This window comes from Rhipicephalus microplus, unplaced genomic scaffold, assembly GCF_043290135.1.
Source record: "Rhipicephalus microplus isolate Deutch F79 unplaced genomic scaffold, USDA_Rmic scaffold_13, whole genome shotgun sequence".
Lineage (NCBI taxonomy): Eukaryota > Metazoa > Arthropoda > Arachnida > Ixodida > Ixodidae > Rhipicephalus > Rhipicephalus microplus.
Genome location: NW_027464586.1, coordinates 16126286 through 16270464, shown reverse-complemented (window position 1 = coordinate 16270464; position 144179 = coordinate 16126286).

Below are 144179 nucleotides of genomic sequence, written 5' to 3'. Positions count from 1 at the left end.
AACAAGGTGCCTGTGTAAGCTATTTGAAAAAATGATTAATTGCCGCTTACTCCACTACTTAGAAACAAACAATTTGCTCGACCCATTTCAGTGCGGGTTTCGAGAAAGTAGATCCACCACAGACCACCTTGTTCGTATTGAGGCACAGATCAGAGACGCCTTCGTCCATAAACAATATTTTCTCTCTGTGTTCCTCGATATCGAAAAGGCTTATGATACAACATGGCGTTTTGGAATTCTAAGAGACCTGTCCCACCTTGGTGTGCGCGGAAGAATGTTTCACATAATTGAAAGTTACCTGTCAAACCGAACATTCCGTGTCCGTGTGGGCAGTGTTCTCTCCCGAACATTTGTCCAGGAAACCGGCGTGCCACAAGGTGGTGTACTTAGTTGCACACTTTTTATTATCAAAATGAATTCCTTGCACTTGTCCATCCCCCGCAATATGTTTTATTGTACATATGTCGACGACGTTCAGCTTGGCTTCAAGTCATGCAACTTGGCAATGTGTGAGCGGCAGGTTCAGCTGGGTTTGAACAAGGTCTCCAAATGGGCTGATGAAAACGGATTTCGACTTAACCCACAAAAAAGCACCTGTGTCTTGTTCTCTCGAAAGAGAGGCATGCATTCGGAACCTGACATTGAACTGAACGGTCAACGTCTGTCTGTCACTGCGGAGCATAAATTCCTAGGCTTAATCTTGGACAACAAGTTGACCTTCGTACCGCACATCAAGTATCTAAAAACAAAATGTTTAAAAGCCATGAATGTTATAAAAGTGTTGTCACGTACTATGTTGGGTAGTGACAGGCAATGTCTCATCAACCTGTATAGAAGCCTCATTCGCACCCGCTTAGACTATGGGGCCGTTGTTTATCAGTCTGCGACTCAAAGTGCTTTGAAGATGCTGGACCCCGTGCACCACTTGGGCATCCGTCTTTCTACGGGTGCTTTTCGCACCAGCCCCGTAGAAAGCCTTTATGTTGAGTCAAATGAGTGGTCGCTTCATCTGCAGAGAACTTACATGTCCTTTGTATACTTCCTGAAGGTGAAAGCAGACAAGAAGCACCCCTCATACTCTACTATTAATGATCTGTTGAGCTCCATTCTGTTCCAAAACAGGCCTTCAATGAGGCAGCCCTTCTCAGTACGCCTGAAGGGTCTAGCTGAAGAAACTGAAGTGTCACTTGAACACAGTTTAATGGCTCCTGTAGCATACCCGCCACCGTGGCAGTGGCAGATTATAGACTGTGATGTGTCGTTCCTAGAAGTTACAAAACATGCGCCTATTGCCCATATCCGAACATACTTCCTGGAACTTCAACACAAATACACACGTCCTGAGTTTTTTACAGATGCCTCTAAGTCCAACTCCTCTGTGTCCTACGCTGCTGTCGGCCCATCCTTTTCGGATGCTGGCCCTCTACATCCAAGCACAAGTATCTTCACAGCAGAAGCTTACGCGATACTTGTGGCAGCTAAACACATCAAACAACTACAAATACAAAAAGCAGTAATTTATACAGACTCCCTCATGGTTGTAACGGCTCTGCGCAGTCTTAAAAAACAAAAAACCCTGTCCTCGTCTCACTTTATTCTATTTTATGCACACTCTACACACTCAACCAACGTGTTGTAGTGTGCTGGGTGCCAGGGCACCGTGAGATTCAAGGCAACGTGATGGCGGATCAGCTTGCTGCATCCGCCCACGAAAGCACCGCCATTACACCCACATCAATCCCGGCCCTTGATCTTAAGCCGTCTCTCAAACGAAAACTCCGGGACTACTGGCAGAGCAAGTGGGATACACACACACAAAACAAACTACACGTTATCAAGCCACACCTTGGTCATTGGCTGCCAGTATCAAAATCGCTTCATACACAGGTCATACTAACGAGACTCAGGATAGGACACATATACACGACACACACATATCTTTTGTCTGGTGGCGACCCACCATTGTGTGACAGATGCGGTGAACCATTGACCGTCCTTCACGTGTTAATCCAGTGTAAACACTTAGAAACTATAAGAAAACAGCATTTTCCATTACCCTACCGACAACATATACCTTTACACCCTGCAATGTTCGTTGGTAGGGAACCACTTTTTAGTCATAAATCATTGTTATCGTTTTTAAAAGAAATTCGTAATTTTCATATCATATACCTGGGCATCCCGTAGCTCGACCTCTCCAGGGAGGTTTTTGCTGTGGTGGCTACACAGGAAAGCACTTGCCTCACGGCCCTTGCACGCAAGGGTATGAACCAGTGAGGCACTTGTGCTAATGCCATACATATACACCATCGTTTTTTATTATCACCAACTTTTCTATTCACACCACACACACCTTTCACGGCATGGTCATGATTTTATTACTTGTATGTTTTTACCCGCCTTACCGCGAGGAATTTTATAGCCCTTATACAGCCGCTAATCACAATCATTGTCCACATTCCTTGTCGCATGAACTGGCGCTCTTTGGCCATCAAGTGGCCCTTGCGCCAAAAAACACCATATATCATCGTCATCATCATCGTTGATCATCAAACACCAGTATCAAATCACCGACGTTAAAGTGTTTTGCCTTCACCCTTTTGTTGAATTGGGCAGCGTAGGTGTTTTGCGATTTCGAGCTGACCATTTGCGCAACCTGCGCCGCGCGCCTAAGCCGCCCTCGTAATTCTTCCATGTACGCCGCTGGCGACGCCCCCAACTCTCCCGGCACTGCAGTTTCCCCTGTCCAAGCCCTCTTACGTATACCTAATGGACCCGTTGGTTGCCTCCCATACAGCATCTCAAAAGGCGCTACTCCGGTCGTATTGTGTGGGACTTCCCTGTACCCCCACAGCAAGAAAGGCACAAATTGATCCCAATTCCTACCGTCCTTCTCTATTATGTGGTATAGCATGTTCTTAAAGGTCCTGTTCCATCGCGCGACCGCCCCATTATTCTCAGGGTGCCCCGGTGTGGAAAATCGAGGGAAGCAACCCAGTTTAGACAAAAACTCTCTTGTCAGTGCCACTGTAAAGTTAGTGCCGCAGTCGGACGCTATAACCTCGGGTATGCCTGTTCTGCTAAATACTGCCAGCAGTGCATCGCAGGTTGCCCTAGCGCTTAATGAACGCAAACACACCACCTCGGGCCAGCGCGTGCATAAGTCGATGATGCATAAACAGTACTTATGGCCCCGGCCTGATACTGGCTCCAGCAGTCCAATAACGTCCACGTTAACCTGCTGAAACGAATATCTTGGTCTCGTAAGGGGTTCGATCGGGACGCTGTCCCCGCGACGCCAGTCTGCCCTCGCCTGGCAACCATGACAACTGGTGCAGTGCCGTCGTACGTCGTCTCCTATGCCTGGCCAATAAAAACTGTACTTGATCCTAGAGCATGTTTTACGGCAACCAAAATGCCCGGCCCAGCTTGACTCATGCGCCAGTTGCAAAACTTCCCCTCTGCGGCATTCCGGCAGTACCAGCTGCGTTACCGATTGCCCCAACACCTTATCCTTATGATAAAGTAACCCGTCTATTACTAGCATATTGCCTTTTCTTGTCTCTGCTCCTCTCCACGCTTCCTGTAAAGTCGGGTCTCCCCGTTGTTTCTCGCAAAACTCATCTGACGTGGACCTCTCCGTCACGCCGACGCTCGGGGCTTCGTTATGCAACACGCTGTCGTCCTAACGCCACACGGCCTCGGCGTGCTGAGGCTCGCTTTCGAACTCTGGCCGAGCGCCGCCCACTTCTGAGGTACCCTTCACTACCCCTTCGAGGGTGCTCTCCTCGTGTAGTAGTTTCCAAGCTTCTTCGGAAAGTAGGCAATCTGTTCGTGCCGTTAGACGGTCCGTTAACACGCACAACACTGTAACTGGTTCCCTCACGTCGGAAAACACTCCACGCTCGCGCGACATAGTGGAATAACTGCGAGCTTGGCCTGTACTTTCTCCCCGAACGCCGAAGTCAGGTTGACCACCCCATGCCGTTGCACCAACTCTGGCGAGACCACGCTCTCACGGACTACTGTAATTTCCGCACCTGTGTCCAACACTGCTCCGATATGTTTGTCTTTGCAGTCGAGCGATACTGGGATTAAATCACTGTGTGTGGCTGGGGGACCTTCAATCGAAACACGTGCCGCCAAGCTGTCTTCTTTACTGTTCGGAAGCACTTCCGTCGGCTGTTTCTGACGCTGCGGGCAATTCCATTTCTGGTGCCCTGTACTGCCGCAACTGTAGCAGGCCCTGGGCTTTGGTTTCCCCTCCACGATACGGTTTTTCCCAGCCCCGCGGCCCTTCATTGTCTCTTCGTCGGATCTAGCCCTGCTCGCGCTTTTCGACTCCACCACGCTTTGCTTCGCCTGCCTCGCGGCGCTGTTTGTCCCCTGTGCTTCTTCAAACGTTCGCAGAAACGCGGATATCTCTGGGGCGCTTATCCACGCTCTACCTTCTTGGAGTGTGACATATCGCAAGGCCTCCTCCGACAAATTTTTCTTTAATTGGTCGGCCACCAAAAGCTTGACTAACCCTTCCAATGTCGACACCCCTCTTGCCTCAAGGTAAAAGTGGAGGTAGCGCTCTAAACTTGTCGAAAAAGGTCTCCACCCCTCGTTCGCACGCTTACCTGACCCCAAAAATCTTTTTTAGATATTCCCCGGCTGAAAGTCTGAGCTCGTCAAGCACCGTTTGCTTGATTACCTGACAATCTTTGTGCTCTGCTGGGCTTAGCCGGGTGGACAAAAACGGGACTCTCTCCGCTACCAACGGGAAAACTAAACGTCCCCTAAACTCCCCCGGTACCTCGTACGCTTCTAGGGCACTCTCCACGAACTCAAACCACACCGGTGCTTTAGCCTCGGCTGCAAATTTTGGTAACACCCCTGTGAGGACTTTTGAGTAGCGTCTCAGTTCGCTACACGGATCCCGCCTGCCGAACTCGGGTCCACTCCACCGAGAGCTTCCGCCCATCATCTGTGATAGCCTCTCCATCTCCAACCGCAATTCCTGCAGTCTACGCTCCGGCGTGAGGTTTCCGAAACGGTCATCTTTCTGGCTCTCCCGCGCACTACCCTCTCCCGGGTTTCCCACGTCGCTCTCGTCCTTTAACTCACGACTCATGGCCTGCGCTCGCCTGACCGGGTTCAAGTGGGCAAACCTCGTGTCCATAGGACACCTTAAAACTCAAAAATAAAGGCAGCGGCACCCCTGAGATGTAAGAACACCAGAGGACTCACCACTTTTGAAGTTTCTTCTCGCTGGTTGCTCGACGTCGCCGGGGTTGTCACCGGACTGATGAATTGGGATGACCGAAGCTGGACCCCTGGCCTCCTCGGGTCGATGGCTGCCACACTGCCGCCTCCTCAGCTTGGTGGCTTGGCTCTTCGTTGGAACAGCCGATGTCTTGGCTTTTGGTCTTGTGTGTTCTCCGCAACACGACGATCTCCTTGTTGCGCAGAGCGCTCCTTGTCGTCGTCGTCTCGATCCTGTCGGACTGCGCCAGTAAAACTAAACCTCCTACCCATTCCCTCTTTTCCCTTGAGCAGAGCTCTCCCAGCCGCACCGCAGTTGTTGCTACAGAAGGGAGTGGAAGGTTGGTTGCTTCTCGGTGTCCGTCTTGTGTTCTCGTGGCTGCTGCTGCTTGTTCAGATATGGAAGCCAGCACATCTCAAACGTGACAACAACTAGATTTTATATACACAAACTTATGTACATATTTACAAGACTTGACCGCCGGAACCGTGGCATGTTGCCTCGGCAGAGCCGATAGTGCAGAGCACTCCTTGTTGCGACCAGAAGCACCGCGAGGACTCGGAAGCCAGGTTTTAATACCTCGGTTGCCCCTCCCGATTCTCCTCCCGGCCAACCAAAGCAATTTAGTCTGTTTATTGGACAGACAACACACTTGTTGCCGTCCCCTCCTCTCCCTCTCTTCTTCCCGCACTCGACTGCTCGGTCGGAAAGAGAGAGACGAACGGACCGGCCTGTACACCACGTTCCACGAACTGTGCGAACGCACACAATGGTGGCGCGGTTCGGCTGCGGGCCCCCTCCATTACTGCAGGATGACTACGCTGTCCAGCACGACAGCCGTCCCGCGGACTCTAAACCTGACGGATGGGTGGCTATGCACTGTTCTCACGTCACCCGCCGGCATTCCGCAGTCCGGGGACCCTTTAGTGGGTTTCTAGAAGCCACGACTGACCGCGTTATTCTTGCCAGAGGGGGCGCGCTTACGCCGAGATGATCGTTTCCCGAGAATCAGCTTTTTGGGAAGCGCGCCCTTTTGAGACTGAGAAGACTCGCTTCCATGGCCTGCACCACCAGACCTTACAAGAAGGTTATCTGATTGGTGGCTAAAGTCAAGGCACGAGTGAAAATTAGACCCTTCACTGCGAAGTACGAATCCTCAACTTTATTATTTAAAGGAAAAAAAGACAAATGTAATGGTTAGTTCACTAAGTTTTACGGCTAGGTGGCGTTAGCTGCCGCCCGATCTAAATGATACAGCCACATCCATCCGTCCATCCATCCATGAAACCGAATTTAAAAGCTGGTATGCGTCGTTGGCTTGGCGCACCTCGTGGCACACCTGACAAGTCGTTGGTAAACCGGCGGCGATTACCAGCAAACCCTGCAGTACGAAAAACAGTTTCCTGCTTAGCGTCAAGGCATTGCCGGGTCCGCCGTGCCCAATGAAGTGGTAGTCGTGAGGCATCCGTTTTAAATCCCCGAATAGGTTTGGAGGCGGCGCCATGTGATTTCTTGTAGTTTCGTGAGTGTGGGATGCGGCTGTGGTTTTGTTCGATGTGCGAGGTGATAGTGCTGAGCGATTTTGTGATAGGAATGAGGGGCTCGCTATAGTTCTCTGGGTTCATGGTGGGGCCCACCACTCGGTTGACATATTCTCGAGCTTGTCGGTGGACGGCCTCGTTCCCCGGGTTTCCTGCGTGTGCCGGGACCCATATAAGAGATATGAAAAGCGGATCCTTCTCTTCGAGGTAGGCGAGGGACTCAAGGAGCCGTAAGATAGCGGGAGCGAAATGGGAGATAGCAGTTTTCTTGTCGCTGAGGATTGCAGTGAACCCGGAGAACACCGCGAGAGCTATGGCTGCTTCCTAGGCTTTGGTAGGGTAGAGGACATGGACAGAGCCTGCTACTCGCAAGATTGCGTCGGTGTTGAGGGAGGTGCGAGTAGTAATTACGCTAAGTGCGTACAAGCTCGGTTAAAAGTGGTAGTGCGTAACGTCCATGTAGGCCACATCACGTCGCAAGGCGTAGTCGTCGTGTAAGGCTTGGGCTTGTGCTCACCGTCTACCAACATGTCGTCTTGCAACCATGTTTTTCAGCAGTGGTTTGATGAGAAAACGTTGACGTAAAGTCAGAGGTATAGAGACTGGGTCTGCGCCCGATAGCGAGGCGGTGAGTCTTATGCGAGTGAGTATCCAGCGGCCGGTCTTGCTACTGTGAAGTCTCTGAATCTGTGCCCTGCGATGAGCTTCGATCAGTTCGTTGACAGTGTTGTGGATGGTGAGGCTAACGAGAAGCGACGTAGAGGTCGTGCAAATGAGTCCAAGAGCCGTCTTGTACAATTTGCGTATAAGTTGGTCCAGTGTGTCCCTCTCGCATCCCAGTGGGCGCAGGTATGGTAGCGCGTACGTGAGACGCGATATAACGAATGCGTGGATAAGCTGTAGTAGCTCTTTTTCTTTCATGCCTGGCTTTAGAGAAGACACGCGAGCAATGAGGCGAGTTATTTGAGTGACGGCAACGATGAGGCCTTTCAGTGCGATGGTGTTCCCTTGATTTGATTGAATGAATAGGCCTAAAATACGGATGTGCTCAAATTGTGGTACGGCTACACCGTTTACATAGATTTGGATGGCCGGTTGGGGAGCGTACTTGCTCTGACGATGGTAGGGTGGATGAAGCAGCAAGAGATCCGACTTGCTCTCCGAACACATGATGCCTGCCTGCGTCGCGTGGCTAACGAAGGCATCGGTCGCACGTTTGAGGGACTCCTCTATCTCGCCATCTGAACCTGTAGTCGTCCTTAGCATGACATCGTTTGCATAGATAGTATGACGAAGGCCCGAGATGCCATCGAGTGAAGGAGGCAGCGTGCGCATAGCAAGGTTTAATAGAAATGGAGACAAAGTCGCTTCTTAAGGAGTGCCTCTGCCGCCTAGTGTAAGGTGTTCAGAGGCGTAGCCACCAGCTAACGATATTTCAATAGTACGGTTCGAAAGGAAGTCACGCAGTCACGCGTACGTTCGCCCGGGTCAATGGCGGAGAGGTTTAAGGCGAGGGCTTTGTGTCGCACCGAGTCTAATGCCTTATGAAGATCTAGACTGAGCACGGCGCGAGTGCCGGCCTTTGGCGGGGTACGAAGGAGGTCATGGTGTATTTACACTAGCGCGTCTTGCGTCGATAGGTAAGCGCAAAAGCCAAGCATCGTGGGAGGGAGACGCTCGTTTTCTTCAGCGTAGGTCTGTAATCGGGAAAGGACAACGTGTTCTATTAGCTTACCGATGCAAGATGTCAGCGATATGAGGCGTAGGTTGCCGATGTCAATTTTCTTGCCTTGTGTGGGTATTATTACGAGCCTCGCGTGTTTCCACTCTTGTGGTTTGTGTCCCGAGCGCCAGCACTCGTTAGCCTACCACGAGAGCGCAGCCACCGATTTAACGTCGAGATTTCGAAGGGACTCGTTGCCTACGCCATCAAGATCAGGCGGCGACGTTTTGCGAAGTTTGAGCATTGCGGCATAAATTTCCGCCTCCGTAATATCTTCGTCCATTTGAGGCTTCGGTTTGCAACTGTATGGAGAAAAGCGCTCAGGCGGTGCGTTCGGCTGGGCGAGGTTCACGTAACGACGAGCCAACTCTTCGAGCAGCTCGGCGTCCGTGCCAGGGTAACGATGTAGCAGCCAGTGAAGCTGTTTTTGTGCAGACGATTTGAACGCACTGGGACCGAGCAAGTGTTGTAGAAGGTGTCACGTTCTTTTGGAGCTCATCTGCCCGTTGAGACTACCACAAGGCTCACCCCACTGCTGTCGCGCGAGGGCGAGGCTGGCGTTCTGAATTTCGCGCGCTAACAGTTTGATGCGGTGGCGCAATTTATTGTTGTGGCGCTTCCGGCGCCACCTGCGCATGACGCCAGCGTGGGCGTCCCACATGTGGAGGAGGCGAGAGTCGGTTGTGGGCAAGTCAGTGGTAGTCCCCCCTTCACGGCACTTGTTCTTCAGGCAAATGGCCGAATTTTGGCCAATCGTTAATGCGAGCAGTGGGTTTTGGGTTCCTGCTGAGGTGCGTTTGAATTGTTATCACGAGAATGTTATGGTCACTGCTCAATAAAATGCCCGTGTTGTCCCAAGTAGCACGCGTGACGTTCTTGCTCAGTGTTAAATTCGGCGATGTGGCACGGCACACACTGTAGCCTATGCGTGTGGGTGGCTGCTGCAGATTGTTAAGTAGGGTAAGGCGAAGGTCTTGTACTAACGACTATAGCTTTCTTCCTTTCGGATCCGTGTGCGTGTAGTCCCAATCGGGATGTCGTGCGTCACCGAGGAAGAGCAGCTGCGCGTCTTCGACGAGAGTGATCGTCTAAGTGAAGAGGCCAGAGAAGTCTGCCACTTTCTCACGAGGGGAACTGTACACATTCAGGACAAAGAGCGACTTACCTTAGCGTTTGCGTGGTAGAATCTCTACGATCGTATGCTAAATTCCCGTTGCTTCAAATTCGTGCTCTACAGCTGTGAGGCTGTTGTGAACGAGCATTGATGTGCAGGGGGTAGCATGCATATCAAGCTGATAGTAGGCCACATAAAGGAGGAGGGTGGAGAAAGTAGACGTCTCTCGCAAGGCGATAACATAGGGGGCCAGTTCCGTCGCCTGTGGATCAGCATGCAGTTTCTGTACGAGCTGCTGCAGTGGCTCCATATCCTATGGTACCCCCTGCAGTTCCACTGCTACATTATCAGTGTGGGACACGCCATGATTTAAGCCATTGCAGGCTTGGGGCCCGTCTGCAGTGTGGCAGGTTGGCCGAACGTGGCGGATGCTCGTGGCGCTCGAGCCGTGCATTGAATTCGGTGGTGGTGGACTTTATGTATTTTTTTAAAGCATTCAGTGAATCATTAGTGACCTCCGCATAACTCATCAGGTCGTTTAGTGAGGTGTTGATGTTCTCAATAACGCGTTGCAGAGTGTTGAATCGGACCTGAAATTTCACGTCTAGTGTTGAGAGAGCCGCAGATACTGATTTAGAGACCGCGGCAGCAATATCGTTTCGCCATGAAGCGACGTGATAGAGGTGTTTGCTTTGCGCTTACCTGCGGGCTGCGATTGCGGCTGGGATTGGGAAGAAACGGCCTCCATCGGTTCCCACCTGGTTGTGGCTGGTTGCTCAAGGGTTTCGTCCAGCTTTGCTTCTACTGACTGGATGTATTGTGTGAAGTTCCCTTTCGGGAACATTAGTTTAGAGAGCTGAGACTGCTGCAAGGAATGTTGTGCCTTCAGTGAGGACTTCTCCCTGACCAACTCCCTCACCTGTGGATTCTGCGACGACGTCGGTGATGCTTTGAGTGATGCTGAGAGACCCAGGCTAATTTCTTGGGACTAGGCACGGATGATGACTGTGACAATCCCTGGGACGAACCACGGGAGGAGGAGAGAGGTGACGAGGACGAGTTGAGGTAGCTAGCAGAATAGTACCACGATCGGGACTTGGACCGTGACTTGGACCGTGAGTTGGAGCTGGACTTGGACCAGGGCCTGGACCAGGGCCTGGACCGGGACCTGGACCGGGACCGGCCATGAATGCAGGGTCCAGAATGGTCGGTTTGTTGATGCTTCTGCGGCTGGTTGAGAGGAGGGTACGACCGCTCTTGGGAAGGTGAGTGACTGGTGCGAACGATTGATGGCTGCTGCTGCTGTGGCATTTCGTCGGGTATTTGCGCCGGTGCATGGCCGGACGGGGTAGGCTTCTTAACGAAACGGTATTAGCAGTTCGAACTATTCGTTGCGCGACCGCCCTTACAAACAATGCAGCGGGCACGGCATGTCGGTTGGGTGCCCTGTTGAATTGGCGGGTGTTCCTCGCCACAACGCTCACAGCGGTTGCGTTTTGCATGAGGACATACGTAAGTTTGATGACTCACCTTGCCGCAGGTAAAGCATGCTTCTACTCTTGGGTAAAAGGGGTAGAAACAAATGTAGACGCCATGATAGAAGACCCATCGTGGCACACAGTCTCCAAGCGTGGTGACGAGTACGTAGTTGGTCCGTCCCATGCGACGGCCACCCACGACAGGCATAGCGGGGTAGCTCTGTGGCATGTCCTTCGAAATTTCTGCATCAGTAAAGCTGTCGTGGGCGTTGAACATGATGCCACAAAATGCATCTTCAGGTGGTTGGGCATAAACGTGAAATTCGATGGTCCGGATACCAATCTGCAGTGACGTGATGCGAAGGTAGGCTTGTGTTCGGATTAATTCTCACACACATTGAGGGTAAAGGTGTTGTCTGTGGGATGAAGCCGCACTTATTAGCGGAACGCTGGTGGCTGGTCAAGTAGCAACACGGCCTTCAGCATTGCTTCGTACAGTTGCCATAGCAGCAGCTTTGTAAGGTCGACGGGACCGTTTGGCCGTCGCATGATGTAGAAGGCGTTATGTCCCATCCTAGGTAGCAGACCGTGTCTTCACAGGGGTGGCGGGCGCGGTTTCAGGTCGTCACTTGGGAGCGTTACTTGCTGGGCGCCGCTTATGTGTGGCGTTGCCTGGCGGAGCTCCAGGCGTCTCTACTCCTGCGCGCAAAAAACAGATAATGGCTGCCAAGAGCCGTCCTACCATTTTCCTGCCGAAATCGTGGTTCCTTCAACCATTTACTTGATGTCGGGGGCGACTGGGCGCTGCGGGGAGAAACGCTAAAGCATTGGCAAAAGCTTACGTGAAAGAAAGCGGGAGCGTTGCAAGAGATGCGGTAGCAAGAAACGCACGTTCACTCTCTTCGAAAGCTCGAGAGGGTCCCCGCGGTAGCCTAGTGGCTAAGGTACTCGGCTGCTGACCCGCCGGTCGCGCGAATGCATCCCGGCTGCGGCGGCTGCATTTCCGATCGAGGCGCCATTGTTGTAGGCCCATGTGCTCAGATTTGGGTGTACGTTAACAAACACCGGGCGGTTCGAATTTCCGGAGGCTTCCACTAAGGCGTCTGTCGTAATCCTACGGTGGTTTTGGGACGTTAAACCCCACTTATTATTCAATAAACCAATTATTCAGCTTTTGAGGTTTCAAAATTTTCAGCAATTTTTAGCGTTACAGTGAAGGATGTTTTTAAGTCTTCATGGTGAAACATTCTTTTCGATTTTAACAAAAGGTCCGTGTATTAACGCAAGCATGTCAAATATCGGTTCCACTTCACTGCCGAAGGTGAAGTGGGAGCACAACAAAATAGTCTGCTTTTTTGCGTGAACGTCTATTCAATGCTTTAGAATACCATGGCCTACCTGCATCACCGTGAATGCGTACCATGGGGACGTGTTTTTTTATTAGTGTGTGTAGCCGCTGTTTTAAACAACAACTACTTACCGTTTACAGACCTCGAAAACGCTGACTGGCAAAAGTGCTCATAGAATATTTCTTGGTGCGAGTCAATGGCTGAAAAGTCATCTTTATTGTAGTCTAGGACACATTTTATAGATTGATTTTTTCATATGGGTAGAGACAGAAAGAAATGTTATAACTTTGTGGTCTCTCAGCTCAATAGGAAGTGCGATCGCCTGAAAAAGATCAGGGTTCGAGACAACAACTAAGTCAAGTACCCTGCTACGAGTGGGTAGGTGAACAGTTTGAACTAGGTCGAGCAGTCAGGTAAGCTGGAGAAAATTGCTACAAAGTCTAGAAGATGATGTTAGTTTTGTAAAGTCAATATATTGAAAGTTGAAGTCACCGCAAAGTAAGTATAAGGTGTTGTGGAACCGCGAGATGAGGTGAGTGATTATCGAGTAAAGCTCATCGGTGAAAGAGGGGTCACAGTTGGGAGGTTGGTAACATGCAATGAGGATGACCATAGAGCCGGTTGTAAGTGACAACTTGATGCATAAAATTTCTTGAGTTCTCTTGATGGCAATCTGGCATGAGCTGAAACAGGAGTGGATAAATACCAGCCCGCCATCTCTTTTATGTGTGTTCCTATCGCACCTATAAATAAAGAAGCTGGAACATCATGCGAAAAATTGTAGTAGCCGACGTCAGAACTAAGGCATAATTCTGTGAAGATTGCGACGTTACTGTGATTATTAGAAAGAAATTCACAACGATATCTTTTTTGGCCAGAAACTGCGAATGTTGGTAAGAACAACGGATACGCGATAATGGTTTGTCTTTGCAGGCACAGGGAAATCATTAGTAACATTCGCGGAAAGGAAGCGTGTAGGAGCATGCAGTGATGGCTAAGACTGGAGTAAAATCGCAGCATCGGCATCTCAATTGTAGGTATAGTGCTTGTTTCAAACAATGAGCTTGTCGAACCTGATTTTTAAAGATAAGCTCTTCTCTTGCGCGTATTGATACTGCTTACGCCTGGCTAGACGCGCACATGCAGAATAATCTTCGCGCTTAGCAAAGAAAGTGTTCTTGAGTTTCTCGCTGCGAGAAATAACAGCCGATTTTTTTTGAATGCGAGAACTTTACAAGAACATGCCGGTTTTTAGCAGTATGGTAGCGGTCCAGTCTATGGGCACGCTCAATATTTTTAGAGTCCAATATTACGCCAAGTTTTTTGGAGCAAAAGAAAAAAACCTCACCCTCGAACTGCTCCCAGGTTTCACCGTCGGCATCGAGAAGACGAAAGAAAACCAAATTACAGTGGCGCAGCTGATTTTCATATTCTTCGCATTTTTCAGTGAGGACTCTAATTTTGGACGAATGTTTCAGAATTGTGGAGTCGTTCACTGGGTTATCACAGAGGCTAATCACCTTATGAGCCTCCAGAATTAAATGATGTGTCGACACGTGCTGCAAGGCGGCTTACCAAGCTGTTAGTATTGGACTGCGCTGCTCGTATCAAGGCAAGTTCGGTTAGTACGGAAGATTGCGCTTGCTCGAGACGAGATATAACGTCATGAATAGTTTAGAGAGAGGGAGCGGAGCTGGAGGCCGGTTGGATAGGGCTACGGTGGAGTTCGTTGTCTCCCGATAGCATATGCAGCAAGCACACAACATTAACATCCATGCAAGCCGAAGAAAAGAAGACGTTAAATGCATCACGCCAACGGGATAACAAATCAATCAGGCAGTCAGGGCACAACGCCGCGATTAGGAACCAGTTACTTGTATGGCAGCATTATACAAGTGGGAAGTAAGTAACCTGCGTTGAAAAGGGCATTCGCATGACTTAATTTTCGACGGTGTGGTGCCCTAAGTGGCATTCCAACGTGGTCGGTATTTGTAGGAGCGGCGCCGCTCCTGCTCACTGTGTTCGACACAGTGGCCAGATGAAAAACGAGTTGAACATCATAAGCGGCAGGAGGAGTAGCACAACGCTTTGATCGCAGTAGATAGGCGGTAGTTCTATCCGTTCCTTGAAGCCGTTTCTGAGTAGAGTGTCAGTGTCGTCGCCGTTGGCAAGGACAGTGGCTTCCCCGAGGAGAACAGCCTGCATTAGAAAGGGCATTCGCATGACTGGATTTTTTATGGTGTCGAAGCTGTGCGCATTTAATATATGCCTCTATTCGAGTTTTCGCGTGCAGGGGTATACACAACGTGGCGCAGGATAGGGTGGCAATATTCAGTTGGGCAATCTTCAGGTTAGTCATTGCATGGTTCACATCAGGCGTGCTGACAGCAATGGTGCTGTTGGTCGGGTGAATGCGCATCTGGTCGATGTGCAAGACTGCAGGCCAGTCGCCAACAGCAGTGCGCTTAAGGCTTCAGAGAGGCGGGCTGGCCCCAGATAGACTAGGTTTAAAGAACCGTGCGGTCGCAGAACTATTTTCTAGTCTTCCAGCAGTAACCCTCGCAGTGGACGTTGCTTTGGAGCAGGCGGTGGCCGTTCACGGCGAGGAGTCGGCTTGTCGCGTTGGCGGTCGGTGGTCACATTGTACGCCATTTTTGAGAGCTGCTCAAGATCAGGACGGCGATATCGGCGTTCCATGGCCTACGAAGTGTGTGACCATTATTCGTCATTAGGCTCTTAATAAGTGATTGGCGTTCCTGTTACGAAATTTTCCTTTCCTTTGCCTGGAAGTGCAATGAAGGATGAACCGAGCTTCTCGGGCAGCCGAGTTTCATTCGAGCTCACTTGTGGTGGCCGCGGCATGAAGATAGTGCGGAGCGCGGGATAGCAGCGTTCATAAAAATGTCTACACGAACGCACGTGTCATTGGAAACCCATGTGAAGTAAGATCACATAAATGACGTATACCACCTTTCCCGGATGGACGGTGCCCTTCTCCGACTATACAGCACGAAACACTTTCCATGAATGGCCCTAAAGAGAGGTCATAGACAAAAGGAGGTATGCTAGAGAGATCAAGAAAAGACTGCCTTTATAACACCAAACGGTTTTTTTTTTCAGTTCATGGTCATGCCTTTTGGTTTTTGCTTCACACCTGCGGTGATAGTATGACCCGAACCGTAGAAGACAACTGACATCGCTGCCTTCCCGCCACACACCAACATGAAGGCTGTGGTTTGAGTTCAAGTGGGAAACGCTGCACGAGGAAGCATTTCAAGAACTAAAACTACGCCTGCTGACACCGCCGATACTAGCACACTTCGGCGAATACACCGACACGGAAACCTACAACGACGCAAGCAGGTTAAGGCTCGGAGCCCCCCAGGTGCAGAAGATTTAAAAACTTCGAAGGGTCAACAGGTATGTGTGCCGGTCGCCACCCAAAATGGAAGCTAAATACTCGACAACAAAAAAGGATTTTCGTGAAAAAATCTTGATTACCTCCAGGATTCTCCCCTACCTCTAAGCCAGGCCTTTCAATTTTGCATGTGACAATTTTGCCCTATGTTGACTAACTTTAAGAACACATCAGGTTGCCGCGTACGGTGGAGTCTGTGACTTCAGGAGTTCGAAATCAGCATCGTTAAAAATCGGGGCTAAGGCACTCTGACACCAGCTGTTTGTCCCGCACCCCAATTGACCTATCGCTGCAGGAAGAAGATGACGACTGCTTCTTGGGAGCCAGCAGAAGCAACGTTGGCTTTTCAGAACGACAACGAGTCGACCCTGAAAACGAGCGTCTTGTGGAATACTTCGAAAGCAAGTCTGCCGTTGTTCCAGGGGTAATTAAGGGAGCACTGGTGTCCATTTTCTTGCGTAGCGGCATCTTCGTCAAAAAAAAAAACTCGCCACATCTGGTCAACTACCTTGTCATAGAACCTTCAGCGTTAGGTTCAGAATTTTTGGATGCTCTGCATTATGACCCAATGGCTGGACTCTGCAATTTCCCGCATGCTAGTAAGAATACAAAAAAGCACTACTGGCGCCGCCTTACTGCTGACGTCATCCTCTACGTAATAGCTTGCCGAAATTCTAAGCGACGCAAGCCATCATCACCTAGGGCAGCTGGACTTCTCATCTTATTGAACCAACGCGTCGGCCACTTCAGCAAGTCGGCATAGACTTACTCGGAACATTGCCGACGTTCGTTCTGGAAACAAATGGATCGTCGGACCCGTCGGCCACCAAAACGGTGGTGAAAGCGGAAATGACCAAGATAAGACACAGGAATGAAGGAAACATCCATCAGATGGGTTATTAAATTGTCAAGCTCTACCTCGGCATACCCCCGGCAGTCGAACAGCAGAAATACTCGGGCTCTCCCAACGAAGCCCTTGACAGAGACTTTTCACAGTAAGAAATCAGGGCAGTCCTGCAGACTACCAAGACCAAGTCAGCTCCAGGTCCCGACAAAGTGTCCAACAAGATGCCGCAGAACGTAGACGATCAGGGAACGAGCCGTTTTACAGACTTCATCAACGAGTGCTGAAGAAACAAGGAGATACCCAAAGAACAAGAAAAATTCGATGCGATCCTCATTTCTAAGCTGAATAAACCCTTGAAATCCAGAACACACGGCCCTTCTCCCTGACTTCTTGCTTCGGTAAAGTAATAAAGCATGCTTGCCTGAACAGCGTTAACGGCCACATTGAGTAAAACAACGTATACCGCAGCAACATGATTGGCTTCAGAAGAGGGCTCTCCACACAAGATGCCGTGATACAACTAAAGGAGCAAGCCATAGACCCAGTAAACGAGGAACAAGGGCTAGATCTAAGAAAGGCCTTCGACATGGTCGAGAAAGCAGCCATTTTAAAACGAATTGCGCAACTCGGCCTAGGTGAGCGCACGTACAAGTACATCAGAAGTTTTCCTATGCGAAGAACTGCAACGATTAGACTTGACGAGGAGGAGAGCATTCAAGACGACACGGACAGCGTTGGCACACCGCAAGAGTCCGTCGTGTCACCAGTGCTCTTTAACCTCGTCATGATTGGATTATCAGAAAACTTAGAGTAAATCGAAGGCATCAATCACACAATTTATGCCGACGACACTATGATTTGAACCACTTGAGACACCAGTGAAGGCGAGCTGGAGAATAGACTTCAAGAGGTGAGTGGATGCAGTCGAGACATCTGGATGGCACTGGATTGCAATGCTCACTGGGAACATCAGAACTGCTACGATATCACCCCAAGAGCCTAGGCATACATTGCAGAAATGTAGCAGAATTACTCAAAAGAGGAATCAGGATAACCACTAGAAATGGCACGGCGATACCCTTGGTCCAGAAGATCAGAGTCCTGGGTCTCTGGATCAAAGCCAGGGGAACCAATGGGGAAACTATAACGCGTCAGGAAAAAAAGGCCATGGCGGCCGTTAGGCTCATACAAAGAGTACACAATAACCGAAGGGGCATTAAGGAAATAAACGTTGTATGACAAGCCCAGGCATTCGCGATCAGCCATGTCGCGTACGTGGCGGCGTTCGTCCACTGAAACAAAGCCGAGAAATACAAAGTCGACGCGCTGATTAGAAAAGCATACAGAGCTGCGCTGGGTCTACAGCACTACACAAAGAACAAAAGGCTACTACAACGCGGAGTACATAACACACTGGACGAAATCCCTTAAGCAGAGAAGATAGCGCAACTTGAGCGATTGCCTGGAATCATGTTGGGTAGAGGAACTATTGAAGAGATCTCCAATAATTACCTTGGAATGAAAGGTCCCGAGGCGTAAATTAACTCGGACGTCCGGTTCGTGAAAGTACAGAAAGTGTCCCATAAAAATTGCACCCTGTACATAAGGTTGAGAAATGAAAATGCCGCATGAAAATGATCCACGGCGCGTGGAACGGTGTCCTTTTTGTAAACACCGCCCGCTATTCCCGAAATATTGATATCAGTAATACGGTTGTACGTGGCTCCTTCTTCGAAATGGTGGTCATAGACACAAAAGGGAACACCGTGACCGTGGGCTCCGTAAGGACCAGATCGTCGGAGGCAGTGGAAGAAATGACCCCTGCACTGGCCATAGTCAATGGTCGAAAACATGACAGATTAATAATCAGTGACTCCGAGGTGGCCATTAGAAATTTCACACAGCAGAAAACTTGCAGAACGGCAGAATTGTCTCCAATTACCTCAAAGAGACCTGGCGCACATTAGGGAATTAGACATTGAAGACACGACCATCCCTCAAAACCTCAATTAGAAGGCCCACCGAATCGTGCGAAAACTAACCCACCACTGCTCGGCCGTCCCCCCATACCAGCCACAGAAAGGGGGACGACTCCAGCGGAGGCAAAGGGGATGATGGAGGTGATGACAATTATGAATATGCAATACAAGACAACAGAGACAGACTGGTCACGTATCAAGACAAGTTGGTACATTATAAGCGACACGAGAAGAATATCCGCCACCACACAAGCAGCTAGACAGATATCAAGAAACAGATTGGCGAATATTGCAAACCAGAATTTTTTCAAATCCAGTACACCTGAACAAAGTAAATTCCAGAATATACCCACAAACAAGCTGTACCCTCTGTAATCACGAACATGCAGATATGGTCCATATTCTATGGCAATGCACACAGTTCACGGTAATATACCGAGAGGACAATATCAAACCGGACTTTTCGAGGAGCTCAGGCTAAGTGCGCTGACTAGCTCAGCTCTGCACGACTAACTGTGGGCAATCCAGCGGGTACGGACAGTGGTGGAAAAGCTACGACTCAGCGCACAAAACGTCGGGGTGGCCTAAGCCCGGGCTGGTGACTCTGCAGGGTTTCTTTTTCTTATTTTTTAATAAAGTTTTTTTCCACCCGGCCCTCCAATTGTCATAGCTACTGACTACTTCAAAGCTACACCGAGACAAAGGCGCTTCCCAAAGACAGTGCCCTAAAAGCAGCAATGTTATTCATCGAGATTGTTGTCCTTCATCGTGGTGCCGCAAGGTCCTCAACACCGAGAGATGTACCGCCTTGACAGTGGGTTTAACTTGGGCGATCTTTGCACACAGTGAGACAAGCAACTATCACAATCATAGACATACAATTGCTACAGTAATTGACAACTTTGATAACGCAATCACTTTCATGTGGGCCGTGTACGTCGACGTCGAATGCAGGACGTGCAATACCTTGCTTGCATACGAGGCCTTCGCATAAAACACGCCGGTGCAGTATATGGCGCAGATGTCACCATAAAAGTTGGTCTACTAAAAGAACCACACCACGACGCTCGACGCTATGCCGCCCAACGTCGCTGACGGAGAAAACATTGACGTCAATGCCTACCTTCCACGTGCCAAAAAAGCGTGACAACTCGCCTGCCTCCGCACCAAGAGTCAGCAGACGACCCACAGCCGCCGTTACAATCTTAGAGAACATTTCGTAGAATACCAGCTCGGCGACCGACCGTCTTAAGGTACGGACGCCGATACGTCAACGTGGTCTCAGTGAAAAACTTCAGCGGCAGTTCTTCGAACCACTCCAGGTAGTTGGACGTCTCAGCGCACTCGACTACAAGGTTGGGCCCCACGACAAGCTATTAATGGCAGTGTGTGTGACCTGAAATCAATCATGTCATGCGCATCAAGCCCTTTCACGCGCCTTAACGAACTTACAAACTGTATTATTTGTTTTATTTCTTTGTTGTGCTTTATTGCTTGTACTGAGCACTAGTACCCTTTCTTACTTTGTTTTTGTTGTTCCTGTATTTCTCCCCTTTCTTTTTCTTAAAGCATCAGGACGATGGTTTTTCCAAGGGGGCAACGCTACGTGCGCTTCTTATGTTCACTTTAGTTTGATTCAGTTTTGCCCACTAACTCTGGGTCCCGAATGCTAAGCGCAATTGGGCGCTCATTGTTTGAGAAGCCTCGTCGCGGTGGTCTAGTGGCTAAGGTACTCGGCTGCTGACACGCAGGTCGCTGGATAAATCCCGGCTGTGGCGGCTGCATTTCCGATGGAGGCGCAAATGTTGTAGGCCCATGTGGTCAGATTTGCGCACACGTTAAAGCCCCTGATGGTCGAAATTTCCGGATCCCTCCACAATGGCCTCTTATAACCATATGGTGGTTTTAAGACGTTAAACCCCACAAATTTATCAATCATGTATAAGTGCCACTGCGCTTTGCCGATGCTCTGTTAATCAATGGCTGACACTCTATTTGCTTCTATCAGTGCCACTGTCTTGCTGTAATCAGGCTTTACCCTTACGTGGCTACCAGTGCAACACAATAAGCAGTTTAGCATGATTACACAGTCTGCTTCTATCGTCCACGTCATGACCTTGTGGGAATATACGAGGCTTAAGAAAAGGTGACTTCATCGCGTGCTCAATATTTTTTTTGAAAGTGAACAGATTTTAGTTCTGGAGAGATACAGAAAAACGAACCGAAGCTAAAGGCCCTTCGGCCTGACGTGGCTTCGCTACGCGAAGCTACGTCACGTTGACATTCGTTGACATTCTCGTAAAACCTAGCTCTGCTTGCATCCTAAAGAAATTGTTTAAACAAGCAGAATTATTCCTCCACGTGTAATTATTTTGAAGTTTTTAAAAGTGCTTCAATTCCAAAAACAAGAAAATAATAAATATTTTAAATAAGTAGAGATCCATTCGAATACGCAATCGATTAGAACGTTGTTCTAAAGGTTGCCTGATAATTTCATATAATCGCACATTCCTTGTCTTTGCCAAACGTACATTTCGCGTTTCTCTTGCTTGAAAATGTTGTGACGCATGTCCGCTAAGCATCGCAGCACTCACATCTATCCTGCTAAGCGTGATCCGCCTTCGTGTTCAGTGCTAACATGTGCGTAAACACGCAGGTGCTGTATCATTGTGCCCAAGTCCTCCCGAGCACAATATCTGTAAACGTTCGTTCAATGCTACGTTCAAGGTCGCCATTCAAAAGGTAAGAACGACGACATTTTGAAATAGATGGAACTATTCTGAAAGGACAGCGGTCCTTTTAATAGCTAAGCATGTTGAGTCTGGATATGAGCGAAATCGTGGATTTGTGTTAGTTCAGTCGAGCTTCAAATGAAAGCGGTGGCCCATTGGTTGTGGTGCTGGCTTGCTGACTCGAATTACGTAGGTTTCAATCTAGCCTCGATGGTCGCATCTAGATGAGGTGACGTGTGTTAGGTCCGTGTACTGTGAAAACTGGCCAAACGTCAAAGGCGCCTTGCAACACAATTTCAAAAATATTTAAATCATCTCAGTATAAAATGAGTTTTTTGTGTATTGACTTCAGCTAAAATGTTTCAAATCCATCTAGGAAGAGCATAGTGACCACAATTTTAAGCACGCTTTACGCACTCGTGCTCAGTGTTGCGGAAAGTGCGGCTCCATTCTGCTCCGATTCCCTTCCAGAGAACTAGACTTGCCAATATTGTAATCCGTTCTATTTCTTCAAATGAAGGAGCTTAGCCCATACTAATTCCGGGAATCGCCAGGCAGGGCAATTTCAGTGCTGGCAGTCCTATATGCAGAAAAGGCATTTTGATAGTCTTATCGAGTTAATGATAAACGCCTCATAAAGCTGATGTCATCAGATGCATTTGTAACTGCACAAGTTCGTGGAACACATAACTAAGGTTCAAGGATAGCAACTTGGTGGCATATAACGCCCGGTAAAACCAGCCTATATACTAATTCCTAGAGGAGCAGTTCTGCTGCATATAGTATTTGTATGATTGGTATGTCTGAATTAATTGCAATGTTTCAATCGTTTAAGCCTGAATGAATTTGCTAAATGTACGACATAGCGTAGTTTCATGTCGACAAAAGTAGTGTTCATGAAAACTAAGTACTTTTGTCATGCATCTAGAGCAGTCGTGAATGTGGAGAAAACTAAGATTTTGTTCAAGGAGCACTGACATCAATTTCACACATGTCGCGTTTTTTGCGTCAACGCGTTGTTGTCAATTCCCTAGTGACAATTCAACACTAATATTGCAACAGAAAGATGAAATATCATGTGTAAAATTGATCAGTACCCAGGCAGCACAGAACGTTGGCCCAATGTTGGGGATAGATCGGCAGTTCATGGCCCGAGAATGGCCCAGACTTGACAACGTACCGCCAATAATGGCTGAGCCAGCCGAATAGAACGGCGATGCTGGACGAGCATTGGCAACGTTCCGCCAATAATGGCTGTGCCAGCCGAATAGAACAGTGATGTTGGACCAGACTTCAGAACTTCCCGCCATTATTTCTGTGCCAGCGTATTAGAACAGTCACATCGGACCGAGTCGTACAACCAGCAGCCAAAATAGGCGGAGACATGCAATTAAGCTGGCATTATTGGCCCGTCGTTCGAAAGTTATTGCCGGCGTCGGCTAAAGAGTCAACTTCGTTGGTATAACATTGGACCGGTATGAGCTGATTTCTGCGCCTGGTGCTTTTAGCGCTGTTTTGGTCCCACTCACAAGTCAGTTTTTCAAGTTCCAGAGAGTAATATGCCGGGCGCAAGAGTATTATATTTTTGTCATTAAAGCATGCACACATAGTTGATATGCATGATGATTGATGTTGCGCAAGGTAGACTATTTTACTGATAAACATTTATCGAGTTTGTTGCCTGTTGGATGTCCGATGTCCAAAGCGGTGCTTTCCCAGATGAAAATCGTGCAGATCTGTGCGATGAAGCAACCTCGCATGCCACTGCCGAGCGTGGCCTACTTCAACGCGAACCGGCGCGCGCGTGCGCCAGCGTTTGTTTCGTCGCATCACGCCGGTGACGCTACACAAAGCGCTTTTGATTTCGTGTATATCGGACGCAAAGCCTATCATATCGTGTGGCCTGCTATGCTATCGCCTGGACCGATTTGGTTTTTTCGTGTTCACAGCACTGTACCAGTTAACGGCACACAAGTGCTTGACGTGCGGGAACTGGAGTTATCAGTTGCGTTACGGTGAATGAATCGTACAACACACGCATTTGCCGTAATTTGACACATGCACCGACGCTCGCATCCTTTATCACAATGACCACAAGAGTTACCTACAACACTGCAGCGAGTGGTTGGTAACGTGTGGTGCAGTGCGTGGACGTCGGGCACCTTGTCTCCGTGGGTCGTCGCGAGTTACAATTTGGTTGTGGAACGTTTTTTGTTTATTATTTTAATATTAATATACATTGCCCTACTGTAGCCAAAACATCAGATAGCTTACGCAGTACGTAGACCTAATTGAACCCGCAGTGCGACGCGCAAAAAAAAAACGTTTCCGTGAGTTCATATGTGCTGATGCAGAAAACACATAACACGTAGGCTAAATCGCTTTTAAACAAAAAACACGCACGCCTTTGGTGTCGTGTTGTTTTTTCAAATACAGAAACACAGACCCTTCTCTGCCCCCCTCCTTCCTGCTTTTTTTTAAGTCTGTGGAAAGAAGGAAGTGCTCTGCACAGATCTGGCAAGCTTGTTCCTGTAAAGTAGAGAGTTTTATTTCTCACTCGCTGTCCATTATTAGTTTTTTGTTTTGTGGAGTGGCTAAGGCTAGCTGGCTGTCTTTAGAGAAATCGATGCACGTACACGTTACAAACCGTAAAAAGTGTCGAAAATTGCTGTAATCTCCAGAACACAAGAAAGATCATTTTACAGCTGGTGTCAGGACTGGTCCTCACAACTGAAAGGCAATATCAATGAATTAATTTTAAGCTACGAGTGAATAACTGTTTGTAGTACTGAAAACTGTTTCCTGTGTTGTCAGCAGCTGTGCATTTTTTGACTATTTGGCATGTGAGATCTTGCAATTTATTTCTCACAGTGTTTCTCAATCTAGCTCCGTCATATTTTTATAGTTTCTTTTCTCTAGACTAAGTGCAGAAGAGCAAACAGAATTGTTGCGATCAGAAATAACTAGCTCATTTGTCTTAATTATCACATACTCTGTGTGCAATTTTATGGTGTATGTGTCCTCAGGACGTCCTGTAATCGGTGAGAGACTGAAACGGAAATAAATTTAAGGAACGGTCAGTTGGCTAAAGTAGCTGGTGCATTACACTCTTCCCTTATATTATATCTTTGTGACTTATACTGCTCTACCGACATGAAGTTCTCATTTGATTTTATATTCATGTGGTTTTTGAAGTTGTTTCCTCAAGGCGTTTCAAACGAAAACGACCCTTATCACTTTTAGTTTGACACGCAGATCAAGATATTTTGCTTATCCGTATTATCCACAGTTGAAATGGTCTCGTCAACGAGAGAGGCAGTTTAATTGATGAGCCACTGAAGGCGCTAAAGTGCAAGATATGTGCTTCATAGTTAATGCAGTGGTGTATCAAAGGAATGGGACACTGGGCAAACGGCCCACCCTTGAAATTTCCAGCAATGGAATACCGAGAATCAAATAACACATACTCGACTTGCCTGCACTGAAGACCAAGGACACCATCCCCCTATCCCTCCACGACACAAAGTTCCGCCTATGTCACAGGTTATAAGTCTATGGCCCAAGTTTCACCATTTTGTCAAGGTTTATGCGACCTTAAGTTTTCAAATGAAAACAATTTTCTGAGGGAAACAAATATAACCCTTTAGCACCAGTGGGGACATTTGTGTATGCAATTCGTTAATGCTAGCTGTGTCAACTTGAGGCAGAATAGAGTTAAATACATAGTTCGTTAGATGAACTGAACCTTCTCCCTAGTCAGTATGTCACGACTTGACCTAATTCTGCTGCACACAACCGTAGCTGATAGCTCTAGTGAAGAAACCATTATCTTTGATGGGTCGTTCAAATCATGTTCTAAAACCAATGTCAAGTGTTGCTTTTCTTCTCTCAAAATAATGCAATGAAAAACTAAATGCACACACAACAGAAGCTTATGATTTCGTTCTTTTTATATCAAAACTAAATATAAATTACAACAGTATGATGAAGTATTTAATTTCATGGAAATTGTAATGGCTTGCTGAAGCTCACACAAAAGAACACATAGTTTTCATCCTTGAAATGTAATATTGAGTGCTTTGTGATTGTGCCATCTGAATTTGCCACATTTGTTGACAGTGCATCATAATTCACAACTGAAGACCTATATTCTTAGCAAGTGTTAATAGTACTCTTCGCACGTTATTGGCAGCAAACTAAAAAAAGAGGTTTTGACTGTCGAGCTAGTAATACATGCTCATGACATACGCACTGCAAAGATACACCCGCCGCCACCAAGAAAGCGCACACCTGCAGCCATTAGTCCACGCTTTTTATGTTTTCTGCTGTGCCGTTAAGGCTGGCTCATTGAGCACTGCATCCAGTACCAGGAGGCTGCAGCGACAAAGTCCTACTTACAAAACACTCACCAGCTGAGAGGAGAAGTACCGACATACCAACCATTCAAAATGGAATGCCGGAGAAAAGAGTGGTGATTACTTTTAAAGTCCATAAAAACATGCTAAGAGTTCAAAGTTGTAACTTTCCTGATCTTCTAGCCAAGCAAAATAAGGGTACACTGAGAAAAGATACTCAGGATACGCCATCAGGAAATGTCAAAACAACAACCGACGGAGGTTCGTCTTCATCACACGAACAGCCTTACTGATAAGGCGAGTAAGCAACTGACAAACAACGAGTGCACGAGGAAGAGCTGTCACACGAGGTCGTTAGCAGTCAAATGACACAGGGTAAATTCGGGGGTGGTGCCAGGGTAGGCACAAGGAGGCTAGACTGGAGCCCCCCCCCCCTCCCCCAATTTTTGCCTGACCCCTGTGCTGTGTTATCACTATGTGTTTCGACTATGTTTTCTCTTGGGAATATAGTCGTAACACAAAGGCCAAGTTCCCGCCTCTCTGCTCCTCCTGAAGAACGTCGCTTATTGTAGGTGCACCCCCAATATAAACCAATCCTGGCACTGACCCTGGCTAAAATACAATAAGAACAACAGAAAACTCAAAGCAAATGTTACCACCAGACTTTGACTTCTTGCTTTGTGGGCAAATGAATCAAGCGAGAAGTATGTGGAACACAAATAAAAGCACCAGAATCCACACCTGCTAGTACCTGCTTTCATAATAGTACAAAGTGCAGAAGAAGCATGCAAAGAGCAATCCTACGAAGCGAAATATTATAAAGCAACAGAAGGCTGGGTGGCTCTGACTGAGACAACACCACCAAAAAAAGGAAAACCTTTCAGACATGCCAGAAGTTCATGCACAGCACTGAAAAGTCACGAAAAGCCTTCAATGCCTTTGTTGCACAACAACATCAAAAGGAATACACACTGATGCAGAAGAAAGCCATTACTCAAATCCGGCTCTTATGCACTGATGAAAGATACTTGGACCTGGATTCCCAACCATGGCATCATTTCAACTCTTGAACATGCCCTCAAAAGTGCTGACTGCAAGTGGACGAGACATGAAGGCAGACTACAGTGCGACACAATGAACACGTCAACCACAAACCATGAACCTATGCTAAAGTGGATGCCGCAACATGTCTTGAACACTGGGAACACTCAACGCTCCCAACCGAAATCTCGACCTCTCTAACACGATAAAAATGCTCTGATGACCTGCTGCCAATCGCCATGATGTGAAACAGGGGCAAATACACACACACAACGAATTTTTACGTCATTTAATTACTCTTGCTTCCAGGTTTATAGAAAGCGTCCCACCGAATTTCTCCCCAATAAGCTCACCACCTTCATCGTTGCTGGGAACGTGTTTAAATTAAAGGAGACAGGGGGCACTGGGGGGGCTGCATGCAGATGGTGTTCTTCGAATAAACAAGCAATGGCCTGTATCGTCATCTTTGACCAACTTTCACGTCTGAGCCATTTGTTATATTCACGTTGACTTGTTAGTGTAGTAGTTGGGCGTAATGAAAGGCATGAAAGACATAAATATCAATAAGAGAGGCATGTAAACTTTCAGACACCTTTTATTTATTGCAAATTTGAACTGTGTTAAAAATAAAAAAACAAATTGTTGCTCTAATGACATTCTGTATATTATAGAGAAATATTTGTACTGTGTTTCTACTATTTTTCCACATGCAATTAGTGCAGAAAGCTTGGCTTCCTTAAGCTAAAGTGAGGCTTGGAAGCTGATCAGAGAATGACAGTCAACGTGCTTTTTTGTATAGCCCCTGTCAGATTCGGCTCTCAAGTTTAACATAATAATATTGTTATTATTAAATTAACATTAATTAATGTATATTGATTGTCACGTGTTCCTCAATTTATATGGCCTTTCTTAAACTTTAATGCTGTGCCTTGCTCTAAACAACTTTTTCAATATGAAAAATGCCATCACTAGCAGCCCTCTTACATGATTTGCCTTGAATGTGTTTGATTCAGGGAACTGCAGGCAAATTTGCTGCATTGACTTACTGTCAGCGACAAATTCAGTTCATTGCACTAAAGCTGCCGGGAGCCTGAATAGTAGCATTATTTCAGTGTGCTAGATTTGACTCAAAAAGAACTACTCAGGTAGAAGATACGCAACATTTATGGCAGCAGTAGAGTCGAAAAGAGCTCATATTAGTGGATTTTAACATAAACAAGTAACGGAAGAACCACTATAAATAAGCTTGAGATCCAGTAAGCTTTCTGGTTTTTCGATTGGCACGAAAAAGAAGGAAAAAAGAATTTTGAGTAACGTGCGCGAGCACAGGCTTCCTGAGTTGTCCTTTGATGATGTTTTAAAAAAAAGAACCAATTGAGAAGGTACAGTCAAAATGAAAAATAATCATGCATCAGCTTTGATTCAATTATACTGCAGGGTAAACAAATCCTTCACTCTTGTGTACAGCTTGTTTTTTTCTTTTTTGTATTGCTGGTAAATTTTGCGTATAGCCATATGGATGTAGTATATATCTGTTTTGTAATTTTGAATAAACTTCAGCCGTGAATCAGCGTTTGTGTTCCTGTGGCTCATTTATTTTTATTCTTTTTCGTTGTACTGTTCTAGTATCATGAATCCATACGAACTTGATCTGTCAGTCCTATTCAAGCTTTCTGGCTCTTATAGTTGTACGCCAGACTTATGACCATGCCAGAGTTATGACCAATCATGCCTCTCAAAACGTTTGGAGGACCACTTGAGGTACGACGGGGTTCACAGCACTCATCACATTAGTTACGTCAATATTGCTTTTTGCTGTTCAGGGGCACATGCACCGTCTTAATTTTTAATTTTTGCAAATGTGGCTTTACAAGCTTCAGTGCTTTCTTGATAGCAATAAGTTAGAAAAGACAAATAAGCATGACTTACGACCACGAGCTTGTTGGCCTACAAATGAAAGAAAGGTCGAGATGCAACACCACACCGTCTTTTAATCCAAGTGATTGAAAATTCAGTTATTTAGAATAGTGCCTCAACTTTTTTTTAATCGAGGCATTGTTGCAGGGGTCAAGCTCACAGCAAACATGAAGTTACACAATATTCTTGATAGCACTGGAGTGTATGTACCGGGCAAATAAAAATTGAAATTACATTCTCACTTTTGATTTGTCGCACTCGAGAACTAGCACATTTGTAAACCCATGCAAAACATAGAATTACTGAATCATATGATTACATTACAGCTGTTATTCAATAAATTTTGTGGCCATCATACATCAGGTGTCACAAATTCAATGGGGCATTTTTTCGTACATAAATTATTACTTCAGATAGAACAAATGCATAAAACGCCTAAAAATAAGTTCACTTTGCCTGAAGAAATGATGCTGGTAAAGGCTTTATTAGCTAGATTGACTTGACAACCAGTTAACATGCAATTTTAATCACGGCATTGTAGGGAGTTATTGTTTATTGATGTTATGTAGGTGGGATATTTTTGCTATTTCCGGCCATTTGTGCACTGATGATGACTTCTGCATAGGAAATGGATCATCTGTCTTGTTTACATAAAACTTCGGTAAAAGTTATTTGAGAGAAAGGTTTTTTTTTAAGTTGGCAGCTTGACACCAATGAGGGATGGTTAGCCCTTATCATTTCATTATGCATACTTGTACAAGAGTCTAGTTCACTGCTACCATATGTGCCTTCCAATGTGCTGTCACACAGCTATAGGTAGAAGCTTCTTTATAATGTAACATAGACGAGATGTGTAGACACTGGCAAAAAGGTGGCCTTCGTGTCGGTCAGAGAAAAAGAACGTGAACACTGAGTAGACCTAGAGTCATGCCTGAAGCAAGTTTTACAGTGTTGCAACCAATGTCTGCTTTGAATGTCATGCACATACGTTTCAATATTTATTTGCTCATTGGCAGGTAGGGCTTGGTGGAATACTGTCGGTCCATATTGGCTTTCTCTATCTGTTTGGACCAAGAATGACATGAGTCATGCAGCCAGCAGCTACAAAAGCAGGAGCAACAGTGCGTGACCTAGAAATGTCTGGAGTAAGAATATATTCCACCCAAGGCTGAACCATGCAATCAACACAAGCCTACAAGTTTGCCTTTTGCAAGGCATTAGTATAGTCAATGGCACAATAACATCCTCAGAAACGTCGCTGAATCAAGTGGTTGGGCCTGCAAACATATCCAGCAATGTCACGATGTGATTGAATCTTGAAGTACTGCAAAGCATTCGACACAGGCGGTACGTAAACCCACGTGATGACATACACCTTACGTTATCTTCCAGGCGAAGCCTTTGGATTTTCGCGTATTTGGGCATGAAAGACAGTCTAATAATATGCCTAATTGTGCTTGCAAGTGGGCATAAATTATCAGTTCTTGGGTCACAGTATGCGTTGAAGCTATTATGTCTCCTGTTACTGGCAAACGACCTTCCATTACTGAAAGTCTAGCAGCGTCGAAGCTTATATTTCTTGCAGATGGCAGAATTTGTTGTCATGTCAACCAGTCGCCACTTTTTTAGGTGTGTATTTCTCAGGGACAGGTGAACATGTTGCTTGGGCTATGTTACAGGGCATCAATAAAAATGTCGTCAGCTCCTATCATATGTTTCGGATATAGTTGACATCTGCTGCAGTTCATGGGAATATGGATGCAACGATTGTAACTGAGGGAGTGTAACATGTACCGGTAAGAGATGTACTCACTTATTCTATGACGAAGAAATCACGTTATTTCTTCCTTGTAATGATGTAATGACGTTCGCGCTTACTATTTATGCCGGCTTGTAAGCACAATTAGGTATATCACAATTAGAGAATCTTTCACATACACCGAAGTGCACGGGAAATCCAAAGACTATCCCAGGCAAATACCATAAGGTGTCGTATAGCATCAGGTGAATTTACGTACCACCAGATTAGATTGCTTTGCGGCACTTCAAGATTCAGTCGCATTGTCACAGTGCTGGATGTGTGTACAGGGCCAACCACATAATACAGTGACATTTTTGAGAATCTTTTGACTTCAGTCTCCACAAAAATGCTGTGATGCTGCTCAGACAGCGGGCATAAGTTTTCAGGACATGTCAGGGAACTGATTGGCCGCCATATGTACTCTTTTGACGAGTCGGTGATCTAGTACAAATTGCACTCAATATGTTGTACGATGATGTATTGTGGAACTCTCATTTGATATTCAGGAAGTAGCATATACTGTCGCGCAAGCATCTGTTGATCCCCAAAAGTTTTTATGGGAGTTCTTGGTGTAAGGGAGCTAAATATAGTAGCATTTTTGTGTATCAATATCACGAAGTGGAGGTAATAGCTTTAACGGCCTGGCCCCATGGTACAAAATGTTAGTATAGTACGTAGTTCAGAAAATTAAGTTGAAGTAGCTTGTAGCGATTATCATCATCTAGTATTCGAAGATGGGAAGCTCTCAATATCTATAAATCTGCCTGGGTTGAGCTGAATACGGGATGCGGAGAACACGAGGATAGGACAGGTGAGCTTTTGGACATCAAATGCACACCTGCTTATGCTGACAAATGTGCCTCGTTCAGATGTTGGATTAGAGAATACAGATGTGAACTGTGCTCATCTGATGATCTCACAGTACGTAGGATGTCGAGGCAAGCAATGCAGAATTCAAGGCTGCAGAAAATGCTGAAATGTATCTCTGGAATTTGTCATGCAGCATGGCATATGTAGAAGATCAGACACGATAAACGGTGTCACTATCAGCATGTCATTTGAAATCTACACATCTTCTTAAAGGATTTGATGGTTGAATCACATGAGGCCATTTTCGGAGGAAATCCGCATCATATATAGGACATCACATACGGATGTGAGGTGCTGGGTTGAAACAGCTAGGCTCAGTTAACTGTTGGTGCTATGCCGTCAGCATGCTGATTTAGACTTCAGCACCATTCGCAGAACACAGTAACACCAACACAGCACACGTACATTGGGCTGAGTGAAGTCGGCAAAATCTGCAAATAATGCGTAACATGGTATGGCTGCCTCGAAAATATTTTTGAATTGCAGCCCCATTGAGATAGTGCTTCTATTATAATTTATGTAGTACATCAATTTTATGGTTGAGTTGCCATATGCAGAATTATTTCTTCTTTCTTTCTCTGTCATCAGAGCGCTGACACTAAAGCTCTTTCTCAAAGAACCATATCATACTGTTGTGGTGGCTCCGCGGTTTGTTTTATGAAACAGTGATAATGTAGTGTGCTATAATATTGTTGCAACAACAAGAAGCACGTCCAATTTCTATGCCTCAAAACACAAGTAATAATTTGTACGATCGTTTCGCATCGATGCAGAGCTTTCCTTGGCGGTTAAACTGTCAAAATTGTTGAAAATTAGCGCTCGTGCTGTGCAAACTCTACCATAGTCCTCGTTATTTTTGCGATGTTTTTCTTATACGCTTGCTTGTAGCATAATCAGGTACTTTTCCAGAGTGTATACATGTAATATTGTTAACACTAAGTTAATAGTGGACAGGCGTAGGTGAACTGTTGTGGCTTTGTACAATTTCTACTAATAAAGCATGCACGTGTATACGCCTAGTTATTGTATTTTACGAGCTGCCGTATTGTGTCAACGCGCTATGGTGTATGTCGCAATCTGAGCGAGGTGTATCTGAGAATAAAAGTACACACACTATATATTGACCATGCTGGGTCACGTTTTCAAGGGTGTAGCCAGTGTTTCTATCAGGGTGAAGCATCGAACCCACGGTGCGGCTGAACCGGTATTATTGTATTGAATTGTTTAGTTTGAACCCAACCTTGTGGCAACGCCCAGCACCTTATACTACCGCTTAATTTAATTAGGACGAAAATTGTGCGCTTCTTAGCATCTTTACGGCTGTCATTCTCGCTTGGTATTTACGCGTCATTCTCGCACATACAACCGGGGCTTTTCACGCATGTCGACTTCAAGACTATTGCAGCTGCATACCGTCCAGAACTCCGGCATGATGAAATGAAATGTATGCTGCAATCGGATCAGCTGATGCTGATTTTCGCGATTTTGCGATGATCGCCTGATTTTTCTTGCTTATTATTTGTTACGGTGCCTTTAGATCGTGATCGGACCCCTTAAGTTGTGCTTAACGCAGAATCACGCAAACGTTTGGCGAAGACGTTAGCTAAATTACGGCCTGAGAGTCGGAAATGGTGATGCGCCGATCACAATCGTCTTATTTTTTTCGCTATGATAGGTGTCCGTGTGACACGCAACGCAACCTTAGCCCAGTCGTAAGAAAAAGTACGCTTGTTTTGTTGGTTATATAGCTAGCTGGTGCTGTAAAAAGCTATCGATTGTATGCTACTTCAAAAAATTTAGTTTTACAGTCTTTGCGCAAACCACAACCTTAATCGTGATACCAGCTCGCCAAGCTGAGCGACAGTATATTTGGACATTTGCTGGTTGACTACACCAATGCTGCCTTTCTGAGTGCTAAATATCACTTTTGTTAAGGAGGCTTGAAATCATGTTTACTTTTGTTTTGAATAAATACTTCCCTGGCCACATTTCGGGCGATTTTGTCCGATTTCGTCGACGCTTCCAATTACAACCTGGCAACACTAATTTTGTCATCCGGATTCCGGGCAGAGAAAAGAAAATTTCAGCTGCCTCAGCAACGCCGGCGCGAGCCATATTACATTTGTGAGTATAAGTTACTGTTCTGTACGAGTGCCTTCTCGTTCATTTTTTTCACGTGCACCTTAATTACCGCTAGCTGTAGTCTGCGAGTATTCGGCGAGTAAGTAGGACGAACAGTTGCGGCTAGTCGCCTACGTGCGACACGAGGGATCGATCATTTTTCTTTCGATTCGAAGATACATAGTAGAGTACAGGTAATTTTTTAATTTGCAATTTGTCTAAGTTTACCGCAACATGACACGAGCCTATGTCGTCCGCCTATGTCTCGGGTATCTCTTAGAAAAGTGCCTGCCTGTCACCAATGCTAATTTTATGTGCCTGGGTGTCAAACTTGTGCAGTGGATCACCATTGTGCGCTAAATGATGCATTCATGTAGCACATGTCGCACCATTTGGCATAACCGCATCTTTACGATGCACCTAAAACAAGGCCAACTACTGCAGTCTGCCGTGGGTTCAGCGTGGCCATCATGTGTAGGGTGGCCAATTGCAACTAGAGGCAGTTTTCTGTGTAGGAGGTTAGTACGCTAGACAAGGCTTGTGTAACTTGCTAGCTACATTAGTTATATTGAGCAGTGACTTTTAAAAGCATCGTGACATCAATACGAGTAAATAAATGTAGCATCATATTTATGTAAGTTACTTCGCAGCAAAGAAAGTTGTGGTCGTTATGATATTGCTATTACCGGAATCAGCTTGGCAGACAACAAAAGGAGGTCTGAGTTACTTTTTCGTTTTTTCTTGCTTTGCGAGCCCAACAATACCTTTCAGTTCACTTTGAAAACTCATTCGTGGCGAGTCAGAAACAAACCATGAAATTTCAAGTAATAAGTCATCAGAAGTCCCATGTTTGCCATGTCTGTTAGCTTCATGTGGTTTTAATAACGTAAACGCCCTCCATTTCTTATTGAGTAATGCTGCTTCTGCGCACAAATGTGCCAAACTAAGTGTCCTGCACCATTTTAATAAAATCAATGTAGATTAAGCCATGCTTCACCAGAGTGCCACGTTTGACAGTGCGTATTTGTGGAAATAGCATTGCTGGTCTAAACATTTGCCGCTCGATTTCGAGGCCACCAATCTCACAGCCATGCACCAAGGATTATTTTAATATCTGAACAGTGCTGGCACGCAATATGCGCTATACTGCATGCAGCCAGAAACCAGATTGAATATTTAACCACCCTGAGGTGGAAATTCAGTTGTGGTGAAGAAGTTTTGTGCAAATGCACAACAACCATAAAGCCGTTATAATTTTTGCAACGGTGCTGATAAAGCGGAGTTAAATACGTTTTAATATATAAGCACAGTAATCACTCCTTTCATTTTTCTTTTCACTACCTTTCATTGGTTCCTCTCGCGAAGCCGCTTTACCTTCTTGCCGAGCACCTCTCCCAATCTTGAGCGGCTTACATTATCGATGAGCTCCAAACACTGTCTTGTTGCGGTTGCCGCGACTCCGCCCTCTGTCAACTGTGTGCTTGTTGGCGAATCACTGTTGCTGAGTCAGCCGGTGCTTATACGAATAGTGTCCGTATGAACCCTGTCCTTCGAACCACAGTAAATAATTTGCAAGCACGTTCAAGCGCGGTCATCACGACAAACAACGAGTGGCATGGAAAGCTTCTTGCAAGCTAGCAGGAAGTCATAGGTGCTTGATTGACCAATTGCAGCATATTTATTCTGCATGTCAGATTCAACTTCTTGATGTAATGTGGCAGCCCGAAGGGCATGGGAGGATTGTTTCTTGGAATTTGTGGTGCACTGGCGGCTTGTTGCGGGGCCACGTGGAGAATCATTGATCATGCAGCATTTTGCATGTGATGCATGTGTTTACTTAAAATGTTTGAAAATGATTATAAGATGTAGTTTAGAGACCCTTTAAAGAGACCGAAGCGGTCGCCGGATTTTGAAATAAGGATTGCTTTAGTTATTTTCTAATAATGAGGTGCAGGCTTCCTGATAAGAGGCTATATCGAGACAAAGCTGGGGGCTGCAGAAGCTCTGTTACATTGCATTGTTACATTGCAAAGCGTAATTTACTAGAACGGCCTATGTTGACGTGGGGGTTAATTTGTAGGCGTTTTATTTAGCAAGGTAGCAGATAGAATGCAAGAACAAGAGCGATCTAAAAGCTTGTAGGCAAGCTAAGAGAATTCGGAAATGCTTTCAACACGCGTAAAAATATAAAACGAATACAGCACATCATCAATATTGGCACGTGTTGTTTTTCAAAGCTTGAGATTGCAGACTGGGATGACTTCAGCCATTTATTTGTGTTTCGAGTAGAAGCTAGGTGGTGTTGCGATTCGGAGGAGTCATCTTGTTGTAATTTTCGCTGCAGAATTGTTGTAAGTGAGGTGCAAAACAGGCTAATTCAATTATTTTGGCTCAAGCACTTTATTTCAATCGAATCCATGTTGTTCGGATGTCATTCTGTCTCCATTTTATTGACGCAATGCGGCCTCCACCTGTTCTATGCACCTTCCAAGGCTATCCTTAATGCTTGACTATGACTATAGTCTTGACCAATCTAGTTTGCCTCCATTTCATTCTTTTGTTTCATGTCTGCCCTGTTCTAGATAGAATACTCACAAAATAGCCCCTCCAACTTAACGCACATCTAACTTGAAATGAAACTTTTCACTCTATTTTTATATTTCAAATAAACAATGCTCTGCTGCTGTCGTCATCATCGTGCGCTATATGTAGCATTACTACACAAGTAAAATGTTTAAACTTTTTGTCTTCTGTGCGTGAAAAAGAAAAATGAAAAGCGTATCCATAATGTAGGTGCTAATTAGCTGGTATTTCATTGAATACTTTTTTGGGGGGCATGTGCTTGTACAAAGCACAGTAGGTGTTAAATTTTTGCGTTCACGTCATCACTTTCGGGTGCTACTTGCACCTTCCAAATTCAAGCCGTTTGCAGCAGGGAAGTTGTGTATCGCCTACTTAAATTTTGCGAAACCACCTTTGTGTGTAAACAGTTTAGCGCACCCACATTTAAGGGGGACAGATTTGCCAGACTAGCACTTTTTTATTTTAAAAAGGACTGACATACTTGAGACATTTATTGACAATTTACGGCACACAAAGGTGGATACAAGATTTTGTATGAAGAAGGATCACCATTTGGAATAACCCATTTGCTCTTCTTGGAGTATAAAAATAATAATTACAGGGGGAGAGTCACAGCATTCAGTTTGCCCATTAGGAAATTGGCCGCCCCTCTGAAAAAGCACATGGAAGGCTTGAAAAGTACACATCATGAAGCAATACGTGCGCACACCACACCACCATATGTTACCTTATTAAACTCCACAATAAGCAAGTAACTATGAGCAACTTGTTCGAGCACAGTCAGTCCATTAGATGAGTATCGATGACATGCAGAAGCTACGTGGCTAATATGAAATTGTTATCGCGATGTGATCGACAAAGTAATGCTGTAAACAGCAGCAGAGGCAAGCATGAGTAGACGTGATGCAGCTTTGAAGCTCGTGCACAAGGCCGGTTTGTCTGTGCTTGCATTGACATGGTGCAAAAACTGTTTCAGTCCGGCATGATATTAAAGGACGTGCTGTGATACGTGCCTTTGCTGTCCCACATCTGGATAGAACTGAGAATATAAACAGGCATTTATTGTAAGCAGCAAAATGAGCAACAGATCTTGCCCTTCGCATCAGCCACGGGGAAGTCAAGTAATACAGGCTGATTTCCTGCAAAAATTTTTTAGCATCCCTCAGTCTGAGCAACATGGCACGAAAATTTGTTGGCACTGCCACCCTTATCTGCCATCACACGTTAATATGAACATTCCATGCCTGCACAGGAGAAGTGCACCCAGCCTTCAACATGCAGAAATGCGCTCGGTGTCTGCTAGATGACAGCAGATTCTACACAAGGTCTGTACAACGCTGTTAGGTGTTTCAAAAACACAGCAGTTTCTTAGTTATTTCTTTTTTTAGCCTAGCAAGTGTTGTCGTCCTGCCATGATAACAAAAACTCCGTTTTTTCTCGTGCTGTTGACCTGTGGTTTGTATTCCGAGACTTGTTTAGGGCAGTGTGTCGGCTATAGCTTGGACACCAGTGCTAGTACAGAGTGGCAGTTTAAAAATGTCTTGTGGGTGCTTACTATTCATAGAAACTAGAAAAGCCGAAGTCTCAAAGTGACACTTCCCTTAATGGCTGAGCTCCTGCTAGTCACCTGCTCTTTAAACAGAGCATTTATTTAGCGAACTAAAAGCACCTTAACCATATCTGTCTGTCAGTCGATCTGTGTAGTATCCATCTGATCTATCGATTTAACCCAGCGTATTAAGTTTGGGCACTCTGTGATCGTCTCTCTAACTTGACACCTTGGGTCAGCAACTCACTTATGAGTTGACTTAGTCGAGACTCGCTCGTATTCAAATTAAGCCATGTGCTTGAGTGAGTAAAGGTGAGTAATATTTTAGCGAGCTTGAGGCCAACCGAGTCTGGCTTAAGAAAATTTTGGTGGGTCAGCATGAGCCCTAGGCGCGAAGTATGTATAAAAGAGTTTGAGTGAGCCCTAGTTTTTTTGCCAACTAATGTTGAACATGAACCAAAACTTGCATGACAGGACAGAGTATGTTATAAAAGGGTTTGATTCAGCAATTCACTGACATTTGGTTTGTATAATATACAAGATGTTTATTTACACTACACACATATAGATTAACGAGCCAAGAATCTATGGTTGACTGTTTTCGAAAAGTCTCTTGTCCCTGTCTTTTCGACCACTGATTCACCCTACACCAACCACTCTTGTCTTCCCCATTGCTTGCTGCACCGTCCAGTGTACCAAGGGTAAGACATGCAGTTTCTCTAGCATAATAGGCGCGAGGCCCACCACTGGAAGCGTGATTGCTGCAATCGCTGTGTCGTGCAGGGTTGGGTCACGTGATCTCGCCTCGCACTGGCAAAAGAAAGCTGGCAGTGGCATGTGGGATTATACCGTGACTTTGCAGTGTCTTCATTTTCGAACAGCGTTGTTTTGCTCTGGCTTCATGTGCGTGGACTTCTGCAGACTACACAATCTGGAAAGACAGCAAAAGTTACCGGCGGCATGACACAGCGCACCTACAGACATGAGGGTATTCTCACGGCGGCTTGCAGTGCCACTGTCACCTTTCTCTTTTTGTGTTGTGGTTGTTATTCAACTATAGTGTTGACATGAGCACCGATCATGAATGCTCGCATAAAAGCGGAACATTTAGGTTTCTTCACGGGAGCCACGCTCACAACTAAACATGAATGTGCGAACAGTTCATTTATATATATTTCGAAATAGGATGTAGGTGTGTATATCTGGGGGAAGTTGCTGTCATTGTCATTAAACTGAAGAATGTGCCCCGTTGTTGTCCGTATTGTCAGACAGTCGAGATATAGCCCGGAAGTCTAATTCTTTTCCCTTTATTATAGTAGTTTCACCTTATTCCAGTCTATTTCGTTGTAAGTTGCTTCTAAGTGGTCAGCCAGCACGTTAGACGACATCTTCCTTCTTACATCATACATGTGCCACTCCAGTTAGAGCTACTTCTCTCGCCAAGGTAACCTAACAGTAGCCTGTGCCGCTCCCGCCCTCCTTCCCGGCTCTCCTTCTCTATGTGTGTACACTCGTTTCCTTCCACCAGTAGCGTAGACAGAGGATGGCACACCAGGCCCTTGCCTCTGCCCTCCTAATATTTTCCTATGGTAAATAGGGGCGCAGAAAATAACGGTCTACCACATCTACTTGCCTAGCTGAGAACCATTCTAATCTAGGTGGCGCCCCTTTAAAAAAAAGTTTCTGGCAACGCCTCTGCCATCTGCGACCTTAGCTCACAGGGTTCTTTGCTTATATATTACGTCCGTAGGATGGGCCCATAGCCGCTGTCACTTCCTCTCAATGCTGTTTTGATCTACAGGCGAAAACTTGGTGAGCTTCAAAAATTGATTCATCTTCAAGAGCTGCCGTGAAATATCGCACAGTTTGTGAATAAAGCTTAAAAAAACTGGAAAACCCTTATTTTATTGAAAGCTCTAAGCCCCCCCTTTTTTGTCTTGAAGTTGCGTCGTTCCAACCACGGTCCTGGCGATGAACATTTGTGGTACTGTCACTAGGTCAACGGGTGCACACTGTTGTTACTTTACCTGGTCGAATGCGCCTCCAAAGAAGAGTCGAAGCGATACCTAACTAGACAATAGAAAAAAACACGATGCGAAATTGGGAAAGGGGAGGTGTGAAGATTAGAAAATTTCTTTGCTTGGAATTCTAACCCATGCAGGGAATCCTGAATAGGCCACCTTTGCCACTTTAGACCGGTGCTTTGGGAAAAAGCATATTAAGATTTAGAAGGGGCTGTTGTTCATAGTCACGGGATACTGCACGTAATGTTCACTTATGCGTTTGTACGTTTCCTAATTATGAGTATAAGTGTACTTACTGATGTCTAAATATGCTAATGGAAATAATTTGGCGCAGTGTTTGAAATTTTTCCTTAAAAACAAACTAAATTGTGCACCAGCTTTTTTTTTCCACCACCTGTGCTCTTCGGTTGCAGGAATCTCCCAAATTTCATGGTCGCAAGCTTGGCAGATCCATATTTAAATTCGCAGAATCTGTGAAATGATTTTACAGGCACAGCAAATGCTAATATGAACTTTATCATTGTTGGCTCAGTGGGGTGGTTCAAAATACCACTTTCATTGAAATAGCAGTGCTCATTTTTACACTGACCAATTTAGGTGATGTCGAATGGCTTATACATAATTTGTTTCTAAATGTAAGCTTTCTTTTATACTATTCAAAATTTAGTATCTAGTGATGAAAATTGCATAATTTTTTCCTGTAACGGGCACGATATTAACATTTCAGTGCTCCAAGAGTAATATTTTGCTGCTCCTAAAATTGCTCCATGTTCTATTTCGGCTATTGCAGCCCTGATGTTGGTAAACAGTAGCTTTCACTGTCGCTGTGTTCAATAAGCAAACAAGTTTGATATTCAAATATTCTTTTCGCATTTATTCATGTGGCCCCTTAATCGAACATGCACCTACCAGTCTGACCGATATAACTGTTGGCGCATGACTGAGTAATCTTGTACACTACTCCTGTAACACAAGGAATGGAGGAGCTTCGGTGCTTCTGAACACATTTCACCTTTATTTTTGGTTTGGCCTTTGGCCCCGAGCTTAACAAGTGTGCAAGTGCTGCACAGCTTCTTGAGAGCCGTACACACCACTGCCGCGTCATATCTCGATGCGACACTCTTAATTGTTCGCCATCTTGTGAACAAGTGTAACAAGTGTTGTGTATTTTCATGTATAATAAGAGCTTGTATCAATAAAGATCTTGAACGTAGGGCACCAGAATAAAGCGGCCTTCATGATTTTTCTCACAGACTTTGCATTTGCTAAAATGTTTGATCCATCTTGCCACGTTTTCGCAGGATCTGGTGACCGCATAATCTGGAAACTCTGCTGTCGGAAACCTCTGGATCTGAGCATAAACACTGCTCAATACCTTGTGCACACATGAATTGCACACAGCCTCCTGTACCAAAAATGCAGACAATTTATCGTTGATCACTTTGAAATAAGCTAATGTGTAAGGCAAATAGGCTGTTGCGAGCTGGGCCTGTAATGCCAACACACATGCATTGGTAAGGAGTGAGACAGCTGCTCACATTGCGCATTTTTGATACATTCCCATTTTTTCGCGTCCAGCTGCTCTAAAAGCATAGTAATCAAGAAAATTGTACCGAACTGCTCCGAAGCAGCCTCTAAAGCTGGAATTTTGATGCTGACCTCTGCTTCAGTGAGGAAAAAATGGCGAATATGACTAATAAGACGCACCCAATGGTGTTTTTTCTCCCTTTCCATATTTCTGGTGACAAAGGGTCCCATGGTGCCGCCATAATCTTTAAACATTAGCAAATATGCGTGACCCCACTGAAAAGTGCTGCCGTGCATTGAGCGTGCTGTTTCTACTAGCAAGGCTGTGTGTTCTAGCACCACTGTCATGGTGCTAGAACACACCGCGGTCGTGGTGCAAAATGCACCGAGTCTGGCGGCAAGCATAGCGGGGTTGACTCTCCGGTTCTCTGTCGTGCATAGCGGGTTCCTTCAGGCCTTGTGGCTTTCATGTTGACGCTGCTGCATGCGGTCATTTCCCCGCCACGGTGGTCTAGTGGCTAAGGCACTCGGCTGCTGACCCGCAGGTTGCGGGATCTTATCCCGGCTGTGGTGGCTGCATTTCTGATAGAGGCGGAAATGTTGTAGGCCCGTGTACTCAGATTTGGGTGCACGTTAAAGAACCCCAGGTGATGAGTGCGGCGAGTTGGGCAGGTTGGTAACGATGCATGACTAAGAAATCTCGTAAGCGCTCGTGTTGTCTACGTTTCTTTCTTTTGTTTCCGTTCTGTGGCGCTAAGATTTCTTAACCCCAGGTGGTCAAAATTTCCTCAGTCCTCCACTACGGCGTCTCTCATAATTAAATGGTGGTTTTGGGACGTTAAATCCCACAAATCAATCAATCAATGCATGCGGTCACCTACGAGTACGCGTTTGCTGTGAGCGAGAAACTGTAAACGTGGAACCATTTTTTCTCTGCATCCGACGCGTCTCGCGGATGCTCTGGCACGTTCACATGGGTTCGCAAAATGGGTTCCGTGAGCGGCAGAATTTGTGCAACCAATTCGCGGTTTACACCCATTAGCTGGTTTTTATTTAGACAGAGGAGTTCTCATCGCATTTCGCGTTTAAGAAAGCCATCGCAAATCAAATCTGCACATCACAGTCTGCAGGTAGAGAGAAACACTTGATTACATGCGAAGCTGCGGTGACAAAACGAGTGTTCAAACCATTATAAACACTAATAACGGGCACCTCGGCGATTCATTCGTTACTCAATACGCATCGGCAATCACTTGGTACAGTTTTCATTAATGGTGATTTGCGACTGCTCCATTTTGTAGTCGAAAGTCGCCACAAGTGCTTAAAGAGGCCTCTCTGCATGCGTGCCGGCCCTGGGCACACCACCTTTTGGCTTATCTGAAGCAGTGTTTCGGTCGGCGGCAGTGGGACTTCATTTTCTTTTTTTTTGCAATAAAACCTGATTCTCTATGATCAGTGGTTTGTTTGCGTGGACAGGGATTTTTTCACCTGTGGTGCGCGAGCATTTTACGCGAGTCACGGAGCGGCGCGGGCAGCAATCGCAAGTTGATGTGTTATAGGGATTTCTTCATCGCCCCGCCGCGGTAGTCTAGTGGCTAAGGTTGCTGACCCGCAGGTCGCGGGTTCAAATCTCGGCTGCGGCAGCTGCATTTTCGATGGAGGCGGAAATGTTGTAGGCCCGTGTCCTCAGATTTCAGTGCACGTTAAAGAACCCCAGGTGGTCGAAATTTCCGGAGCCCTCCACTACGGCGTCTCTCATAATCATATGGTGGTTTTGGGACGGTAAACCCCAAAAATCAATCAATCATTATGGATTTCTTCATCAATGGTGATGACTTATCGATATTGAAAAAAATATAAAACTGGCCAACTTGTGCTATAACAATAGCACGTGGTTGCTCATGTGGAGAGGCGTTATCAGTATCACTCGCTTATCCCTTAGTGCCATATGCACGTGCTTTACGTGATAGTATATGCGGCGAGATTTCTTGGCTCTCGCGTTGCACTCTTGGAGGTGGTCCTCCATGAGGTGGCCGCGAACGGCAGTGCAGCATGCTTTTGTTTGTTAAAAGCTCTTGACGATTGATTGATATGTGGGGTTTACCGTCCCAAAACCTAAAAAATCTTGACGCTATCATGTCAGACTTTTTTAAGCAAACGACCACTGTTACGCCACTGAGATTCTCTTAAGATCACAATTCATTATTTTTTAGTGTGATGTTTTTTAACATTTCTGCAGAGCCTAGCTTTTAACAAAACCTTTTCAATAGATATTATTTCACGTGTTACGAGGCTTAGATAGGTCACGTGTGTGGTATGTAAAAAAGTGTTGTAGTTAATACCTAGCGATAATCTGTTCAAAAACTTCCTTCAAAATTTGTTTGTGTGAGGAATGTGTATTAAAAGCCACTTAAAATATGCACTGGTGCCCCAACATTGCTAAACATTAGTATTTTAAGCTCCCAGGACAACGTAGTAAAGGCTGCTAACTGCTCCAAATTTGAAATTTCGCTGCTCGAAAAACTGCTCCAATTAAGTTTCAGCCGTCTCACCCCTATTTGAGTAAGGCGTTAGCCTTAGGTGTAAAAACTGAACGTTTAATTCCTGCAGCAGTTCTGTCCTAAAGTGAAGCACGCTTTCATTCTCTTTAGAGAGACACTAAAGAGCAAAACATTTTTTCGCGTATTAGTAACTATAATTTCACTATCCCAAAAACACCTCTCTTGCCGCGACATGTTGCTGGGCAACGGAGAAAACATGGAAGAAGAAAATTTTGGTGGATATTACCCTGAGATTGTCGTGCTAAACACATGGACGTACGAAATATTGAAGGCGTCGACTGGGAGAGTCGCACATAGCTATTACTCAAGAAAAATGAAGTAGATTGTGCTGAGTGGGTGCTTGACCTAGCATACGATGGTTTTGAAATTTTCATTGAGCCAATGTCGTGGAAAACGTACTTTGAAATTTGCTACTTGATGCTCGAATGCAGGGGTGCAACAGCTGCGCTGATTGCACCAATTTCTTGAAATTTCTCATTTGTGCGCGGAGCTTTGCGGAAACCATGAAATTTGCCGAAATTGCACCACGCTGCGCCAAAACGCCCAACCAGCCTCAAAATTTTCTCATTTGCCCTAACTTGAGCGAGAAATGCAGGCCGCTTTAGCCACTTGTAGTTTGCATCATAAATTTACACGGGCAGACCCTAACCCTAAACAGCAGTGTAAGATAGCTGCTCCTTAGATCGAGACACTTACGAAACTTGATCAACCAGATGAAGTAACAACGCCGCGTGCCTGTCGGTCTGCTGACCGTAGCAGATATTTAACGGCGGGACGACGCAACTACAACGCGAAAGATGTGTTGCCGTAGCCAGCAACACTTAATTGGAAATATGAACTTTCGTGTCAGCAAGTGTGGCCATGGCATGTTAGGAATCATTGGGAACTAAAGCTGTAAGTATACAAACTCTCAGCATAACGAGCTTGCACACTACCAGCTTTAGTTCTTGGCGTGACCACGTCAGTTGCCATAGCAACGTACATGCGATAGATATTCGGTGCCATTGCGAGGCCAACTGGTGCGTGCCATTACTACTTTATCTAGTCAACCGCGCCTTCAAAGCAAGCCAAAAAGTTGTGCCCTAAACCTAACCTCTTCATAAAACATGGAGGGGGGGGGGGTGTGGTTTGAAAATTTCTTGGTCTTGTTCCTGTGCAGAAACACCGCTTTAGCCACCTTCGCCACAGTACAAAGGTGACCTGCGGAAAAGCGTTATATTGTTTAAAAGGGGCTTATAGTTGTCGTTTCTAGACGCAGCACAATTTGTTCAATGACTGATGTATGTGTATGGTACATTTTTTTTTAGAACTAGTATGCTCGCTAATGTATAAAAAAGTTTCTGGCAAAATTATTTGGAGTAAAATATGACATCTCTGCAGCTGTAAATAATGTTTTTTTTTCAGTTTTACGAATTTTATGGTCACCATCCTGGAAAAGCCACATTTGAATTCTCAAACAATTTGACAGGCCACGTGACTTCTAATGTGGACGTCATCTTTGTTTGCTGAGTGGGGTGATTCAAGATAATACTACTTTGTGGAAATAGCAGTGCTCATATTTACTCTGCATGATTTAGGGAATGGTAAATGGCTTGCATATATATATATATATATATATATATATATATATATATATATATATATATAATATATATATATAATATATATATATTTAAATCTAAGCCTTCTTGCTCAACTTGCTCGAAATTCGGTCTTTCGTGGTAAAAAAAATGAATCCAATTTCACTTGTAACCTGCTGCGAATTTGACTTTTAGTGCTCCAAAAGTAACATTTTGCTGCTCCGAAAATTGCTCTGAATTCTAGTTTGGCTGTTGCACCCCTGGAAAATGTTTAAGCACGAAATTTTGCATTGTAACTTTGACCTGATTTTAATTCTTTAATAATGAAGTGATGACCGTAAAACTTGTAGCAATAGAGTTTTCAGACCACAGCTGTTAATCCAAGTCAAGTCAATGTATCTCTTTATTGTCACGAGTATATATACCTGCAGCCAATCTGGAGGGGCACGCTCACTTTTTTTACTGCCTATATATAGGAGAGAGGCTGTGCTTCTACCTATCGCTGATATCTCGTTCCAAACTAACTCGCCGCCGTTCATTGGAAAAATAGGCTAGCGCTCTCAAATAATGCTCAGTTTTATTTCTACTGTCGCTTTTCCTGGTGGTACCAATGCAATAGAAACATGGTAGGAAGCAAATAGAACAACTTTTTCTAATTCTTTGAGACAGGAATAAATTGATAAATATTTCATTCTGCATGCATGTACCATTGTGTATCGCGTTCAGAAGGCTCGGCCTCATGATCCGTTACTAACTTGCCGACGAAATGACAGACAACGTAACTTTTTTTCCTGGGAACAATCACTTTTGGAACATTTGCTTTGAATGCACATGCCGCCAGCCAATGCCCGTGAAATCGATAAATTTTGCACTTTTTTGTTCAAGGTATCACATTTCGTGTTTATTGAAATAAGTCCTTCAAAAAGGCGAAACTAAAAGCATAAAAAAAGATGGTCACTATTTTTCACAAGTAGGTGTGAATAGCACTCGCAAAAGCAGGAATAATAGCAATAGTAATAAGAATGTCTTTGAAAATATTAATTATTCGAAATGAAAACACAAAACTAAGAAATATGAAAGAGCATGTAGTGATACAGTTTTCGAAATTCATTGTAGTAAAGAAAAAACAACCCTAGTCCCCACAATACAAGATGCAATCTTCAGTGCCGATGAAAAGATGTGAAACAATTTGATATGCCATATGGCTTACCAGAGACGCAGGAGAACAATACGATTTCAGAGAATCAGAAAATGTTCTCATTAGAACTAACAAATTTTCATTGCGCCTGAAGAAAAAAAAAGCGCTGTTGCCAAAACTCTTTCGAGGTGCTTTTAGCTCAAGTAGCGTCATAGTTTCTAACCAGAAATGCTTTTGATTGGGCTTGTAAACAAAGCAAGATGGCATGTCATTTTGATTCATTAACAGTTATACAATTAACTAAAAGAATCTAGAGAAACTTTTCAGAATTAGCGCCTATCCTTCTGCGTGACTCTTGTCCACACTTTTCAGATAGGGCAGTAGCAGGGAATCTTCGTTGTATGGCTCAAGAATCAACTGCGATTGTCAAGGATTTTTGTTCGAAGAAGTTATTTCACTGATATATTTATGAAGGACGCCATAACGGAAGGCTTTGGAAATTTTCACCATCTGGAGTTTTTTAACGTGCACCTAAATGATAAATACAACCACAAAAGCCCCCAAAATTTTCGAATTCGGCGAATAGATTGTGTTCGAGCCTTGAAAAAAAGATCTTTGTGCTTTTTGAAGTGCGTGTTCATTACCCAATGCATGAGTGCCAAAAAATGCAGGCTGTGCCCACGCACACCTCTTCTACTTTCACTGCTTCCTACAAATGGAAAAGTAATTGGCACGAGAAAGCGGCCGGGTACAGCTGGTTTACAGTGCAATACGTATGCGGCAAAAGGCGTTCTGAAAAGTTGGCTCTCGACGCCCTCATGCGGAGTGCGCTGACACTGTATAAAAACAACTATATTTTACTCGCGATGGCGGCTTAGGCCATAAAAGCACGCAGCGAGCGAGCGTCTATAGACCGGCTGTGATCTACCATCTATTCGTTACTATTGTTCTCTTCACAATTGATGAGGTAATTGTGCATGTACCTAAATACATACTGCCAAATCATCTGATAATATTGTCCTTACTTATCTTGTTGGCATCACCTAAAGGAGTAGTGAGACGAACTTTCAATATTTAAGAATTGTTGTTTTATAGAAGACTATTGGTTTCAATAGGAGAATTCTGTGTTGCCGGGGAAAGCATAGCTCATATTTTTATTACCGCTACCTTTAAAAGACACATTCAGTTTTGTTATCAAGTGGGCGGCTTCTCCGTAACATGACAAGGCAGTGTGACGTTGCAGGAACTTGGCAATTCACTACGTACTCATGGCAGATAAGCGATCTGCTCGTGGTACATAGTGATACATAATAGGTGCTAAACACGGCTGCATGAAAGAGGAGGACGAACGGAGTTTTCGTTTGATGCTGGTACGGCGCCATCTTGCTCGTCGAGTTCTGTGCGCTGTAAATAGATCAAAACCAGTTACTCGTAACATTATTGGTGGAGGTGGACGACCCCCGTACCTCGATGGAGACGCGCAGTGGTCGCACCATCGGCGACTTTTCGACTGCTTCGACTGCTGGTACTTCCTCTATGCCGCCCTCATCAATCCAAGCCACCACCCACGTTCTACTCCTGAACCTCCGGGAACCCGACACTTTCTCCGGTAAGGTACGATCGATCTTGACACTTGGCTGAAGCGGTACGAGCGCGTCAGTGCTACTCACCACTGGGATCCCACGCTCATGCTCGCCAACGTGCTTTTCTACCTGGACGGCACTCCCCGAACATGGTTTGAAAGCCACGAAGCTGACATAACGAGCTGAGATCTCTTCAAAGAATGTATACGTGACCTGTTTGGCGATTCATCTTGTCGTCAGCTCACTGCGAAGAAGACTCTTGCCACACGGGCACAGTCTTCTATCGAATCGTACGTCTCCTACATTCTTGACGTCTTAGCCCTTTGTTCCAAGGCCAACCAGTGCATATCGGAAGACGAAAAAGTTAACCACGTCTTAAAAGGCATTGCTGACGATGCTTTCAACATGCTGGTTTTCAACAATGTCTCGAGCATTGACAAAATCCTTAAAGAATGCCGACGTCCAGAACAAGTGAAAGCCCGCCGCGTTGCCCAAAGCATCGTGCGCCTTCCGAACACAGCGGCCACTTCTTCGTGTGACGAAGCCTTCCACCAGGCCCATCGATGTGACAAGCTTACACGCATCATTAGTCGAGAGGTCGAGGCAGCACAACCGGTGGCCATGCCATTACCTACGCCTGTGCCTTCCCCGACCACGATACCTTCATTACAAGCGGTCGTTCGTCAAGAGCTATCGAATGTCGGCCTACATCCTGATCCTAACGTATATTCTGCGGAGCCTTCTTATCGTACCCCTTCTGCGCCTCGCATACAACGCAATCTGTCCGAATGGCGTACTCTTGATGAAAGGCCCATCAGTTTTAACTGTCGACACCTTGGTCATATCGCTCGTCACTGCCGCAGCCGTTGTGCTCCACCGTCCCATTATGCACCTCTGTATCACGCCACTTCTGCTCGCCAGTCTTCCCCATCACTTTCTCCATCAACGCCGACCACATTTTCTGCTCCTACAGCACCTCTGAGCAGACCTCGATACGACCAGTCACCGTCCCCTGCTCGTCGTCAGTCCCGGTCGCCCCCACAACGCCGTGCTGCCTCCCCGACCTATTCACAGCACCTCCGACCGGAAAACTAGGCCGTGCAGCTTCTGGAGGTGGAGCTGCGTTGACGACCTTCGTAAGAAATCCTCGATTAACGTTAACAACGAACCCGAACCTTTTGGACGTTACCGTCGATAAAGTTCGTGTCAGTGCATCGATAGTTACTGGCGCACATGTGTCCATTATGAGTGCTAACCTTCGCCACCGACTTGGAAAAGTTGTCACGCCCGCCCTCAACCGAGCTGTACGAGTCGCCGATGGAGAAACTGTAGCAATCCTTGGCATGTGCTTTGCGCGAGTGTCTATTGGGGAGAGAAGCACTGTCGTTCTTTTCGCCGCTATCGAGCATTGCCCTCATGAACTCATTCTTGGTGTAGATTTTATAGCCACACACTCTGCCCTCATAAACTGTTCAGCTGGCTCTCTCCATCTCGATTTACACCTCTTTTCCGACCCGCCTAGCCCACCGCAAACCAGCCTCTGCTGGATTGATTTCATGCGCCTCCCTCTTAACTCTGTCACACATGTCGACTTATCCTCCACGCCACCAGTACCTGATGGTGATTACATGGTGGCCCCGATTCCCGCCGTGATGCTTACGCATAAGGTTGCTGTGCCGCATATGATTCTGAAGATTAAGAGAAACCGCACCTTCCTTCCACTGGTCAACTTTTCACTCACCACCCAAGTTCTGCCACAGGGTATCTTCCTGGCCAAAATTACCGCTCTTCAAGATGACCATGTCGAGCCCTTCAGATTTGACGATTGCTGCAGCTCAGTCAGTGATTCCACTCTATCACGTTCTTGGGGCGCCGACACCGAGCGAATTGTGTCATCGGACCTCACGTGTGAGCAAGCGGCAGCGCTTTCCCACGTTCTTGAGGGCTATCGTAGCATTTTCGACTTTGCCAGCAACTCTTTAGGCCAAACAACCATTCTCGCCCATCGCATAAATACTGGCCATGCAACTCCCATTCACCGACGCCCATATCGTGTGTATGCGTCGGAACGTGCAATATTACAAGATGAAGTCGGCTAAATGCTTGCGAAAAACAATATCGAGCCTTCATGCAGCCCCTGAACTTCTCCAGTTGTCCTTGTTAAAAAGAAAGATGGAACATGACGCTTTTGTGTCGATTACCGTCACCTTAACAAAATTACCAAAAAAAACGTTTATCCTTTACCTCACATCGACGACGCCCTCGACTGCCTGTACGGTGCCACTTAATTTCCACTATTGACCTTCGGTCAGGGTACTGGCAGATAGCCGTCGACGAGATGGACCGCGAGAAGACCGCATTCATCACTCCTGATGGTCTTCATCAGTTTAGGTGATGCCCTTTGGTCTCTGCAATGCAGCAGCCACATTTGAAGGAATGATGGACTCATTGCTCCAAGGGTTGAAATGGGCCACCTGCTTGTGCTTCCTGGACGATGTTATTGTCTTTTCGACCACATTCGACTCGCATCTTTATCATTTGTCAGCTATTCTGGACATTTTACGTCGAGCCGGACTCCAGCTTAACGCCTCCAAGTGCCGCTTCGCTCGTTCTCAAATTTCGGTGCTCCGTCAACTTGCCAATGCCCAAGGCGTGCGTCCAGACCAAGAGAAAATTCGCGCAGTCACGATCTTTCCCGTTCCGAGCACCACAAAGGATGTCCGCAGTTTTGTGGGTTTGTTCTCATATTTCAGGCGGTTCGTTAAGGACTTTGCGACCATTGCACGCCCCCTCATAGACCTCTTGAAGAAAGACGCCTCGTTTATCTGGGGCATGTCCCCTTCCCATTCCCCCAGCGTAGGGTAGCAAACCGGGCATGTGCTTGGTTAACCTCCATGTCTTCTCTCTTGTTGTTCATGCCCCTGACCAAGCGTCATCGTTTTCGCAGCTTACGACACTGCTTACAACGCCACCAATCTTGGCTCACTTTGATCCATTAGCCCCAGCCGAGGTTCACATGGACGCCAGTGGACACGGCATAGGAGCTGTGCTATTGCAGGAACAACGGGGACACGACCGTGTTATAGCCTACACAAGTCGACTGCTATCCCCAGCCGAGCGCAACTATTCCATCACGGAGCGCGAGTGCCTCGCCCTTGTATGGGCAGTCGCCAAGTTTCGTCCATACCTGTACGGGCGCTCATTCTATGTAGTCACGGATCATCACGCGCTCTGCTGGCTAGCCTCCCTGAAGGATCACACGGGACGTCTCGCTCGTTGGGCTCTATGCCTTTAAGAGTACACGTTCTCTGTAATGTACAAAACATGGCGATTACATCAGGATGCGGATTGTTTATCCCGCTACCCTGTTGACGAAGCAACCGATACTGACGCTATCACGGCCGTTTTTTCCGTGTCGCAGCTGTTAAACATTGGCGAAGAGCAACGTCGGGATGCTTCTTTACGAGCCATCATTGACAAACTGGTGTCAACGCCTCGCGACCCGTCCCTACGAATGTTTTCGCTAAAAGACGGGATCCTATATCGCCGTAACCTTGATTCCTTCGGATCAGACTTACTTCCTGTCATCCCAGCGCACCTGCGTTCCACTGTCCTGCATCAACTTCATGACGCTCCCATCACGAGCCATTTGGACGTTTCTCGCACATACGATCGGGTACGACGTCAGTTTTTTTTGGCCTGGACTTGCCCGCTCTGTTAGACGCTATGTCGCCGCTTGTGCGCCCTGTCAGCGTCGCAAAACGCCGTCTGTCCTCCCAGCCGGCTACCTTCAGCCGATCGACATTCCCAAAGAGCCTTTCTTTCGAGTTGGTCTGGACCTTTCGGGCCCTTTTCCACTCTCCACAGCCGGAAATAAATAAATTGCTGTTGCCACGGACTACGCGACGCGGTACGCAATCACACGAGCACTCCCGACCAGCTGTGCTACCGACGTTGCGTACTTTCAGCTGTACGACATGATATTAGTGCACTGTGCTCCCCGTCAACTTCTAACCGACCGTGGCCACACGTTCTTATCAGCTGTCCTTCATGAAATCCTTACGGCTTGCCATACCAAGCACAAATTTACTACTTCGTACCATCCCCAGTCAAATGGCCTCACGGAGCGCCTTAACGGGACCCTAACCGATATGCTTGCCAAATACGTTGCGCAGACCACCATGATTGGGACATTCATTTGCCGTATGTGACGTTCGCCTAGAATTAATCTCGTCACAACACTGCCGGCTATTCGCCCTTCTATCTACTATATGGCGAAGACCCAACTCTACCCTTAGACACTTTACTACCTGCGGCTACTGAATATGCTGTGGAAGCCATTGCGCGCGCCGACCACGCGCACCAAGTCGCCCGTAACCGTCTACAGGCTTCACAGGCGCGCCAACAACAGCTCTACAATTCTCACCATAGGGATGTGCACTTTTCTCCGGGTTCTCTCGTGCTCCTCTGGTCACCTACTCGGCGTGTGGGACTGTCTGAAAAACTGTTGTCGCCCTACACTGGAACATTCCGTATCGTTCCCCAAGTGACAGACGTTACGTACGAGATTGTTTCAACCGATCTATCAAAGTCATCGTCAGATTCGAGCGACACCAATCACGTGGCTCGGCTAAAGCTCTATTACCGCCCTTCGATATCATCTGCGTAAATTTAGCACCGGGACGGTGCTTCTACCACCGCGGATTATGATACATAACAGCAGCTAAACACGGTGCATGAAAGAAGAAGACAAAGTGAGTTTTCGTTGGATGCTGGTCTGGCGCCATCTTGCTCGTCGAGTTCTGTGTGCTGTAAATAGATCAATAAACAAGTTACTCGTAACATTATAAACGATGGGTGCATTGTCCGTAGTGACGATTAAAGTGATTTCTGTGATTTAGGCTGCACGGAAACTCAGTTTGAAAACTCGGGCGAACCTTGTTCACTTGCCATGATAACGTCCACTACATTGCTTGCCAATACTCTGCAACGAAAACTTTAAAATCAAAGTAACCATTTTATGCACGCTGGCTGACTATTGTGTGTTAAGTGGTAATACTACTTGCATACAATAGAAAATGAATATGTCTCTTTTTTGATGTCTCAAAATTGTCTCAGTACACCTTTAAAGACACTAAAATAAAAAACATTTTTCGCGTATTAGACAAGTACAATTTCTCAATCCTAGAAAGACCACTTGAACCGCAAAGCGACGCTTGGTAAGTGAGAAAACGCGCAAAAAGAAAATGTGGGTGGAGATGCCGCTTTGATCTTCTCGCACGAAACCATGCGACATCATGAAATTCAAACGCGTGTACTGGGTTTTACGTAACTTTTAATTCATCAAGATTAGGTACACTATCAACTGTCGGTGTGATGGACCTAAGATACGATGTTTTAAAAATATTCATAAGGTAAGATTGTGAAAATACTATACATCTTCAAAATTTGAGCATCACGAAATTAAAAAATAAACTTCAACCCTAAGTTTCTCCGTTGATAATGAACTTGTGGCATGAAAGGTCTCGGAGTGGAGCATGTCAGTCTAACCTGAGACATTGGTTCTTTTTAGTGTGCCTTTAAGAAAATATTGCCAACTGCTGGTCCAACTCCAGTCACTGCAAACACTGCTTCAAAGCAATATTTGATTTTATTCAAGTTAAACAACAGAGGTTCACTGACATTTTAGTCCTATCACTTCGTTGAACTGGGGCTTGTCTTTGACCTCGTGTTGTAGCGCCTTAACAGCAGTCATGAGTTCTTTTTGGGGCATGGCGTAGCGTTATTTCGATCCCTTTCTTGCACCTGATTCGGGGGCTATCGTGATATTTCGGCGGCAGAATGTGCTGAAGAAATGCAGTGAATTTAGCTTAGATGTCGAAGACCTGTACTACCGTGAAGTGGGTTAGTTTGTGACAGATTTTTCATGTTTTGTTCCTTGCTGGAGAATCGTCAATGTAAAGGCAAATGAATAATGGAAGAACATTTATAAAACCTTCCCTCGCACTACGGAGCATTCAATTGATCCGCATTTTTAATACAAATGGCTCTATAGAAGTGGGGAGGTGAGGTGGGGCCAATGCCTTTACATCTTGTGGGGCAGCTTTGTGACCAAGTTGTTTTTGGCTGAATATGATTGGGGAAAAAGGCTAGCACAAAGTTACACGATCAAAAGTTCATTTGACTTATCTACAGCTGGTTTCTGTTGCGCTCTGTCTTATCTCTCTTATAAATCTTCCTTTTCCGATAGAGGCGGAAATGGTGTAGGCGTATGTGCTCATAATTGGGTGCTCGTTAAAGAACCTCAGGTGGTCATAATTGCCGGAGCCCTCCACTACGGCGTCTCTCACAATCATAGGGGGTTTTGGGACGTTAAATTCCACATATCAATCTATGCTACATCCTTCTTCGGAAACGTTTCCTGTGCACTAAGGATATATATTTCTCTCAAAAAAAACTACCGGACACTGGCGGTACTGCTGCGTATGCAAGTGCAACAGTATGTAAAAACAAGGACTTATAGAGGCAAGGGAGAATGTAGAAAGAGGAGGCAGGGTTGCATCTAAGCAGTCAGCCGAGCGAAATTCTGCACTCGCTCTCCTTTCCAGAGCTGTCGGGCTCGTTTCTAAACCGAATGGCACGTGTCTGCTATAATTATTCGATAGTGAAGACAGCCACCAGTGGAAACCTTGGCCAAACAGTCGAGTTGAAACGGTGTTTTGCCAGAAATAAAATGAGCATAATATGCAACAAACGGCATCGTAATCTTTTATATCTGGACCGTTGCGCGTTGATTAGTGAACTTCAAGACTAACAAAGTTTCCATGCGTCCATCCATTTGACCATCACCACCAAACTCTATCTGATGCCACTGCGTGTAGTGAAAGAAACGATAGGCAGGTAGTCTTTTTTCGTAAACAGTTGCGTGTAAAGCAGAGCTGGGTTGCCCACAACACTTGTGCCGGGCCACGTTCATACGTATCTTAACTGTTATAAAAGATACTCTCACGGTAAAAATTCGTTGCTGAAGTGCCTTTGTTTAACATAATTTGTGCAAAAGATGGGGTTTTCTTGTTAAGAACAAAAGAGCGCACTACTCAAAGCTTAGCTTTATGGAGCCAGCCCATTCGGTAAGCGTTTTTCTCACTTGTGGCTAAGTAACATCGAAACCTATGCGTTGCTAGATAATTATCAAATATGTTTAATGTTTACTTGTTGCTTAGTTCACCTAACACACAATTTCATTTTTTTTCCACTCCCCTGTGTCGGCCTAAAATGGACATGTCTGTTCACAATCGATAATTGCTAGGCTTTAACGTACTTCCAAGATATCATTCTGAGGTGTGCTGTAGGGTGCGTACCAAGATTGTGACCGCTTGGGGTTCTCCAATGTGCACATTTCTTTTAGTTCACGGTTGTTCTTTTTATACTTCGTCCCCTGTCAAATGCAGCCATTGTATGCGGATATCCATCACGCGCTATCAAGCATATGACCGCGACACCACATGTGCTATGCTGTCGCATTGGTTTGCTTGGTCAACGTCCACGTACATACATGCTGCAGACAAGATGTATATATGCCGCCAAAAAAAGTGATGCCGCAGTCACTACTTATTCGTTTTTTAGCTACAGAAGTGCGCATTGTAGTATCGTCGCCCCACGGGCATATAAGCCGGTACTACCTTAGCACAAAATCCTAACCAGAAAATGATCACGAGGGAGTTGCCATCACTGCACAACACTGTCTCTTCAATACTCATGCATTGATGCAATCCGCTTTGCAGAGCTTCTCTCCGTTTTCCAGTGCTATTTATGCAAAAGTAGCCTTCAGACAGTTTTTTTAAAACCACAGTTCAGTATTTCTGGTGCAATGGCTTTTAGAGCTGTTCCTTCCAAAATGAAGCACGGCAGCGCCACAAATGCATGCTCTCCCTAAAGCCGGTCATCTGGGCGTGAATGGCTGAGTTGTGTCCCGACCATCTGTCAAGTTCTGTTTTTTGGTGAGCCACCTATATAGTCCTGGTCTCCTATGAAACCAAGACTTCGGATCAATGCAAGTCTCAAAAAGCACGTGAAATTTAGAAGTTTAGTTAAATGCGAAAAGAACAACATAGGACGCCACTGCAGCACATCTTTCATAGCATTTGGAGATACCATTTTGAAATTAATACAGGCACCCTGCACTAATCCACAAGTGTCAGTGCTGAAATTGTGTTTGCATAGATTCTTTCATCTTGTCTTGTCTATCTGGTGGTCAGTCATCCTCTTGTGCAATATTAGCTGATGTGTGCCCAAGAATAATCTAGAGTTGAAAGTTCGTGCGGTCATGTGTCTTGTTGTACTGTTATAACTTTATACAGCCATAGACTATAGCTGCAGACTAGTTCACCTGGCTTGAAACCCTGTAAGTCATGTTTAGAAATCATGAAAGATATTGTGTTCATTTGTAAATTTGTCAAATAAGCTTGTTTTAATTAACTTTCATTGAAACCTATTCCCAAATATTTTGGACTGTGGCAGATTTTCTTTTTGCACAAGTACTGTTAAAGTATTTGTTTATTTCGTTTGATGAAGACCACAAGGCATTAGATTTGGATAGTTCATTATAACGTCTGCTGTCATTGTTTTCATTGTTTTGGCTTGCATATATGTTATACTGCAGTGCTTAGAACTTAATTTAGGTGTTTATTTCTATTCACGCATGCAGGTGTTTGAAAAAGCTCAGCGTTTCATCAAGACATGGCTGTTGAAGTTTGTTTGCCTCGACGGAGGTTAGGAAAGGCACTTCACACATGTCTCATATGTTTGCAGCCCGATAGCTGCTGCCCCTCAGCAGGGATCTGCGACAGCCTGTGATGGTTAGTTTCCTGCACAATCGCTGCTTGCCGGATCCTGGGCAGCCCACCATAATTGTCTCATCTTCTGCTGCAACCTCTGAATCATCGCCCCACCTCTGCTTCCCTGGCCAGCCGTATGCCCATAGAGCCTTACTGAAGTCGCCTCTTAGTTTGGGCTGCATTACTGAACAGCAGTAACTTGAAAAGCTGAACTAAGGAATAGATGGTTTGACTTGGTATATTTAGAAATAAAGTTAAAAAATTGTGTTCTTGTATTGTTATTTATAGATTGCTTGTGTGCGGAGTATTTGCACCGAGCAGTTAGTTACCTTAGTTAACGTTTTTAGCTAATACAATATGGAACAGCCTATGTTACGATTTCTTTAAAAACTGAGGAGGAATGTGTAGAGAAAACTAGACAGTAACTAGACTTGCGCAGTCTTGTGCGCTACGTGTGGGGAAGGTAATGGGCGATGCAAGAAAAAAGGCAAAAATGAACGATTTAGTAAAATCGTGTAGTGTTTCTACACTGGTCATCCAGTGGTCAGTCGCCTTGAAGGATACTACACCGTGAAGCTCGTACGGGGCTGCTATAAGCTGGTAGGGGAAGTTCTGGGGCGTAACTTAAAGTTTACCTGCTAAGGAACGCCAGTAGTAAAAAGCCCATATTAATAACGGTGAAATATTGGCAAGCCAATGGTAGCCGTTATTCTTCGTAAAGCAAATATTTGCGTAATAATGGCATTTCATTGGCAACAAAGTGGGCCGAGAATTGTCCTATGCTTGATGTATGTTGGCAACTGCGTCGGTGAAAGGATGGGCCTTCATTGGCATGTGTAGAGTGGGCCGGCGTCGGCTGGATATTGTAACGCACTCTTCAATGAACTCGTTTAATAGGCTAACGTAGGTAGGGCGAACTTGTGCCCGAGAATAATAACACAGCTAGATTGTCTCGAGGATTCACTTCTGCCTCTTCTTCTACGTTCTTCTTTTTTCAAACACGGTTCGCGCACAGAAGGGTCCCGCAGGCTCGTGCGTCGCAAATAATCTAGAAGGCACAAGTATTTGCTAGCGCGCGTAATTTAAAGTCACATTGTGTCAATATTGGCTAATGAAACGGCAGAATGTCGGCCCCAGTTCGGCTTGAACATCGGTCCAACATCGGAGGAAGTTGCACTTTCCTGAGATGCCGTACTTGGGCCAATATTGCGGCCGACGTTAGCCAATATGGGTCCAAGATCGGTCCAACGCCGGTGTGCGGCCTGGGTATGACCAGCATCGAACCCTATTCAAAACGGCTGCAAAGCACGCTGCGAAAATCAGCGCTGCCAAGCAGCCATTACACATGGTTTCGCCCTATCAGAACGCGTGGGCACACGAAATGGTGATGCAATTTTCAGTTGACAATTCGCCTGCTCGGTGAGCACGTGATAGATCCGTCTCCACCAATCCCATTGTCATCGCCGCCATCATCAGCGTCTACAAGCGGTGATGAAAACACTGAGGAATATTGAATCGCAGCAATTCGCACCGAAGCGAATGATTTTCGGTTCAATTCTTCTCAGAACAGTGATTCTGAAATCGACACGGGTCCGAGCAGTGACGAGGCAGCTGTAGACGCACGTTTAGGCCAAGCTGGCTGGTAAGCACATTCTAAGATACCACCTGACGAACGTTATTTTCACTTTGTGGACAAACCTCATCATACCAAGCAATCCAATGAACACCATATAACAATTTTGACATTTGATGTCACTGCTTTTTTTGGGTAACAAAATGCTCCAGATTCGATGGTGTTAGTTTGAACATTGCACAACCACTCGGGTACCTTGTGCATTTGTTTCAAACACGGAACACTGGGTCGTACTGCTCCTTCACACTGGCGCATATCAAACACGCCTCGCAAGCATTTATGGGATTAAAACGTTATGTTTGGCTGTGCAAATGCATGCGACGTCCTCTTTGTCGCCAAGCTCGTTTACGTGTCTCAGGTACCAAAAGGGTTGCTGATCGGGCGAGTTGGTCATCCATGAACGTAGCTTGCATTAGTGCAGTACATAAAAGAAATGGACACGACACAGGCATAGAGAGAGGTAGGCGCTAAACTTCCAACTGTTGATTTCATGCCAATAACAGCCATTTTTATACATCTGTGACAAAACACATTTCATCTCGCACGTGTTCTTAAACTAAGAAATGTCATTTCCTTTTCTCACAAGGAAATCGATGACGAGCATACACACAAATGGCCTAATTTTTCTATAGCCTCGGCTTCTTTTATTTCCTCTGCAAGCTAATCTCTAGAACGACCAATAACTATGCAACTATACAGATCAAAGGAGCACCCACAGCTTTTGCAGTGTGCCGGCAGGAATCCTCCCGCCGTAAGCTTATTTCTCGCGTTATAGCAGTGCTCGCGTAATCTGTCATCTAGACACCGTTTTGTTTGCCCAATATAGTACATCCCGCAGGATAATGGAAACTTGTAGATGACACAGGATACACAATCAACAAATCTAACGTGGTGTTTCTTATCACAAAATGGGGCAGCAACATTTCTTGGACAAGTGAGCTTGCAAAGCTCCCCTAGTTTCTTGGGCACTGAAAAAATGACACGTATATTAGCCCTCTGGGCCTATTTCTCCAAGTTGTGAGAGAGTGTGTGTATGTGAGTGATTACATCTACCCTGCAGCACGAGTACTCCGAAACCTGGCGCCTCTTTTCTTTTCGAGAATTTGGGAGAATGCGTTCGGCTACAGAAACTTGTAACAGGATTGGGTAGCCTGCTTTGGTTAGACGCTTGCTTTGGGCTCAAAAATGGATGCCATCTTGTTGTGACACAATTTGGTCCCGGAATTTTTTAAACACAAGTTAGCGATGCCCCACTTAATGAGTTTTGAATGCGCAGAAGTGAACGAAAGAAGAGGCTTATTCGCTCGCGGTTCATACCATCAGAGCGTGTGGTTTTCTGAGAAAATTAACCTGAGTTAGGAAAACCCAATCGATCCCCCTTGTGGAAGTTCGCAAGTGACCTTCAGGGGCGCGGGACAACCCTTAATTGTGGGCAACACATCATCAACCATCGTCTCTACTTGAACAGAAGTGCAGTCAATTAAAACAGGAAGTCGTCGACAGAGCAAAAAACTTTGCACACTTTGGTGTTTTGTAGCGTTTTAGACAAGGTAATGCTAAGATGATATAAATACAAATCACTTAGAAAGGGCGCTATACACGAACCGATAAACACGCCTTTTTTTGAAAATACGGTGCGTTGTTCCAACAAATAAAAGTGGACAATAAGTAAAACGATAAAAGTTGTAAAAATTGACTCATCGGCACGGAAGCTTCATTTTGAAAGCGCGTGGCGCCATACTCATCGATGGAATGCTCAATGGAAGACAACAGAGCACTATGAGGGATTGAATATTCCAGATCTTTTATGTCTACCGAAAATGCTTGATAACCTGTTTGGGGATGGTCCTTCAAGAACCCTACCACTTGATCCGAGTTTGACGCGGACATTCAGCAGCAGTCCGCGGCAAAGTCAACATCCCGTAAATGCCTCTTCTTGTATCTGCAGGGTGTGGCATTGACGATCACCGTGTCAAGAACTATCCGCCGTCAAGCCACACATATCGCTATTCGAGACGACCTACTCTATCGGCGGAATTACACGTCTGAAGGTAGGAAGTGGCTGTTAGTGATACCCAACCACATGCGCTCGGAAATCTGTACTGCTTTCCACAACGACCCGCAAAGCGACCACGCTGGCGCTCTCAAAACGTACAACCGTCTACGTCAACGGTTTCATGCTGCTTCGTCGTCGTTCGCATAGTTCCCTACAACCGTATCAGTTTCCACGTGGACAGAAGGACGTTCGAATCGACTGACAAGCCTCTGTTGTTAAAAAAATATCATTGCACGTTTTGTTTGTCGCGAGAAGAAAAATGAATTTGTTAAGGAGGCGCGAAAAGCTCGGATTCACACATCCCAGATCGGCTTCGGTAATGCGACTGATCGGGCCGTGTATGTAAACGATCACCTGACTCTCGAGAACAAAAAGTTGTTTTCTAGGGCTCTTGCGCTGAAGAAAGAAAAAAGGTGGTTTTTTCTGTGGACAGAAAACTGCCAGATAAAGGCGCGAAAGACTAACGACAGCAGGGTGTTTCGCATTCTCGCAGACTCAGATCTACGCATTTTCACATAGACTTCCTTATTTTCTGACTACGACCATGAAATGCAACATATATGAAAAACATGGCTTCTCTGTCGCCCACTAATGTACGATCTTTGATATCTGACAACAATCCTTGCCTCGTTCACTTGAACGCAAGAAGCCTTCGGCGTAATCGCATAATATTAGTAGCTTTCTTACTTCCCTTTCTGTTCCATTTTCTTTCATATGCATAACCGAAACCTGGCTTTGTCAAGCTGATACTAACATGTTTGGATTTCCGTCTTATCGATCAGAATACTCTCACCGCTCAAATGATTGTCATGGAGGATCAGCTATATTTATTTCCGTTAAAATCCCCTACACTAGAAGGCGCGACATTCGTATACCTATTGCGCAGTGTGAGTCGGTATGGATTGAACTTGATCATTCCTTTTTGTCCGTTGATTCAATAAAAATTTGTTTTGGGCTGTATATACCGTTCGCCATCATCAAGTTCATCTGAATTTATGATTCACCTCGATCGCATTTTCAACATATTAGCTGCAGAAAATAAACACGTTCTCATAGTGGGTGATATCAATATCAATTTGTTAGATATCGACAACAGGCTTTGTGTAAATTATACTGATTGCTTTAGCGGATTTGGTTACGAGCAACTCATAACGTCGCCAACAAGATGCACTCTTTATGGAAGAGAAACGCTTCTAGACCACCCATTAACTAACATCACTCCTGCACCTATCTCGGGGGTGATTAAAACTAATATTAGCGATCATTATCCTATTTTCATCATCTTTAACTCGTCGACCAGCTCGGACAGTACACCATACTTAGCCAAAGTATTCGATAAGAGCAGCTTTCTAGAAGATATGAGTAATATCGATTGGTCTGAAGTTGATCAGGTGCAAGATCCTGAATGTGCACTCGAAAGTTTCTGCAATTTTTTTCGAGAAGCCGTGTCTCAGAATACAATTATTAGCAAATGTAAACGGCGTTACAATTCACCTCGATGTCCTAGGATAACCAAGGGTCTTCTTAAAAGCATGCGTAAACAAGAAAACTTATACAAAAAACAAAGAAGCGACCTTTCAATCTAAAATTGGCATCAAGATACAAAAAGTACTGCAACATCTTAAATTCTTTGCTCAAAAAAGGCTAAGAAAAGTTATTACAAAAAAGAATTTATAAGTCGCCAGAACAATTCTAAAAGAAAATGGGAGTTGCTCAATACATTCCTAAACAGAACAACGTGTCACACTTAAATCTCAAAAATCATGTATAATGACTGTACGTACGATGACGCGCTTGAAATAGCTAATGCTTTCAGTGACTTCTTTTTTGAAATTTACAATCAGGATCACACGGGCGCTGAATGTAGCATGAGTCGAGTTAATTTTTCGTTTTTTCTTTTCCCTGTAACATCAGAAGAAGTTTTCACCACTATTAAGAGCCTTAAAGATACCTCTCCTGGATTAGATGACATTCATGCACGTCACCTAAAAATGGTAGGCCAGTTAATCTCTCCAACGCTGGCCAGCATAATTAACAGCATCTTTAAAACTGGAATTTTTCCACGCACCCTTACGAACACAAAAGTCATACCCATTTTTAAGAAAGGTGATAGGTCAATTATTTCCAATTACCGACCTATTTCTATCTTATCATCCGTCAGCAAAATAATTGAGAAACTATTTGTTAGTCGCCTGAATAGCTACCTAAAAAATTTAATCTCTTGAACGACCGCCAATTCGGTTTCCGTTCTGGTAGTTCAACCGACTTGGCGGTAATCTCATTAACAGACTACAATAAAAGTTCCATAGACAAAGGACTCAATGTTGGATCCGTATTCTTAGATTTTTCAAAGGCTTTTGATACAATTAATCACTGTATGTTACTAAAAAAATTAGAAGCCTATGGAATAACAGGGCCAGCGTTAATCCTTTTGAAAAACTACTTGTGTGACAGAAAGCAAACAGTTTATTTATCTGGCAAGTTTTCAGACACTAAAACAATTATTCAGGGGGTGCCACAGGGTTCAATCTTGGGACCATTATTATTCATCCTATATATTAATGATCTTCCTCTACACGCTTCACCCTCACAATGCATGTTATACGCTGATGACACTACTATCTCAGACTCGGATGTATCTATAACAACGTTAACTAATAAATTAAACACTGCCTTAGCTAATATTGTCACTTGGTGTCAGAATAATCACTTGATTTTAAATCCAAACAAAACTAAATTCATGGTTTTCCGTTCTCCTCAAAGACGACTTCAATTTTCACCTCAGGTAACCCTCGACTGCCACTTCATTTCGACTAGCCACTGCGTTTCATTTCTCGGTGTATATCTCGATGAACAACTAAAATTTCACAATCATATATCACAAGTTAGGAAAAGAACTTCTTTCGGCATAAGAGCACTAATAAAACTAGACATTGTCTGTCTACTTCTGCTCTCCTTTCAATTTATCACGCATTCATTCATAGTCTTATAAATTACGGTATTGCTGCCTATGGCAACACATATCAGTGTCATTTCTCTTCTATTCAACATATACAAAATCAAGCTCTGCGCATTATTTCTAACTTTAGTCGCGATAATATTAATATCGTACGCATGGAGAATAACGTGCTCACCACTAATGATTTATTTGCATTTAACTTAATTACCTTGCTTTTCAGGTTAATTAATAAAGATCTCACCCACGAGTTCATTTCCATGGATTCCTTGAAGAATAATAACCCTACTCGCTTCGCTCAAAAAAATAACTTCTTGCTGCCTAAAGCTTGTACTAATTATGGTAAAATGACAGCATCATTCTGTGCTATCAAAATATGGAATTCTCTTCCTCACCCCATCAAAACATCGTCATCTCTTCCTCTTTTAAAAAGAACACTCAAAGCTCATTTCTTGAACCAATAATTATAACTTATTCATAGCATGTACTGTGTTTAGTGCTTTTTTCTTTCCTCTATCCTTACATATGAACATTACGTGAAATACATTGTTATTGTTCATGGTGTATCTCTTTACATGCTTTCACTTTTGGTATGAATATATATGTGTATTTAGATTTGTGTATATACTTATATGTATGTGTATGTATATTTAATATCAGTATTTATACAATTAGAAAACAGTTCTGTACACGTAAAAATGTCGATGTCTCCGATTATTGTTATCGTAGTATTCTTTCTGTATAACTATTGTAGACTTGTTTTTAGGTTGACTTGATATTTCTTTTATTTTTTCCATTTTTCGTGCATATTTTGTAATCCTTACCTAATGATCATGTACAGAGGGTCCCGGTACGATTTTTCTGACCTTGGGACCCTCTTCTGCATATCCTAAACGATGAAACCATACTATGCAAAAATATAGATTGATTGATTGATTGATTGATTAATCAAGAACGCATCAGTCACGGGCAAACAAATAAGCTTGGCTTGAAGAAAGAAGCGACTGTTTTCTGCCAGGTGTCATTCTCTGCTACAATTACGCTTAAAGGGACGTCTGGTTTGTGAGTTTTAAGACTAAAGAATACCTTGTGGTGACATAGCTTGCTATCATGAATACTCTTCCGCAACTTATCGAGATTGAGCCTGCCACAAAGTTTTTTGGCCTGCGCCTTAGCATCAGGCAGAGAGATATCGTCATTTCGTATAAAAACACTGCAGATGGCATCTTCTATTTTAGCACAAAACGGGCCTGTAGATGTCATTTCACGTCTAAGTGTCACGCGTCCCAAACATTCTGTCGAACGCGTCGCCAAATTTCGACTAGCAGTGCGTTGTGTGTATTAACGCCGACAAGGAAGCTGGCTACGCCGTTTTGCCTACAGGCACGCTTTGTGCTAAGGCAGACCAGGTCATATCCGGTGTTTTACGATGGAGGCTGATTTACGATGGAAACGGAAATGTTGTAGGCCTGTGAACTCAGATTTGGGTGCACGTTAAAGAACCCCAGGTAGTCAAAATTTCCGCAGCCCTCCACTACAGCGTCCATCGTAATCATACAGTAGTTTTGGGACGTTAAACCCCACAAATCAAAAAGGAATATCAGTTGAACGTTTGCTCCGGTCTCGGTGATTGATTGATACGTGGGGTTTCACCTTCCTAAACTACCATTTGATTATGAGAGACGCCGTAGAGGAAGCCTCTGGAAATTTCGACTACCTGGGGTTTTTTAACGTGTGCCGAAATCTAAGCACACGAGCCTACAACTCTCTTGCCTCCATCGAAAAATGCAGCCACCGCAGCCGGAATTCAATCTTGCGACTCGTGGGTCAGCAGCACAGTACCTTTGCCCCTAGAGCACCACGGCGGTGCTTGCCCCAGTCTGTCTTTGTTCTTTATTTGTTCCTGTCTTTATTCTTGCGCACTATTGTACCTTTTAGTATAAACCAAATCACCTACAAACAAATTTTCTTACATCATAAGAAGTGCCAGTCAAAGATAATGTGTTTATTTCGCTTAAAGCTACCGTAAAAATGAAGCAACTCGCCCAACAAGTCACTCCACTGGAGGATACGTTCTTGTGAGTATGAAGATAGCACAAAACATTCAACAGCATACAGCGCACCGACAGTAATGGCCCTCGCAGTAAAGTGACAACCAGGGTTATTGCTGCATAATAGTGGTGCGCAATAGAATGTTGAATAACGTGTTTTCACATTCTACAATTTTGGACAAAAGTTCTCGACCACCACTAGTATCGCTGTCCCCGTATCGATCAGTGCACTTGTGGCAGTTCTTTTTACTGTGACAGCTAGTTAATTGCGTATTGACTGCAAGGGCCTAGTAGAAGTCGCGAAGCTGGAACTTCATGCCTGTGAAACTGTGAACTTGTTTCGCTCAATAGGGCAGTGGTGGCTACGCAAGGGTGGAGGCGTGCGACGACGAGTTGACGAGTTGCGAAGGTTGGTGGAATGCTGTGAACTTTCTGAGCTGAGACACGAGGAGTAATTGCACGCAGCATCTGAATGATCTTATCTGAGTGTTGCAGTAGCTAATTAGGCATACGACATGCGATCGTTGCAGTAGCGTGCGACATGTCCGGCAAAACCACAAGCGAATCGTAAAGCGTGCGGCAGATGTTCTCATCATAACGGTTCTTTGTTGGCATTGGAGGAGATGCATAAGGCTGAGATCGTCGCTGGTGGATTGCTTCAGAGAAGGCAATATCAGTGGTGGGAGCCGCGGTGAGACCACGGCGTAGGTCAGAAGTGCAGCCACTGGCAGACATGGCTGGCTCGGAGGTGCTTCTTTGACAAGTTGCTTACGCATAGCCTTTCTCATAGGAACAGCTAGGGACGCCTCAGCCTGCAGGACTGAATCGCTTAAGGGGGCATACAGCGCTTACGCGCCACCCTCTTCCAATTGAATTCTCATTTGGCTTGAGAGAGATGCAAAGCCTTACGGCTTGGGATCTAGCTTGAGGCTAGACAGTGGTTTGGCAGCCACGACAGTGATGCGTGCAGGCTCTTTATCATCGTTATCATTATTTATTTATTTATTCACCCTTAATGACCCTTTACGGTACACTACATAAATGAGGTGTAACAGTAGGTAACTGCTGGTCCCTAAGGAAAACAAAAACTGTACACGCAGTTCGTCAAAGCACTGGCAGAAAGTTACGAAGCCTGAGGCAGAAGCAGAATTCCTCACAAGAAGCATCTGAAATGACTTGTCATCGATGCCTTTGAGGACACGTTCACACTATCCTGTTCACTTATGAAGGCCTTGACTAGGTAGCAAATGATTGCCACATCCTCTATGCAGCTCGTATACATCTCACAGGGCCTGCTTTGAGCGCTGGCATAGACGTTGGTCACCGCACAGTTTTCGTAAGGCCGGTCGGCTGAAGTCTTTTGCGAACACTTTCTTCAAAACATGTTCGGTAGAAATCTCACCCTCGTGGTTGTGAAACCGATGTTTGGCGTCGTCACAAAATTAGAACATGACGAAATGAGTTTTGCCGGGTCAGCGCAGTAGTTCGTTCCACTGACACTCTCAAAGCCAGTCTTCCAGATCAGCCTCACCTGTCCCGCTAAAGATGGGAGTCTCGGGATATCACCGAAAGGCAGCGCAAGAGCCGCAAGCCATGGCAGAGTCAAGTTGATTGTTACTAAGAATATTTTGGCTTTTATTACTCAAAACCACGATATGACCATAAAAAACGCCGCAGTAGAAAGCTGCATATTATTTGACCGTCTGATGTTCCTTAACGTGCGTTGACATCCTACGTTATGCGGGCCTCTACCATTTTAGCTTCATGCAAATTTTACCGCCGCGGCGCGGCATCAAAACCATGACCTTCAGGTCAGCAGCTTAACACTTTAAGCAGCGCTTCACCACGGCGGATTGTCTGGCTGATCATTGGCAATGTCAGTCATTGCACAGCTAAAGCAGCTGGCAAGGTTGGGCTACAAATTTCCGGGTTGAGTTCAAGAAACGCAACAACTTTCACTATAAGTTGCACGGCCATTTCTCCCTCTTTCACTCAAGATTGAAAGGAAGCCACTCATCCAATCCCGGTCACCCACCTTTTACGCGGGTATGCTCGGCCACACCAAGCAATCAAACCGAGCACTTCTAAAAGCCGCACGCCATCTGCGGCGGCTCCTGTTACATCGGGAGCTGACACAACACGAGAAGAGGCACGTACCAGGTTCCCCTTTCTCCCGATCACACTTTGCAGCGTCACACTTTGCATGCTGTTCGGCCCCTCTGCTACAAAATCGGGCACCTAACAGAAGAGATAAAACTACCACAACGCCATACAAATGCGGCTCTTCCAACGAAGGCCATTCAGGTGACCACAAACGTAACTAGGCGCCACTCTACAGTAGGTCTGGGCTCCTCAGCTCACCCAATCGGCCACACAGTCTTTAGAGGCCAGTTGCCCAAAAGTCGCACTTGCTGGCCGCGTCTAGAGACCTGATTGCAGCTTTTCTCGCGTATTTTTTTGCCACGAATCGGTTGAGGTTTATTCATCGCTGCAACTTGGTAGCAGTTGGCACTGCTCTGAACATGGACGTCTCCGCTCTCCTCCAGATCAACACCATTGTTCACGTGCGAGTAAAGTTGAAAGTCCTACTTCAAAATTCTTGTGCGGGTGAACTGATTGGCGTGGATGAGAGCATCCCCATCGAGAACATCGCCGCGAACATCACGTCCCAAGTCAAAGTGAACTTGTGCGCACGACAAGGCATACCCCTCGTGGTCACATTCGAGGGCTCTGTGGTTTTAGCAGTCCTCTTGTTTTCAAGCAGTGAAGACCTGTTCGGGCACGCATGGCACACCCGCTCCAGGGTGTGCGCTGTGGTGTCTTCGGACACGCCACCACGACGTGTTCGCGTGACCAGCGATCCAACAGGTTGCGGCTAAAGCACCGCAACGCTTGGCTACGACGCCAGCCACCACCATCACCAGCCGTTGCTTCCGCCACGCCCTCAAAGGTAACTCCAACGTGGAACACATCGGAAGCCACACAGACAGCTGGTGTCCCACCTCCTCAAGAAGATCTAAGGGATAGAATGATGGCGACGCTGGCAGCGGCTCTTTGTGCACTCCTCGAAACCACAGTGTGCAACCCGCGGCGTCGAGGAGTGCGTCGCACGCTTATAATTACGTGTCATGCGTCATTCAAATCATGCGAATCATGCGTCGTGCCTTCGGTTGCCCATGTAGACATTGTACACCATATCTAGTGCATGGAAGAAGCCACGACAGCGGATTCTGCAGTGAAACGTTCGTATACCTCCACCGTCATCAACCTGAGTTCACCGGCTCACTCTCCCAGCACGAAATTAACGTTCTTGAATTTCAAGAGACGCGAATTAGAGAGGGGCAGCTTGACCTCGCAGGCTATGTGGCATACCATGGCGCTGCGGCCTGCGAGAATAGTGCGTGCCTCGGCACCCACTGCCAGGATTCGGCGCATCGTCCGGGACGTTCGAAGGCCTTCATTTGAGTTCGCGCACGCTTTCCGCAGATGCCCATCGACGTTTTGGAGATACTCTGTGGGAGCGTCGAGTGCGTGGCAGTTAGAGTGCGTTTCGGTGTTGCGGACACATGTGTCGCCAGTGTGTATGTGAACTCTCCGCGCGAGTGGGATCCCAAATTCATCATGCGACTCGTGACGTGTCTTGACGTTCACTCCGTCGTGTGCGGTGATTTCAACTCACATCTCGCAGCGTGGGGTTGCGTGCGTGTCGACGCCAGTGGCAGAGCCCTAATGGACACTGTCCTGACAACCAGCTTCTGTCTCCTGAGAGAGAGAGAGAAAGAGAGAGAAAGAAAAGAAACCTAATTATAGTGTTCTTCTTGGGTCAAAGGTGGCGGAGGGCCGGGAGGCGGGCCCCTCTGTAATTCTTTCTCAGGCAGTGGCCAGGCCTTGAATCCTGGCGGCGTCTTCGGCCAGCCAGATAGCCCAGAGTTGCTCATCCAGGCACGTGCTGAGCAGCAAAGCCTCCCACTTCTCGGCCGTGGTGATTGTGAATGTAGGGTTTGTGCTGTGTTTAACTGAGTGAGTAGCTGCGGGGCAGGGCCATATAATATGGTCGACCTCGGCGTTAGGTGCACCACACGCTTTGCTTTGTGGCGTGTGAACAGCGGGGTAAATACGGCTGTACAGTGATGGACAGGGCAAATTGCGTGTCTGTAATGAACGCCAGGTAGTGAACTGCTACTTACTAAGGCACTTGTCTGGTGGTGGGTACTCAAGTCTGGCCTTGCGGTAATACATTAGGATTTCTCCAAAGGTAACCATTCTGTCCCTCACATTGTCGCGAAACAAGAAGACCATCATCTCTTGCTCAGCCGCGTCAGGTCGCGAGGGGTGGTGCTCTGTTGGAAGACGCACCTGGTGGATGAGCGCTCGGGCGACGTCATGAGTGTGTTCGTTTCCCACAAGCCCAGAGTGGCCCGTAGCCCAGATGATCTCAACGTGGCGGCGACGTAAGAGAGGTGTACTTGTGAGAATTCGGAGCGCCGGTTGGCAGATCAAACCTCTGGTAAACTTGCGAATGGCAGTCTGAGTTGGTTATGATGCAGGATGCTTGGGTTGAAGCGTAGGCGAGAGCGATGGCTGCTTCTTTGCCTTCTTCGGGTTTGTTTGCGCGAATGGTGCCGGTTGCGGTAATTATGTACTGTGGCCCGGTGGCGACAGCGAGGGCAATGGTCAGATGCGTAATATATTCCTCTGCGTCTACATACGCTACGTGCGTGGCTTTCGCATAGCGCGTACCTAGTTGCTTGGCACAGTGTACTTGTCTTTCCGGCTTAAATTCAGGGTGCATATTGCGTGGTATGGGGGGAATGGCGAAGGTAATGTTCTGGCCAAACTGGGAAACGTAAGGTATGCCGGTGTGCACAAGAAATGACGTCCTGTAGGAGTTTGGCCTCATCGTTCGTAGTGCGACATAGGTTGGGCTTCAATTTATTCGTGTAGAGTATTGTGAAGTGCTAGGTTAACGAGTTTCTCATTGGGCATAGATAGACATGGGGAGATGCAGCGCACACCTGTAGCAGCGCCTGATCATTGTTTTTATTTTTTCTTGTGAGTGAGCGCAAGTTTCATAACTGGAGCAACGAAAGGAATCTGCTTATGGAGAAGGCGGTCACTAGTCGCATGAGATTTGCCTCTTTCATGTCCAGCTGTTTATTAGCGATGCAGGAGATGAGCCTAGTAGTCTGATATACACAATGGTGTAGTAGTTGCATTGTTTCCGAATTGCCGCCGTCCCGCTGAATGCGGAAGCCCAATGCGCGGATGGCAGGGACTGTTCGTATAGGGTGATGTTGCACATGCAGATTTATCGTGCGAAGGTCTCTGTTTTGCGAGATCTAGGCCGATAGACGAGTGACTGATTTTTTGGGCCCGCAGAACAATCCTCGTTGTTCAGCGTAAGTAGCGATTCTATCGATAGCCAACTGAAGTGCGTCCTGCACCTGTCCGTTGCTACCTCTGGCAATACAGAAGGTGATATCGTCCGCGTATATGCTATGGTGGAGGTCGGGGATATCTTCTAGAAGTGGCGGAAGGTGAAGCATGGCCAGGTGGAAAGAAATGGGGAGAGGACCAACCCCTGTGGTGTCCCTTTCCCACTGAGTGTGATGGAAGGGAGCAGGCAAATCATTGACCGAGAGTGTGGCTGTCCTGTCCGTTAAAAAGTGGCGGATGTAGCGATAGGTATGGGCGCCGACGTTCAGCGTGATGAGGGCATCAAGGATGGATGAATGTAGCGTACTGTCAATAGCCTTGGTGAGGTCTAGCCCCAGAATAGCACGTGTCTTATACCGAGAGCCGTCTTTACCATCGATAATGTGACTCTTTAGTTGCAGCATTACGTCTTGAGTTGGAAGTTTAGGGCGCAATTCGAACATTGTATGCGGGTATAGGGCATGTTCTTCCATGTACCTTTGTAGTCAGGTGTGAATAATGTGCTCGAGTACCTTGCCGACACAAGATGTGAGAGATATCGGCCGAACGTTCTCAATAGTGAGGGGTTTTTCTGGTTTAAGTATCCGAACGATTGTGGCGGTTTTCTATTTTGTTGGTATTTCACCGACTCCACAACCATTTGCAGATAAAATGTGAGCGTTTCAACTGATTCTTCGTCAAGGTTTCATAAGATTTTATTTGCATTTTATACGGGCCAGGCGCTGATTTGGGTCTCAGTTGTGAAACTGAGGACCTTACTTCTGCTTTTTAAACCTTGAAATCGAGGGCTGGATTATCCGCCCCAGTAAAGCAAGGGAGATCAACCGAAGTAGCACTGCTAACGTACCGACTAGAATGGTCCTGGATAAAGTTTTCATTGGTACCTGGATAATTGTGCAGAGCCGCGATTAAGGAGTGGCGCTGAGCAGTTTTTGTCGATGTTGGTTCTATCATACGATTAAGCATATTTCACGTTTTGGGCACGTTAGGTAAGCGTTCCATAATGTAACAAAGATGATGCCAGTTCTGGCGCGACCTGAAGAGCGTAATCTTCACTTTGACGTGTTAATCTAACAGTGAGTTTGCGTAATGAGCGGTTGAATTTGTTGGAGTTATAGTGCTTGCGCAGACCAGCAAGGGCCTCCCACAAGTGCAGCAGCTTGATGTTTACTGTGTTGCCTACAGCGTCTTCTGGGGTAGTCTTGGTGGCACGCTTAACGTCTCGTAGTAAGGAAGCTGTCCATTGGTCAATCGAGGTGAAAGATTTTAGAGAGGCTGTTTCCCGCATTTCACGGAAGACATCCTAGTCAACCAGGGAAGGCTGTTTGTATTTCCTGCGCTTGAGCCAGCCTTGACGATCGTTTGTATTATATAGTGGTCGCTCTCTAGATGTTCATGGAGGTTGGGCCACTCTCCATGCGTGATGTTCGTAGAAAAAGTGAGGTCAGGAGTGGTGTCTCTGGCAACGCTGTTTCCGAACCCCATAGTGTATGCTGGGTCTGTGATAAGGGTGCAGCCAAGATCATGGGTGTCTTGCCACAGCATTCGTCCGTTTCTGGTGTCGTAGATGTGGCCCCAAGGGGGTGAGGGGGCGTTAAAATTCCCTACCATGAGGAGGGGGGAATTATTGCCAACTTCTTGACATAAAAGAGGAGCTTGTCGAAGCGATTTGGTTGTCGTGGGCTAATATTGCCACGTGCATAGCTGCATTTAGCGGCGAGATAGCGATGACAACGAAGAACACGAATTTGCTCGAGAGGCGCAGTGCAGGCGAGTTAAGAAGACGACAATCTTAGCGGCCTTCTCTGAGAGCGTCTCTACAAGTTCCACTGTCTGTGTTTTTAAATAAACCCCCTGTAATTTATAACACGCGACACTCGTGGAGGTGCTGGGTACTACCACCTCATGATCAGCACCCCGGTGAGAAGCCCCGAGTCCAGCCCTACGAGATAGCCACGCGTTGAGACGCCTGTGCACCGCTCAAGCCGTCGCCTTCAAGGTCTTCAACCAGAACTTGGCCTTTTAAAGAGAGCAACGCTTCCGACAGCCACACCTACTCAAGAAATGGCAAGAAGTCCTGCACAGGTGATGGTCCAGAACATGCGCATTCCTGAACGATTTTATGGCCGGCCGAACGAAGATGCGCAAGACTGGCTTGATCAGTTTGAACGGGTAGCTAAATCGAACTACTGGAGTGTCGATGGAAAGCTCTTCCACGCATACTTCGCCCTTGAAGACGGCGCGAAGACGTGGTTTTTAAACACGGAGGTAACATTGACAACATGGGAGGAGTTTTGTCGTCGGTTTCTTGACACCTTCGGTAACGCGGACCGATGCGAAAACGCACAACGCCTTCTTGAAGGACGCACCCAACAGCTGCATGAAAGCGTCGACATGTTTGCTGAGGATATGGTGCATCTGTGCCACCACGCGGACCCCAACATGCCCGAGGCTCGAAAGCTAAGCCATCTCATGAGGGGCTTCAAAGAGCAGCTATTTGTTGGTCTTGTGCGCAATCCGCCGACAACAGTGGACGAGTTCACCAGGGAGGCCACCGCAAAGGAGCGTGCGCTGCAGCAACGGTTCCGGCAGTCTGATCGCCCGGCCACCGGCGCAGCTGCAGGCGCCGCCGCACTCACCGCAAACGATGAGTTTTCTCTACGCCACCTGATTAGACAGATCGTGCGTGAGGAGATCGCGAAGGAGAATGCAAAATACACATTGCAGTCACAGGCACCCCCGCAGCAGGAGTCCACGGTAGCCTCCGTCGCTGAAGTCGTTCGCCATGAACTTCGACAGGCGTTTGCCTCTCCTCATCAATATTCCGCTCCACCGCATTGTCCAAACTCGTGTACCTATGCAGAAGCTGTGCGTCATCCACTGGCTCCAGATGTATCCTACCAGCCGAACGGATACAGCTATGCAGACGCCGTTCGTCGACCCACGCCCATGCCAGCGCCGCAGTACCTCGAACCGTATCCTGTGGCAGCCTGGGCTCAGCAGGATTCAATCAGGCGACCCTATATGCGGAAGACCGACATATGGCGCACTGCGGATCGCCGAGTACTCTGCTACAACTGTGGAGAGTCAGGGCACATTTACCGTTTTTGGAGAGTCAGGGCACATTGCCGAGCTGAATATTGCGGTAGTGCACCTACAGCTGCGCGCCGACAGTTGGACAAAAGCCGCGCCCCCATCGACGACGACCAAGCTGGCAGGCGGGAAGGCTCTTCTACCTTCCGGACGCGCTCACCATCCCCGACTTGCTTTGGTTCACCAAGTCGCCGTAGTTTTGCTGCCGCCGTCAGAGGTTGGTCTCCGAGCCCACGGCGGGGAAAATGAAAGCAGCGACCTCTGGGGAGAAGGTTGCAAGCCGTCGAATTGCCGAAAATCCCCCACTGCTACCGAAACACGCGAGAGACGACGATGAAGACTTCGCTGAGAAAGCTGTGACTGCCGACTTCGCTGTGACGATTGACGGCGTTGAAGTGACGGCCTTAGTTAATACGGGTGCAGACTTCTCCGTAATGAGTGAACGATTGGCATATGAACTCAAGAAAGTCAGGATGGAATGGACGGGCCCTTACATCCGAAATGCTGGAGGCCAGATAATGACTCCCACGGGAAAATGTACAGCAAGACTCACGATAGCAAATGTGGCTTTTGTAGCCACAATTCTGATTCTACCGGAGTGCTGCAAACCTATGATACTGGGAATGAACTTCTTTAGAGAGTACGGTGCTGTGGTCAACATACGCGATGGTGTGATCACATTCGCCGCTGACAAGTCTGTGACCCATGATCCAGACCAAGAACTCAGGGTGTTACGTGTGGTCGACGACGACGTCTGCGTGCCACCTTTGTCATGTAGTCTTGTTTCCGTGTGTTGCGCCATGCACTGTAAAGAAGGCACCATAGCCAAACGCATCACTGCCCTTCTTTTTTGCCAAGGCATCGCCATCGCTCGCGGCATCGTCAGCTTAGTGGAAGAACGCGCAGAGGTGCTTCTGACCAACTTCACGAATTAGCGCCGGCACATCGGTAAAGGCATGGCTGTGGCGTACCTCGAAGAGCTCGATTACTCTCACGACTGTCTTCTAATGCAAGGGGAAGCCACAGTTCAATCACCTCCACATACACAACCAGTTGATATCGGTCAGAGTCCAACACCGACTGAAAGATGCCGTCTTATGGAGCTGCTCGACCAGTTCAAGGACTGCTTCTCATCGACATCACGAGTGGGTCGAACGCCTCAGACTAAGCATCGCATCATTACGGAAGACACAGCAAGACCAATCCGACAGAACCCATATCGCGTCGCTCAGAAAGAACGTGAGGTAATCCAGCAGCAAGTCAAGAAGATGCTAGAGGATGATGTAATCCAACCATCAAAGAGTCCTTGGGCATCGCCAGTGGTACTCGCGAAAAAGAAAGATGGCACCTTGCGTTTCTGCATCGATTATTATAAGCTGAACCATGTTACAAAAAAAGACGTTTATCCATTACCACCGATCAATGACTCTTTGGACAGGCTACGGCATGCGCGCTACTTCTGGTCAATGGATCTTAAAAGTGGATATTGGCAAATAGAAGTAGATGAGCGTGACCGAGAAAAGACCGACTTCGTGACGACAGACGGGCTTTATGAATTGAAAGTCTTTCCTTTCAGTCTTTGCTCCGCCCCAGCCACGTTTCAGAGACTAATGGATACCATTCTGTCCGGCCTGAAATGAAAAACATGCCTTGTGTACCTCGACGACGTGATCGTTTTTTGGCCACGTTTGAAGAGCATCTAAAGCGGCTACTGTCAGTCCTTCAAGCCATACGATCCGCTGGACTCACACTCAAACCGGAAAATTGCCACTTCGGCTTTGAAGAACTCCATTTTCTGGGACACGAGATCAGTCGCGAAGGTGTGAAGCCTGACCCAGATAAAACGACAGCCTTCGCAAAGTTCGCAAGGCCTGTTTGATAAGAAAGCAGTGAGGCGTTTTCTGTGTCTCCGCGCCTACTACCGGCGTTTTATAGCAGGCTTTGCACACAACGCCTCTTCACTCACCCGCCTTACAAGGGAAGACATTGCATTAGTATGGGGTGAATAGCAAGAAGCTTCGTTCAACGAGCTGCGACAGCGTCAACACACTGCACTTGTCCTCGCTCACTTTGACGAGAATGCACCAACAGCCATTCATACAGACGCCAGCAATGTGGGCCTAAGTGCTGTTCTTGTTCAATGCCAAGATGGTGTGGAGAGAGTGGTTGCCTACGCTAGCAGAACGTTGACACGTGCCGACTCCAACTACTCAACAACGGAGAAGGAGTGTCTGGCCGTCGTTTGGGCAGTTGCGAAGTTCCGCCCGTACTTATATGGCCGCGCTTTTCAAGTCGTAAGCGACCATCACTCTCTTTGTTGGTTCACCAACATGAAAGACCCATCTGAACGTTTAGCACGATAGAGCTTACGGCTCCAAGAGTACGACATGGCCATAGTTTACAAGTCCGGAAGGAAACACTTAGATGCCGACTGTTTGTCAAGGTGACCGATTGAATCACCGGCTATAGAGGATGATGATTTCCCAGGTTTTTTAGGAGTTGTTGATGCAGCTATCATTTATCGGCAACAACAAGATGATCGGGAGCTCAACTCGCTTATAGAATTCTTGAACGGACGAGCCGCCAATGCACCAAGAGTGTTTTCGAAGAACTTATCGTCATTCTGTTTACGGGACGGAATTCTGTACAAAAAGAACTTTTCATCAACAGGTAGAAGCTATCTGCTGATAGTTCCTGGAGCTCTCCGCGGCGAAAATTTACAAGCCTGCAATGACGAAGCCACTGCGGGCCACCTCGGTTTCACAAGAACACTGACACGCATCAAAGAAAAATATTACTGGCCAATATTAGCAGCAGAGGTTAAACATTACGTCCGAACATGCATTGACTGTCAGCGGCGCAAGGTACCACCTGTCAAACCCGCTGGGCTATTACATCCTGTGCCCGTGCCAACAACCCCGATTTCTCAAATCGGAATAGATCTGCTGGGCCCATTCCCGACATTGGACAGCGGCAACAAATGGGTTATAGTGGCGATGGACTACCTCATCTGATACGCGGAGACCAAGGCAATCGTGAGTGGCACTGCAGCTGAAGCGGCCCAGTTCTTCATTGACACATTGTCCTGAGACATGGTGCTCCAGCTGTCGTCATAACAGACAAAGGTACCGCGTTTACAGCCGAGCTTTTGCGCACTGTGCTTACGCTGAGTGGCACAGCGCATAAGAAGGCGACAGCTTACCACCCACAAACGAATGGGCTTACAGAGCGACTTAACAAGACAATTGCTGACATGCTTTGCATGTACGTCGACGTGGAACACAAGAATTGGGACCGAATATTGCCGTACATCACATTCACGTATAATAAGGCGAGCAAGGAAACAACAAAAATGACACCGTTCACACTAATTTATGGCAGAGAAGTTACGACAATGCTTGATGCCATGCTGCCTTACGATTGCAATGATTCAGAGACAGACGCCGCAGACTTCACTGAGCGCACCGAGGAAGCAAGGCAACTTGCCCGCGACAGAATAATGAACCAGCAGCAACTTGACGCCCAACGGTACAACCTTCGCCATCGATTCGTCATTTATCAACCAGGAGATAGAGTCTGCGTTTGGTTTCCTGTACGACGACGAGGCCTCTCAGAGAAACTCCTACGCCGATACTACGGACCCTACAAGGTTTTGCGCCGTCTTAGCGACGTGACGTACGAAGTCGTGCCCGACGCCTCCTCCTGTTTGAAACGTCGCCAGCATCTGCCTGAGACAGTGCACGTGGTCCGCATGAAACTTTACCACTCTCAGTGATGTAAACACCCGCTGGCCGCATCTCTCTACCTGTTGAGCGTTGGGACGACGCTCACTCGGGCGGGAGGGTAATGCCACGTGCATAGCTGCATTTAGCGGCGAGATAGCGACGACAACGAAGAACGCAAATTTGCTAGAGAGACGCAGTGCAGGCGTGTGAAGAAGACGACAATCTTAGCGGCCTTCTCTGAGAGCGTCTCTACAAGTTCCACTGTCTGTGTTTTTAAATAAACCCCCTGTTTTTATAACACGCGACAATATAAATATTGATCAAGAACGTACTGCTGGGTGTCCGGCGAGATGAAGGGAGGAATTCTAATATAAGTGTGGCTCTGTGTCACAGAGCGAGGGGTGTTGAATAAAAGGGATATTTCGTTTCACGAGGGTGGTAATGACTTCGCGACTGTCAGGGTCTTGAGCAGCCGTAAAGGAGCCGTATACGACCAGCTTAGCCTGTCCGCCCGATTCCTGTAAAGCAATTATATCTGGTGTATCTGTGGGGAGGTTTATTAGCCGTTAAAGACAGTGACGAGACAGCGTGAAGAACCGCCCAGCGATCGGCACAGCAACGAACCGAAGCACGAGCCGAGATAGCCGGGCGTTGTCGATGCTGCTTGCTGCAGGCACATTTTCTTCTTCACAATCACCCCCGCTGAAAAAGAAGCCATCCTCGTGACCTAAGAAAATTCAGGGAGAGGCTCGTGATACGGTTTCAGGCGGAAAACATGGACGGTGTCACGTGCACGCCGGCGCATGTCATCCGATCGGGAAACTGGCTCAATTAGGTAATTAACCGGAGAGGTATTCTCTAAAACGGTGTAAGGCCAGTCGTACCGGGGGACAAGTTTTGATGAGAGTCCCGGGGTCGTATGGGATGGCAAGCCACACGAGAGACCCTGGGGCATAGTTGGGATCCGGAAGAGAGGTGCAGCAGTTATCTTTCTGGCGTTGCTGCTCGTCCGAGATGAACGCACGGGCGAGCTGGCGGCACTCTTCGGCTTGTCGAGCAGCATCGGAGATAGGTGGACATTCGGAAGCATCAGGACGGTAGGGAAGTAGAGTATCAATTGTATGGGAAGGGTCACGTCTATAAAGAAGAAAAAAAGGTGAAAATCCCGTGGTCGTTTGTATTGCAGTATAGTACGCGAATGTGACGTATGGGAGAACACGGTCCCAGTTGCTATGATTAGATGCCACGTACATTGAGAGCGCATCACCCAGTGTGCTGTTAAACCGTTCCGTTAGCCCATTAGTTTGCGGGTGGTATGCTGTCGTTTTCTGATAAATGACGTGGCATTCCGAAAGCAGAGCTTCGACGACCTCGGAGAGGAAAGCGCGGCCTCTGTCACTAAGAAGCTCCATGTCGAAGGATAAATTGACGTAAAATGAAAGAGGCGACATCCTGAGCGGTAGCGCTCGGTAAAGCGGCTGTTTCGGCGTAGCGTGTGAGATGGTCGACCGGCACTATAATCCACTGATTGCCATCTGGTGTCAATATAAGGGGGCCATAGAGGTCAACGCCAACGGGATCAAAAGGCTTGGCAGGGCACGGAAGTGCCTGCAATTCGCCAGTCGCACGTAGCGGTGTTGATTTGCATCGCTGGCAGTCAGGACAGCACTGCAAAAATTTGCGTACAAAATTGTACATGCCGCGGCAGTAATAGTGATGGCGCAGGCGTTCATATGTTTTGAACACCCCGGCGTGGCCACATTGTGGATCGTCGTGAAGAGAGGCGCATAACTGCGATCGTAAAGTGCATGAAATGACCAATAGCCACCGGCGGCCTTCAGGAGAGTAGTTGCGTCGATTGAGGATTTGATTGCGGATGGCAAAAGGGAAAGCTTGACGTCGGAGGGATCGAGATACCGGAAGGTTGGGCGTACCGGATAGATATTCGAGAAGAGATGCGATCCACGGGTCACGACGTTGTTCGGTGGCAATTGAGTCAAGATTTAACGATGACAAGGTCTCGAGGCACGTGTTTCCGTACGTCGAATCTGGTGGCAAAGGTGAGCGAGACAGGGCGTCAGCGTCAGATTGTTTGCGTTCGCATCGGTATACGACGCGAATGTCGTATTCCTGGATGCGGAGTGCCCATCGCGCAAGGCGGCCAGAAGGGTCTTTCAGTGTGGAGAGCCAGCAAAGCGCGTGGTGATCATTTACTAGATCGAACGGGCGGCCGTATAAGTACGGCCGGAACTTTCCAAGTGCCCACACCACGGCCAAACACTCTTTTTCTGTCATGCTGTAATTAGTTTCGGCTTTTGTCAGAGTGCGGCTAGCATAGCCTACAACGTATTCTGAATAGCCGGGTTTTCATTGAGCGAGGACAGCACCTGCCTGACTCCGCTGGCGTTGGTGTGCACTTCGGTAGGAGCCGTCGGGTCGAAGTGGCGAAGAATAGGTGGGGAGGTGAGCAGACGGCGCATAGAAGTGAAGGCAACGTCACATACAGGGGACCAGGAGGAGAGGTTCACGTCACCATGAAGAAGCTGGGTTAGTGTTGACATGATGGATGCAAAATTGCGAACAAAGCGCCGGAAATATGAGCATAGGCCTACGAAACTGCGAAGTTCCTTCATGGTCGTCGGCTTGGGAAATTCTGCGACTGCTCGAAGTTTTGCTGGGTAAGGTAATACGCCGTGCTTCGACACGATGTGGCCTAGGATGACGAGCTCGCGTGCAGCGAAGCGGCATTTTTTCAGGTTAAGCTGCAGGCCAGCGTTGGTCAGACAAGTCAAAACGTGCTTGAGGCGAAGGAAGTGCGTAAGAAAGTCGTGCGAGAAATTCACGACATCGTAGAGGTAGCAGAGGCACATATTCCACTTGAGGCCACGTGGCGTATTATCCATAAGTCGTTCAAACGTGGCGGGCGCGTTACAAAGCCCAAAGGGCATGACGTTAAACTCGTATAGTCCCTCAGATGTAATAAATGCAGTTTTTTGGCGATCGGCTTCAGCCATTGGAACTTGCAAGTAGCCAGACCGCAAATCAAGCGACGAGAATAATTCAGCTACATGAAGGTTGTCAATGGCGTCATTAATGCGCGGCAAAAGATATACGTCCTTGCGGGTTATCTTATTCAAACGACGATAGTCCACGCAAAATCGGATAGATCCGTCTTTCTTACGCACCAGGACGACAAGAGACGCCCAGGGACTGTGAGATGTTCGAATGACGTCTCTACGAAGCATATCTTCGACTTGATTGTTGATGACGCGGCGCTCTTCAGTCGAGGCACGGTATGTTCTTTGACGCAGTGGCTGGTGTAGGCCGGTGTCAACATGATGCTTGACTTGCGACGTGCAGCCTAGTAGAGGTTGGCACACATCGAAAGAATTCCGGAACTCATGCACAAGATCAAGCAAGTCGGCATGTCTGGTGGGAGTGAGGGTGTCGGCGATGGCGCTGAAAAACGTATCCTTGGACGACTCCTCGAGGGCCGACAGTGAGTTTGGGTGGTCGCAGTAGTCATCCGAGACATCAACCAACGACGAAGGGTCTGAGATCCTGCACGCGGCCGAGACATTCCCCCGCAAGCAAAGTGACTGGTGTGGAAAGCGGGTTGAGTATGAACATATTGCTTCTTCCGGCGGCAAAGTCGATCGTTGTGAAACGCAGCGGCAGAGCTCGACGACTCGTGAAGATATCGGAAGGCATAAAAAAGACTGTAGCGTCAGTGTAGGCGTTGCTTGAAACTGGAACAAGTGCGAAATTTTCAGGTGGAATATCGGTATCTTCATGCACGAACAACTTCGGCGACTGATGAAGAGCGTCAAGTAATGAGACATCACAAAACGGTGAAGGCTCATTTTCAGCGCGTGCGCAGTCGATGACGGCATTAAGGTGGGATAGGAAGTCCCATCCGAGGCTTACATCATGCGAACAGACCGCGAGGACTATAAACTCTACATTGTAAACAGTGCCTTCGATGGACACTCTTGCGAGAGGCGTTACTTCCTGTGCACTTGCGGTGTGGAGTGACAGTCCCGAAAGCGGCGTCGTGAATTTCCGTAATACTCGGAAGACATTAGCGGCAATAACAGAAACAGCGGCGCAGGTGTCTACAAGGGCGAAAGTAGAATAACCTTCAACTGTTACTGCGACCACGTTAGCAGGAGAGGGGCGAGGGCTTAGACAGTTCGAAAATGGCGCAGTTCTTGCCTCTTGAACTGCGGTGCTTAGTTTTCCTGGTCAGAAGGTCTGGGCCCACGACGCATGGGGGAGGATGATCACCGACGAGGAGAGGGTGCGCGCGGCGTCACGAAGTCGGGGTTGTTGGGAGGGGCACAGCGAGGTGACAGACCGGCCCGTATTGCGCGAAGTGTTGGCTGCCGGGTTGCACCGATCAGACATAGTCGCCGAACGTCGGAGGTCGATGGCGGCATTAGCGGGCAATGTGTCCTGGAGTAAAGCAGGCGTAGCATATCGGTCGGTTATCGGGCGTCCTCCAAGATCTGGCGACTTGTGGTGCCGCCCAAGGGGCACCACAAGTCGCCACAGGGGGTATAAGCACCCCAAGGGGTATAAGCAGCCGGGTGTGCGGGCTGTGAGCGTGAGGTGTAGGGTGGTTGCGGAAGCCTACGCACAGCGTCTGCATATGTGAACGGCGCTGCTACAGGCTGCACCACTTGCGAACAGGCGACAGGAGGAGCCACAGGCTGCGCTGCTTACGTTAGGGGCACGGTCACAGGCTGCACGGCTGGTGGATAGGCGACAGGAAGGCCTACCGGCTGCGCGACACGCTGGAAGTGAACACGGCTGGATAGAGGCGGCTCGTGGTGCGCAACAGGAACAGCTTGGGCAACCTCTTCTGAAATAGCAGTGCGAAGCGGGCAGGTAGACGGGTGGTGGTCTCGTGAGTAATGGGCACTAGGGAAAGTTGGCGGGCGACTTCCTCACGGACGAAGGCTCGAACTTGCTGAAGCAACGGTGAATTGTCAGGCAGGGTGTCGAAACTGCATAGTGATTCACCACCATGCTGAGGCTGCCGACTCAGAGTGCGTTGCTTCTTCAACTCGTCGTAGCTCAGGCACAAGCTGACGACTTCGGAAACTTTGCTCGGATTTCTTGCCAAGGGCATTTGAAACGCTACTGTGAAGGAACTAGTTAAGGCCTTGTCAGATTTTTCTGCTAGAATTGATACCAAACATGATGAGCTAAAGAAAGACATCACAAAGGTTATTGAAGGCGAACTACAAACTCTTAGACAGTCAATCAACTTCATGAATGAGCAATTTGAGCAATTCAGGGTGGAACTTGGCGAAACAAAGAAAGAACTTGCTGCGGTGCGAGCAGAAAACCACGCGATTAAAAGCGAAAACAGTCGCCTCGTCAAGAATATTAAGGAAATAAAACAGGAACTCACTGCTCAGCAACAATATAGTAGACAGAATAACCTAGAAATAAAGGGAGTTCCTGTGATGGAGGGGGAAAACTTGGTCTCCACAATGCAACAGCTTGCCAGCTACCTGAAAGTTGAAATCAAAGAAACAGATATAGACGTCGTGCACCGAGTGCCATCAAGGAACGCGTCATCACCTAACATCATAGTTAGGTTTCTTTCGAGAGCTGTGAAAGATAATGTTCTGAAGACTGCTAAGAAGCAACGACTTAACACGACAGCTTTAGGTTTTCAGGGCATCGCATCTCCAGTGTACATAAATGAGCACTTGTGTCCGGCAAACAAGGAATTGCTAACAGCCGCTCTAAAGACAAAGCGGGAAAAAAAGTGGAAGTACACCTGGGTAACTGGTGGAAAGATTTTGATGCGGAAGGCGGATAATTCACGTGTGCTTCACGTCACATGTGCTGAGGATCTTTCCAAAGTTGTTTGAGGATTGCCTGCTTGTTTCTGTAACCTGGAGTTTCCTATACTTTTAAATGGCGTTTTCTTTTTCTGAGGTTGAAAACATATGGCTGCAGCAGGATCATTTCGCAGTATTACATTGTAATATTCGCAGCATAAAAAAGAACTTCGATCATCTGCTTTCGTACTTATCACAGCACTCGTTTAAATATGATGTCATCGCTATAACTGAAACTTGGCTTCGAGAAAGCGAATCAGTTCATTTACCCGGCTACGTCATGCTTTCGCAACCTAGAAACAGTGCTACACGAGGAGGGGGTGTGGCGCTATTTATCAAAGACTGCTTTAGTTTCGTTCACCTTAGCAATAGCTCATGCTGCAGTTCATCGGCAGAGACTCTTTTTATTCATCTTCAGAATGGTGTCATCATCGGTGTAATATATCGTCCACCAATTTCCAGTGTGGCTGATTTCATTACTGTGATGGAAAGTACCATGATACTCATTGTGGCCTCTAAAGCACCTATTATTGTCTGCGGTGATATTAACATAGACGTGTCTGGAGATACATGTGATGATTACGTGTTTTTGCTACAATCAGTTAATCTGAGAAATGTTATTTCATCACCCACTCGCATAACAGACCACTCGGAGTCGATTATTGATCACGTGTTGTGTAACGCTGACCTGAATGTATCGGCAGGCGTATACGCTGTTGCTATTGCGGATCACAATCCCACCTTTCTATTTTTACCCCAGAAATACATTTGTGCTCCTGCCATACCTGCCATTAAACGAACAACACGTGTCGACTATAATTCCGTGCAAAAACTACTACAAGGAACGAATTTTGATGCCCTCTATGATGAAGACGTGGACGTCGAGTGTGATAACATTGTAAAATGCATTATGGATGTCATTGAACGATCAACGCGTAGCTGTTCGCGCCGAAATTATGACCATGCCATATGTCCATGGATGAATAGAAATATACTTGAGGTTTTGAAGCTGAAAGATTTTTACTACGACAAATGGAAAAATAACAGGAGCAATGAATACTACCATCAAAATTTTAAGCTTTACAGAAACAAGTCAGTAGCAATGATAAGAAAATCCAAGAAGTGCTACTATACCAACCTAGTGAAAAAAAATGATGGTAACACGAAGAAAATATGGCAGATTGTTAAAGACGTCACTGGCATGGGTAGCAAAGAACGCATTACACCTGATAATCCAACTCGTGAAGTGGCCGACAACTTTAACGATTACTTTACTAATATTGGTCTCAGCCTTGCGAGGAAGTTCCCTACTCATATACAGAATTTAAATGCACCCTGTACTGTTACCAATAATTTTGATTTATGTGATGTAACTGAGGATGACATCCGACAAGTAATTAATAAGTTACCAGGGAACAAGGCAGCTGGACATGACGCCATATCATCAAGGATTTTAAAGGAGAATATTGATGTATTGTGTGGTCCCTTATGCCATATATTTAATCATGCATTTTCCTCTAAAACTTATCCTAGTATACTTAAGACCGCCAAAGTAATACCAGTGTACAAATCTGGTGATCGGAATCTTCCGGACAGCTACAGACCAATATCTGTTCTGAGTAGTATTAACACTACGCTTGAAAAACTAATATCGTCGCAATTAAGGCGCTTCCTGGGTGAACAGAATGTACTTTGTCCCCAGCAACACGGCTTTGTTGCAAACAGGTCCACTTCAACTGCTGTTTCGATGCTTACGCAATATATTAATTCCGCGCTACATGAAAACAACATAGCAATATTAGTATTTTTAGACATACGAAAGGCATTTGATGCTATTAGTCATTCCATTTTACTGGAAAAAATGCATTCTTATGGGATAAAAGGTAACTCGCTTGATTTTTTTTCTAGTTATCTATCGGCACGCAAACAAAAGGTAGTCATTGGTGACATCAAATCATCCTACGGTTATATTAAATGCGGGGTGCCACAGGGTTCAGTTTTGGGCCCTATATTGTTCTCTCTTTATATTAATGATGTCCCGCGATCCCTACAAAGGTCAAGGGCACTGATGTACGCGGACGACACTGTTTTAGTTTTCACAGGACACTCCTTAGCAGATTTACAAAATGACGCGATGACCGATTTATCGAACATTTCGGAATGGTTTGCCAGGAATCAGCTGACTGTTAACTGTACTAAAACAAAGTATATGGTGTTTCACTCTCGTAGGAAACATATTGACGCTGAATCTCTTAACCTAACAATAAACAACACTCCTATTCAACAAGTTCCTTGTTTTAAATATTTAGGCGTCACTTTTGATGAACACTTACACTGGCATGAGCAAGTACAAAGTGTGTGCGCAAAGCTAGCCTATGGCTGCTATTCTCTAATAAAAGCTCGCCAATATTTTCCACAAGCTATTCTCCGCACACTCTACTTTTCATTGTGTCATTGTCACATAGGTTACTGTCTGGAATCGTGGGGTGTGACGTACAACAGTTATCTAAAAACTCTTGAGCGACTTCAAAAGCGTACACTGAAAATCATAAGCCAAGGTGAATCAGTAAGTAATATTTTCCAATCACAACGCATTCTCTCAGTTCCGATGTTGCGTGACTACAAAATTGCTGTTTCAGTAAATAACATAATTAATAGAAATTCACCTTTGCCTGCTGATCTTTTTTCAATTCCTAAACGCAATACGCGACATGCTTCGAATGGTAATTTCAATCTGCCCAAATGTTTTAATGTTTACGGAGAAAGACTGATACAGTTTAGTGGAACAAAAATATGGAACACGGTCCCCCTAGAGATTAAAACGGCACGTAATTTCAGCATGGCATGTAAATCATTTTTTCTGTGGAGTCAAGACATGTAAGCATGTGTGTGTGATTCGATTTTCATTGTATTTTTTTAATAAGTGCCTATGTATAGAAACTAGCTGCAAGCTAATAAGTATGCATATCTGCAAGAAAAAATGTATTACTGTGTTATCTGTATCACATGATTGTTTTTTTTATGTTGTTACCTCAGAGCTGACCTGTACACTTTTTTATGTTGCACATTGTATTGGACCGTCCACTAGCCACTTTAGGCTATCGGTCCAAATAATCCCTGTAATTGCATATATCTATTTATGAAAATAAAGCTTCATTGATTGATTGATTGATTGAAACGCGCCGTCGTCGATGCCCTTCAGGATATGTTTGACCTTGTCAGACTCGGGCATGGTGTCATTCGCATGCCGACAAAGGTCGACGACGTCCTCAATATAGCTGGTGAAGGTCTTGCCAGTCTGCTGAGAGCGGACGCGCAAGCGCTGTTCTGCCCGCTGCTTGCGGACAGCCGGCTGACCGAACACTTCAGCACATGACGTCTTGAAGACGCTCCAAGTGGGGATGTTGTGTTTGTGGTTAATAAACCATTATTCGGTTACGCCAGTGATATAAATTATCACGTGGCCCAGCTTGTCGGCTTCATCCCGCTTATTGTTGGCACTCACCAGTTCATAGTGCTCGAGCCACTCTTCGACGTCAGTCCCATTCGCACCGCTGAAGACCTTCGGGTCCCGTAGCCTAGGATGGCCAGGGCAGTTGAACTGGGGCGAAGGCGTCGACGTAGTGGCGTTGTCAGTCATGACAGGCGGTAGCGTGCGGCTTCGCAGCTCCAGGCTGTAGCAACGGGGATTAACAGCACCTTCCACCAAATGTGGGGAGGTTTATTAGCCGTTAAAGACAGCGACGAGACAGTGTGAAGAACCGTCCAGCGATCGGCACAGCAACGAACCGAAGCACGAGACGAGAGAGCCGGGCGTTGTCGATGCTGCTTGCTGCAGGCACATCTTCTTCTTCACATATCAAGTTCTTTGAGTGTCAATAGAAATTCTTGTAGCACGCTTCTCTTACGGTGGTAGCCACGGCAGTTTCATTGCCAGATGCTGTACTGAGTGTGCGGATCACTCACGGCCATCTTGCTTAAGGCAGCCAAAATGCTTCTGTTGCGAGTGTGAGTGAGAGTGATGTGTACATCGCTTAAGTTCCCTGACTCTGCTATTGTAGCTGGCGAGAAGACTGGAAAGTGTGGCTTCAAGGTTGTGCTGAATAGTTGTCGCTCGGGCTTCTAGCTTTCTGTCGAGCATAAAGTGAGATGCTGCTCTAACTTTGCTGTGAGGATTGAATAGAGGGATCCCTCTAGCGTTTGCGCAATAGTTTGTTCAAGCATTAGCGGTAACTACCGTTCAAGTAAGGTTAGAATCGCCTCATGGAGTTGCTGCTGCGGTACGTATTCTACAGGCAGATGGGTGCTGAGGCGGTAGGTGGTTGCGACGATGGTGTGGCTGGTTCTGCGTCTTGAGCCTTTTGTTTATGGGGTTCGGGGGTTGGAGCGGAATTGGCGTGGAGGTTAGCATAGTGAAGCAGAAAGGAGGACGGAGGTTGCTGGGCAAGTTGTTTCCAAAGAGCCGCGTTTTCAACGTGATGTTCTTGTACTGATGTACGGAGTGAACCCAGCTCCAGTGTGATAGTGTTTAACATGGTTTCCTTAAGGTGTGGTCGTGTGTGTAGGCGCTTTATTATGTATAGGAGCAGGTTGGGAGGCAATGCTAACCCAGCTTACCATAAGGGTGGCGAGGGTTAGACCGGGTTGCCGCTGCTGAAGAGGGGGACCATTCGAAGCCTCGAGCGCCGAAGATCCCAATAGGAACTCTTGGGGCTGATTCTCGCGCCGTTGCTTTGATCGGCTGCATAAGCCACCACGCTGCGTGGTTAGATTGAGACTGCGGGAGCGGGTGTCGCTAGGCTTCACCTCCTGGCGTTCCGGATGAGCATTTTGCGTGAAAATTGTGGTTAAGAGGTACTGTTATTGTTGGAGCTAAGCTTTTTCTTGGCGACGATAAATGAGAAAACAAGGTGTCTGTTAGCCCTGAGAACAGGTTTTGTCACCTGTCTAGTGGGCTTGGCCGCACAGAAGACACTTAAGGGTGCATGGATGAGCAGTAGCAGGGGTAGCTGTGCCACACAGCGTACAGATTACGGCATTTCGTTTGGTGCAGACATGCGAATGGTGGCCGACTGCCCCGCATTATTCGCAGACTTCGTTGTGCCTATTAGGTAGGTCACATTTTATTCGGCTCCTCGATTGTAGACATAAAAAGGGACTTGGTCGCCATCGAATAGAATGAGTATGTAGCGAGAGAGGAAGACGGGGCGGCGGCCAACGTGGTCGTGTCGTTCTCTCGCCCCATTATTCCACGCCTGAAGCGGAGCCGCGTGGCTTTTCACGTCCGACACACCAAGTGCGCTAGCTTGTTCTAAACCTCGCACAGCTCGAGCTAGCATCAGCTGCGCGAGAGGCGCGGTGTGGTGATTGAGAAATGATGATGGTGTTGATGGCACTACAGCCCCCCCCCCTAGCGCTTTGTTCGATTAGAAGACATATGAAAAAAGAAAGAGAGCGACAAATGCTATATGCATGAACGACAATCTATAAAGTGTTCATTTGGCAAGTCCAGGTTGTCAACGTTTATGGGCCGTCGGTAAGCAGTGTGTATCCGGTGGGCGACTCTGGGAGAAGCGCAAGGGACGAAGAAAGAAGTGCCGGGTCGCTGTGGTTTCCGATAAGTGGGTCTCACGATGACCTGGTCGGACAGGCCGAAAGTGGACCGCATGTCGCGAGGTCACGCTTCTAAGGTCGGCTGAGGGTCGGCAGTAGGGGTTTTGACGTTGGGGTCGACGCAACACAGACTTCAAAGTCGAGCGGCGTCTGACGTGCCGGTATAGATAGGCGTGCCGACGCACGCAGGAACGTGTCCTAACAATGCCGCCAAGTGTACGGTGGGTAGGCGGGTACACGACTAGTGGTGGGACATTGCGTCGGATAGGCCGAGTAGGTGCTTGCGCCGTCTTCAGGGCTGTGACTGCAACTCGTGGCTGCGTATCAGGGCGGCTCAAAAGTTGCCGCAATGTGTGACGCCAAGCACGTTGTCGTCGGCGACGTAGGTTAATGGGTGGTAGACACGTATGAGGTATGAGCGTCGTCGCGGTTGTGGCACACGAGCTGGCGTTGTGGACACACGCCTGGTTGTTGCCGTCCGGAGGCAAAGGCTCCGGGGAATGGTGGTGGTGGAACCCAGTCAGCGTGGGCCCACCCGGAGTATTGGACGGGACACCTGTTCTCGTGTAATGACCTCCGGTAGTACGCGCACGAGGGATGGCGAGCAGGTCTGCATAATTGATGGCTGCCTCTAGCCAACACCCCCTAGATTGCTTCACCGCAGACGTGGTATGCCTGGTGAACCCTGTCTGAAGGGGACTGGGCACGTCGTCCTCAAGCGCACCAGTCATAGCCGCAGTGTCTTGGAAGCTTGGCCGTGGTTGATGGCTGGTGGCTTTAACTTCAGCTGCGGGAAACTGCGAGGACGATGGTGGTCGTTGCTGGCAGGACGTGCAGAGCATTGAGGCTGGTCGACAGTCGCCTTCGGACATTGGGGAGGGTGAAGGTTCCGGAACCTGGAGGTGAATAGCGGACGTGACAATGCCCTTAGTCGTGGTAGCCACCAGGGCGTTCGGTGATGTTTCCGTCGTAGAACCTGACGTGTCAGCCGTGTTGTGAGCCATGGAGGTCGACCGAGATGAGCCGGTGGTAAGCATGCCTGCAGCGTCGTCGGCCGAGGACGATAAAAACAAAATCCTCGTGGCTGACTGGTTGCATTCAGCACAAATGTCGAGAACCTTGGCGAATGGGCAGTCGGGCGCAGGACACGCGGCGCTAGTGGCCAGACGAGAGGTTAAGTCTCGTTTATCGGACGTTGTTGAAGGCGAAAGCTTCGAGGTCGGGAAGTCAATAACGGGCGAAAGGTCACCCGTGCCAGACTCCGAGGCGGGCGGCAAGGTGGTCGTCATGGAGTCTAGTTGGGCCACGGTGTCGCGTGCCGTCGTTTTCGTGAAAAATGTGCAGGTAGCAAGCGTTCCAGAAAGACCATCGGCCGAGGACTTCGAAAAAACGCACTTCGTGGTGGACAGGCTGTCGGCAGGAGGAACGACTTCAAGAACCTCGTCGGATCTGTGACCGGGTGCGAGAATCACTGCGCTAGTGGCCAGACCAAAGGTGGAGGGGGGCGTTGTCGGGGAAGTTAGGTTGCGGTCAGATGAGAGCTTCGGGCCGGAGGGTCCAGCACGCTGTGACGCTGGGAAAACCTGAAAGTCGCGGGTCCCTGGAAGTGGTCGGCACGTGAGGCCATAGCTAGTAAGCGCCGCAGAGCAGAGGTCATCGTAAGGCTGCTGGCTGGAGGTTGAAGTGGCAGAGAGATGACGGAACTCTACCGGAAGGGCGTCGTGAAGAATGGCGTGCATCAGCGGCTGGTCCGTGACGCCATTAAACGCAAGAACGGCATCGAGGTGCATGAACCATACCTTGTGGTAGGTTGATTGGAAGGGCGGCACTAGCGGGCAGAGTTGCGGGAACATGGCAGCGGGCTGCTCGGCGTAGGGCGTGTTCTCCGGGTCACCAATGTAGCGAGAGAGGAAGACGGGACGGCGGCCAACGCGGTTGTGTAGTTCTCTCGCCACTTTATTCCACGCCTGAAGCGGAGCCGCGTGGCTTTTCACGTCCGACACACCAAGTGCGCTAGCTTGTTCTAAACCTCGCGCAGCTCGAGCTAGCATCAGCTGCGTGAGAGGCGCGTGAGAATTGATGATGGTGATGATGGCACTACAAGTACTGTGTTTGTCTGTCTGATTCGGTGAGCTTGAAGTATCGTCGGGTTGCAGTCATTAACAAACTTGCTGAGATGTCTTCAGGAAGTCTTAGGGAAGAATATTGTTGATCACTTCCTTTGCTGTGTTCTCAGGGAAAGTAACGTCGGCTCGAACGTCATAGGTTTCAGTTTCTACCTGTAGTTTAAAGATCTGACTGTAGATTTCTGCGTTGGATAGATGATGTGTGCTTACTACGCTGAAATTAGCTTCAATGCATGTGCGGTAAATGTCCTTTTTGAGTAGTGTTGCATGCAGATGCACTTTGTGTAGAATAGCATCGCGCAGTTGCGCTTCCCCATCTTTGGAGAGGTTTAAGCCATCCCTAAGGCGAATCACAACCTTGACCTGATCATCTGGCAGACGCGGTTGCCTGGGTTTGCGAGGGAAACGCAGGGCAGAATCATTCAGCATTCGGGTACCGGACGAGCTTCTCTGGCCAGTTGGCGATGCCAGAGTGTTCAATGCATGCTTGCATTGCTTCTTTCTGTGGCTAGAGTTCTGTCCGGCTTCAAGGGTGGCGTCTTCAGGGGTGATCTCAGCTCCTACGACTGCGACCACTTCTATGGTTAACACGGCTGCAATTTCTGAAGGTAAGGCTCAACGTAGGCAAGACAGATTAAGTTGAGTGGCACCAGGTTGGCGGTGAGGAGCAGCTGTTGTGGCAGCCGCCACGCCAGCGTCGGGAGTGCGAGCAGTGCGAGTTCGCTGTTACGGTTAGCGTCTCTATCACCTGGGTCGGGAAAAGCTCGCTCACTGAAAATCTTTCGTGTACTGTGGCCGGGGGCTGGTTGTATTGGGTGCTGGGGTGGTTCCAGTCATCGACAAGGGCGATTGAAGATATCCAGAAGTAGCGGCTCAACGCTGCCTGTTCCACATGCAGGATTGAGTGGGTGTGCTGCTGCTCTGCATAATGTCCAAGCAGAACACTCTCTGTCTCCTGAATGATGGTAGCCACACCTTCGTGCGCAGTGGTGCTGTTCAGAGTGCACTCGATCTCTCCCTGGTCACTGACGAGGGTCACTACACTGAGGAGGGTCACTACACACGCCGGACATCAAGAGTTCGGATCATTACCCGATCCTCCTCGAGCCCCTTTACTCCGGTGCGCGGTGCACCAGTGTTTACAGTGTGGTGAACTGGCCCCATTCCCGCGAACTGTGTGCTACAGTGGAAGTCGCGGATGACTTCCTTCCCCACATTGTGGAGTGTGCGAGTTTCGCCACGATGGCGTGTCGAGTGCCATCCGGAACACCAGTGCCACACAATAAGCTGCTCAATATTCGCGCAGCTCGCCGCTTAGCCCAGCGCAGAGTGGAATGCTCGGATAAGGCCGAGGACTGGACTGTTTAAACCGCATCGTCCCGGTATGCCGACGCCATGGCGACCAACAATGGGTTCATGGCTGGTCCATCCTCTGCCACGCCATTGATGATCCGCGCTGCCAACGGCGTGCTTCGCGCATTTTCCAGGCGCTCCTCTGTCCACGAGTCCCCCGTTGCCCAAAACTCTGATTCGTGGTGGCGGTCTCTATCTCCACCGCGCATTTGGCCGAGTTACTGGCAGACACGATCGCCGACCTCGCCATCAATGCTGCTGCAGCTCGCGCCCCTCAGCTGCCAGAGCATGCTAGACCCAAACTCTTTGCGTCTCTGTGATACTTCCCACGCTGGTCATCGTAGAGGCGATAGCGAAGCTCTTCCCGGTGAATTTCACCATCACGAAGCTGCCTGTGGTGCTTGACAGCCGCAAGCATCAATCAGCGCCCAGCAAAGCTGGCATCACGTATCACATTCTGTGAAACATCAACGGGAGCCTCCGGTCGCAGTTTCTCGGCACGTTCTACACAATCTGGCGCACGGGGCAACTCCCAGCTTCATGGAAATAGGCACTGGGGATCTAGATCAACAAGAGGAGGAAGACGACGTCGGAGCCGACATCGTATTACCTCGTATCGCTCACATGGGCTGCGGGGAAAACGTTTGAGGCCATGCCGCTACGGCATATACAGTGAATAGCCGCTCCACTCGACTTCCTCGCGGCCTAACAGAGCGGCTTCAGAGCTCACCGGGCGACTGCTGACTCAAACTCAGACATTGTCAGCCTCCTGGAGGGAGCCAAACATCAAGGAGAGGCTGGTTACCTTGTCTTGTTTGACGTGAGCAGTGCCTTCGACACTCTCCCGCACGCCACCATCACAGACGCTCTTTGTGACATGCGTGTGAGCGGGAACCTGTTGAGATACGTTGAGGCATTCCTCTGTGATCGCTCATTTCGAGTGCGCTTCGCCGGTGAGCTCTGCGGGCCTCGAACTGTGACCATTGGTGTGCCGCACGGCAGTGTGCTGAGCCCTTTTCTTCTCAACATAGGCCTCGCCTGCATCACCGACTACGTCCCATGTGTCACAGCCTACGAGGTGCGTGTGGCTGTCTACGCCGATGACGCACTCCCCAGGAGTGCATTCACCTCCCCTGGTCACACAGTTTACAGGAGCCTCCAGGCTACCATAAATGCAGTGAATAGTTTCATAAGGAGTGTGAGCCTTGAACTCTGCGCCACTGAAACCAAGGCATTCATTCCTCGCCCACCCGAGCAACAAAGGCCATTTCGACGTCGCGAAGCTGCACCTTCGTGGACAGCAGCAGCCACGGAGGGGAATAGTCTGATACCTCTGACTCACAATCGACCACCGCCTCAGCTGCCTGCCCGCGATCGCTGACCTCTAGAAGGCATGGTGCAGGAATGCCAGAAGGCCCTTCAGCCTCCTCGCGGGCGCGACAGACTGCTCCCTAAACATCGCTTTGCTCCTGTACACTGCGCTGGCCTCTGCTAGAACGCTCTACGCGGTGCCACTACTCAGTCTCAAAGCCACGCAATGGGCCACGCTCGATGCAGGCTATCAATTGATTGATTGATTGATATGTGGGGTTTAACGTCCCAAAACCACCAAATGTTTATGAGAGACGCCGTAGTAGAGGGCTCCGGAAATTTAGACCGCCTTGGGTTCTTTACCATTCACTCAAATCTGAGCACACGGGCCTACAACATTTCCGCCTACATCGGAAATGCAGCCGCCGCAGCAGGGATCCAATCCCACGAGCTGTAGGGGCCAGCAGCCGAGTGCCTTAGCTAGTAGACCACCACGGCGGGGCCGATGCAGGCCATCGTGCGCCGCCTTTTTGGGCTTCCCGCGATCCTCGCCAATCAGCCCCACCCTCGCGGACACCGGTGAGACGCTACTTTCCATCCGAGTTAAAGGCGGTGCCCTGTGGCACGTACGACGAGTGCACCGGACGCCTGAGGGACGAAAATTGGCTGACCAACTGCTCGACCACCCCCACTAAGTTATGGACGAGCGAGTGCTCGAGTAGTGCGCACTCGTCCCAGACCCACCCAACTGTGGCTGGCTTCCCATTCTTCCACACCATGATCGAACCTCGCGATCTCCACCGTGATCTCCGGCATGTGGGCCAAGCAGTTCACCCGTCAGTGCTTCATGCAGCAAGATACCACAGCAGTCATCGAGAAGTGACTCTTAGTCCGCCGCCTCGTCTTCACCGACGGCTCAGTAGCAGCAGATGGTGCAACGGCCGCCGCAAGCGTGGTCCCCTCGCTCCGCCTGCATGAAACGTGCCGACAAACGTTCACCGCATCATCAACAACACCCAAACTCATTGCCATCAACCTAGCCGCGGATCAACTCGGCGAACTACTTCCACCAGCAGCGGCGGTGTTATGCGATTCGCGGTCTGGCCTAATCGCGCTCGCGCGAAGGAGGTGTGGCGACCTCGTTGCGCAGAGGCTTGCGCGGGAGTTCGTGGTGATTGTGCGAAGTGGCTGTTACGTGATGTTTCGGTGGGTTTAATCGCATATTGGACTACGTGAAAACGAGGCGACGGATGCCCTGGCCAAGTAGGCGCACCACCCAACCACTCCAGTCGCTACATTCTGTCCGCGTGGGTGATGTTGCGCATTTTTATATTGGGCGCATTACTTCCCGACTCCCGTGTGGCCACGGGAAAACCCCCCAAGACAGCTGTCGAGGACCGGCAACGGCAACCGTTCCCGTGCTATTCATTTCCTCCTGTGCAGCAACTGCAGCCGCACCGCTGATTGCGAATTTCACCGCACCAACAGCGGGAGGCCTGCTTGTGCGGAATGTCCGGCGGAGGATACGATCAAGCGTGTCCTACTGATGGGCCCCGGCTACGCATACCAACGCCGGTGGCTCTTAGATGCATACGGGCGATTGTGACCACGAAATGTGAGTGCAGACCACCTGCGGTATCCCCGCACGCATCGCGAAATGCTATTGCGGGCCTTCGAGGCCCTGCTGAATTTTTTCGATGATACCAAACTTTTTAAGCGCCTCTGACGAGGCCCGTACCCGAGTGTTAGTATTGTTTACATTTGTGGTCCAACCACTCCCTCTGACTCTCGTCACGCGGTGCTCCCAGGCCCCCTGCTGGCTTGCCTGACGGTTTTCTCTTTGCCTGTGGCAGCGCACGCGCGCGACAGCTTACAATGCAGTTTTCCTTTCCTCTTCTATGTTTCACTCTCCCTCCTCCATCCCCCGCTTGAAGCCCTGTAGGTGGCTTCCTTATGAAAGACAAAGCAGCTTCGCGCTTAGTATTGAGCAATTATATAGACACTCTCAGCTGGGTTTCACCGCCAGCGTCGGCGTCGATGTTATGTACCATAAATTAGTACGCATCTATATACATATAAAAACGCAAAAACAGAAAACAAGATGCCGAAAGAAAGCTCTGCCTCGCGGAATCGAACGTAGGACCTCCTGGTGGTGAATGCTAGGCGTTAGCACTGAGCCACCGTAAGGTACCTTTTTGGACGGTCAAACGGCAAGTTACTCATAACTACCCCTTTCCGCTGTTGGCAGGCGTCTTGGGGGAGGGGGGGGGGTGATTATGGTGTTTTCAGCGTTATCAGCAAGAAGGCGCAGTGAGCTTGTGGTGGCTCTTATCTATCACGCGTACGTGGCCCGCGTGAGAACAAGGGAGTGTACTCGCGATCTCGTGCCCCTATCTTACAGTGGGGAGGTTTGTACGTCTCGTACGTATTTTGTTGCAGTTACCGGGCGTACAAAGGTTACTGCAAATGTCGCACATCTTCCATTTGGGAAAAGAATGCGCTTTTTCTACAGGACGAAGTAACTGAGACGCTTATTCGTGCTCATCTGTACCTGTGAGGATGTTACATGCGTCACTTGTGCGTGAGAAACGCGGGGCACGTTTGCTTTCCAATGATTCTAAAGTACGTCATAAAAAATGGGCAGCTCCATTCACGTCCTCATAGCAAGCCCAGCGCTGTGGAGACAACAGCGCTAAGAAGAATGCAGACTAACACTCACATAAATCTGCAAACTCTTCACCTGATATACTTTATGGCGTACAGGGGTATATGCCCGTGGTTAAGCCACCCCAACACTCTTTCACATCACGTGGGTGTGCGCAGAGCACGATGAAGAACTCGACACCAATGGCACATGGAAGGAATGGGAGGTGCTGCTGTCTAGCAAAGCCCTGGTGGATCAGCTGCGAATGCACAGAGCTGAAGTGATGGCTCACGCCAGTGGGGCCCTGGAATAGGGGCACCACCCGGCCGGACAGAATTCGCTCTTCACCCTGTATATTCCTCGGGGCACTAGAGTTCTAGCCTGTTTGGATTATTTATATAATAAAGTTTTCTACCACTACTACTACTACTTCACACAGGGCAGGCCCATGTGTTCAGATTCGGGTGCACGTTAAAGAACCCCAGGTGGTCGAAATTCGCGCAGCCCTACACTACGGCGTCTATCATAATCATATGGTGGTTTTGGAACGTTAAACCTCACATATCAATCAATTACTTCACACAGAGCGAAGTAACTGAGACGCTTATTTGCGTTCATCTGTACCTCAGAGGATGTTTCGTGCATCACTTGTGCAAGAGAAACGCTCAGTACGTTTGGAGCTTCTTGTCATTCTGCGCGTGACCTGCGAATTTGTTGCTATCCCGCTCATTGTTTCGCCATTGCGGCGAATGTGTGACTTTTTCTTCCTTTTCCCTTCAACAACCTCTATGCGAGAAAATAATAAAGCATTGATGATATGTGCAGTTGAAGTAGCCCTGGTTCACCATGAATGCAGGTCACATGTGTAGCGAGGACACCAGAGCGTATCCCCTTTCTCCTCTTCACTACAGCTTCTATTCTTAGATCACGGCAAAAATCAGCTGCAGAGAAGCTGTCATGTAATACAAATAGTCCTCTACTGTCGTCACGTGGGCATCAGAAAATATCTGATTGCCGTACAAAAATATTCCATCTTGATTGTAATTTCTACTATTTTGAACGTGCAGCATTCTCCCTTCTACATGCCCGAAGGAGGCAGCGTCAGTAAACAACAAGGTGTCGACATCCGATTGCTTAGGGCCTTGGCATCGGTTCTAGGCTTCAGGTGAGATTTTTCCGTGGTATTTTCTTTCACGAATACCAATTAGCAACGAACGCGGTATGTGTAAATCATTGGATCCTCAAAATTTAACGCACTTGTAGCGTGCTAGAATATCGAGATCAATATGAATCTCTGCTACACGCTGTGCAGGGTTTATGGTACACACCTAATTCTACGTCTACATACTGCACAAAACATTTCTTGTACCGACCACAAGCAACGCGTGCGAGCAGGGAAGATACGAATGCCGAGTCGCTCATGTCAACAAACACCATGAAACTTGTTTATTGCAAAAAAGTAATATTTATTGCCACGTTCCATTTCCCAAGTTTTTGTTATCGTTCCGAAACACCACACGATTCTCGGCGCAAACCGCGCCTGCAGGTTTCGAGAAGGTTCCGGACTGTAGTAGATCATTTCGATAAGATCACGCCCACTGTGCGAACGGTACAGATTGTTCTGGAACCTACGCCACCGCCAGCGATAACGCTAGAACATTCGACGGCAAGGGTATAAATGCCGACGCGCTTCGCCGCTTGTCAGTTGTTGATCAAAGGCCGACGCTGCGTTCACCGCTATCAGTCCGAGACTGCTATCTGTGCAAGACTGCTGCTGTAATTAGACTTTCCCTTTACCGGGCACAGGTTCGCCCAAATAAACAGTTAAATCCCAACACGAAGTTTCCTGTCTTCGGCCGCGCCACGACCCCGTGACATCTGGTGGAGGTGCTGCTTCGTTCATGTACCGGACGCCCCCGTCAAGCCGTGAACCCAGCCCCCGTCGCGAAGAAGACACCGACGCCAACCAAGAGCAGCGAACGAGCCGCCAACAGCAAGGTCTCCCACCGGAGTACGGCCTTCTACAAGACAAGGCGCGGAAGGCCAAGACCATGACCTCGACTGCAGCGACAATGACAACCGGAGCGTCCCAGTCCGCGATCGTCATTCATCAACCCAGGGAACCACCAACGTTCCATGGCTCATCGTTTGAAGACCCGGAAACCTGGCTAGAAACATACGACCGTGTGGCCACCCTCAACCACTGGGACAACGAAGAAAGGCTCCGTCGTGTGTGCTTCTACCTGGAAGACACCGCAAGGACCTTGCTAGAGAATCGGGAGTCCACGCTCCGAACGTGGGATGTCTTCTGCGGCGCATTTCTGCAAACGTTCGCGAGCGTCGCTCGCAAAGAGAGGGCCGCTGCTCTACTTGAGACCCGGGTTCAGCTGCCAAATGGAAAGGTTGGAATTTTCACAGAGGAGATGACCCGCCTATTCCGTCACGCTGACCCAGACATGCCTGAGGAAAAGAAAGTTCGTTTCCTCATGCGAGGGGTCAAACAGGAGCTCTTCGCGGGACTAATGAGGAATCCACCGAACACCGTCCAAGAATTTGTATCCGAGGCGACCACCATCGAAAAAACGCTGGAAATGCGCACCAGACAGTATAATCGTTGCCTGACTCCAGAATGCGCTGCTGCTCAAGCCAGTGACTCTGCCGACCTGCGTGAAACGATCCGAGCGATCGTGCGGGAAGAGCTGCGCAAACTGTTGCCTTCGGCGCAGCCTCAAGTGGATTCGATCGCCGACATTGTGCGAGAAGAAGTCCGGCAATCGCTTCGAATTCCGGAAACACCGCCGCCTGAGCCAGAAACTATGAGCTACGCCGCTGCAGTGCGCCACAACGCTTCTCCCCGTCCACGCCAAAACGCCGCCCCGTCGCACTTCCGTCGCCAGACGCCACCGCCGCCACCATCCCCACCGACGTCCTACCATTCCCCAGCGGGCCAGCGCAGTGCACCGAGGAAAACGTACGTTTGGCGTGCACCTGACAACCGCCCGCTCTGCTACCACTGCGGCGAGGCCGGGCACACATACCGCCGTTGCCAGTACCGACAGATGGGACTGCGTGGCTTCGCCGTCAATGCACCGCGTCCGCAGCCAGGAGATAGGCCACGTGACATCGCCGACTACCGGGCAGGAACTCAATGGACACCACGAAGTTCTTCTCGTTCGCCGTCGCCAAGCCGCCGCATGTCACCGCACTTCCGGCAGTACTCTGGCCCAACGCGGGGCCGGTCTCCTAGCCCGTATCCGGGAAACTAAGGGCAGCAACCGATGGAGGTGCGGTTGCTGTGTGACAAACTACCGAAGATCCTCCGACGACGACGCCGCCGCGACGGAGCTTTTTGAACACAACACCAACCAGGCAAAGCCCTGAAGGCAAAATCTCACTTACCGAAGGTGGCCGGACGACGCAACATGGAAGCAGCGGAACAAGCCGACGCAGCCGTGACCCGACGCCACGCCCTAACTGTAATGCGAGACGGCGAACTAGCGACCTCGACATTCTTATCGACGGCCACAGTGTGACTGCTCTCGTCGATACTGGAGCCGACTATTCTGTCATCAGTGGGTCGTTCGCCGCAAAGTTAAAGAAAGTCAGGACAGCTTCGAAAGGCCCTGAAATCCGCACAGCCGGAGGTCATCTCGTAACGCCTGCAGGAATCTGCACAGCGAGAGTCACCATTAACGGCCGTATTTATCCTACAGACTTCGTAGTCCTACAGCGTTGCTCGAGAGATGTCATCCTTGGCATGGACTTCTTATGCCTCCATGGTGCTGTCATCAACCTAAAAACAAGGTCGATAACGTTATCCACAGAAGAAGCACTACCGCCGCGCATGCCGTCAGGACATCATGCCTTCAATGTGCTGGAAGAACAAGTCACCATTCCGCCTCGCTCAAGCGTCATTATTTCAGTCGGCGCTCCTAAATCACCTGACTTGGAAGGCGTCGTTGAAGGCAGTCAGCATCTGTTGGTCACCCGAAATATTTGCGTCGCAAGAGAAATTGCAGAGCTGCGGGGAGGCAAAGCAACGGTTATGCTCACGAATTTCAGCAATGAGTACAAACATGTGAACAAAGGAACAACGGTCGCATACATCGAAGAAATTGTCGAAGCCACCAGTGCTTTCGCCCTCGCCGATTCTGCGGAACATGCTCAGAGGAACCAAGCCCCTCCCATAGCTTTCGACGTCAGTGCCAGACTTCCGAACGATAAGCAAGAACAGCTCAAGGCCCTGCTCCTTCAATACGAAGATTGCTTTTTGTCGTCATCAAAAATTCGGCAGACTCCAATCACGAAACATCGTATCATAACGGAAGAAAATGCCAGACCACTTCGTCAGAGTCTGTACAGGGTTTCGGCGCAAGAACGTGAGGCCATGAAGAGACAAGTTGATCAAATGCTGCGAGATGACATTATCCAGCCGTCCAAGAGTCCTTGGGCATCCCCCGTGGTGTTAGTGAAGAAAAAGGATGGGACCCTACGTTTCTGCGTCGATTATCGCCGCCTGAACAAACTCACAAGAAAGGACGTGTATCCTCTGCCACGAATAGACGACGCACTTGATCGGCTCCATAACGCCAAGTACTTCTCGTCAATGGACCTCAAGACTCGCTATTGGCAAATTGAAGTCGACGAAAGAGACCGAGAGAACACGGCGTTTATAACACCGGACGGCCTCTTCGAGTTTAAGGTGATGCCCTTCGGCCTTTGCTCAGCGCCTGCAGTTTTTCAACGCGTTATGGATACAGTACTGGCAGGATTGAAGTGGCAGACTTGCCTTGTGTACTTGGACGACGTCGTCGTGTTTTCCTCGAGTTTCGACGTGCATCTTCGGCGCCTTGAAGCTGTACTTCAAGGCATCAAGACGTCCGGACTCACACTGAAGCCAGAAAAGTGCAGATTTGCGTATGAGGAGCTCTTGTTTGTGGGGCACGTTATCAGCAAGTCTGGAGTTCGTCCCAATCCACGGAAAACAGCCGCCATCGCCGACTTCCCGCCGCCCACTGACAAGAAGGCCGTGCGCCGATTTCTGGGCCTGTGCGCCTATTATAGGCGGTTAGTGAAAAACTTCGCCCGCATCGCCGATCCTCTCACTAACCTTACCAAGGCCGACGCGGAGTTCAAGTAGGAAACGCCACAGGAACACGCTTTCCAGGAGCTTAAACATCGCCTCCAGACGCCTCCGTTACTTGCCCATTTTGACGAATTCGCCGAGACAGAAATACATACTGACGCAAGCAGCGTAGGTCTTGGCGCCGTTTTTTTGCAGAGGGCTGACGGACTTGAAAGGGTTATTAGTTACGCTAGGCGATCGCTATTCAAATGAGAAGCAAATTATTCCACAACAGAAAAGGAGTGCCTCGCCATCATCTGGGCTACGTCGAAATTTCGTCCCTACCTCTACGGCAGGCCCTTCAAAGTTGTGAGCGACCACCACGCCTTGTGTTGGCTAGCCACTTTGAAGGACCCTTCAGGTCGCCTCGCACGATGGAGCCTGAGACTCCAAGAATATGACATTACTGTCATACACAAGTCCGGCAAAAAACACTCCGACGCTGACTGTCTCTCTCGTGCGCCTGTCGACCAACCGCTACCCGACCACCCGGATGACGACTACTTCTTGGGAACAATAACTACCGACGACTTCGCTGAACGACAAAGGGCCGACCCAGAACTTAAGGCCCTAATAGAATACCTCGAAGGCAGGACCGCCGAAGTCCCGAAGGTATTCAAGCGCGCACTTGCGTCGTTCTTTCGACAAAACGGTCTTCTACAAAAGAAAAACTTTTCACCGCTTCGAGCTAAGTACCTCCTTGTGGTGCCTTCAGCTTTGCGACCAGAACTCCTGCAGGCCCTGCGCTACGATCCGACGGCAGGGCACCTCGGTGTTTCTCGCACGCTCGCGAGGATACAAGAAAGGTTCTACTGGCCACGTCTTACCACCAACGTCGCTCGTTATGTGAGAACATGCCAGGACTGTCAGCGGCGCAAGACACCGCCGACAAGGCCAGCGGGACTTCTGCAGCCAATTGATCCACCTTGCCGACCTTTCCAGCAGATTGGTATGGACCTACTGGGGCCGTTCCCGACGTCGGCTTTCGGAAACAAGTGGATCGTGGTAGCTACCGACTACCTCACCGGCTACGCCGAGACAAAAGCCCTGCCAAAAGGCAGTGCATCCGAGGTAGCTAAGTTCTTCGTCGAAAATATCGTCCTACGTCACGGCGCCCCGGAGATCCTTATCACCGACAGAGGAACGGCATTCACTGCCGACCTAACTCAAGCGATCTTGGCATACAGCCAAACAAACCACCGCCAGACGACAGCGTACCACGCACAGACCAACGGCCTCACCGAGCGGCTTAACAAGACGATCGCCGACATGCTGTCAATGTACGTCGATGTCGAACACAAGACGTGGGACGCAATTCTTCCGTATGTGACCTTCGCATACAACACGGTGGTGCAGGAGACGACGCAGATATCTCCATACAAATTGGTCTACGGAAGGAGCCCGGCAACGACGCTTGATGCCATGTTACCCAACGTCACCGACGAAGAAGACCTCGATGTGAGCGAGTACCTTCAACGCGCCGAAGAAGCCCGACAACTTGCACGTCTCCATATCAAGAATCAACAGACGACCGACAGCCACCGTTACAACCATCGACGACGCTTCGTGGAATACCAGCCCGGTGAACGTGTTTGGGTTTGGACGCCGATACGCCGACGTGGACTAAGTGAAAAGCTTCTGCGACGGTACTTCGGATCGTACAAGGTGGTTCGACGTCTCGGCCCACTTGATTACGAGGTTGTCCCCGACGGCATCACAACTCTCAACGACGCCGATCGCGACCTGGAGTCGTCCATGTCGCGCGCCTAAAGCCGTTTTATGCACGTTAACAAACTGAAACAGTGTTTTTTGTACTATTGTTGTATTGTAATTTATTCATTGTACTTTCTTGCATTATTATTGTACCTTCATCTTTAGTTAAAGCATCGGGACGATGCCTTTTTTTCAGAGGGGGCAATACCACGTTCTATTTCCCAAGTTTTTGTTATCGTTCCGAAACACCACACAATTCTCGGCACAAACCGCTCCTGCAGGTTTCGAGAAGGTTCCGGACTGTAGTAGATCATTTCGATAAGATCACGCCCACTGTGCGAACGGTACAGATTGTTCTGGAACCTACGCCACCACCAGCGATAACGCTAGAACATTCGACGGCAAGGGTATAAATGCCGACGCGCTTCGCCGCTTGTCAGTTGTTGATCGAAGGCCGATGCTGCGTTCGCCGCTATCAGTCCGAGACTGCTATCTGTGCAAGACTGCTGCTGTAACTAGACTTTCCCTTTACCGGGCACAGGTTCGCCCAAACAAACAGTTAAATCCCAACACGAAGTTTCCTGTCTTCAGCCGCGTCACGACCCCGTGACAATATACAGCGTTGCATATAACTGCATTTTAGAAGTTGCTATCAGAAAACCGAAAAAAGCTGATACTAGAAAACAGAGCACCATCCCACTAGGAAAGAGAAACACGGACGTTTTACCCTTTTAACACAACACTGTCAATTCACAAAGTCGGGGAAATTTCAGACTTTTTCCTGAACTCTTGCTCTCTTGGCGGACCAACAGGGGACTCGTGTGAATGTGAAAACATCGGCCCCACGTTCTAAAATGTTTTTGAACAGTTCGTGGTGCATTTGCGAGCGTCTTTTGGTGCCAGTCGACGCATAAAACTGCACGGACAACATCGATAATAAGTATTTCACTGTGGGTGAGCTTTTTGATTCTTTTTCGAGACTCTTCTGGTTGCCCATCTCCTCAGCTGAGCGCGCTAGGCTGAGACTATGGCGTAGCGGCCGCCGGCCTTTCTCAGAAGGGTGGTTCAGCACTCTACGCACGGAATGTCTATGCAAGTCTCTGTTGATGGGGAGGATATCACTTCCGATGAACTTCAATATTCTGGATTGTCGGTGGCAACCACTAAAGGTGGTACCCCCAGGACCGAGACGCAAGCAAGCGTCTCTATGCACGGCGACGCGTGGTCGCCTTAGCGCTCCTGGGCTGCGGTGAAGATGCGTCTCATCACTGCTTCTAGACTTTCTCACCTTCCAAGAGATCACCATCGAGTCATCGTGAGACCAAAAAGTGGACTGGACATGAGAACTGTGAGTCAAATAATTTTGCGAAGGCACTCGCAGTGGCTGCAGCGCTCAGTGAGGAAGAAGTCATGGAAGACGTGGTATGCCCGAATAGGATGCAGAACATTGCAGTTATAAGCAGTTCAGTGGAGAGAAACGACAGAGCTTTTTCCAAGGTCACCGACATTACTCTCGGTACCGCCAGTTTTGATGTTAGTGCCTACCGAGCAGCCCCAAAGACACCTGCAATTGTATCATCATGGGTGTTGACGCGGACATCGTTGAAGAACAACATGATTCACTTATTGTACACCCAAGGAACCTGACTGCACTCCAAGTGAAAACAATCAAGAATTCCACCACGATGATCATCCTCTTTGACGGACTAAAAGTCCCAAATACGTCGTATGTGGAAATAGTTCACTTCGCTGCTCCCTGTATCGTCGACAGGTGCATTTCTGTTACGCCTGTGGAAAGCTAGGTCATCGAGCCGATGTTTGTCCCCATCCAGAGGAGGTGGTCTGTGGAGGGTGTGGTATGTCATCTCCTTCGGAGGATCACGTCTGCACCCCAGAATGCAACTTGTGTGGGGGTCCACATCTCAAGGCAGGCAAGACGTGTAAGCATCGTTGTCAAGTGCCTTACATAGTCCTTCGAAGAAGACGAGAGCGACGGATGCAATATACGATGGAATTTGCGGAAGATGACGCCGACGACATGAAGTTCACAGATGGTGGAGGAGACTCCCCATCGCTACCAGCCGCTGCAGGCGGCCGCGCTACGACTGAGCGCCCGAGCAGCAGCAGGTGCCCGCGTGACGTGAGCCAACAGCTACAACCACCGCGAGGGCGATCCCATTCCAGAGGCAGAGGAAAGGGCCGTTCGAGATCCGGAGGACATTCTAGATCCAAGGGCTGTTCTAACTCAGGGGTGCCTACCATCCGCAACGGTGTGAAGCAAGGAAATCAGGATCAGACCTTGCATACAAGATAAAGGGCTCCAAACCACAGGTAAAGGGGGGTACCAATCCAGAGAAACACTCAGATATATACGCGATGCAAAAGGAAAATGCTAATCTCAGGGTAATTATCGAGCAACTCACGGCTGAAATAACCGACTTAAGGAAATCACTGCAGGTTTCGTCTCCGTCTCCTTCGAACACAGTTCTCTGTAAAAGGCCACATCAGATGCGAGTCACGTTGAGGTACCCATGAACGTCCAGCCAGGGGCAAAACCAACAAAAAGGAGAGCGCTAACACAACCAGCCACTAACGAGGACAGATATTTCATAACAGAGGTCAAGGATACCTTGAATGATATCAAAAATGCTCTCAGAGTGGTGGTCGAGTCGATTGCAGTATTCGACAGCAAAGTCACAAAGATCGAGGCTGACCAAGTTAAAGCTTTTCAATCTGCTGAGGCTACTCCGGCCCAAGTAATACCTAAGGTCAGGATCGTGCAGAAGGTGGCGCCCGTAGCGTCTCTCAGGAGAGAGCTTTTGAGGGTACCAACAATGACTGGACACCTTAACAGTTTCGTAATTTGGCAGTGGAACTGCTGGGGTTTCCAATCAAAGGCAGCTCTCCAGCAGTATACTAAATCCCAGGCAATTCGACCACATGTTATTATGCTACAGGAGATGCATACGGAGGACAATGAGCCTGCCAGGCTACACCCATCTCATCACGAAACCTCCAGATGGCCACGGTATCTGCAAGTTTGTGTCCACGAAGTACACTTACACTGAGCACAATGTGCACATGGCAAATAGCAAGATTAAACCCTCTGTTTTAGAAATTATACCTGGAAGCAACCTCAAATATGGCGTTTTCATACTCCACATATATAGCTCTCCGAAAGGCAGGCACCATCGCTTCACCTCATTGTTATCGAAAGCCGTTACGTTTGCGAGGAAAGTGGACGCACCCATAGTTATACCGGGAGATTTCAACGCACCCCATTAAGCTTGGGGCTACCCTCGCATCAGTGCCAAGGTAGCTGAGCTCTGGCAAGCGGTATCGGATCTGAATTTTACTTTGGTCACTGACCCCACGTTTGCTATTCGCATTAGAAATTATTGTTCTAGGGATAAGACCCCAGACTTCTACAATTGTCGCAACCACGGGGGAGGTATCATAGTTAAACTTGGGAAAAATTTCGAGGAGCGACCATTGCATTTTGAGTACGACATTACAACTTCAAGCAAGGCCCGCTAAAGCCTTTTAATTCACAGATTGGGACCTCTTCCGTAAGATCAAAGCGGAGAGCGCCGAGGAGATTAATGACTCACTGAATTTCGACAAGTGGATGTCTCAGCTGGTCGAACACGTCAAGGCGGCCACCAAAACGATAGAGAGTGATCTTCCGGTCAAAAATGAATAGCAGGCATGCTCATCTTGAAGCTGTTGCGGCTCTCGGCGCTGTTCACGAGTAGTCGGCCCAAATCCCCGCACTGGGCACCCGTTGTTGCCGACCGGGCTTTACCCGGTCTTTTGTGGTAGCGTGGTGTAACTTCGGGTGGAGGAAAGGAACTCTGACAAGATGGGGATACGAATAACAAACAGGTTTCTGGCTCAATTGACAAATATTTACAGCATGAGGTTAGGAGTTTACAAACCACGAGCGAGATGGTTGTACCGTTACATGGTTCAGAGCAACTTCCTACATTCTGCAGGGCATTCTGCTTTCTGAATTCCACAGGGCAAAATTCAGTAGCACATGGTCCGCCAAATAGTTATTGCCCTTCATGACGCCATGCTCTCAGGATAGGGGAAATGGGGTTCCTTCCCGGAACAATTTGGTGGTTGGGTTGCTTCTTTCGCCTTTCCCGGGAAGGGCAGCCAGGGAGTAAACACTTGAATCGCAGAGACACGACCTGTGCGGTCGGTCTGCTTCGCCGATTCGCTAAATAGGCCGGCCCGGAGGAATCACTTGTAGGCAAATTGGCTCACGGACAGTCTTCTAATCCCTTTATCGCTCCCTGCCACTGGGCGCAGGTTCCGAGAGAACTGGGGTTCCAGGCGTGGGAGCGTTGCCCGGCTATGTTTCTCAGGGACAGCATTGCGCCTACTGACGACGTTCATAACAGCTTCCCTCTCGCCAGATGAGTCAAGGAGCGCAGCAGTCACCGCTGCTGCTCGCAGGGACGATAAAAGGGTCCGTTGTTAAATACCAGGAACTCGCCTTTGCTTGTCGCATTGTCTGAGTAATTGCCGAAAACTTGAACAGTGTCTCTGAAACTGGAACACATGCACAAGCAAGCACTTGGCCCCCTTCGAACAAACCAAGCGGAATGAGGGATGGCGAACCAATTTTTCATACTAGCCCTAACAAAAGCTAACGTTCCGAACTCTGAGAACTTACTTGCGCTGAAAAACCAGACGTGCTACCTTACACATTTTACATAATGAGTTGCAAAAAAAAACAAAAGTATCAATTTTGATACATCAAGAGCACCCCAGAGTGGCTTAGAAAGAGTGCTGAGCGCGCCAATGTTTCCATTAAATTTGCTCTTTACCTAATGCCAAAATTATAGTTTCGAAGAATCAAGCTCCCCCTCACAAGGCGACTGTTCTTTGATGTCACGGTTTGCAGCCAAGTAAGGGGAAAATGGTGTGTCCCTACTTGAGATTTACCAGCTCTGAGATAACACTGCAACTGATGAAGGGGCTACACAAGGCAAGCGCATTCATTTCCTGAAGCGTATCTCAGAAGAGCCCAATTTCTGGCTGAAGCAAAGTGTAGCTTTGATTGTTACCACTGTCATCCTGACATAAAACAGCAGGCTCCTTCTTTTCATCGCTGACTACTTTCATCGGCTCTGTCCCGCGGAGAGCATTGGTCCGGAACTCGGATTCAGCGAGCACTAAAATTGTCCTGGTGTCCATCTTTGTTTACGGCCGCCAATAACTATCTCCTACTGAGACATTAAGCTATCTAGCTTTTCTGAAACTTTGGCCTACGCTGTGGCCAAAATACGCTTCGTTTGCTCCACATTAGAAAAAGCTTACTGTTCCGCTCATATGATCACTTCATCATTCGTTTTCAAAGAAAACCAACAAAACATATAGACAATCAGTGCTTTCTAGAAGGTTCGTTTGTTTAAAGCAAACTGCTTATGTTAATGCCTCTAAAAATCTCACTGGGCTCTCCTGAGCATTCACTTACTCTCATTTTCAAAGCATTGCAAAAGACATGGCACTAATAACCTTTGAAAACACTAGAAAATTACACAATTTTTCAGTTTTCACTTTCTGCACATATTCGCCCTAATGATTAAAACACTTTCACTAACAATCAGCCTATAGCACAGCGGTTTTCCTTTCAAAAATTTTAACGCCGCGTCACGTAACTTACAAAGTTAATGAGCTAAAATCCGCATCTCCTAAGCGACACTGAGTAAACCTGTGTAACACGCACGTGCAGCAAGTTTAAACTGACCGCCCCCTTTACTCAACTAGATTCGCTTGAATCGCACACGATGGCGTCTCGGTACCGGTGGTTTTTGAGCACGCCAGAGGCTACAAAATGCACAAACTCTAGGCAGTGCACTGCCGTCACGCCTTATTTTACACTTCGGCCTGTTCCCCTCAGGAATTTGAAAGGAACGCCAGAAACAGGGGGGAAGTTGGGGCCTTTGTCTCTTTATGTTCACCACCACGCGGTATTTGGTCATTGTTGCTTTTTAACTTTGATCCTTCAAACAAGGTCGTTCTCCTGGAGTCGTCCAACTGAATTGCGCCTTTCCTAGGGGTGGCGCACCTCTTTTCCCCCCTCTAAACCTGGCTCACCACTCGTGCCTCCCTGAACGCCACCAATGACGTTTCCTAAACAGACTAACGGCCTACCTTTTCGTCTTTCTCGGGACGGAGTGAGACCAGCCCTAGGTTTACGTGTTGCCGAACGCTTGCGCTTCTTCTTCCCTTTTCTGCGATGTTTGTGACTGGTATCACTGCACTGCTGAAGCGTGGTGTTCTTGCTCTCATCAGCCACTGCGCTAACCGTATCTGCATGTGACGATCTCGAGACGTTCTCTCGAAGCATGAGGATGGTTTCCAGCTCCTTACTGAGCCCACTAGGGCTGCTGGCACACACCTCATCCCCGCGACGACCGCCTTTTGATACTGTCTCTACCTCACGACTGGCCAAGACCTCTTTCTCTACGTGCTCTACATTGATGCATTCGAAAATATGTGGGTCCTTTTCAAGCGCGATCCCGGGGTTTCGCGCTTTATGACGCGCCTCGCTTTCAGACTCCCGTCTTTCCGCTTCGCGCTTTCTTTCAAACTCTTGTCTGACCTGCTCTTCTTTTCTCCAGACAGAAGTTCCGAATGTCCAGAACATCTCCGCCTTAACTACCTCGTAGTTGTTCGCGTCCTGCTCACTGAATAGTGCAACAGCATCATCTGCCTCGCAGGGTAGAACCGAGAATAGCCTTTGACATCATGTGTCTCGCTCAAAGGACAGTTCCTCGCACTTCCGCTCAAATAATATAAAGTACAAGCCAATATCCCCTGAATCTGTATACGGCTGCATGTACCTAGGCATCCAGAACTCGGCCTTTAAGTTGCGATAATGTACCACTTTCTGAAGACTACTGCCCGACCTATTTCTCAATTTGAGTTCTCGTTTGCGGATCGCAATCTCGTGCGCCAGTCTTTCTATTTCACGCTCGCTTTCTAAGCGGCGTTTATCTCTCTCAGATTCCCGTTTATTTGTTTCACGCTCGTGTTCTAAGCAACGTTCCTCTCTCTCAGATTCCCGTCTTTTTGCTTCACACTCGCGTTCTAATTGACGTTCCTCTCTCTCAGACTTCCGTCTTTTTGTTTCGCGCTCGTATTCTAAGCGACGTTCCTCTCTCTCAGATTCCCGTCTTTTTGCTTCACGCTCACATTCTAAACGACGCTCTTCTCTTTCGCGCTCACGCCTCTCTTCCTCCTCCCTCTGCTGTCTCTTTCTTTGACTGATGAGCTCCCATGCTTCACTGAGCTCTTCATTATCAGCCCCCAAATGGTTAATCACTTGAATGATTAAGGGTTTTCAAGCCAAACCCTTTGTATAGATCCCCAATTCCTCAAACAACAGCAACAAGTCGGCTTCTGCAGCTCCCGTAGGTCTATAACCGTACTGAGTGCTCGCTATTTCTAAAGTACCCTTTCGAAACGGCGAAACAGTGTATTTGGGCAGTTAACTACCAGTTCTAAAATTCACCCGTTTTAGAACCCGGTTAACTCGAAGGAAAAGCCAAGCACTCACCCATACGTGATCAATGTCTCGAGCCAGCTGCTTCTCGTGGGCCGACTGTTGTTGTCTCTTGTATCTTCGTATCCGACCGCTGCCCACCAGTTGTTGCGGCTCTCGGCGCTGTTCGCCAGTAGTCGATCCGAATCCCAGCGCTGAGCACCCGTTGTGGCTGACCGGGGTCTACCCGTTCTTTTGTGGTAGCGTGGTGTAACTTCGGGTTAAGAAACGAACACTGACAAGATTGGGATACAACAACCAAACAGGTTTATGGTACTATTTACAAATATTTACAGCATGAGGTTAGGATTTCACAAACCACGAGCACGGTGGTCGAACCGTTACATGGTTCAGAGCAACATCACACATTCTGCAGCGTCGTTTTAAACTCTGTCGGGCTCCTCTTCCTTGATTGCAGCGTCAATCACACACACACAAGACACCGCCCACAGGGCAAAATTCAGTAGCACATGGTCCGCCGAATAAGTATTGCCCCTCTTGACGCAATGCTCTGAGGATAGGGGAAATGGGGTTCCTTCCTGGAACAATTTGGAGGTTGGGTTGCTTCTTCCGCCTTTCCCAGGAAGGGCAGCCAAGTGTAAACACTTCAATCGTGGAGACACGACCTGTGCGGTTGGTCTGCTTCACCGTCTTGCTCAACAAGCCGGCCCGGAGGAATCGCTTGTAGGGACATTGGCTCACAGACCGTCTTCTAATCCCTTTGTCGCTCCCTGCTGCTGTACGCTGGTTCCGAAAGAACTGGGCTCCAGGCGTGGGAGCGCTGCCCGGCGACGTTTTCCAGCGACAGCATGGCGCCTACTGGCGACAGTCATAACAAGGCTAAAAGCGCCCTCCTACCCAGGTGGAAAGCACACCGTATGAATCGAAGGCTGCGAAAACACATCGCAAGTCTTAACTAGGAAATAACGACTTACTGTCAGACGCTGGAAAAACAGCATTGGGACGAGATTCGCAACAAGGTGTATGGTCAGATGAAACTGAGGGAAAAATGGAACCTCCTCAAGCACCTTCTGCAGGAGATCAAATCTAAATCCAACCAGACGCGCTTGGTTGACCGAATACTGCACTCAGAAAGGATGGCTAAATCGGACACAAAAATACCGAAGTGTCTGGCACAGAGATACCTCCCTTTGGACACAACCCGGCCTCCTTCTGGCTACGCGCAATACACGGGATCACCAGCTTTCGCATTGGACAACCCTTCCAGAAAGCAAAGCTCCGGACCACCTTAAACAATCCTAGCTTTAACTCCAGCCCGGGCCAGGATGGCATTACAAACAAGACACTATGCAATTTAGACGATGACTTCGTCACCTACCTCAACAAAGAAATCAATCGCATTTGGGAGAATGGGACAATCCCTGAGCACTGGAAAAGCGCGTAGGTTATTCCCATACCTAAACCTGGCCGAAGTTGCAATTTTAGCAACTTACGACCCATTTCAAAGACGTCCTGTATAGGCAAGGTCACCGAGCATGTCGTCAACGATCGAATATCAAAGCACACAGAGAAGACTATCCTGTTCCCATACAGCATGGTAGGCTTTAGACCACAACTATCTATTCAAGATGTCATGAAGACGCAGAAGCATCCCATCTTGGATCAGGAGACAAAGAACGTTAGAGCTATTCTTGGTCTGAATCTTCAAAAGGCCTCTGACAATGTTTCGCACTCCCACATACTTGCGTCCATCTCTTCTCTCAACTTAGGAGCCAACTTCACAAGTTCACCAGCTCGTTCCTCAATAGTAGAAAAGCCAGTATACAGCTTGGGGATCTCAAGTCTGAGCCCTACGATCTCGGTTCCTTCGGCACCCCACAAGGCTCAGTCGTCTCCCCACTGCTGTTTAACATTGCAATGTGCGGCCTTGCTGCTAAGCTCTCAAACCGTCAAGGCATCATGTTCGCCATCTCCGCGGACGACATCACCATATGGAGTGTTGGTGGCTCGGAGGGCTCTGTGGAGAGCTCTCTTCTAGAGGGCGTAGACTGTGTTAGAGTCTACATAGATGAAATGAGCCTCAAGCTCTCGCCAGCAAAGTCCAATCTTCTCTTATATTGACCCACGAGACGGGGACCCAAACCCAAAAACTGGCAACCATGTGCCAAAATCGACATCAGGGTGCACATGGCATCGAGGCAATGTATTCCAAGGGTGGACTTCATACCCGTTCTTGGCATGATTATCGAGGCTAATTGACAGGAAGGCCGCACAATCGGCCATCTGACTTTTAAGGCGGAAAGGGTCATCCGACTAATCTCACGCATTTCCAACAGTCGGAGTGGTCTGCAAGAGCACAACCTTCTCAGACTGTTCCATGCATTCTTGATGAGCCACGTAAGCTATGTCAAATCTATGCACAGATGGCAACTCCATGAAACAAATAAATGGAACATCCTCATAAGGAAAAGCTTCAAAAAAGTTCTTGGCATTCCTAGGTGCGCAAGCAATGAGAACCTTATGAAACTTGGATTCCACAGCAAGCTTGAAGAAATTATCGAAGCTCAACAAACAGCACAGGTTGGCAGTCTTTTGATCACACCAGCGGGGAGAAAGATTCTGGTTGAAACTGGAGTCAACTCCCTGACGATCGAAGTGCAAAATACGCCACTCGTTGATTAGATACGCTCTCGCATCAAAGTGTGCCCCCTTCCACAAAATATGCATCCACACTACAACGCGGGCAGGCGTGTCGCTCGAGCCTCCTCTCTTTTAGCTCAAGGTCACAAACACTCGTCTGTTTCATGTTTTGTTGATGCCGCCCAGTGCGGCATTTCCACTCGCTTTGCAGTAGTATCAGTAGATACTACGTGTCAGATTTTATCCTCGGCGTTGGTTGAAACCACTTCTTCTTACAAAGCAGAACAGAGGGCCATTGCACTAGCACTCCTTAATGCGCAATGAAGTAATATTTATACGGACTCTAAATCCACTGCTAGGGCCTTCGCTTCTGGTACCGTGTGCAAGGAAACTTTGAGAACTCTTGCTCACAAGGAACTCATCCAACACACTATTATTTGATTCCCTGCTCACCCTGCCTCGAGGGTCGGAGGCCTTCCCAATGTCAACGATGCAGCCCACTCCAAGGCGCGAGGCTTCACTTACCACGCCAGGACTTGTGCTTCTCAGACACGGGCGGCAGCCCCCAGCCTTCATTTTAGGGACGATTTGACTATTTTTAAAGAGATCATGAAGCATTATCAATTAGGCCATAGGTCTTTTCTATTGCCACACGAAAAGGTGTCTAGGCCACATGCAATCTCTCTTCGCATGCTTCAGACGGAAACATACCCTAGCCTCGTAACCTACAGCCATTACTCCGATAGTTCAGAACTTTGTCCGGACTGCCAGATTCGCAGTAATTTTAACCAGATGCTCTGGAGGTGCCCCTCTTTACAAAGAAAAAAAAGAAGAATTTTCCGATAACTCCTTTCAATGAATGCTCACGAGTCTGGTTCTCATACAACAACTCAAGGTTGTCCAGAAGGCCCACGATGCGGCGGTGAGGCTCGGCCCCCCCGTCCCAACGTGAGAGCGGCCCGCGATTCTACCCCTATAAAACAGGTGTGGAATCCTTCAGGCCCCATAAAAGTTCTTCAGCCATCCTTCTTACTCTCTTAAATACAGCTTCTTTACTTTTTGCTTCACGAAAGTAGTTCTGCTCGGGAACCAACGGCCATATCTAGCTAGTGCAAAAGAGATTAAAAACTTGCTGCAGACGAGAATGGCCCATCAGAAACTAACGTCTTCCAACAGAAGCTTAAGAGCCATTGATCCTGCGATCCTGTAGAACTTTTGTGTTAATTTATATGTTGGGTTTAACCTCCCCAAACCACCAAATGATTATGAGACAGCGTGGTGGAGGGCTCCGCAAACCTCGAACACTTGGAGTTCTTTATCGTGCACCCAAATCTGTGCACGCGGACCTACAGCATTTTCCCTCCTTTGAAAATACAGCCACCACAGAACATTTCTAGATTTCTCTGATCCTGCTTTTAAGGATTCAAAAAATTTCGGCAGATCCTAGGTATTTTGGGGATCAATTTTATGCGAAGCATAGGGACTAAATGTCCCTGTGTTGTTTTTTAGCAAAACGATATCGAAAGGCGGTAATGATAAGTTCAATTGTACGCGCAGCCGCATGTTAAATAGTCGCTTGTTTACTGTTGCTTAACGATACCAATCAGAGCACGGGTATTAAAAACACCAGAAGCGGCAAGCTTATAAGTAGCGCATGTGCCTGTGAGGATGTCGGCCATCAAGACAGCATGCTAGACTAATGAGTACGTAGTTCTTGTAGTGCCTAAAGAAATGCTTCGAATTTAAGATCTGTCTGAGCAGATGCTTGACGACCACAACAAGCGTTAAAAAGTAGGCATAGAAACCTTCTATACTCTGGACCTGTTATGCCCATTTTATGCATTTATGTCCCTTTTCTTTTATGCACCTTTTAGCTTATCTTGACCTTGTTCCGATTCTGCATGCATTTAGTATCATCATTTTCTCTACCAACTATGCACTCTCTTGGCATGGGAATACTCACCAGGACAAACAGAGCAGTCTTTAGGTTCAAGATAATGCTGTTATCTGGCCGCATTTGTGGCCGATGAATGGAAAGTATGATTACAGTGATACATATTAGCACTGATAGCATCGGACGAAGCATCGGCCTTCGATCAGCTGAAAAGTGGTGACACGCTTCAGCATTTATTTGCGACTCCAACTGAGCGCTCACCACTTAGTGGCCGCGCCTGGAAACAGCGCTAACAGAGCCACCCTTGAAAGTATTGAGACATGTTACCACTTTGTGCGCGCTGCGAAGTGGCCACATTGTGTCTTTCTTTTCGCCATGCCACGTGCGCAAGCATGAAAAGAAAAACAAAAGCGATGTCCAGAGACCATTGCAGTGTGTCGGGACGTGTAGCATCTTGGTGGAGAGGAAGGAACGTATTGTGCAAGCAGGTGATTTGCGGCCACGAGTGGCATACTGTTAACACGTGCCTTCTTCTGTCATAGGAAAGCGAGGCTTGCCTCGCCCAACCAGCCACAAGCCACCTGGCCGTTACTCATCAACCAAGCTGTCAACAATCCACTACTATCTGGCCCCGACCAGCATGACGAAAAGAAGAAACGCCCTCCTGTGACGTCACAAGCAACAGCGCCACCGGGACCATACTTAAACGCTGGGAAGCTGCTCATCTCCGGGATTTGCGGCCACGAGTGGCATACCGTTAACACCTGCCTTCTTCTGTCATAGGAAAGCGAGGCTTGCCTCGCGCAACCAGCCCCAAGCCACCTGGCCGTTACTCATCAACCAAGCTGTCAACAATCCACTACTATCTGGCCCCGACCAGCATGACGAAAAGAAGAAACGCCCTCCTGTGACGTCACAAGCAACAGCGCCACCGGAACCATACTTAAACGCTGGAAAGCTGCTCATCTCCGGGATTTGCGGCCACAAGTGGCATACTGTTAACACGTGCCTTCTTCTGTCATAGGTAGGAAAACTTTTGTTCACACTCACCGTAATTTCAGCTACCACAACTTTATGAGGCCGTAAATCCCACCACGTGTGTTGTTACAATTGTGCCATGGGTGTCGACGTTTGTACGTATCGTGCACGCATCGATACCTTCTTTCCCAGACGAGCACACGGGTGCCGTCGTGTCGATTGTTTCTTTGCAGCGTTCGGTTTAACCCGGGTACTTTGCCCTAAACTTTCTTCACTGCTACTGTCTATGTGCCTTGCGCTCCTGCTGCTATCAGCTGGAGATGTCGAAGCAAATCCAGGGCCCAAAATCGATGATGTGCTCGCACTTGTCAAGGAGTGTCATTAAGAAACCAAAACGGCTCTGGCAGAAATCAAACAGCATATCACAAGCATCGACACTCGTGTTCGCGCTATCGAACGAAGTATGAAAAATGTGTCTGATTGTAAGGTTATCGATGCCGCCGCTGCTTCCGTTAAAGAAGTGAAAGTTCACATTAACAAGGCCAATGAAGAGCTCGTAGATCTCGTGGATGACATGAATAACCGTATGCGCAGAAACAATCTTATAATTAAGGGTCTTGATGAAGTCGAACATGAGGACTACGTGGAATCGGAACGTATTGTAAGGGAATTTTTTTCTAAGCATCTCCGGCATGACGTTGGTGACATTGAACGGGCTCACCGCATTGGTCGCAGTCGACCTAACTTTCATAGGCCACTCATTGTAAAATTTCTGAATTTTAAATCAAAAATAGAGGCTCTGAGCCTTGGACATAAACTGAAAAACCTCGAATCACCCAAAGTATGGCTTGAGGAAGATTTTTTCCAGAAGGTTCAGTTCGCTAGAATGAAACTGCGTGAATTCGGAAAGGCAAATAGAACTGACGGAGGAAAATACTATGTGCGCTTTAACAAGCTTCACACGGAACGCGGCATTTACCGCTATGATTCATCCATAAACCAAGTAGTCCAGGTTTCTGCAAAAAATCAGCCCTCCTCTAGGTGACACACTGTTAGTCGCTCACGTAGCTTCCAAACAATAGCCCCAGTTTCCTTACTCCTAGCAAACTTCCGCAGTATATTTCCAAAGCTTGACACCCTTAAAGCTATTATGCACACATGTTCAGCCGATATCATTATCGGCATAGAAACATGGCTTTCCGACGAAATATCAAATAAACATCTTAACCTTCCTTCAGACTTCGAAATTTTTCGAAAGGACAGGTGCGGCTCTCGCGGGGGCGGCGTAACGATCGCAGTTAAAGAAGAGTATCGCCCATCACAAATAGACATCGATTCACCATTAGAAATTATCTGGGTCAGCATTCACATTGGCCATACACCTTGTGTCTTAGGCGCTTGTTACCGTCCCCCCGATGGTCCTGCATATTTCGTCGACAGTTTAAACGATAGAATTGGCACCATCTTGCACGAATTTCCAAGTAGCTTGTTAGTTATAGGTGGTGATTTTAACTACCCGGGTATCGACTGGCCAACAAACTCCGTCACTGCGCAAAATAATCGCCTCGAATGCCTTAGCTTCATTCAATGTATTGATTACCACCAACTTACGCAAATAGTATGCGAACCAACGCGGAGCGCACATTTCCTTGACCTCATTCTCACGAATCAACCCGAAATTACTAACACACACGTCATTGACAAAATAAGTGACCATAAGGCCATACACTGCACACTATCAGTGGCACGCGCTATCAAAACTAAAACAGAAAAACAAATCTTCAACTACGGACGCGCTGACCTACAAAAAATGAACGATATGCTGGAAACCTTAACTGTTAATCTTGAAACTGGGTTGTAGGATCGTACAATGAATGAAAACTGGTGTCTATTACGCGACAAGCTCAAAGAAATTCAGGCATCTTGTATTTCAAAAAACGGTAATAAACTCTAGGACGACCGACCCATGGTTTACCCGTGACGTCGAACGGCTTTTAAACAGGAAAAAAAGGGCCTACAGAAAGTCAACTCGAACCAACGATCCTGATGACTGGCAGAACTACAGATTTCTACTTTAACTGAACAAACAATACGTGAGGCAAAACATAAGTATTTTAATATTACGCTCCCGAGTATTATGAAAACCGACCCAAGCAAATTCTGGAGTATTATAAACCCAAAGAACAAAAACACGGTACCCGTCCTAACCAATGCAACCGGGGATAAGTTATTCTTGCAAGAATGTGCCGAACATTTTAACAAAGCCTTTGCCCAAGTTTTCACTACCGAGCTACCTTTAAATGACTCTTTTGATCCGTCGCAACCAAACATAGATTCCAGTTTTACGCCCATTGTAATTACAGCCCATGGCGTGGCATGCGCTATCAACCACCTAGCTTCCAAAACTAGCCCCGGGCCTGACGGTATAACAGCGAAGCTCTTGAAAATAACTTCTCCTTACTCAGCTTACCTGCTTTCGTTGTTATTTCAGCAATCCCTAGATTCAGGTTGCTTGCCGGACGATTGGAAATTTGCCCATACCCTACCATTTTTCAAATCTGGCGACCGGTCTGATCCCCTTAACTATAGGCCTATTTCACTTACTTCAATTAGCTGCAAGTTGCTGGAACATATTCTTTACACGCATGTTGTAACCCACCTTAATCAGAATAACTTCTTCATTAGCAATCAACACGGATTTAGGAAACATTTCTCATGTCAGACACAACTTTTTGAGCTGGTCACTGACCTCCACGTTTCGCAGCACAGGTTGCTTTGTACCGATGCCATTTTTGTCGATTTGTCGAAAGCGTTCGATTGGGTTCCACATCAGCGTCTAATGGCTAAAATTTGTAACCTTAATCTGGATGACAAAACAACCCACTGGATTCGTACTTTTTTAACAGACCGTTTGCAATCTGTAAAATTAAATTACCACGTTTCTGACTCAGTGGGTGTCTCATCAGGAGTCCCCCAGGGGTCAGTACTTGGTCCTTTACTGTTTCTGATTTATATAAACGACCTCGCATGTAACATTTCCTCGTCAATTCGTCTCTTTGCCGACGACTGTGTGATATACAGAGAAATAGTAACTTCCGTTGATGTTTCTACACTCCAGCATGATTTATTTACTCTAACTGAATGGTGCGAAAAATGGCTGATGAAAATAAACGTAGAAAAAACTAAGCATGTGCAATTTTCTTTTACGACAAGATCCGAAACTTATAATTACCTAATGGATAATGCCAAAATAGAAACAGTTTCATCTTTTAAAGATCTGGGAGTCACATTCACCTCCGATTTAAGCTGGACCCCCATATAGAAAAAATCACATCGAAGACGTGTAAAAAGCTCGGCCTGCTCAAGCGTCACCTTTATTTAGCTAATTCAGAGACACGACTTCACGCGTATAATGCTCTTATCCGCTCTTCACTAGAATACGCGCAAATCATCTGGCATCCACATCAGATGTGTCTTACTAACATGCTTGAATCCGTACAGAACAAGGCCGCGCGCTTCATTTTGTCATCGTACTCAAGATACCAGAGTGTATCTGCCTTGAAGGATGAACTTAATCTCCCCCTCTCACCCAACGCAGGCAGTTGTCAAGATTAACTTTTTTTCACACCCTGTACCATCATCCAACACCATTCTCTCGCAAATTTATACTCCCGGCACCCTATACGTCCACACGCGCTGACCACAGTCACAAAGTTGGCCCAATTTTGGCCCGAACAAACAAATATCAGAACTCACCCCTTGTTCTGGCAATCAATCAATGGAATTCTTTACCTAGTAGCCTAGTGGACCAAACAGACACCTCTTCTTTTCAAACCGCACTCTTCGCTTTTCTAGCTATTCAAAATACACTGTAACTTGTCTTCATCATGCTCATCTTTTTAGGCTGTACATTTGTGTTCCTGCCTTCGAAATACCAGGTTTTCTGTCACTTTTACACTTTTTTTATATGTTTCACGCTGTACTTTGCAATTGTGTACTTTTGCTGCCTTTATGATATTGTAATGTCACTTTTGTTGTGTTGATTCTTTCTTTTTACAATATTGTACGTTGTGTCGGCTTTCAACCCATTTCCCCCCCCCCCCCTATGTAATGCCCATTTAGGCCCTTAGGGTACATAATAAATAAATAAATAAATAAAAACTTCCTGACGGATGCAGATGATTCGCGAAGGAAAACGGCGCAAGTCACACACGTATTGCAAAGGTGACAGACTCAGCAGTTGTTCATTTTAATCAACTGTCTCGCCACGGGCTAATTATTCTAAGTGAGGATTATTTAGCTTGGGTGCACTAAGAGTATCCTGGCTTCTCTAAGTATGGAGTCTCGCTTCGTTTACATTTATAATTTTGTGAATGTGCGACCGTGCAGACTGGCGAAACATCAGTTTTTTCGAAGAGAGAGTGAGCCCGACATGAGCGCTGTGATCGGAAGTATTTTACTGACAGACGGAACGCGAGCAAGCAGAGGCTCGTGACAGCAGCCCTAGTTGCCTCGTGCGATAGTGAGCGTCTCATCATCTTTTCTGAGACGCCGATGCAGCTGCCACTGCAGATGACTTTCCCCCGCCCTCCTCCTAAATAAGAGGAACTTCGAACGAACGACCAAAACTCTAGAAAACAGGATATGTCCTGGGTGGGGTGCAAGAAGGCAGCGTGCGGGAACGTAGTAGGCTTCCGTTGCGCGATAGTGGGGCCGATGGCATTGTTGCCTCGAAGTAGGCAGGCTTCGGATATTGGTGAGGTATTGTGTTGATGCGTTAGATTGTGATGCCTGGGTGGCCTCTTTAGTCCACAATGAAGTGCTTGTTCCCGTTTAGAGCTTAGCAGAGCGTCGACAGGGGCCACAAGTAGTGAACATGTAATAAAGCTTCGATGAAGGTTGAAGACACCGAAAAATCGGTGAACCTTCGTCATCGTAGTCAGTCGTGGAAAACCTTCGACGGCGCTAATCATTGACAGTATTAGATGAATGCTGTTTGCGTCGACTACATGTCCAAGGAACTCGAGTTTCTGTGGATGAAATTCATTTTTTCGTGACGTTAATAATGATTTCTAGAATTGCAAGGCGAGAGAACAACAACCGCAGATGTTGAATATGCTCATCGACGAAATAACTTGCGACAAGGAGGTCGTCGATGTCGGCAGAAACAAAAGGCAAGTCTCGGTTAACAGAGTCGATAAAACGATGGAATAATTGGCCAACGTTCCGTAGGCCGAATGGCATGCGGAGCAATTTAGGAACACCGAAAGGTTTGGTTATGGCAGCCTTCGAAACGTTATGCTCGGCGACTGGCAACATATGATCAGTGTGAACAAGACAAATATTAGAAAACACCGTCGCACCGTGCAGCACTAGCACAAAGTCGATTATATAGCCACGTTCATTTTCTCAAGCTTTTTCGTCAACCCGCTACACTGTTTCAGTGCAAACCGCGCCTACGATGTATGAGAATCTTCGAGGGTTTAGTAGGTTGTTTTCTTAAGATTACACCCACTTCGGGGACGTGACAGAATATTCGAGAACATACGTCGTCGACGTTAGAATATTCTATGGCAAGGGTAGAAACGCTGACACGCTCTGCCGCTTGTCAGTCGATCAACGGCCGACGCTCCGTTCGTTGCTATCAGTCCAAGACTCTACTGTATTCCGACTTTCCGTTTACTGGGCACAGGTGTGCTCAAATAAATTGTTTATTTTTCGACTCGCAGTGTGCTCCATTTGTCCACGTCACGAACCCCATGACATCTGACGGAGATGCTGTTTCTTCCATGTACTGGACGCCCGCGTCAAGCCGTGAACCCAGCCATTGCTGCGAAGAAGACACCGACACCAGCATTGAGCAGCTAGTTAGCTGCAGGCAACAAGATCTGCTACAATAGTACGTACTTTTAGTGAACAATGCTCAGATAGCCAAGACGTTGACGTCGACCTCGGCGACCATAACAGCGCCTGTTCCACCTGCACCACTCTTGCTCTGGCAACCCAAAGAGCCACAAACTTTCGCGGTTCGCCACTGGAAGATCCGAAAAGCTGGATGTAAAGGTTTGACCGTGTCACCGCCTTCACGATGACAAGCTCGGGCATGTGTATTTCGTCTTAGAAGATGCTGCTCAGACCTGGTTCGAGAATCAAGAGTGAAGCCTTACAACGTGTAACGTCTTTCGCGCCAGGTTCCTCACCACTTTCGGAAGTGTGGTGCGCAATGAGAAGGCTGAATCTCTCCGCAAAACCCGCATGCAGATGCCAAAAGAAAAGCTAATGCTATTCACAGAAGACATGAATAAACTTTTCCACCATGCTGACTTCGACATGTTCGAGGAGAAGAAGGTCTGTCTACTCATGCGAAAAGTCGAGCAGGAATTCTTCGCAGGGCTGATCAAGAACCCGCCAAATACGGTTGCTGAATTCATTTCAGAAGCATCTACAATAAAGAAGACGCTCGAGATGCGCACGCGGCAATAAAACCGTAGCTTCTCGTCTACAAGCTACGCCGGCAATCAAGTGCTAGGAACCACCGACTTGCGAAAGACGCTCCGAGCGATCGTGAAAGAAGAGCTGTGAAAATTGCTACTTTCAGCGCAGCCTCCTGTGAACTCAATCGCGGGCATCGTCCGCCAATACATCCAGCAATCGCTGGGCATTCATCAGCTTCAAGAGCCGCAGCTGCCATTCAATAGCTATGCTGCTGCAGCCCGCCGCTACGCTTCTTCTCCACGCACAAGCCAGGACGCCACCCCGTCACACTTCTATCGCCAGACCCCTCAGCCGCCACCACCAGCGTCCTACCGTTCGCCAGCGGGCCAACGCAGCGAGCCGAGGAAAACCGACGTTTGGCGTGTGCCCGGCCACCGCCCACTCTTCTACCACAGTGGCGAGGCCGGGCACATCTACCGCAGTTGCCAGTACCGACAGATGGGTCTACGGGGCTTTGACATCAACGGGCCGTGTCACAAAGGGGTGAACGACCATTTGAAATCGGCGACTAATTCGTGGGAGCGCAGTCGACACCCTGACGAGCCTATCGTTCACCATCGCCAGGCCGCTACGCTTCACCGAACGTCCTAATAAGACAATCGCTGAGATCCTGGCTATGTACGTCGACATCAAGCACAAGACGTGGGGTGAAAACATTCTATACGTGACCTTCGCGTACAATATGGCTGTCCAAGAAACGACGCAGATGACGCCGTACAAGTTGGTCTAAGAAAGGAACCCAGCAATGACGCTCGACGCTATGTTTTCAAACCTCGCTGACGAAGAGAATCTCAACGTCACCACTTAACTTCAGCGCGCGGAAAAAGCTCATTAACTCACCCACCTGTGCATCAAGAATTTTGCGGGCAACCAACAGCCATCCTTACAATCTTAGAGGAATCTTCGTTGACTACGTGCCCGGAGACCGCGTCAGGGTATGGACGCCGATACACCGACGTAGGCTCAGTAAAAAATTGGCACCGTATCTGCATGTAATCTGCAAATGACGTCGAAAGAGGATAGTCTTGCGTGTGGAGAGAGTGAACAAAAGATTTATTTCATGTTCTGCGCAAGAAACCTGGTGAATGGTATTCCGCATGTGCTGCGTTAGTGCCTCGAGCGGGCTGCGGAGGATCACGAGCGCACGAAATGATTTCACACGTGAGCCATGGCGCCATCTGGCAGTTTCTTTAGGAAAGCAAAGCGCGTGGTCATGCGCGCTCGTCTCAGAGGTAATAAGGTGTAGAACTTGGGTGACGGGTAGGTGCCACCACCATCTCCTCTAAGCAAAGCGTTGGAAACACTTTCCGTGCAAGCGTTGCATAGTAAGCGCAGCGTGATAAGTGCTACGGTCCTTAAAATTACTCATGTTTGTGTTTTCTAGTAAGAGAGGCATATGCAGATTATATGCGTGTTGTTATGGTGTCCCAAACATGCGCAATAATTGCTTTTTAATTCACAATTGCACAAGAATGAACGCTCAACCTTGAGCAACAGTGGTGGCCGCTTCGAATGGGGTCTGCCGTTTCAAGTACCCGATGCCAGTAAGCGTAGACAAACAGACAAATGTACAGACAGACAGACAGACAGACCAAAGTTTTGCGTCGAAGGTCACCAAGAAAGACTATTGTCTTTAAAAAGCCGCCCGAGGTCGGCGCCCTTCTTGTCACGATGTGCCGACGTGCGCTTATCTTACACGTGTGCCTTGCCCCGCGTATGGGAAATGGGTAGATGCTTGTTCACGCGCGGTTATCCTACCGTGGGGAGAATCACGTGCTTTCGACTTTGACCGGGGAACAATTGAGTTCAGTATCCGATGCCGGTAAGAGTGGACAAACAAAGGTACTGACAGACAGACATACCAAAATGTTTGCGTCGAAGGTCTCCAAGAAAGACTATCGTCTTTAAAACTTCTGCGGCGGTACTTCGGACCGTACAGAGTAGTTCGACGTCTTTGCCTACTCGACCACGAGGTTGTTGCCGAGGGCATTGCGAACCATCACGGACACCGTGCTCGACCTAAAGCCGTCCGTGTCGTGTGCCTCAAGCCAGTGTGAACCTGAGGACTGCATTTTGTGGATGTTGGTGTACTTATTTTTTATTGTTTTTATTATTGCATCTTCATCTTTTGCTAAAGCATCGGAACGATGCCTTTTTTAGAGAGGCGCAACGCCAGGTTATTTTCCTCAAGATTCGTTATCACCCCGTTACGCTATGTTCAGCGCAAACCGCGCCCACGATATACGAGAAGCTCCGAAACTTTAGTAGATCGTTTTAAAATTACGCCTATTACGGGAACGTCACAGATCATTCGGGAACCTACGTTGTCGACGTTAAAATACTCGATGGCAAGGGTATAAACACCAACACGCTTCACTGCTTGTCAGTTGATCAACGGCCGGCGCTCCGTTCACTGCTATCAGTACAAGACTTCTACTGTATTCCTACTTTCTGTTTACTGGGCAGAAGTTCGCCCAAATAAACAATTTATTATTCGACTCACTGTGTCCTCTATTTGTCCACGTCACGACCCCGTGACAATATTTTGAAGTGGGTAGCAATTAGGAACTTTGATTTTGTTGAGCGCCCGGTAATCGCCACATGGACGCCAGTGCCTAGTTTTTTTAGGCATCATGTGAAGTGATGACGCTTCGTTGTTTGAATAAGACTTTCCCAGGCACCTTGAGTTTCGGAGGGAACAAATGCTGAGGTCAAATAATAATAAAACTTGGCAGATGCCACGTCAGTCAGTCGGTCAACGAACTTCATTTAGAAATTGTCTTGAGGAGCTGATGCCCATCAAAAGGACTGGTCAGCTGCAGGCAGCAGCCACGTTGGGACAGGAAGATCATTCTTCTCCCTCAAACTACGGGCCCTCTGGGCAGCCCGGATTGGGATCTTCTGGTCCTAGCTGGTGATTGAAGTCTTCCAGGCGTCTAATGTGCTGACAAGCTCACCACCGCGCAGCATCGTGCATTTCCAGAGCATGTGGGATAACGTGCAATGTCTCTCTTCGCAACAAGGGTAGTCAGGCTTTAAGCTGTCAATAAACTTGCTGTGAACTAAGGGAACGGGTAACCAGTTTGCAGCATTCGTAAAGCTACCCTATTGAAAAAAACGTCCACCATACGAATGGTGAATTCTACCATCCACCATTTGGGTGGATTGTGGATCTGGAAATGTTGGTGGCACATGGTGTATGGCGGATGGTGCGCTCCAGCCGGCAATGCTGCTGGAGTGCGAAGCAGCGAGAGAACCACTGAGACGAGCTGCCACTATACAAATAATAAAAATGATTGTATGAAAAACGACGTAGAAAACACCCGTAAAAAATAGAGGTGCGACAGCGCGGAACCGAACTTGCCACTTTACGATTCACAACTGAACACACTAACCAGAACGCCAAGCCGACGGGTGAAAGTTTTGGTGTTAAAAAAGTAGTTTACTCACAAAGTTACTGTTCAATTTCAGTTCTGCAGTTTGTCGCTTAATCAAGATGGACGGGATCTGCACCTGCCACTGAAGTTTGCACATTTGACAAACACGAACAACTGCTGCCTGTAACGATTGCCACAGCGATATTGGCAACCGCGCTATGTTTTTGTTACAATTCACAACCGCAAGAAAAAAAAACTAAGTGGACTGAGGAGCAGGTAGGGTTTATCGGTGGTTACTGCCAACTTACCTCCGTATTCATAAACGCTCCTCGACTCCACTTTCACCCTTCACCCTACAGAGTTGAGCACTGCACCACTGCTCGGCTGGAAGTGACGCTGTGCTACTAAAGAATCGCGGCAGTTTATTCCTGATATGCAATGACTTCCGCTGCCTAGAGATGGCGCTCTCATCGGCCTTCTCAAGTGAAGGTGAAGCGTTGAATGGAGAAATGTTCTAGAATACGGGGGTTAATATCCGTTTCTCGCTCCTTCCAAAGGGCGATATCTGTTCAGCCTTCTTGACGCTTCTATGCTCATTTAATATATATACGCCCACAAAATTGATTGTGATGTTTTTCGCGCAACGCACAGCGCAGTCGTGCCAGCGCGCTGCTGTTGCTCTGTCGTTAAGAACAAATACCTAACGGCTTGGCCCTGACGAATGCAGTGCGCCAAAAACATTATGCTATCATATTGGTTCACTAAGCATATGAATCAACGAGTCTGCGTTCGCGCATAAGAGGAAGGGAAGTGCCGGTGAGTGCGACTGGCGGCTGTCGGTGAGGAGAGGCGTACATTTGGTGGAAGTGCTGCAAGCGCGTTCCATCGATGTTTGTCGCTTTATGTGCGGACACCGTACACAGTAAAAAAAAGGCTTCATTTAGGTTAAATTATGTCACAGCTATGCTGTATTGTCATTTTTACTCGTCAAAATTGTGTATTCTGAAACCCAGAAGCGCCGATAACACTTGTGCCGGCTCGGTCGGTATGACTATCTTTTAGTGGAAATCATTATGGCAAAGCCGAATGGTGAAAGTCAAATTCGCTGGGGCTCGTCTCGATGCTTGTCGAAAGTTTTTTATTTATTTATTTATTTATTTGTACATACTGCAGGCCCTAATTGGGCCCATGCCGGAGTGGGTACATAGAGGTAACATGAGACATAATAACGCTCCACAAAAGAAAAGAAAGTATTGACACACATAGGATACTTCATGATTCACATGTACACATTTTTAGAAAAATCCATCTCTTCTAGACAGTTGACAAAAGAGTCCAGCGTAGAACGATTCACCGCATTGACTGGCAGCCTAATACAAAATCTAAGGGCCATTGGGAATAAAGAAATCTTATGTGTATTGACACGGTTAGCAGGTTGAAAGATGGCCTTATTATGGTTTGTCCTGAGTGAGTGTTTAATTCTGTCCTGTAAGTACAGATTGCGCGGTATCTTAAAATGACCATTATAGAGTAATAATAGGAACTTCAACCTAGAAATTATTCTCCGTTTGGAAAGTGGCTGAAGATTCGCTCTAATAATTAGTTCAGCGATACTTTGATGCCACGAATAATTAGAGTAGATGAACCATGCAGCTAATTTATGAATGCGTTCAATAATGTCTATTAGGTGTTGTTGGCGGGGAATTCGTATTATGTCGGCATGTTCTAAGGCAGGGCGAATAAAAGTCTTGTATGCATTTAGTTTGACTTGGGCTGGAGCATTTCGAAACATTCTTCTAAGAAAGGATAGCTTCCCTACCACTTTTTTGCAGACGGTGTCAATATGAAGTTTTCAACTTAAGTTTGCTGAAAGCGTGACACCAAGTTATTTCACCTAATCACTTTTAGGGAGCTTATTATTTTCTAAAGTGTACGAAAAATTAAGCGGATTCTTCTTATTAATGAATGTGAGACATTTCATTTTAGATGCGTTCAGTCACATGCCACATTTCTGGCACCAAGCGCAAATATTTTTTGGAGAATTATTCAAGCAGATGTGGTCCTCTGAATGTCTTATAACTGTATACATGACACAATCATCTGCGAAAAGCCGCATCTGGATTGGTGACTGGATACAAAATTGAATGTCAATGATATAAATACGAAATGATAGAGGCGCAAGGACTAAACCCTGCAGTGTTCCCGAGTACACATGGAGGCTATCGGACATATCCGTTTTTACGGCTACACGTTGTGTTCTGTTCATTAAGAAGCTGAATGTGAAAGTTTACTCGCACGCACTTTGGTAACTTGAAAGTACGGCTCAAGCAATATAGTGTGGAAGAATTACCAGAGTTACGTTTCGAGCGTGGTGATATCAAATGACCGCTGTGTTCTGCTCTAACATTGAAAGGGGCAATTGCGAATTTTAGCTCATTTATTTGTCGACAACTGCGTGCCGATGTAAAACATTTATTGTGACTGTTCACAGTGACACCTCTAGTCTTCTAAATGTCACAACAAAGAAACACATCGCGGATGTTAAACTGATATAAGTACGTGTGCGAAATCTAAACATATTTCCGGTTGCATATTCTACGCTCCACAAAAATTGAAGCGTTGTTGATACCACAGGAACAAAAAAAAAATAAACGTGCTAGAAAGCGTAATGAGCAGCGTTGGTTTCTTTTGACCGTAAATATATATCTCTGCGCATTCAAGAATGAAACACAACTAGTAAGTGATTTCACATTCTGTCATGTGCTTTTTCATCATGCCACCATAATCAACCAAGCTTTCATCACGCCACCGTCATCCACCTTGCTCACGAAGCCTTCCACAAAATACGTTTTGCCTCGCCACCATCAGCCGGCATTTTTCACCATCACACCTTTGGCTTGCCATAACCACAACCATCTGCCATCATTTTTTTTAACTCTCGCTGTCATCAGCCAGATATTATACTCACTACAGTTTTCACCATATTCACTATTCTTTCCACCATATCCAGCAACAATTGCAGCATCCACCAACCCAGGATTTTCAATAGAGTATTGACGGGGCCCTCGAGAATTGCAAGTGGGGGAGTGGGAACCTACACCTGGACAAATTATAGTGCTTACTTATTTCCATAAACTTGAGGGGAATTCAAGCTGCTTGATGCCTTCCCCCAAACTATAGGCTGAATGCCCGTCACGGTGGGCAGTGCACGTGTGCGCACATGAAAAGTCTCATTGGCATGAAGGATAACAGGGTGGACATCCTTGCTCATTAGGGTAAGAAACCTGATGGTGTGACCCTTGATAACAGTGCAATTTAGAACTTTGGTAAGAATATGAACCGGACCGTCTCAAAAACTGCTTCCGTCAAAAATGCTCGTACACCTCTTTAAATGTATGTTTAAATGTAAACCTCTTTAAATGTATTATGCATACGAAGAGCCTTCAGCTTCCTTCATAAGTGTTGTTTGAAAGGCCTTAACCAATTTTATAATAATCGCATTCAATTTTCTTTCTTTGTTCATCTGTGCGCTGTGGCAATGTATCTGATGTGAGCCAGGAGAAAGGCATATAAACCCTCATGAGGGTAGCCTGATAAAGCCCTCTATGCGTGTTAGTTACCCGCAATATAAGTTTGAACATGCTGTATGCCTTCGTCGTAATGCGGGTCAAAGTGTGAGATTTACGGCCATGTTCTTCTGAGAATATGCCTAAAATTCGGGGGATCACCTGCCCCGTGCCGTGTGTGAATTTCTATTTTTCTCTCTTCCACTGGAAATGGGATAGGAGTGAATTGGCGTTTCTTTGGCTGTGACTGGAGAAGAAGCTCTGATTTTGCAGAGGAAAAGTGCATCCGTGTGCTATCCAGAACCTCTTCCGCACACATGAAGGCCAGCAGGAGGGAATCCTTAACGTCTTCACCTCTACCTTCCGTCCACCATATACAAATAGAATCTAAATAGAGCGAATGTCTGATGCGGTTGATACGAATCAGCGATAGCGAAAGATTCGTCATCGCGATGTTAAAAATTAGTGGTAAAATTACCAGTAAACAACCTTGGAGCAGAGGCCCCCGAGTCGAATGGTTTCCACGTGATCCCTGAGAAAATAGCGGGTTATAACATAAAAGTGCGACCACAACTACAATTCAGAGATCGAACCAAGTATGTGAGTGTGTGAAACACTATCAAAGCCTTTCTTGAGATTTAGAGATTGAATGCCAGAATGCCCCGAACGTCTCTGGTGTCTATGTTCAGGATTTAATGTTCATTATTTTCATAACAACCTGCACCGAGAGCATGGAACTAAAACAAATGAGGCTCAAAAAAAGCTCGTTGTGCTCAATGTTATACTAAATTTGGTATATGTGGGACTGTTGAAACGACCGTGAGCATGCTGTAAGCGTGGAATGTAGTAATGTTGTTACATCACATACATCTCTAGATTTTAATGTTTGCACCTTCGTCGTGCATAAACGTTTCATATTACAAAATTTGATCCATGTGAAGCTCGCGAAGCGGTGGCGAGCGCATCATGACAGGCCCAGTATATTCCAACATAACGTAGACGAACGTGCACGCTGGGCGCAGCGACGCTACGCTAGAAACGCCAGCACTATAGTATGACGCCAAGCACGACCGTCGGAGCCAGCGTCCATTGGCACGGCCCAGCGGCAAACGGCGCGAAATGAGACATGCTGCAGTTTTCAACGACAACATTACCCAGACAGCACCATATCTGCCTCTCTTTGTGAATTAGGGACACCGGACGCGCTTAAATGCGCATGGGTTAAAGCAAAGCCGCGTGGCGCACGCCTCCGAGTATTCGGTAGGGAGATCGGCGCCTGATGTGGCATCGCCGGCGTGACCTGACGAAATGTCGAAGTGTATCGACGCCCTAAGTGTAGCATGTAGTTATGTTCTTACACGACAAGCATCTCTTGATTATCAAGTTTGGACGTGTAATTTACCTCTGTCGTTCGTTCGCTTCACGTAATACCGAAATTGGTACATGTGAAGTAGCGAAACGGCCGCAAGCGCATCATGAACGTAGCATATAGTCATGTCTAAGGAACGAAGCTGCTTGAAGCGGCACTTGTTCATCCCTCGTCGTAGTCGTAGTGCGTAACCAGTCATACGTTTTGACCTGCAAGGTGGTGCTAGTGGGAGATTTCTCCTGTGCATTGTTGAACAATTAAAAAATCGCAGCGTGCGCGTTGACTAAAAGCCAAATTCTCCCGTCTCTCATTTTTCATTAGGAGTCATTGGCATGTACATTGAGCACTATCTGACAAGAAAGGGTTGCTACGTTATACTCGCTGGGCGTAACCTTCTTGGTTATAGAAAGTTTCAGTGAGCATTGAGCCGCAGTGCAATGAATACAGTGAACTAGCATATACTATGAACTCGAGGTGGTTAAAGGTGGGAAGTACATACGAAGGGCAAGCCGTAAGAAAGTAAACGCCGAATTTTGTCTCTCTGTCGCCATTAGCAGCCATTGGCATGTACAATTAGCACCGTCTGACAAGAAAGGCTAGCTAAGTTATGCTCGCTGGGCGCAACACTCTTGGTTTTAGAAAGGTTTAGTGAGCGTTCGGCTGCAGCGCCAGAAATATGGTGAACTAGTATGTACTATGAACCCGAGGTGGTCAAAGGTGGGAAGTAGACACGAAGCGCAAGTGGTAAGAAAGTGTGCGTGTGCCACCTCTGGTTTAGCCCTTCGAATGTCCGCTGGATGTCGGTGCTTCTCTATGCGGAATATATGATGAAAAGATGCTAGATGGTCTACTTGGAGTGTTGAATAAATGAACGAACGGACACAGTGAGAGATGCAGGGACGGACACACCGATGACTGCACGGACGCACCGATGACTGCATGGACGGATGGACTCTTGGACGGGCACAGGGGCGGGTGCATGGGCAAACGCACGGATGGATGTGCGGACGTGCGGACAGACGCACGCACGGATGGGCGGATGGACGCATGGACGGTCGCACAGACAGACGCATGGACGTACGGAAGCAAGAACGAATGGACGGATATATGCTTCGCCCCACTCTCCATCATTTACCCCGTAGATATGCTGCCAGTTTTTTACATGACACGCGTCTCATGATTATGATATTTGCAACAGTCACAAACCTTCTTCATCAATTCAGGTTCCGTAATACTAAATTTGGCATATGCGAAGCTAGTGAATCGGCCGCCAGCGCTTCATGAGTGTGGTATGTAGTCCCTTTTTACATGGCACGCATGTCATGATGTTTATGTTGGGGTCGGTCACTTGTGTTCACCATGCAGTCATGTGATACCATTCCAATGTTGCAACATGATTGATTGATTGATATGTGGGGTTTAACGTCTCAAAACCACAATATGATTATGAGAGACGCCGTAGTGGAGGGCTCCGGAATTTTCGACCGCCTAGGGTTCTTTACCGTGCACCCAAATATAAGCACACGGGCCTACAACAATTCCGCCTCCATCGGAAACGCAGCCGCCACAGCCGGGATTCGAACCCGCGACCTGTGGGTCAGCAGCCGAGTACCTTAGCCACTAGACCACCCCGGCGGGGCGTGTTGCAACATGTGACGTGAACGAATCCAGCGCAAGAACAGCAAGGCATTGAAATGTAAATCACGAAATTCATGACATACGTGTCATGATTTTCATGTTCTGATTAGTTACCTATGTTTGCTACGCAGGTATGGTATTGCGTACCAATTTTGGTATCGATACCATTATCGAAACCGCCAGGAGAGCTAAAAGTCGTAGGCGACTAGATAGATAGATAGATAGATAGATAGATAGATAGATAGATAGATAGATAGATAGATAGATAGATAGATAGATAGATAGATAGATAGAAACGCTCAAAGTCACCGAAGCTCACAAAGAAATGCTTTGCATTTACAATACACCAGACAGCTGGAGGTTTCGATGCGGTGACAGACGTCATGTTGCTCCGGAGTACAGGCTCGCTGGTGCGTCACAGTGATGAACTCGCGGAGGAGCTCGGCAAGCGGTTCTTTCAGCATATAAAATATCGTGGTGATGGGTGGTGTGGTTGATGCAGGAGCAACGGTAACGATCAGGTGGTTGACAGAGACGACAAGACGACGCTGTTTTACATCGGCGAGACGCTGAGGGAACGCCGAACGGCGCAGAGTGGCTCGCTTCGTCCTACGAGTTTTCAAGTGTTTTTAATGGTTCGTTTACCGCAATTTATATGAAAGTGACACCTTTCGATTCGTGAAGACGCAACGTGTGCACGGACACAATTTTCACGGACATGCTTGATTTCAACAAGTATCTATGCCTTTGAGCAAGTCAGCACGTATTCGCGGGCTCCTCGCCCTGACGCCCGTTCGGCATCGCAGCAGTAGCTGCGTCGGGAGCGCGGGCTTTGATTCAGTCACTGGACTTCCCTATGGAAACGTGTGAGACGCTGGACCCCGATGTTTCCGAACTGACAAGCTATAACGCACCCAGTAACGCCCAAGTGGGCGTAAGCGGGCCCGGTGCGTCGACAGACGTCCATGACTACCATGTGAAGGTGAGCGTTTCTAATGCATCATGCCATCGACAAAGACGCAGATTGGAAGACCGTTCTCCCCGTGCGCCAACGAAAAAAAATTTGGCACATCCGACGTACCTAAGAAACGACGATATGCGAGGCGTGTTGAGGAAAAGTGGCCATGCAGCATTTTTTATAGAGTGACACGCCATGAAATGTCGCTAATTATATTACCAATGGTGCACGCACAGACATTTCTTGAAGAGCTGCAGATGTTTATATAACCAATTATTTTCGCAACGACGCCAACTGGAACTTGAGTATTAGCAACAGCAGAAGCTGATATGAAGCGCTTATGCTCACGAAGATACTGGCCCTGGACACTGCTACATAAATCAACTTCAGTGCATAGCAACTAACCGCAAATAACGTTAACCCAACGTGAAAACAACAATCTTTGAAATGCAAGAGCACAAATGCCGCTGCCCAAGAGGTTTCGATAAGCTTGCACATGCTACCGAAGAAAAATAAATCCTACAAGCTTCTACTACTACCGAAGCACGAATTTAGGATAATCATAAAACCACTTAAAAATTTGACTCTGAAAAACTTAGTATCGTCGACCTTGGTGGCTTGCAACCACCAGATCAGTGGGGGGCGATTCCTGCTGTGAATCAAACCTGGTCCTAACACAGTCATCCTCTCCACGCCACACAAAGAAGTGGCTGGAAAAGTGAGGAGCATTGAACAACTGACAATCAATGGCCATACACACGCCGTAAATGTGTAAACAGCCGCCGTAGAAGAGACACTAAGAGCAGTAGTGCACGAAAGAGCTCTACACACATCACACGAAACCCTGCTAGCTAACGTGCGGGTACGCACACATGGTGTCAAGATTATACAAGCACCTATGATTGGAGACATGAAGAGTGCCACCTTGGCCTTTAGCCACCTTGGCTTTAGGTAGTGTATTACTATGGGGGAGAACTTGTTTGTCATCTCTTCCGTGCTACCGTGCCAGTTTGCAAGTGATGCAGGGTACAAGGACACCGCACTGACGTCTGCCCTAAAACTCGCCGAAAAATCTGTAAATCGTGTGAACTAGAAAACTCGAGCCCTGAGCACCTTTGTAAGCTGAACTGTGCGTTGAATTGGATTGGATAATCTTTTATTGTGTCCTCCAAAACACAGATCACTGTGTTGCGGGCAGCTCCCACGTGGGGACTGAGATGCCAAGCTCCTCAGCCGCCTCGCGGGCTTGGTGGACAGCCCAGAGCTGATCTGCCAAGGACGAGCTGCGGATTGCCGCCTCCCATCTGGCAGAGGTGATGTTCGATATATGAGCGAATTCGGTGCATGACGCGGGGAGCCACGTGCAACTGGGGACCACAGCTGCACCAAGCGGTTAAAGAAGCCTAAGGTTCAATCCGAACGGAGGCGTTCCAAATCCGGACGTATGCTTTCTGTTCCATCAAATCGCCCGTGATTGGCCTGACAAGTACTGCTGACTAGGCGAGTTGGTGCATGACAAACTGATATGGTTTTAGGAAAGCTTAGTTTGAGAGTGAAGGAAAGATACTATACAGTCATGAAGGATAAAAAGACACTAAAGTGTGAGTGCTATTATCTGTTTCGAGCCGTGGGAAATCCCGTGCTTTTGTATGTCACGTGAGCTGCATTAGTATGGAGGTGTTCTGTTTCATAAAATCGCACTTGATCGGCCCATTTACGCCATAGGGAATGTCTTGACGGTCAATGTCACGTAAGCCCAAATCGGACGGAGGCGTTCGGCTCCACCGAGTTGCACGCGATTGGTCCATTTGAGCCATGATGAATGCCGTGATATTCTATGTCACGTGAGCAGAGGTGTCACGTGTCTGTCTTTCGGATGGAGGCGAAGGAACGGTTGAACAGACCATTCGAAAGGAAGCAAATGGATTTAAATGGCTGCGAGGTGGCGTGGAATGAATTGATATGTAAGCGCTTCACGCCTTTTAAATATCCGGGTACATTGAGAGCATGGTTCACACGGGCCTCACGCACTCACGCTTGGCTCATTCTTCCTTCTGTTGTCCTAGCCACCCGTGTGTTTGTCCTTGGCTCTTGTCACAGACAGACAGACAGACAGACAGACAGACAGACAGACAGACAGACAGACAGACAGGCGGACTGTCAAAAAGACAGACAGACGTACAGATGGTCTGATAAACAGACAGACAGCCAGCCATACAGACAGGCGGATGTATGGACGACGGAAGGAGGATTCATGGTGTACCGATGAAAACCTTTCGAGCTTCACTGCACTCGTCATTTACTCAGTGGTAACTCTCCGGTACATTTTCTGTGATAAAAGGCCTTTAACACCACCACCACCGTCATGTGACGAGCGTGTTGGCGTCCCTTGCAGAAACACTGATTGCGTCCGTCGGAAGCACCAGGCACGTCCCACCGATACGCTGGACGCGTCTCGATGGCAGTAGTGCTGCCTTTTCCTGGAGTGTGTCGGCACCTTGCCACTGCCTGCGTGCTTCCTGCCCGACGTTCGCCTACGCGAGAAGCTACCCAATAGACCATTGGGGCCTCTCTCATAGCAATGAATATGCTGTATTTTTTGTTTTTGTGCGCAGGCACTTTATGCTTATTGTCTCCATTTTCCACATTAGCCATTCGCTTCCGCTCGTCCTCGCAACCGGTGCGGACCGCCCACTTCTTAACGTGACGAACGGAATGCCTGCGTCCCAATTGGGAACGCGTATAAAATTGCACCACTAAAACACCGCGGTCACCCCGGCTGTCTCGACCACAAGGAGCCCGACAAACACGTTGGTTTGCCTCCGAGGATGAGCAAGCAGCCTACGGGAGAGCCACCAGTATGGAGCGATGCGGCACCTCTCGTAGCTGATCCCGTTAGAGGTCCCCCTCTATATGAACATATCAGTTATTCTCCAACAACTGCGAGAAAGTCATCGATGCCCACGCCAATCCCGGCATCCCGAGAAAAAAATGGCAGCATATACACGAAGTGAATGATGGAGAGTGGGGCGAAGCATCCATTCGTCCATTCGTTCTTGCTTCCGTCCGTCCATGAATCTGTCTGTGCGACCGTCCTGGCGTCCATGTGCCCGTCTGTGCGTGCACTTGTTCGTGCGTCCGAACGTCCATCTGTGCGTCCGTCCCTGCGTCCGTCCAACCTCCATTCGTCCATGCAGTCATCCGTGCGTCCGTCCAGGCATCTGTCTGTGTGTCCGTTCATCCATATTGTCAACACTCCAAGTACCGCCATCTCACATCTTTTTATCATCGCCATCCAGCGGACATTCGAAGGACTAAAGGAGAGGTGGCACGCGCACTTTCTTACAGCTTGCGCTTCTTGTCTACTTCCCTCCTTTAACCACCTCGAATGCATGGTACATACTAGTACACTGTATTCATGGCAATGCGGCCCAACGCTCGCTAAACCTTTCTAAAAGCAAGGAGATTATGCCAAACTAGTATACCGTAGCACGCCTTCCTTGTCATATAGTGCTTAATGTGGATACCAATGACTGCTAACGGGGAATGAAAGACAGCAGAATTTGGCTTTTATTAACGCGCACGCTGCAAATTTTTTATTGTTCAACAACGCACATGAGAAATTTCCCACCGGCACCACCTTGCAGGTCATAACGTAAGACTGGCGTAACTAGTCTTACGACTTCGAGCACATCCATATCACAGCTGAGCCGGGAGGGGGTCACGTCTGGCTTGACCAGTTATATTACACCATTAACACAGCATGCAGAATAAAAAAAGTCATTCCTGAAAAGAAACAGCTTCGCGAAACGCTTCACAACATGAAAAGCGAACTTTCGCAACCTCGCAAGCAAATGGCAACGCTGGTGCAATGAACGCAGAAAGAGACATCGAACGCATGGGAAAGAGAGAGCTCATCACAGTCGCTGGAGCAAGTTAGACACGTCAACCACATACGTGAATCAGAAACACCAGCTTTTTGCTCTCTATGTTCGGTGCCTCAAACGTGTAGTGGAGGAGGCTAACGCAGCTCACACTGCACATACAAACGCTCTGGCACCCACCACTCGGATGAAAAATATCCAAAGGTAGCCATCACGACAAACACAGATGACACATTTAACCGAACCACTGCAGATCAAGAGAGTCTTAGGGCTGATTCACACCGGCGACTAGCAGTGGTCACGCGACCATGTGTGACTGGTCGCAAACAGTCACGAACGTTCGCACATGGTCGCAAAGCGAATACTTTGTCTAGTCGCTTCTTGACTGATTTTTTAGTCACGCGACTGCAGTTGCAATGCGTCTGAAATCAATAAGCGATGCCCAGAAGTGACGCCATTGTGTTTTTTATTTCTACGCTCACTTTTTTTGTTTTTTATTGCACTGACCCCGGCCACCAGATACAAACGAGTGCGTTCCTTTGCGTCTGTGCCACATGGCCACCACGGAGTACTTGGCTTGGAGATTGCGGGGCGCAGCAGCTCAAGAAGTCTAAAAATTATTTGACTGCATTCGCAAGCATCTAAACACCATTAACATAAAAAAACCGTTTGTGCACCATCTTCTCCGTATTCAGAATCGTTTTTTTGTCTTATATTTGACATTCCGCAGCCTTTAATGCAGCGCGCTTGAAACGAGTTTGCACTTTATGCCTTGGCACTGCCTTAAGACACCACGTTCAAGACACGTTTGTGCTGCGTTGGAGGCTGGGGCAAGTCAAGTTCAAGAAGCGTTTCTGAATACGAACCACTTTTGGAAATATTCCTCGTTACCTCAGCGTGGCTCGGGAGGTTTGGGGCTTGCATTGCCGGCCAACTCTCGCAAGCGAAGGGACGATCACACTGACCACCGTTTTTTTTATTTGGAGGCTTCTGTGGTGCTAGCGCTGACACCATAGCATAGTGCATCAGCGCCATGACAATTTCTTGTTCGTCGCTTGAATCGAGCTCTTTGACACTGCTGGGAACGCTGTGCGACAACGAATGAAAACAATAAATGTGTCGCACTCGATTTGGTCTGCTCACTTAGCCAGCGGAAATCAGCTAATATATTCGATTTATTAAATGCAAATCATTTCCAAGCGAACTTCGGCAAATTTGACCGTATCTATCTATCTATCTATCTATCTATCTATCTATCTATCTATCTATCTATCTATCTATCTATCTATATCTATCTATCTATCTATCTATCTATTTATCTATCTATTTATCGATTTATTTATTTATCAAGCCGCCTAACACTTTTAGCTCTCCTGGCCGTTTCGTTAATGGTATCAATACGAAACATCGTTTGGCATAACATGACTGTATGAAGAACATACATAAATATGCATAACATAAAAATCATGATATGTATGTCATGAAAGTCATGATTTTCATTTGATGGTCCTGCACCTCTTGCGGTGATTTCGTTCACATGGCATGTTGCAAAGCTGGTATGGTATGGCATGATTGCAATGCGAACACAAGCGACAGGCCCTAACATGAAAATCATGACATGCGTGTCATGTAACAACATAACTACATGTCACGCTCATGATGTGCTCGCTGCCGTTTGAAATATTTATGCTATGTGGCTATTATGAAAAGAAATGAACAAATACTTCAACAGTCATTGTGCAAAACAATTTGCCACAGTACAATGCATTTAGAAACAGGTTTCAAGAAAAGTTGAATAAACAAGCTTGTTTGACTAGTTTACAAATAAACACAAGTTCTTTTATGATTTATAAACAAGACTTACAGGATTGCAAGCCAAGTGATCTAGTCCTCAACAATAGCCTATGACTGTATATATTTATAACAGGACAACAAGATACACAACCGCACGACCTTCCAACCCTGGATTATTCTTAGGCACACATCAGCTAATACTGCACAAGAGAATGACAGACCACCAGATGGACAACACGAGATGAAAGAATCTATGCAAACCCCATTTCAGCACTGACACTTGTGGATTATTGCAAGGCTACTGTTTTATTTTAAAATGGCATCTCCAAATACTACGAAAAATTTGCTGACGTGGTTTCCTATGTTTCGCATTAAATAAACCTCCAAAATTTCACGTGCTTTTTGAGACTTGCATTGATCCGAAGTCTTGGTTTCATAGGAGACTTGGACCGGGTAGGTGGCTTACCAGGAAACAGGACTTGGCGGAGGGTCGCGACACAACTCAGCCATTCGCGCCCAGACAACCGGCTTTAGGGAGGAGCTTGCAACTGTGGCGCTGCCGTGCTTCATTTTGGAACGAACAGCTCTAAAGGCCATTGCGCCAGTAATACTGAACTGTGGTTCTAAAAAAAACTGTCCGAAGGCTACCTTCGAAAAAAATAGCACATGAAAACGGAGAGAAGCTCTGCAAAGTGAATTGCATCTATGCATGAGGCATGGAATAGACAGTGTTGTGCAGTGAAGGCAACTCACTCGTGATCATTTTCTGATTGGGATTTTGTGCTATGGTAGTATTGGCTTATATGCCCGTGCGGATACGATACTACACTGCGCACTTCTGTATTTCAAAAAAAAACGAATAAGTAGTGGCTCCATCGACACTTTTTTTTCTAGTGGCATATGTACATCTTGTCTGCGGTATGTATGTACGTGGACGTTGATCAAGCAAACCACTGTGACAGCATAGCACGAGTGGTGTCGCGGTCTTATGCTTGATAGCGCGGGATGAATCTCCGACCACAATGGCTGCATTAAGATGGGGACGAAATATAAAAAGAACACCCGCAAAAAGATATGCGTACATTGAAGAACCCCAAGGGGTCACAATCTTGGTACGCACCTTACAGCACACCTCAGAATGATATCTTGTTGCTACATTAAAGCCTGGCAATTATCGATGTTGAACAGAAATGTCCAATTTAAGCAGACACAGACAAGCGGAAAAAACTGAAATCGTGTGTTAGGTGAACTAAACAACAATTAAACATCGAAGACAGTTGATAATTTTCTAGCAACGCATAAATTCCGATGTTACTTAGCCACGGCAGCAATAAAACGCTTGCCCCGCCGCGGTGGTCTAGTGGCTAAGGTACTCGGCTGCTGACCCGCAGGGCGCGGGTTCGAATCCCGGCTGCGGCGGCTGCATTTCCGATGGAGGTGGAAATGTTGTAGGCCCGTGTGCTCAGATTTGGGTGCACGTTAAAGAACCCCAGGTGGTCTAAATTTCCGGAGCCCTCCACTACGGCGTCTCTCATAATCATATAGTGGTTTTGGGACGTTAAACCTCACATATCAATCAATCAAGAAAAACGCTTACCGAATTGGCTGGCTTCATAAAGCTAAGCTTTGAGTAGTCCGCTCTTTTGTTCCTAACAAGAACCCTGTCTTTTGCACAAAATAAGTTCAACAGAGGCACTTCGGTAACGAGTTTTCACCGCGAGAGTATCTTTTATAACAGTTTAGTGGCATGTGAACGTGGCCCTTCACAAGTGTTGTGGGCAACGCAGCTTTCTTTTACACGCAACTGTCTACAAAAAAAAAAGACTACCTGCCTATCGTTTCGTTCACTACACGCAGTGGCACCAGATAAAGTTTCGTGGTGATTGAGTTGACTGATTGATATGTGGGGTTTAACATTCCAAAACCACCATATGATTATGAGAGACGCCATTGTGAAGGGCTCCGGAAATTTCGACCATCTGGGGTTCTTTAACGTGCACCCAAATCTGAGCACGCGGGCCTACAACATTTCCGCCTCCATCGGAAATGCAGCCGCCGCAGCCGGGATTTCAACCCGCGACATGCGGGTCAGCAGCCGAGTACCTTAGCCACTTGACCACCGCGGCGGGGAGTTTCGTGGTGATGGTCAAATGGATGGACGCATGGAAACTTTGTTTGTCTTGAAGTTCACTACTCAACGCTCAACGAGCCAGATAAAAAAGTTTTCAATGCCGTTTGTTGCATATTATGCTCGTTTTATTTCCGGCAAAACACAGTTTAAACTAGACTGTTTGGTCATGGTCTCCACTGGTGGCTGCCATCGCTATCAAAAAATATAGCAGACACGTGCCATCTCGCTTAGAAACGAGCCCGACAGCACTATAAAAGAGAGCGAGAGAAGAAGTTTGCTCGGCTGACCACTTGGATGCAATTCTGCCTCCTCTTTTTACGTTCTCTTTTTCCTCTATACGTCTTGCTTTTTACATACGGTTGCGCTTGAATACGCAGCAGTACCACCAGTGCCCTTTGGTTTTTTTGGGAGAAATATATTTCATTACTGCACAAGGAACGTTTCAAAAGAAAGATATAGAATTGATTGATATATAGGGATTAACGTCCCAAAACCACCATATGATTGTGAGAGACGCCGTAGTGGAGGGATCCGGAAATTTCTACCATCTGGGGTTCTTTTACGTGCACCTAAATAAGAGCACACGGGCCTACACCATTTCCGCCTCTATCGGAAAAGGAACATACAGCAGAGAGATAGGACAGAGCGTGCACTTAGATCTAATTAAATTGCATAGATGGCGGGAATATATATACGGTCAAGAGGGTGAGGAGATTACGCACAGAAGAAAGGACAATGATGGTGCATGCACCAAACCACCTTATTGCAGTCTTAAAATGACAACCTAACTAAAAAGATACGTGTATTTATTATCCAACAGATTGACAGGTATCGTTTCAGTTAAGTTGTCAATTCAAGATTGGAATAAGGTTGTCTGGCGCATGCGCTAACATTTGCCCTTTTTTCTGTGTGTGATCTCGACACTCTCTTAGCTGTATAGATTTTCCCGTCATCTGTTCAATAAAATTGGTTGTAAGTGTGCGTTTATCCTATCTCTCTGCTATATCCTCCCTCTGAAACATTCTCTGCGCAGTGAGGAAGTATATTTATCTATAAAATTGCAATAAAAACCAGCTGAAGTAGCCCCTCTTTAAATTTTGTTACAGTGATGCGCGCAAGCACCATCTTTACCAGCCGCCACTCTCGCCTGCGGGAGCAGCTGAGAAGTGCGCGCTCTCACCACCGTGGAAACTCCAGTGCTGGTTCCCTATACTAGTAACGTTTAGGATTCGATGGTGCGGGTTCGGGGAAAAAACCTTCGAGAAAGATAACTTCAACACAGCAAACTTTGAACGACTCCTTTACCTGGGTTTAGCGACAGAAGTCAAACCTGACAGGCACATCAGCAGCACTATGGGGAGGATCCTAATGAACTGGAGATGGCTGGACTGTGAAGACGCAATTTCGTATTCATTTCAATCTACTAAGCAAACAAGGTATCTTTGAGGTAAAATATCTTAATTGAGGAGGTACTTGTATCAACAAATTTTCATACAACTGCAAGGTGGCTAGAACAGAAACCAGTTGTAGATAACTCAAATGAACATTTGATAGCGTAAGTTAGGGCTAGCCTTTTTTTGCCAATCGCATTCAGCCAAAAACAACTTTGTCACAAAGCTGCCCACACGATGTAAAGTCATTGGCCCCACCTCACCTCCCCACCTCAATAGAGCCATTTGTATAAAAATGCGGATCAATCGAATGCTCCGTAGTGCGAGGGAAGTTTTTATAAACGTTATTCCATTATTGATTTGCCTTTATATTGACGATTCTACAGCAAGGAAAACACATTAAAAATCTGCCACAAAGTGACCCCACTTCACGGTAGTACAGGTCTTCGACACCTAAGCTTAATTCACTGGATGTCTTCGGATCATTCTGCCGCATAAATATCACGATAACCCCTGAATTGGGCACAAGAAAGGGATCATAATAATGCTACGCCATGCCCCAAAAAGAACTCATGACTGCTGTTAGGGCGCTACAACACGAGGTCAACGACAAGACCAAGTTTAACGAAGTGATAGGACTGAAATGTCAGTGAACCTCTGATGATTAACTTGAGTAAAATAAAATATTGCTTCAAAACAGTGTTTGCAGTGACTGGTGTTGCATCATCAAATGGCAATATTTTCTTAAAAGTACAATAAACAGAACCAATGTATCAGTTTAGACTGACATGCTGCACTTCGAGACCTCTCATGCCACAAGTTCATTATCAGCTGAGAAAATTAGGGTTGAAGTTTATTTTTTAATTTCGTGATGCTCAAATTTTGAAAATGTATTTTATTCGCGTAACATTGGCTTGATGAATATTTCTG